We start from the raw sequence: 137,579 nt of genomic DNA on the forward strand, positions 1-137,579 counted from the left end.
GAATTCTAACTTTACTGGGAACACTGCTGTTTTGGACTCTTGAAGAAACTTATTAATGGCAATGTTTTGTGAAAAAGTCTGAACACTAGATAATTTTACTGTTCAGTGTTATCAAAGACATTGGGCCATTCTTTCTTAAAGGATTGCAATTAATTTTTTCTTGAATATTCATTCAATAAGGAGTACTTAGCATGCATATACATGTATTTTTTAACAAAATTACTATCTATAGTGCTCATTACTGTGAAATCATAGATGATAGATTTAGGAATACAAAATCTCAGTAAACCAAAGAAAACCACGATACAAATTTGTAGGCCCAACCCCTAAATATTTCACTATAAAGGGACTGAAATAGTGTATGGGAGTCTGTGTTCTTACAAGTGTCATCACTGAGACTTGATCGAGGAATGTGATAAACCATCCGATACTACAGAAACACCATTCCAGGAGTCTCCTTAACAAGCTAGTTTCAAATCTCAGATGAGCTTAATCAGTTACCTGATGAGAAAAGCCCACCAGAAGAGTCTTACCATTGTAATCCACAAAGCCCTGGTCCTCAGAGGGTCAGAGAGCTAAGACACTCCTTGCTTGGGCTTGTATGTAGATCCTTCAGGGCTGCAGACGATACTAGCGGGACCCCCTAGCCTGACAAAAATCTGCATCTCTTGGTGAAGTGCTTCTTTCTGCTTATCACCTGGATCATTTCCTGCAGACACCAGTGGTCTGTGAACACATTTCACCTCAGAGGACCGGAGATCAGAGGTAAAGCAACTGTCAAATTCTGCCCCACCTTGACATCATCCATATCACGAGTCACTAAAGGCCCTGCCTCCCCTACCAATTTACAGTGCTATCTAGAAAAATTATGAGACGAGCCAGAGTAAGAAAAGAGTGGAACCTATTTCTCTTTTAATTGGAGAGGGTTTTCAGTGTCAGGTGAAAGTGGCAGTGGCACCTGTAACTGATTCTGAAGGCAATAGCAAGTTAGCTCCTTTCTGACTGGCATTTTTTCCTTTAAAAAGGCAAGGTACTGGAGTGACAATGCTGAAGTTCTATCATATGAAAAGAGGAAATGATTTATAGAGCACCTAAAAAGAAAAGGAAAGCATAGTCCTGCCCTTGAAAGAATGTGCCTTCTTAATGGGAAAGTAAGACAGATGTCAAAGAGGAGCTAGTCTCAGGAAAACGAGGGCTTAGCCCGGCTCTTAAGGATCTACTCTGCAGGAAGAGCTGGAGCAAGGCTGTAGAGCAAGCATGAGCTGGAAGGTGCTCACTGCAAAAGTACAAGCCTGCTTTAGCTGATGTTAGCTCATACAGAACCGCAAAGTATGAGGAACAGTCAGAGAACTAGCAGCCATACTAGAGAGTGGCCCTAAACCGCCATGTTGAGGATTTGGGCATCCCAGAGCAGACAAGAGTTGAGTTTCACCAAACTGTTTGGGAATATGAATGTGCCAGGGACACAGGAGGCAGGAATGCTTAGAAGCGGTTAGAAAGGTATCCACCCAGGATCCAGTTAGCAGGAAACAGGGGCCCAGAGGAGCAACATTACCATTAGTTTAATGGTCTGCAGATGTAGACGGGTATGCTATCAAAGTAAGATATGGGAGGTGTGTAATATTTTTAAAACTTTCTAGTCACCTGTTTTGATGACAAACAGGCTTACAGCTTAGTTATTTCTGTCTCACTCTCCGTGTCCTGTTGATTTGGCGTTGTGCTTTTAAGCACTGCTCCAGAACACTGTTAGCCTGACCTGATAAAAATCTGATTTCAGTGGCCTATTAACTTCAGGGAAATGAAAACTCTTGGCTGACATTTGTATTGAAACTCTGAAAATTTAGTAGTAATTTTTTACATGTTTCATGATTGCTTGCTAATTGATGTATTCCCACTTAATCATAAGACAAGGGGGAAGGCTGTAATACTTAAAGGTGAAACATCTAACAGTGCGTTCCTACAGAAGCGCTGTCTGCAGAAATAGCTGTGGACACTAACACTGTGTTCACCCAACTGCCTAACAGTGGAGCCAAACAATTTACTTAAATCTGTTTTTGTTTTGTTTCTTCCTGTTACAAATTTGAAATTTGGGGCCTATCAAGGAACAAGATGCTGGCCCCCTGGGGCATGTGTAGGTAGAACTGCACTAACCCTAACCCTGAGTTTTTTGACTTCAGAACCAGGCAGGCCTCACTGCAGTAGGACTGAGTCCTCCACTTGGGCTATGAAAGCTTCTGTTCTTTATAACCTTCTGGGAGACTTGAACAGTAGTACATCCCTGACCTTTCATTCAAACCTATGTTTGTAGATGTGATCGTTAAAGAACTGGTCAGCTTCAGGCCAGACTAAAGGAAGGTTTTGGGGCTGGCATGTAACTCAGTGGTTGAGCACTTTTCTGGATTCAAAGCCTTTGAAAGAGGATGTAGCCAAATCAGTGCTTTCTTTCCCTGATCTGTTTGTGCATGAGTGGGATTAACTCACAAGATCTAGAATGAGTGGGTCTAACTCACAAGATCTACTGAATCTGCAACTGTTGCCATCCTCAACACAGCCCACACAAGGAAAATGTTTCTTTGTCTTCACCCCCACCCCTGCTCCCTTTACTGATTTCCATAACCATAGAACAAGTTGGAGAGCAGCACATCTCTAAGTTTTGAAGCTTCTGAATTATAGCTTAAGGACAAATTCTTTAGAACTCTGATTTGTACACGTAAAATACAAGTCTGTTAACCTTTTGCTTTAAAGGATGCTATATTTTGCTAGGAAGGGCAAAATTCACATCCATGCTAAAAATGAAGGTGCAAGTTTTTGTTCTTACAAACATTTATTTTCCTCCAAATTTATAATGTTTTACTGTAATGATGTGAAAAGTCTTTTCCCAAGTGTTGAGGTTCATTAAGCCAAGTCTTAACCATAGGCTAATCTTCATCTCTTCAGTATCTTGTATGTTGATTTAGTTTCATATGTAAATATTTATATTAGTTTACTCCTCAGGGATTTATACATTGAAATATATATATAGAGAGAGATAGATATTCCTGCAGATATATACACAAGCTTTTACCCTCCTCTTACCACTCGACAATACAACTGTAAATGTGTTTACACAGCTGTTCCTTGGTCAAGGTCATTTGCAAGAGCAAGTCGGTTTCTGAAGAAATCTTGTTTGGTGGGTGAAGGATCCATTGAGGGATTCTCATTAGTTTTTTCCCTGTATTCTGATCCACTGGACCTAAAATCTCAGCACACAGATAAAGTACAGGTTGATTTGGTTTTAATTGTTTTCAAATATTTTATCTATCCAAATTGTTTTGCATTTGTAAACAGTTGCCTCCTAGGTTTGGAATCACTTTTTTATTCCCCTGAATTTCAATGTGTATCTAAAACTTGCAGTGAGCATACAGAATCTCTCTCTAATGCTTCATGGGGACAATGTGACAACTGTATGGGTCAGTGTACGTTACCATGTAAAAGCACTGTAACAGGAATAAAGCTCAAAAATACTTATTTCTGATTCAGTGAAATAACTACTCCACAGATTGCCAAGGCCCAGAAATAAAAATGGCTATCAGGGGCCCTTGCTTAATCTAGGCATTACATTACAAAATCTTACTTTGGCTTCTTGTCATTTTTAAAGGAAAGATTTATTGAAACCAACCACACATATATATGCCACATTTGGTAGAGTGCAGAAATCAATACAGTTATCTCAACCACCACAAAGGAGACCAAGACTAATCGACAGTCAGCTCAGTCCGTCTGAGTCCCCAGTCGAGGGTGCATTCTTCCTTTCTCTTGGTTAAACCAGTTGGGCAATCCATTCCAGCTCTGTACTTCTCCAGTCTGTTCACATAAGAAGTCCCTAGAGGGAGCAGGCTTTCTAGAGATAACCTCAGATACAACTAGACTGCAGTCCTCTCACTAATTTAAACTTTGAGCTAGAATGGGTAACAGTAGCCCAAGAACCAGGAACCAGTGTCAGGGTCCTCACTTAAGATGTATGAAAGTGATACTCAAAGCTCCTGGCCAAGTGAACCATTCTCTATACACTGAATCAGGCATGCTTTCCCTAAACACCGAGCAGGGTAACTTGCCCTCACTTTCTTGCACTGTAATTGCTATACTATTTTTGTGTCCTTGTTTGTTTTGTGAGGTTTTTGTTGTTGTTGTTTTCTGTTTGTTTGGTTGGTTGGTTGGTTGGTTTCTTGAGACAGGGTTTTTCTGTGTAGCCTTGGCTGTCCTGGAACTCACTCTGTAGACCAGATTGGCCTCGAACCCACAGAGATCTGTCTGCCTCTGCTTCCTGAGTGCTTGGATTAAAGGTGTGTGCCACCATGCCCAGCTTGGTTTTTTTTGGGGGGGGGGGCTTACTTTGTTCTGCTCTGGTGGTATTGACCCCAGGGCCCTCATACACAAGGCAAAAGGTCTATTGCTCTATATTCCCATCCAAGCCCTTGTTATTATAATTATTGCTATTAATTATGAGTCTATACTTACTGAGTTTATTAGGAAGAATTCAAACATCTTTTTTCTATTATTCAAGTAAAAACTTTGGACCTACAAGAAGACTAAAGATGTCTGGAAACCTGATGCATGGACTAGCTGTTTTTATTTTTCAATCTGGTATTAGAAATGAAACCATTGGTACCCAGCACACTTTTATTTCTAGTCAGAAAGCAGTACTTTCCCACTGTATCTCAGTAAACAGGAGAATTACTCTACTGCTCAGCTTCAGGACATCTGGGTGCTAATTAGATAAAAACGATATCTGGATGGGGTGAGCTTCTCTTTTCAGGAGCTGGCCTAAACTCCCGAGAAACAGACTCACATCTTCCCTAAACCTCCAGGCTTGCTCTCACCTCTCAGAACTCCTGCCTCCCTCCAGCTCAGATCATCCCTGGCTAGGAGAGTTGTGCCCCAAATGTTAGTAAGATCCATCCTGGCTCCTGGTTCCTTCCCTGCCTTCTGGTGTTCAACTGCTGCTGCCTCTTCTCAATTGTTCTCCCCATGAACATTTCTCAATGAAGCCATTAGTCTACACTTGGAGACTTCACCTCACACTCTCCCTCCTACCTACATCTGATCGCTCCAAACCCCACATGTCACACTTTGAGGTTCCCACATGCAACTGTTTGGAGTTTACCTGGAAATGGGAAAGCTTTGATGTCACCACCAGCCCCAAGGACCACAGAAATCTTCACCAGTTGCGTTCCCATTTCTGAAACAAATGCCAAAATCGCCCTGTCTAGTTTCCACAAACTCAGCTCAGACTTTTTTTTTTAACTGCTCTTCTTACAAAATGTACCTTCCCTTTGTTTCCAGTACAAATATCTACATTTCCAAATATTAATTACTAAGTAACTAGTGGCTAACTTACTAATCATTTTCAAAATACAGAATTCTACTGTAGCAATGGCTCAAAGCTCATTTTCAAGACGGATTTAGCTGACTTTAGCTCATTGTACTATAGGTATAGCTAGATTTTTCTAAAGGTGTGGGTGTGAATAAGCAGGAAAAAAACCCTGCGGAATCTAGAAGAAAGAGACGGTATGTTTTCTTTTTATTCCCTTTCTTTGTGAAACACAGAAATGGCCTTTGAACATGCTACAGCATCTTAGCAGGCTGCAGGGCATCTCAAAGCAGATAGTAAAGGGACAGGCGGGAACTCTGGAAGAGCACAATGGCTGCCAATATACTCTGACACAGTCAGCCAATAATTTGACGACATAAAGGGGAAACAGAATGGACTTGTTGCTAACCTTCCTCCAAGTGACAGAAAAAAGAAAACTGCAAATTGGGTAGGTCAGTTAAGTACAACTTAGCTACAGATAAACCTGAAACCCCTGGAGTTGAGGAAGGGAGGTATAATCCAGTGCCACAGAGATCTCTGACATGGGAGGGGGGTTGGTTCTCAGTTGTGAAAGACCCTCCTTGGAAGGATTAGGACATTCAGATGAAGGTTGGAGGAGCTGGGGAAGCGCCAGCCATACCAGTCAAATCAGCCAACCATGGCGTTCACAGGGTGGCAGATAAGTGTTCTCTTACTTTGTGTGTATACTAGAGCTTGTAGCTGGGCCACCCTTACACTGAGCTAGAGCAGGAGCTATTTTTTCTACTTGTTTTGTGCTGGGCAGAGCCTAGTACACTGAAGCCATTTAAATAGCTGACTTCAGATGACCTACCGAGAAGCATTCCCAATCAGAGTTGTATACCTAAGTCACTCATCCTTGAATTTGCAATTTACATAGGAAACTAAATGAGCTATGATAGAACGGCAAAGTGGGTAAGAGGCAGGTGGGGCTGGGGATGGGTCTGGGAGGTAGAGAAAATGATTAAAAAGTAACCAACTGATTTTTAGAATCCTGCTTTCTGTTATATGGACTTCTGCAGGGAGGCATATACAAGAGCCGTTGAGAAGACACCAAACAAAAAGGGCTCACTGACAGACAATATATGGGCCCTACTGACCATGTATATTGAATAAAATAGATTTGATGCAATTGTTGGAAGGAGTATGATGGCTGGAATTGAAATAATCATATAAATTACAAAGTACTACAAAAAAGGAGAAAGAGTGAAGAAATATAATCAGTAGCTGGGTGTCATATTCTTTATCTTCTACTGCCCACAACCTTGTTGTTAAAAAGTAGAAGCACTGCCTACCATCCCTGTTGCTGCCCTGTGTTGCACGAGCTCTTCCCCACTGTTAAGCCCCAGCCTAGAGTACTCAGTTACCCAAGTATATGATTTATCCACAGAGAGGCAAAAAGCATTTGCCTCGGCTTTGACAACAATCTGAGCTGAAGTCTTTGACAGTGCCCATATATATTCTTCTAGAGGGGACAGATGATCTTTAATCTTACTCAAGGGCAAGAGGAGAGCCAAGTACTCAGCCAAGCATTGGCTCTTCATGTCAGGTCTGTTCCTAGCGTCTAAGGAGCACACCTAAAATGTATAAAGTCATTTAACATTCTCAGACCTTAAGTTAGTAGACTTCACTCTGACCAGTTCTGGGCAGCTCTCAGGGGATCTATGACCTGGCATCTACCCAGGGCAGGTGTGCCTGAGATGGAGACAATGAAAAGGTTACCCTTTTCCTCAAATATCGTGGGCACTTTTTCAGAATGTGTTTTATGATGTCAACTTGACTCTGCCTTTTGAGTCCTTGTGGGCATGAGCATTCGGCCCTCCCAGCCTCAGAGGGAAGAGAACCCTTTCTCGGGTTTTCTGTTGCATCTGCTTCCATGCCTAGCTTCATCCCGAAGCAGCATTCTGGGTGTGTGGGGCCACCAGCCAAACAAGCCCCTATGGAACAAAAAGTGTGTCAGTGTAGACAGGACTGAACCTTGGGAGGGCTGTAGGGGAAGAAGGCAGTAAGCCCCAACCATGACACGGTGGCTTTCCTGGGAGGCCAGGCTCTGGACTGACTCCAGGACCCAGGGGTAGCTACTGAAGGTCACTGGGCTTGCTGCCAACTGACTTCCTGACATGCAAAATGCTTTGACTTTTTTTTCTACCTGTGCCTCATCTTTTACTACAAACTAGGTTTAAATATTTAATATTCTCCATATAGATTCTTCTTGAAGGGACAGTTTATCTTTCATCCTATGTATTCCTGAGTTCAGAGTACAAGTTCCTATGCAATGGCTGGGGCCACGTCATTCACGATACTATAATCATGTCTGGAATTGTGCACACATACAAGAATGGTGTACTCACATCTGAGTTAAAGGCACGGGCCTTTCTCTCTGTAATAGGAGTGTAGTCCTTAATAGACTTTCTGTGGTCTTCAGATGAAAAACCCAGAAGAAGCTATTTAAGTTGCTTCTTTAACCCTTGCTAAGTCCCTCAAACAGCTCCCTAAGTACAAAGCTGTACTGGAACCATCTGCATGGTGGTGGCTGTCCTGGGCCAGACCGTCTACGCCAGGAGAGCCTGTCAGAGGAAGAGTCATCTAAGCAGCTCTGCCTTCACCTCCACTCAGGCAAAACATCACATTTTAAATAAAAGGACAGTGCCATTGCTATTGGTAGCCACATGGCTGATGCAGACTGATCTCTGAGAGGACTACGAGAATCCACTGGCCTTTTCCCTAAGAAAAGTGTCTGACGTTGTAGGAGGACTGACGGCAACTGACCATGTGAATCTGGGGAGCTACAGCAAGACGTCTGCATTATACCAAGGTCTATGGGGGCAGGAAACTACAGAAAGATTAAGCCTGGCCTTCCAGTTGGGGGGGGACTTTAAAATTATAGACCCAACATCCATTCTTTGGGGTGATATAAATAAGTGACTCTTCAGGCTGAACTACAATAAAGTCAAAGTATAGATATGTGCTAGAAAGGACTCCGATTTCTTGGGCAATCACCCACCCAGTGTGGGAAGACTGTTCAGAGAACCCAGGCAGAACCACCTAGCTTCTAGTTCTGAGAACCCACTCTCTTGTGAGTTTGCTGGCTTCAGGCTGGGGCATTTTTAGGGTACTCCTCCTCCTCCTCACTTCTGCTGGTGTGCCCTCTGGATATGAAAGAGCAAATCTGTTCCCTATGCGTCATATAACTGATAGGCCATTATATATATATATATATATATATATATATACATATATATATATGTGTGTGTGTGTGTGTGTGTGTGTGTGTGTGTGTGTGTGTGTGTGTATATATATATACATATATATATATATATATATATATATATATATATCTGATCAACAGGAATTTGTAAAGAAGGCCGTGGTGGATCTGTTGTAGACTGTGTTCCAATAGCTAGTGTTTCAGATATTATAAATAGTAGTCAGTGACAAACAGTTGTTTCTTTTGGGATTCTTATGACCTAAAATACTATGCAACAGACTCAAGCAGTGTGTGTCTTTAGGAGTTTGGAGTCCTGCAAAGGATTTTGGAACCTAAATGGAAACTGGCAAGCTGTCTACTTCCCACTCACGCAATTAGCAGTTATAGACCAAGAAAAAGCTAAATCTACAATCCTAGAAGGGTAAACAATTCTTAAGCTTCAATCTCTACATAAAATGACTTGAGTGTCCAGCAACAGTCATCCATGCATGAAGGTTCCTAGCAAGACTGCAGGGAAGGAGACTGTAGGGCTGTGGTTCACTGCAGGGAAGGAGACAGACTGTAGGGCTGTGGTTCACTGCAGGGAAGGAGACAGACTGTGGGGCTGTGGTTCACTGCAGGGAAGGAGACAGACTGTGGGGCTGTGGTTCACTACAGGGAAGGAGACAGACTGTAGGGCTGTGGTTCACTACAGGGAAGGAGACAGACTGTAGGGCTGTGGTTAACTGCAGGGAAGGAGACAGACTGTAGGGCTGTGGTTCACTGCAGGGAAGGAGACAGACTGTAGGGCTGTGGTTCACTACAGGGAAGGAGACAGACTGTAGGGCTGTGGTTCACTACAGGGAAGGAGACAGACTGTAGGGCTGTGGTTCACTACAGGGAAGGAGACAGACTGTGGGGCTGTGGTTCACTGCAGGGAAGGAGACTGTAGGGCTGTGGTTCACTTAAGGGAAGGAGACAGACGTAGGGCTGTGAGTTCACTACAGGGAAGGAGACAGACTGTAGGCTGTGGTTCACTACAGGGAAGGAGACAGACTGTGGGGCTGTGGTTCACTGCAGGGAAGAGACAGACTGTAGGGCTGTGGTTCACTACGGAGGAGACAGACTGTAGGGCTGTGGTTCACTACAGGGAAGGAGACAGACTGTAGGGCTGTGGTTCACTGCAGGGAAGGAGACAGACTGTAGGGCTGTGGTTCACTGCAGGGAAGGAGACAGACTGTAGGGCTGTGGTTCACTGCAGGGAAGGAGAAGACTAGTAGGGCTGTGGTTCACTACAGGGAGAGGAGACAGACTGTAGGGCTTGTGGTTAACTGCAGGGTAGGAGACTGTAGGGCTTGTGGTTCACTGCAAGGGAAGGAGACGACTGTAGGGCTGTGGTTCACTACAGGGAAGGAGATAGACTGTAGGGCTGTGGTTCACTGCAGGGAAGGAGACAGACTGTAGGGCTGTGGTTCACTACAGTGGAAGGAGACAGACTGTAGGGCTGTGGTTCACTGCAGGGAAGGAGACAGACTGTAGGGCTGTGGTTCACTGCAGGGAAGGAGACAGACTGTAGGGCTGTGGTTCACTGCAGGGAAGGAGACAGACTGTAGGGCTGTGGTTAACTGCAGGGAAGGAGACAGACTGTAGGGCTGTGGTTAACTGTAGAACCGCTGTTCTTCTTTCCTCTTCCTCCTCCTTCTAGTAACAATAGGCAAGGACCAACAATCAGATACTCACTAATCTCAACACCACCCTCCCATAGCAGGAGAATTAGACAAATCATTAAGAGAAGAAAACTGACTGTAGGCTTTCCCCACTTCTTGTCAGGACCAGTATCTAAACCAACCAGGAACTCTACCTTCAAGGAGCAAGTGACTTCCCCAAAAGTCTCCAAAGGCAACAATAACACCTTCATTTAACTTTTCTAATAATTGAAATATAGACTTGAGGTTGAAAACTGATTACAATGATCTCTAATGAGAGGAAATAGCAAGGAGATATCCCTAAGGGAGAGGAAGGAAGGACTGAGGAATGGAAGAAGAAGAAACAGCAGCCACCCAGGCAGGCAAAGACTAGACTGCTGAATCACTAGGGGGGTCACCTCTCTCTTCCTTACATTATGCTGGGGCCTGGCCCTGCCTCCCAATCTGCAACTTGACACTGGCCAAATAAGAAAGACCAAAAAAGAACCATCTTTTGTTTTTCTATCTAATATGGACACTCAGAAGCCAAATCCATTCATTCAGGGAAAAAAAAAAAAAAAAAAAAAACCCTTACAGAAGTAATACGCATTTCTAGGAACCCAGACAATGTGGCCCATGTGAGCGCAGCAGTGCTGAGATGCCCACACAACACTCTCCACAGGTGGGAGGTTCTGACTGAACACCCAGATCCCGGACAGGATTGTCTCCTCTCTGCCCATTTGCCAGGGTAGCCCCTCTGATCCCTGCTCTCAAGACACAACTTTGGGGCTAAGGAGGAAGGATTTTAAGAAGCGGCAGTGGGAGCCGAGTTTGCGTCTGTCCAGAAAGTGGATACGAACACTGAACTTGAGAAGGCTGTGTGAGGTGGTTACTTAGTGATCACTACTGTTACAAGCTCAGACTTCTGGCAAAGGGAAAGGAGTTCAACACTGTTTAATCTAAGGGCTACTCACTTCTTTTTAAAGAGCTTGCGGAAGGAGCTGCGAAAGCCCCCTTTCTGGTCTTGCCTGGGATTTTGATCGCTGAAAGAAGTCTGTTCACTCTCTCTTTCTTCCTTTGGACAGAATCGGGTGGCATCCTCTAAGTGCATCTCCTGAAAACACAAAAGAGGCATGTTTTTTTACTCTTTTCAAAAAAAAAAAAAGTCTGTGGGATATCCCTGGCTGTGGGAAGGTTCTTTAGTTTTGCCTCTTGACTCTCCTATTCCTAAGACTACCTGTGGGCTGCCAGTCCCAGCAAAAGCACACCTAGGGTGGTGAAATCAGCAGGTGGAAAGAACACTGTCCAAGTGTAAGTCTTTCTACAAATCAAGGGAAAGAGTCCACGGCAGAATACAACAACAAAGATAATAAAGCATGTTAGCTAACAATGAAAAGTACAGAATGTATAGCCAAGGAGACAGCTCAGCAGGCAGAGGCAGTTGGTACACAAGCCTGAGGACCTGAGTTCGATCCCTGGAACATACAGAAAGGTGGCAGGAGAAAGATGGCCCCACAAGTTGCCCTCTGTCCTCTTTTTGTTTTCTATTTCTGTGATAAGTAAAGGCCACAACCCAAAAGCAACTTTGGAAAGAAAGGGTTTATGGTATCTCATACTTCAGATAACAGTCCGCACTGGGGGTAGTTGGGGCAGGAATTCAGGGCAGTAGCCTGGAGATCGGAACTGAAGCAAAACCACGGAAACTTTACCCACTGGCTTACTCACCATGGTCTGATCAGGCTGACCTAGAAGACCTGCCTGGGGCCAGCACCGGCCCCCCCCCCTTCTCTCTCCCTCTCTCTCCCCCTCTCTCCCTCTCTCTCTCCCTCTCTCTGTCTCTCTCCCTCTCTCTCTCCCTCTCTCTGTCTCTCTCTCTGCCTCTCTCTCTCTCTCTCTCTCTCTCTCTCTCTCTCTCTCTCTCTCTCGCTCACACACACACACACACTCTCCCTCCTCTCCCTCACCTCCATGTCTGTCTGTCTGTCTGTCTCTCTCTCTCTCTGCCCCACCCTCCCTCCCTCTCTCTCCCTGCAGAGGCCTGGGCCCTCCTCTATCAATTACTAATCAAGAAAGTGTCCCTACAGGCCTGGCTACTGCCACACCATAGAGGCATTTTCTCAGTTGAAGTTCCTCTTCCTTTTCGAGAAGGTTGATAAAAGACTAGCCAGGACATTTTCTGACCTCAGCATGCTTGCTAGAGCACACACAGTAACAATGGACGTATTTTTGTTTTCCTGGTGTGTGTGGTTGTTTTGGGTGTCTGACTGTATGTCTGTGTACCATGTGCTTGTCTGGTCCTGACTGGAGGCCAGAAGAGGGCACTGGATCTCCCAGAACAGGAGTTATAGACAGTTGTGAGTCACAGTGCGGGTGGTGGAAATTGAACTTGGGTCCTCTGGGAGTGCAGCTGGTGTTCTTAACCACTGAGCCATCTCTCCAGCCCCCATGAACATAGAACATAAACTTTGTTCTGGCATCAACTGTGTCTTGCTGAAAAGGCCAATACTCAAACTCTGATATCGTTGGGTATGTTTCCCTTTCTACAAAATAAGAAAACTTAGTATTAAGGGTTTTTTTTTCCTCTGTTGTTGCTATTGTTGTTTGCTTTACTTTTGAGAGAAACAGAGATCAATTAGGATATTCAACAGTGTAACCATAATTTTAAAGTTGCGTTCTTAACTTTAGAGGGGAGCAGCTTTTTAGAGGTCAGACCTGTTAAGAATTAGCAACTGATGTGTCTAAACTGTAAACATGCTTTCATCCTCTTATATAATTCAGTCCATACTTGGAGTACAACTAAAAATAAAGACATTTCTTTTGTGCATTTATTTATTTTTTAAATGTAAGATGTGTCACCGAGTACGTGTGTGTGTGTGTGTGTGTGTGTGTGTGTGTGTGTGTGTGTGTGTTCAGGATGTACACAAACTGATATCCTACATGAACAGAATATTGACCTTGTGGTGACTGTGATTTTTAAGACAATCTAAAGCCAGCTGCTTAATTCTGAGTAGCCCTAAGAAGTCAAAGCAGAAAACACAGCAGCAGCACCCTGCAAGCACAGCCAGATGGCTGACTGTGTGCTTGCAGAGAAACAAAGCATGGCCAAGAGGTCTTTCTAGGAAACATCTGGATCTGACTTTGAGAACGTCACTCACGATTTTAGTAGCCGACTTGGAAAGTCCGAGCTGCCACTAGGATTCCTAAGGAGACCACGGAGACCAGCGTTCTGGTGGCAAAGTATGCTCGTGGTATCCTAGGAGCGCCTACACTCACTTTTACTTAAACACACCAATTCTTAAGCTCCATCTTGGAGTCTCTGAAGCAGGAATCTCCAGCATACACATAATTGTTATGCAGAGGTAGTTATGAAAGCCATGGGTTTCAGGCACACTTCTGCCCAGTGCACTTACTGTTTATATTAAATACTAACTATGATCCCTAAATAGTAGTTTCTGATTCAGTAGGTCTGCCCACAGAGTCTGGATTTATAAAATCATAAAATATAAGATCAATGCATCCACTACTACACCTCCAAGGCCACATTTTGGGAGGTCCCTGTAGGAGCCAAAGCAAGGCTACAGTGCTGGGCAAAACACTTGCTGGATGATAGGACATCCAAACTTGGAGTTTCAGAGACAGCACAGAAGGAAGGGGCTCAGTTTTGCTTTCTATCAACTGTGGACCTCCCGTTAAAGTGGTCTTTAACTCATTGCCAAAACCTTCATTCATGAAAATGACAAATTGTTTATGGAAAATCTGTCCATGGTCTTGATGTCTTTCATCAGTGTGGCATTTCATACATACTCTCAAGCAATCTTATTTGGGCCAATCTTCACAACCCTGTGAGGTAGATATGAGCTACTTTTTTAAAAATTATAATCACATTTATTATTTGGGTTGTGGGAGATGAGCTCACACATGCTAGGGCACATGTGGAGATCGGAGGACAACTTGCAAGAATCAGTTCCCCTTCCACCATGTAGATCCTGGATGTCAAATGTCAAGACCTCGAGCATGGTGGCAAGTGCCTTTATCTGCTGACCCATCGCATAGCCCACATTGTACTAGTTTTTGATTGTGTGTGTATGCGTTCAGCACACAGGTGCCGGGGAGACTTTAAGGAGGGAGTTTGTAGAATCTGAGCCAAAGTCAAGCCTCCCACTTAGCACCTCTACCCGCAGAGCCATCCCAGTGCCCACTAAATGTTTTAATTTTATTTGTTTTTGTTTTTGGTTTTTCGAGATGGGGTTTCTCTGTGTATCTTTGGCTGTCCTATAGACCAGGCTGGCCTCGAACTCATATAAACTTATTTTGATATATGTATGTCTGGCACTATGTACATGCTGGAGGAGACCAGAAGGGGATGTCAGATGGCCTGTAACTGGAGTTACAGACAGTTATGAGCTGCCATGAGGTGCTGGGAATTGAACCTGGATCCTCTGGAAGAGCAGCCAGTGCTCTTAACCACTGAGCCATCTCTCCAGCCCCCTAAGTATCTTAGTATTGATAGGTAACTGGAAAAAACACATGCACTGTCTGAAAGCAGGCAGCTATTTGACAGAAGAGCTTTTAGGACCTTGAGTGCCTAGTGCCCAGTCAGATGCTCTCAGCACTGAAACATACTGCCTTCTCTCTGGACTCAATAACCACACTAAAAACTGGCTTTAGGAGGCTCTGCTGGTCATGGGTGGAGGGTGTAGAGTAGACCTGAAGAAGGGAATGGTTTTGCTCAGCCCAAGAGCTGAAAACTGACCCCTTTAAGGATGCAGTTTCGCAGGTTTATCTTTTGCAGTTTAAGCCGCAATCCTATGGCTACTTTAAACACATACACACACCAGCATGCTTTTGTTACATACACATGCACGGACACATATGTCCACACATGGCCCCTTCTCCCCTGGACTCAGTCGGTTCTTCCTTGGTGTCTCTTCTTGACCTGACTTCACTCATGTTTTCCCCATGCTAGGGAATGCTGGGATACTGTCATTGCTTAGAACTATGTCCAGTAAACAGACACAGACATATTATGTATTCTTTGCTTCTCAGATACAATATTTATTATTTCTAATAAGTTTTCCCCCAGTAATTATTCCAATTTTCAAAATTTTCATGGGAGCTACGGCAAAAAAAAAAAAAACCTCAAATTTTTATGAACATGTTTTTAAAAAGCATTATTTATAGCACAGACCACACTACTTGAAAGATTTTGGGGGGCTGGAGAGATGCCTCAGCAGTTAAGAGCACTGACTGCTCTTCCAAAGGACCCGGGGTTCAATTCCCAGCACCCACATGGCAGCTCACAACTGTTTATAACTCCAAGATCTGACACCCTCACACAGACATGCATGCAGGCAGAACACCAATGCACATAAAATAAAAATAAATAAATTATTTTTAAAAAAAGAAAGATTTTGATTTACGCCTCTGCCTATCCCAGTTTGAGCTGATACTATTAATTTCTTTCTATTTCTCCCCTTTATGAACTTTCAAGATTACCTAGCTTCACTTCCTTGCCCCCTCATCCCGCGCCCCCCACCACACCCAAATAAATGGCTTCTAAAAAGCTTTTAAAATCTAATTCAGATATGTGATGTACCCAGAAGGCATTCGCTAACCTCATCACCCCAAGAGGTTTTAGCTATCCCTCTGTAAGCCCCCCCAGTTCCTCGTAATTGCATGTGCTATGCCAGTAGTCCTGTGGGACATTCTAGAACGTTGATTTCTTAAGCTTCAGCAAACAGCACAGAGAGCCTGATACACAAGCACTGTGTTGGCTGGAAAGCAAATGAGTCTGTAATCAGCTGGGCATGGTGGCACATGGCCTGTGATCCCAACATGCTGGGAGGCAGAGGCAGGTGAATCTCGGTGAGTTAGAAGCCAGCCTGGTGTACAAAGCGAGTCCAAGGCAGCCAAGGCTACACAAAGAAACCCCGTCTCGAAAGACAAAAAAAAAAAAAAAAAGTCTGTACTGTAACCATCAATCTGACCCACCATCTTGATAATGAGTGGATCGGAAGGGTGGTGGCACAGGTGAGCGTCATTGTGTTAATATGCTTAATCAATTGTCACATTGAAAACTTGTGTGTCTGCCCACGAACCTGCCTCTCCATGTCAGTACTGGAACATACTTTTAATTACCCCAAGGTTTGGAGACACCAAAGGACAGACATCAAAATGCCTCAACATTCATTGGCGCTAACGGTGCACTTTAGTCAATACAACCTTTTCTAAGAAAGCAAGAGAAAACGAATTCGCTTTGCAACCAACTTCGATGTGTACACACTGAGACAGGGCAACTTGCATCTTCCCTGGATTCAAAGAAAGATACTGGAAGTAGCTAGCACACAGGGCTTGGTATTTTTGCACAAAATACCAGGAGGTGCACCTGGCAGGCAGGCGTGCAGCCCGTAAGAAGGAAGAAATGAGTTCACTCATTAATTCACATTCTCTCTGTGTGCCTCTAGGTCTCTCTGCTCGCCCTCTCTGCCTTTGTGCCCTTGGTGTGGTACCCTCCCTGCCACTCGCCTTCGAATGCCACAAGAGGCTGTGACCACGCGCGTGCCGGCTCCGCCTCTGCCTGCTCCCTCCCCGCCAAGGGAACCGGGGAGCTGGCCCTGAGTTCTAGGCCCCCCACCCGGGGCGACAGGGCGGGGCGTCGGCTCGGTTTTACTTTACCCTCCTTACTTCCAAATAGGTCTGTTTTTCGCTTTGGGACCTCTGTTGGGGGAAGAAGGTCCGCGGCGCCCCGCGGGAGGCGGCGGCGGCGGCGGCGGTGGGGCCGTGGGGCACGGCGGTGGCGCGCTCGACCTTGAGCGGCACGCGGCCGCCGCTGCTGCTGCGCGTGCTGTAGAGCCGCGGGGCCACGCCCTCGGCGGGCGGCGTGCGCGGGAACTCCTTGAGCGAGCGGCTCAGCGGCTTGGCCTTGCCGTGCGCCTGCGCCTGCGCGGCCTCCAGCTTGTAGGCGCCGCTGCTGCTGGCGGGCGACGTGGCGCTCTTGGGCAGCGGCTGCAGCGCGTGCTCCGGCCTCTCGGCCTCCATGGCGAAGCTGACGGGCCGCAGGAAGCAGATGTCCAGGCTGGACTCGGAGGAGGCGGGCGAGCAGTTGTCGAAGAGCGCCGGCGCCTGGAAGGGCTCCTCGTCGTAGGGCGCGGGCAGCGCGAAGATCTCGCCTCCGTACTCGAACTCCTCGTAGCCGGCGGGCACGAAGCCCCGCGCGTCGGGCAGGAGCTCGGTCGGGCCGCGCAGCGAGCGCTCCACATTGCCCAGCGGCTCGGCGGGGGACGGCTCGAAGTCCATCTCTGGAATGGCCTGCAGGGGCCCGGCGAGTGCCTTCACGTCCTGCTCGGCCGGGCAGAACTGCGCTGGCGCCAGCAGGCTCTCTGGGCGCTCGTGCTTTCTGCCCTCCATCTCCCAGTCCCCCGGCTTCCCGGGCTGCATGCTCTCCATGAGGCTCTGCTGCTGTTGGCCTTTCTTCGCTGAGGGTATCAAATGTCTTTAAAAGAGGGAAACAATAGGAGAGAGACGATCAAAGAGTGCTGAGCTTTCACTGAGTGGGCCTAGGTACACTGCTCGCCTCCCCTCCCATCCCAAGTGCCTTCGTGGGTGACCTATCAAGCTCTGCAGACTTGACTAAAGGGCTTTCTCAGGAATCCCTCGGCCTGTGTGGAAGTGTGGAAACAGCGGCTAGGATAGTAATCTGTCTCGGCTCTTCGAACTCAGTCACTGAGACATTACATGCCGGCAGACCAAGGTCATCACCGGCCTGGCGGAAGCTCCGAGCCTCCCTACCACCAGGCACTGTCCCAAAGCATCCCTTGTTCAGTCTCTCTCCCTTTCTTGCTGTGGCAGAGCGATCCAAAATCCTGGAAAATGAACTTGATACCAACTCCTAGATCTTCCCACGTCAACAATTGTGTTGCTGAATAAACTGTTGAACTCAGTTGTGTTGCTAGAGAGGATAAGCTCATATGTGTAAAATTTACATTTCTATAATGTTTTAAAAGTTCCGTGGCTATAAAACATCTTGTCCTCTTCTCAGATGACCCACAAAACATTAATGCAATGTAAAAGCTCTCTGAATTTGCCCAATTCTGTAGAGTTCTGTTGTCCGGGAGCATATGGCAATTTTTACAGTTTAAAAAGTGTAGGACACCCATCAAATAGGATTTTTGTTGGTTTTCTTACTTACCAGACAAATAAATTACTGCACATTGACCTGTTGATTTTAAGTTGATTTTAATTCTTTGTCCGAATTGCATATGGATGTATATATGAATACTAACACTGAATATTTTAAGGGATTGCAAGGCAGAGATCGTAAAATGAAACTTAAGTGAGAAAAAAAAAAAAAAAGAACGGACTTTACACCAATACTCTTATTTTGGAAGACTGATACTTTATTTTCCCTAATAACAGCCATATTTGGCCTAGGTATAATGTAGACCTTCTTAAAGGAGGATGAACATCTCATGCTGCTTCAAGAGTTGAAGTGATGGCCAAAGTGAGTTTCTGCTTTCCACCTCTGGGCACTTTTGTTCTTTCTTTTTTTAGGTCTATTATTTAGCTCTGGCTGCCCTGGAACTCACTTTGTAGTCCAGGCTGGCCTTGAACTTGAAAAGATCCCGCCTCTGCCTCTGCCTCTGCCTCTGTCTCCCAAGTGTTGGGATTAAAGGCGAGCTCCACTGCTGCCCAGCAACCACGTATTAACGCTTTCTAAATCTGCCTCTTGGTTCCTTTTCTCTGGGATCCAAGCATCAGCTCAACTGCTTGGCTGTTAATACAGAAAGGATGGAGCAAGCGAGAAGGTGGACTTCAGTAGAACATTTCCAATCCAGGCCAGCCTGCTAACCTACACAGGTTGCCTGGGACTCAAGGGCGAGACTGTGAATGTTTCCATAGCAACAGCTGCTTACGTGACAGCAGGTGCAGAACTGGGAGCAGGAGGATAGGGTTGGAGCACTTCTTCCGAGTGGATGCCGCTGTCGCGGACAGCCTCCGGGCCTGCGGTGGGGGAAGCATCTTGGCCAGTGTTGGCACACTGGGAAGCCAGCCCTTTGTACAGCTTTGCCATAGATGACCTAACAGAACGGAAATGAGAAATCTCAGGCTTGTACAGTGTTGGTCTGGCTCTCAGATTTGTCTCTCAGATGAAGCTTTTCCCAGGGCCTTCTATAAACCAGGTTGCTTACATAATGACTGGCAGGTGGCTGAAAAGAGCTTGGGGGGGATACAGGGTAGTAGTGAGAGACACTATCAGGAGAATGCTGGTTAGGAGATAGTTGTCTTTCTAGTTGGAAAGCCCTAGAGAAGTCATGTTCTCCAGATGGATTGGGATGTTTAAGGAAATCTGGGTCATTAGCAAGCTCCGCTATGGGTGGCTTCCATCCACCCCCACCCCTACCCCCACCCCTACCCCAAGGCCCAGATGGTGCCTATCAAAATTCATTTCTTCGTACTGTGAAATCTACTCAGACACATATACTCCAACACTTTTACCCTCACCAGTCATTAACGCCTGGAGATTATGCCCCAGGGGACAGGTTTATGGCTAGTCAGGCCCCTGTGGTATATTCACCAGGTAGAACAGTGCCTAACAGATAACACAGGGCTCCATAAAAGCTTATTACATTAACAAAGGAAACTAGATCAGACCTTTACATTGCAATCTTGAACCTGGAAGGTTAGGGGAAACAACTTAAGATGAGACGATAGAGTCCAAGCACATTTCCTCTGATCTTGTCCCCACCAGACCACAGGTGTCTCCCTCTGTCATCTACAGCCTCTCCCTCTCACCCCTTTCCTTCTAGCTCCCTTCACCCCACTCCAGCCACTCAACACAAGCCACCATTCTGTACCCTCTTCTCAGAAACCTTTGTCACACGCTGCACCGTCACAACCTTACTTTTTGAGCTTTTTCCGTTTCTGAATAAGCAAATCTTCGTTGCATTGAAACAGCAGGGTATAATGAGAGATAAATACTCGGAGACGCTGAACACACACGAGTAGCAGATAATAGTCAGGGTGCTCCTGCTCCGTAAACTTCAGCACATTCTGGGCAGAAGGGAAAAGAAAACAGTGCCGCACAAGTAGGCGTCGAGCTACTGTGAGTCCTGTAGTTCTCCAGTCAAGACAGCTACCTCAAACATGCGCTCCATCTATCTAATAACCGAAAGCTCAGACTTAGTGCTCCGTCCACAGCCCCAAAATAATGGAAGGCATACTGTTCTATTTCAGTTGAGTGTGACCTAAAGTAGTTCCATCTTTAAACGTTAGACCCAATAATTAGAATTAGTTTAATAGAGATATTCTAATAATTATTACCTATAAGCAATACTGAAGGAGCCAGACCAATGATAAGAAAATACGCATACGTTAAGCTTGCGGGGAAGGGTAGGGGTGGGTGGCAGCCTCTCCTATTACATTACCTGATATTATGATTTGGATATGGTTTATCTCCCAAAGGCTCTGGAAGCTCAGTCTACAGTATGATGATTTTTTTTTTTTTTTTTGAAAGGTGGTGGGACCTTTAAGAGGTGGGACCTAGTGAAATGTGACTGGGTGCTGATCATCCTCATGAAGGAATCACTGCTGGTTTTATAGACTGGGTTCTCATGAGACAAAGGGTTACAGGAGAGTGAGCCCAGGTACCACCCATTTCCGTCCCCTTTCATACTGTGTGACCTGTCGCTGTACCTATACTACCATTATGTTTACGATGGGGGGGGGGGGCGGTCACCAGAAACCAATACCAGCACCGTGCTTCGGGGCCTCCAAAGCTGTGAGCCAAAATAAACCTCTTTCCTTAAAAAGAAAAAAAAAAAAAAAATACCCGCCCTCAAGTATTTTGTTACAGTAGTAGAAAATGAAATTAAAGGCCTACTATACTACGGTGGAATATTAATGTGATTTAGATTGAGAAATCTAACATTTGTTGACTATATTATTTATTTGCTAAATAATATTACAGGAGCCAAGCTCTTTTATATTCATTATCTTATTTAGTTTTTACCACAACCCAGTTAGATCAGTACAGTAATTACCTCTGTGTAATAACTAAGGTAACTGAGACGCCAAGCTCAGCCATGTCCTTCAGGTCATACATTTAATAAATGACAGAAGAAGGGTTTGGAGGCAAACTAGATAGAAGTGGGCCTGTTTACCTACTGTTTGCAAGACCCAGGCTTCGGCCCACGGGTTTTGCCTACTAGGTGTGTTACCTTGAATGCAGCACTACACTGGGACTTCTTCGGACTTCCATGTCCTTATGAAAAATAGTAACAATGATTATTGATACCTGCTTCATGAAACTGTTGCAAGGACCCATAAGATAGCTATTGTGAGAAAAATGGTTTTAGGAGCTAACGCCATAGCCAGGTGAAAATCCCAATATTGATTGTGGGCTGTCTGTAGCTGAGGTCAATCACCAACATTTCTAAGATGTTTTCACTGAATTATATGAGATCAGTCGACCCTTAAACCAGAGCAGGTGGGTAGAGGAGGAAGAGGAGGCACTAGAAAGAGGTTGTTGGACTCTGGCCTCCACTTCCCCTACAGGCCTACAAGCTCCACAGGAAAACTACGTTAAGAATCTGTTCATTGGCTCCCCGAGGCTATTACAGAACATAAACACCGTATGATAGAAGCCTGGACTCAAGCTAGGTTGAAACCATCAGGATAGTTGTTTTGTAGGCAGATTAAGCAGAAATTAAAAGGCCAGAGGTGACACTTAGATGGCTGTAGAACCAAAGAAGGGCTTGAATTAGGTACTTGGGTGCTATCAAGAAGATTTATAAGAGATTCTGAACCCCCCAAAAGTGGAGATTTCTGGTAAGTAAACTTCAAAGACAAGTATCATAAATAAAAAATTTCAAGAATAGATTTTTAGCTCGTTCTACAGAATGTGCTGCAGTGTGGTGCGGTGCGGTGCAGTCTGGTGTGGTGTGGCATACCCATAACAGCCTAAGTAAGCCTCTGAGTACTTCTTAGAAATATTAAAGAGTCCTTGAGCCTTCACGTTATTTCCAGTTGGAAGGCAAAAAACAATAGATCAATGCAGAGTCTGTCGGCTCATCCAGCCAGGCTCACCTGCAGATGTATCAGGTATTCAGGGATGCGCTGTACTATATGAAAAAACAGGGTGTAGATATCAGATTTAACCTCTTCATCACCCTGAATGAAAGAAAGGCGGAGTCACTCTTCAGTGTCCTGTCAGCTCTGCCAATAGCACACCAGAGATCCCGCCCACCACACAGGAAATGCTTGCTTTCTTTCTAGAGACCATCACGAGGCATGGATTTCTCCCCGGAGAGGCCCAAAAGCCTCAGGGGTGTGCCCAAAGCCAAGGGCATGGAGAATGGCAGCTCTTCCCCAGCATGGAACACCACATGCGCTTCTTTTGACTTCATCCAAGTTTCCAAACTATCCCTTCCTTCCCCAGCCCTTCTCTGCTCAGAGCTAGACAGAAGTAGACACTTGATAAGCTGCACTTGGGTGAAATGAATACACTAAGGCTTTCCAGCATTTACTAAAAGGCTCGAAGTGTGAACCAGAGCCTCTCAAAGAGCGGGGACAGGAAGGTGACGAGAAACTGGTCAGTAAGCCTAGCAGCGGAAGACACAATGGATCCCCCGCCCTGCACCCTCCCTTCTCTTCCTCTTTCCAGACATTGGATGAATGCTGGTGTGTGACAGCCATTTTCGATTGGGATGAGGTGGGATAGAAAGTTAGACATGGCCTCTCATCTCCTGTGAGACCTGACTATGCTCAGCTTTAGAGCTCTGAGCTCTGTTTTCCTGCCCACTTAAAATAACATAATGCACACGCAGACATGCATATCGAACACCTAACATGTCACCGATGTTGCCATGCTTAAAGGGACAACGGAGCCGCTGTAGGGTCTTCTGGCTTGGCAAAGGATGAGTTGAATCCAGCACTGAGAATCCTATTTTTCTGGGCCTGCTAACACCACATACAGCACACAAGCTGCTGAAGAACCCTGGGATACCTGTTTGCTTTGCCTGTAGCTCAGTGTGGTGGGTCAGAGGGTCACTAAAGCGCTGCAAGGACCAGAACAATGGCTCTGATCCCTGCCTGGACTCCTTTAAACCAGAAGACAGGCATCAGTAACATGTCCAAGGCATTCCTCAGCCTGGAAGACAGGCTCACAGGGCACATGCTGTCCTGCTGGGTGGCTCACCACCACGATATTGTTGACATGTAAACAAAGGTCGGCACATGCACAGAGTTAACTTACCTCCTTCAGGACCACAACATGAACCAAGGAGATGCACTCGGGCAAATCCCTCAGGTAGGCAACATAATAATCCAAGAAATTATTCTTTAAAACAAACACAAAAATGCATAGTCAGAACCTGAAAATGGGAATAACAACGTTTTTGTAGTGTCCTGAACATAAGAAAGCAGAATTCAAGAACATTCTTTACACTTTATTAACTGTGTTCTTTATTTGCTTTTGGAGGTTTTATTCATTTTTTAAGGACTTATCTTTATTTTATGTGTGTTGAGTGTTTGTCTACGTGTGTGTGCGCGGCACACCACATGTAAGTGCCTGGTGCCCTCAGAGGCCAAAAGGGGTTAGAGATCCTGGAACTGGAGTTACAAGTGGTTGTGAGGAAGCATATAGATTATCGTAACCGAACCCCAATCCTCAGCAAGAGCCAGCACTCTCCACCTCTGAGGCATCTCTCCAGCCCATTGTTACTTTTTTTTTTTTTTTTTGATGCTTCTCACATTTATTAATGGCACATTGTAGTGGTACTTAGACAAGTGTACAGCGACGGGCCATGTTCATCTAACACAGTTTGCTTAAGCTTAGTCGACACGGTTCATCTTGAGTGCACACGTGGAGCAGTTAATGATGGCCATGGGCAGGTGCAGGGCTGGAGCCTTTCAAAGCTTTACTTCTTTTATCAGCAGCACTCCTGATTTTATAAAGGATGAGGGTCATTAGCCCCATTCCTACCCATGGTAAACCTGAGTATAGTAGGGCTTCATTGGGACCCAGACATTCTTAATAAGGCTTTGAAGTATCTCAGCGGACCAAGGCCACAGGCCACACACTCTTCCACAATGCACAGGGAAAGGTCACAGAGCACCCATTGCTACTCTTCTTGAAGACTTGTTTGTTTGATTCCCTGACACTTAGACATATATGAAGAAACACATATATAATATTATCATTTGAGAGAAAGAGGCAAGAGAACCAGGAGCTCAAGGTCATCTTCAACCGCATAGCAAGTTCAAGGACAGCCAGCGGTCCATGAGACTATATCTATAACAAAAATAGTTTCGGTTTTAAGATAAACATTACTACAATGCAGGAACCAAAACTCAACAGCTCTACCATCATAACAAAAAAGTAATAAAGTACTGAGGGTCAGGTAAGGTTGAAGTATTCTGAAATTGTTAACTGATAGAAAAAATACTTAAAAAAAAAAAAAAAAAAAAAACAGGTTCTCTCTGTGTAGCCTTGGCTGTCCTGGAACTCACTTTGTAGACCAAGGTGGCCTCAAACTCAGAGATCCACCTGCCTTTGCCTCCTGAGTGCTGCAATTAAAGGCATGCACCCCCACTGTCCAGTTAAAAATACATATTTTGTATTTTGTTTGTCTAATTCCTTTCCATGGTAATCATCTATATCCAAATGAGAAACTTCACCCAGCCCACTTCATATACCTGGACCATCAGTTCTCAAGGTTTACAGCTAATTGTCTATTTTAACTAACACATATTCAGCGATGCTGTTTCCTCTCAAGGAAACAATTCATAGTTTCCAAAGCTATATCCTCATATGTATAAATTCCAAGCTCCAAAAAACATACTGAAGACAAGCGAAGGTGATATGAGAGGCATGGCATTACACCTACTGTCTTCTACATAAGGAAATAGTCTGTAAATTTGTGTTGTTGCCTGTTGTCAAGAAACGTTGATAAAGATGCAGGCAAAACCTGACTCGCTTTAATTGTCTCACCCAATATTTAAAAATAAGGACCTTTTACATAAAATTCTAGATCTCACTTGTCTTAAGACAAGGACTATAACGATTCTTTCTTCCCTAATGACTGGATTGTTCTGAGTAGCTATTCTTTATCTAAACAAACGAGGCCTACTTTAGCCGGTTTCCCTCCGTCCAAACTGTGTCACACTCGACTTGTATCATAAAAGGCACTGTTTGGTCCTGGGGACATTTGAGCTTTCAACTTCTGGTCTGCATATGTTCTCAGTGTAACACTAAGGAGAGTTTAAAAACCCAACACTCTTTTTTCTAAGGAAATGAAACAGACATTTAAAACAAGCAGCCGCTTGCCATATATTTAAAATGTACAAAAATGAAAATATATACTACTCTTCGTGCTTATTTTATATGTATATATGGTTACATACATGCTTGAAAGTATATATGTCATATATACAAGTCTGATATATAGACATATGTATATACATATATATAAACTCACATATATAAATCCATATATACATATACATGCATAATCAGTGGAGGCCATAGTAGCATACTACAAAGTTGTGAATCAGAAGGTAGAAGATTTAACAGGGTCCTGCCATAGATGACCAACTACCTAGCAAGCTGGGTGATTTCAGCAAAGCCCTCGAATCTGAACCTACCCCATTAACTGTAGCGTGGGGAGGGTTAGCCCGGGTATCAGGGCTTCTTCTACCTTTGAAACTTGCTGCTTCCTGATTCCCCATCAGGAGAAGCAGCTGAGCGAGACACAAATCCACTCAAGAGTATGCAGAGGGGGAGACACCTTACCTCATCATTGGTCAGCTTCAGGAATAAGTCTCCAAGGACTCCTTGGCGTGGCCATTTCAGGACCCTTTCCTGTAGCGCATGAAGCAAATCCAAGTGTTGCTGGACGAGGTAGCGCAAAGAGCCAGGGAAGAGGCTTGGGACAGAGCGAAAGAACAATCACACACGCCAGGGAAGGAAGAGACGGTCCCATGACAACAAATAGCAGCCCGTGTGGGACCATCCACAACACTCTCACTGGCCCCTGTTCAGGATTTTTACATTTCTTTTTAACAGAGCAGGCATCCTCAGACAATAGATAAGGTCCCTTTACTGATGACCCCCGGATACAAATGTGACTGACCGAACCATAAAGAACTCATCACATGAATGACCTTTTTAAAACTAACCTGGGATCGTTTTCATTTATGCCACACTCAGTAGAAATTCTAAAGGAAATCATTTTCAGTGCTTTAGATTCCAAGTTGATTGATACCCAAGCCGCCTACTGGCTAGAAGAGTGTCAACTGGGTTAGTGGTAAGGTTTGGCTGACACTGGCAGGTGAAATTTCAGGGTCAGGGCAATGAGGGAGCTCCAAAAAGCCACTCTGGGCAAGGATGGTCTGTTGCCTGGCTCTCCGCCGACTGGAGACTAGGGCTGATGAGCATGCTGCTTGTGTTTCACAGAGCCTCTTTCCCACTTCAAAGTTCTTTCCTCTACCTGTCTGTGTGCCTCATTTCTAACCCCAGAGGAAATGCAGACATGAGACGTCAGAGAAGGCTGGAGTGGAGAAAAGAGAGACAGAGAGAATCCTCCAAGGGCAAAGGGGCCAGGACAGAGAAGGGTGCTGTAAGCAGGGGCCGACAGGAGCAAGATAAGAAGAAGCCGAAGACAGTGCAGTTCGCTGCCCAACAGCAAGGATCCGAGCTCTTATTTGATGGCACATAGAAATTCCAAGTAGATTTCCTTGCACCTTCAATGTGACACACTTAACACAGATATGAAGGCCTACTTGTCTCTAGGAACTGAATAAAATTAAACATTTCCAAAGAGTGTGATGAACATACATGTGTGGGCCATCGAGGTGATCGGCCTCGGGCAGACCTCTGCATTAGATAGGACGGCAGATTAAACATCGAGGTGACTGGCCACAGGCAGACCTCTGCATTAGATAGGACGGCAGATTAAAAAGAGAGGTTTTGTCTGTTGTGCTTTTTCCTCCATTTCTAAGCAAAGCAAATACTTCCGCGGAGCTGAGGCTTGGAGAAGAGGGAAAACACCAGAATAGGGCACTGAGCTCTCTTCTGAAAAAATGCAAGGAAACCTGCCATGACTGCGACCCATTTTAGCCCTCTGGTCTGTGAGTGCTGGCATACACGAAGCTGGCTGGCTCTAAGACAAAGAGCGAGGCCTCTTACTCATAGCAAAGTGTTCCTGGAAGATCTAAATAACCTGTTCAGACCACATAGGAGCTCAGAGGGGAAGCCAGGGAACCGGCAGGCTAGGGAAAGACAGACCAGCAGGCCAGGGAAAGACCGGAAGCCTGGAAGAAAGCACAACGGCTTACACTAGAAGAGCAAAGCTGTACCAGCGGATGCAGATGCCGAAGCTTCTCCACCACCCGGAGGCCGCAGGGGATGCTGGGCTAGGGTCACGGTGCGATAACAAATGGCTGAATGAAGCTGCGGCACCATATTAAGGCATGACTTTGGGGCATGTTGTCCATGTGAATCGTGGGGTACATTCTGGATTCTCTCTCCTCTTTTCCTCCCCGGGCCCTTTCTTTTTGTTTTGAGAATAGTGGCTTGTGCTTTACTGTCACCAGCGTGCCTGGTGAGCCAGAGAGCTGGTACCAACCTCCTTTTGGACTGTCACTGGATAACTGAGGGTTCAGTATAGTATTAGACATGACTAACACTGGCAACAATGGTGGAAATGGTAGAAAAGCAGTGGCCTACAGTGTGTTCTGCACCAGATACTGAAAACAGACCTTCTTTTGTTTTGTTTTTGTTTTTCGAGACAGGGTTTCTCTGTGTAGCCTTGGCTGTCCTAGAATCACTTTGTAGACCAGGCTGGCCTTGAACTCACAGCAATCTGCCTGCCTCTGCTTCCCAAGTGCTGGGATTAAAGGTATGTGCCACTACACCCAGCCTGAAAACAGACTTTTACACTGTTAGCTAGCAAAGATATTATGTGAAGTCAAGGAAGAGTGTAGAGGAATTAAGCCAGGAGAACAGAGTGAGAGAAAGCAGGAAGTACAGCCACCTTTCACTTCTTTCAGGCCTGACTCCCAGACACAATATTCAAGGGCTCTATTTTTTTTTTTTTTTTACAGCAATGTGGATAGCTTCTATAGCCTCAAAGTTCTCTCTCATCTCACCAATAAAATATTTAAATAGTAATTAAAATAAAGGGCATCAAGGAAAATCCAATTATAGTTTCAAATTAGTTAGGTTTGTTCTTGCCGATTAAGCATTGGGCCAAGATAATGCCTGGCTTTAAGACCAGGGGGTCACAACCATACCAAATGGGTTTGGAGAATTAAACACGTGCAATCTGTAGCACGGAGCTCATGACCTGTTGGTAGATGTGGTTCTGAATTCTGTTCCTCAGGTGAAACGGCAATCCTTCTCACAGGTGTTCCTCAGGCTGATCAATCTTAAAATGAATCAAAGAAGCCCAGAACGCTAACTTCCATGAAGCCCAGAATGCTAACTTCTGTGACAGTCTCAGAACACTAACTAACTTCCGTGATAGTCTCTCAGGTGACCCACAGAGTCCGCCCAGGCTTCCTCTAGCTGCGCAAATCCTACAACTCGAGGTGCATTCAGAACGCACAGGGCTGGCCTGAAACGCCTGGGGACTCTTCTGAGCGAAAGCCTAAGGCTGTGTTTTTACAGGTCTGAGAAGGTGGGGCAATGTCAGGTTTGACCATCAGTAGTCACCATCTTCCCCCTGGGGTAGGAAGTGCTGACACCTTGCGGTTTGTGATGAGGGAAGTCACCAAATAAGTTCTCATGGGAAAAGTTGCCACTAGATCTGTGTAAAGTACACCGAGCTTTCAGAAAAGCTTATAAAAGAGAAGATGCAGGGTGAGTGGAAGAGGATGGTGGGAACCCACACGTGGACTAGAAAAGGCAACACTGCCAGACCTAGGACAGGACATTGCACTTTCAGTAACCATCCTCTGAGTTGAAGCTTTGTGCTGCTTGACTGAGGAAAAGCAAAAAGAGGATTGCCTTGACGACCAACACGAACAGCTTCGTCACGCGCATGACGGAGTAAGGATTATCTTATCTATGTGGCTGTGAGCATCCCTGGACCTTACATCTTCCTCTGAGATGGAGGCATCATGGGGTTCTGGTTATTGTTTTTCCAGTCTGGAGATAGCACCCTTGGCCTCCTGAGTGGTAGCTAAGTGCTCTGCACCAGAGCTGTATCCCCCAGTGCTGGTGAAGTTCTAGACCAAGTGTGACACACAGGACCTAGGACTGTGTTCTACCATACATGGCTCTTTGCCAGTTTTATCCGAGATGCCCACATTTATTGAAACTAGAAAGAGACCTTAGGTCCAGAAGCAACGCCACAACAAAAGGCAGATGCCCTTTCCCATTGGAGTCACGTAAATTGAGCAGGTGCTTGACAAAACCAGGAAAGCTATAGAGTCCAGAACCTTTCCACAGCCCCAGAGGAGGGGATGGGAGAGTAAGTCAGGCCATAGTGGGGTCTCTAAGTGGGAAATCATGTGGCCAGATGGGGCAGGGAGGAACAGAAAAAAAATCAAGGCCACTGTGGGAAGATGAAGCAAGGCTCTAGAACCTTCATTATAAATAAAGGGTTGACCATGTCATGTCACCCTTCTGGTCTTTATATTTTTGTTTACCACCATTTTGTAGTAAAATAATCCTTAGAAACAGTCAAGACAGTTGTGGGTTTTTGGGGAGCAGTCCTTCAGCTCAGTCATTTACACGGGCGTGGGGGTGAGTGTTTGGGTGTTTGCGTTTGGGTAGGAGGGGATCTTGAATGGCTGTAGAGTCAAGAAAAATGGGAGGAACCGTAACAAGCAGCAACACAGGAGCTTCCTTAGGTGGATTCATAACTGATGGACCACCAGTGCTTACTGCCTCATAGAATAAGACTGATGGTACTAACGACACTCAGTCCAGACTTCCCATCCATCTGGATCCTTCTTCTCCTTGCTTCATTCTGAATTAGCTCATCTTTATCACATTAGGCCTTTCCTCTGAGCCTTTCTTCTCTCCTTCCTTTTCTCTCCGAACAGAGGGAGGAAAGAGTATTAACCGGGTGTGGGTTGTGACATTAGGGTCAGTGTGTTGGAAGCACACTCTTACACAGTCCCTGGTGTTATGGGATCACCTGAACAAGAATCCTATCAGCCTGTATGTATCATTGTCTAATGGCCCTTAGGACTCGGAGCTCTGCCACATCCGTTTCCTGGGACTTCTGTGACGTCCGCTGTCACTGAGGACATGCAATGTCACAGACTGAAGGCCACACAGACTATATTTGTTTTCTACCTGCTTTGGACCTACGTTTGAGACTTGTCGTCACTGCATGTTCTCTCTTCAAAGACTGTTTCTGGAATTCTCTAGCCCCCCCAGAATTCCCAAGTGGAAACAGCGACTAACTTACCTTAAGTCCTGGTGAACCTGAAAAGCAAAGGCAATGAGTACTTGGGTACCTTCTTTCCTTGGAATTCCTCTTTCCATCGGAGCCCTGGAATGTCGCCTTTATCTTCAGGATCAGGGAGATGTTAATGACGTATTTTCTTTCGGATTCAAGCAGCTCTAGAGCCACAGTTTGCCTTTTTGCTTTAAAACAAGCCCAAGGGAAATTTTTGTTAATCAACTCCCTCCCAAACACTAAGCCAGGCCAAAAAAAAAAAAAAAAAAAAAAAAAAAAAAAAGCGATAAAAAGCACATGGAAAAGCTCAGTTGGCAGTATGTCCATCCCTAGCATATAAAGGAAAACAGAGTCAGGAAAGAAAAAAAAAAAAAGGAAGGAAGGAAGGAAGGAAGGAAGACAGGAGCTTGTTTCAGTGTTTTATTTTGTTTTTTTTTGGGGGGGGGGGGGTTGTTGGGTTTTCTGTTTGTTTTGTTTTTGTTTGGGGGGTTTTGTTTTGTTTTGTTATTTTGCTTCTTCGAGAAAGGGTTTCTCTGTGTAACAGCTCTGGCTACCCTGGGACACGCTCTGTAGCCCAGGTTGACCTCAAACTCTGCCTGCCTCTGCCTCCCAAGTGCTGGAATTAAAGGCGTGCTTGTTTCAGTGTTTAATATGTTGGTGGTGGACTGTTTTGTTTTGTTTCTAAGATTTACTTATTTATTATTATGTATACAGTGCTCTGCCTGTATGTACACGTACAGGCCAGAAGAGGGTATCAGATCACATTATAGGTGGTTGTGAGCCACCATGTGGTTGCTGGGAAGTGAACTCAGGACCTCTGAAAGAGCAGTCAGTGCTCTTAACCTCTCAGCCATCTCTCCAGCCCTGGCGGCAGACTGCTAACAAATGATTGGCATATGGCGAATTTCATGTCATTGACTAAATAGATATTTTCTAAGAACCTTAGCTTTTGTTTTTGTTTTGTTTTCTGAAGCACTACAATATAGAATCTCATAAATACCCTGAATCAATGTGGTGGCCCCACTAAGGAATGTGACCTCTGCTGAGTCCCTTCACCTTTGTAGGCCTTAGGGACTTCCACCTGAAAGACACAGGTGGTGTCACATGTCCATCTATGCTAGCCGGGGTCTAGCCTTCCTGTTCCAAACTCTTGTACATCTCGCTCTTTCCTATTTCTACCCACACACCCCCCTCAGAACTTACCAGCTAAAGAGGTTTCACATAAGACATTTTCCAAGGAGCTGTGTCTACCCTGGCCAGCTTCCTTGAGTTTATCTGGATGATCTTTTGTGACATATTCCTCGCCCCATTCTCTGCCATCCTTAGGCTGTCTCCACAGGCCAGACGTGTGGTGGCCCTTGGACTGGATCTCAGCTGAGAGAGAAGGCTTAAGATTTTCATCTGATTCTGGAGCTGTTGGGTTCACTCCTGAAAAACAATGCTTGCTAGAAAGAACTTTCTTTTTAAAAAAAAAAATTTTTTTTAACAACAACAAAACCAAACTTTCTTCTCTCACATCTGCAGCTTCCCCTCTCACCACTCCTCCCAGCCCTCCCGCTCCCCCCCCCCCCCTCTTTCCCAGGTCCATTCCTCCTCTGTTTCCCTTGAACTAAACTAAACAAAACAAAACAAAAAAAGGGCAGGCCTCCCAGAGATATCCATTGACAAGGCCTAACAAGATACAATAAGACTGGGCACAGAGCCTCATATCAAGGCTGGACAAGGCAACCCAGTAGGAGGAAACCGGTCCCAAGACCAAGCAAAAGAGTCAGAGACACTCCCTCACTCCCACTGTTAGGAGTCCCACAAGAAGATGAAACTATACAACCATAACACTGACAGGACTGGACTTAGCTTAAAGGCCAGTGGCTAGAGTCACATAGCCTCCAAGAGCACCGGCCAATCCCAGTAAGAGTCACATAGCCACAGATAGGATTCTCCCAGAAGCCTTTAAAAGAGCCTCTCTGAGCTCCTCCTCTGGGTCACAGCCATTTTGTATGGATGGTTTACTCCTGCGTCCAGAATAAATGCTCTTTGTTTTTACATACTATTTGAGTCTGGGATCTTCCTTCAGCGATTTTCAGACCCTAACAACACATATGCAGAGAGCCTAGCTCAGACTTCCTGATTGTCTCTTCAGTCTGTGAGCCCTCGTCAGCCCTGCTTAGCTGATCCTGTGGGCTGTGTTCTCATAGTGTCCTCGACCCCCCTGAACTTTCTTTGAAAAAGAAAATAGCCTTTCTTACTCTTAACTAATATACAGTTATATGTCAATGAAGGGTTAAAACTTTCCCAAACTGCAAGCAGTCACCTCTCTCTTTTTGTGGCCCATGTGACCTCTGATTTATTTATTTATTTATTTGTACATAGACTCCACAAAATAAGTAAGTTTTAAAAAAAATGCCAGCATGGTAGTACATACCTGTAATTTCAGCATGTTGGAGATGGAGGCAGGAGGATCAGGAGTTTGATGTTAGCCTTAGCTTCATAGAAAGTTCAAGGCTAGACAGGGTACAGGAGACTGAGACTCAATAGATTAGACTAAACTGGATTAGAAAACTTGTACCATAGGATGACTTAAAGCCACATGTTTGACTTCCTGTATCTGCTTGCTTTCAGCTAAGCATAGCAGGCGCCTGTAGCACTGCTAGGAGGGAGCGCAAGAAGAAGAGACAGAAGGGTACCAAAAACATCTTGGTGGAGGGGGATGTTTTGCTTATTCTAAAGCTCCCTTATCCTATGGATGTTAAGTTGAAAGAAAAGAAAAGGAGAAAGGATGGATGGAAGATTAAATAATGCATACATTCTGGTGACTTATCAACTAAATAAATTTTGGATTAAACTATAAAGTATGCGATGCGAGAAAAAATTGTGTCGCAGAGTATTCCCCTGTGAGACTTCAGCAAATGCTAGCTTATTAGTAACTGGAATGAGAAAGAACTAAGAATTCTGATTTATTCTTCTTTAAAATGTACAGGTTCTCCTCTCTCCCTGATTTAAATGAGTGACTACTGCAGCACATGTGTAGGAATGTAAGTTAGAAACAATGCTTATTCTTGTCTGGTATTATTATGATCTGGATAGGAAGTGACCTCACCAAAGGTCATGGATCAGGTGCAAGCTGTGGGCAGAGTCGGGCTTTAGGGAAGTGACTGGATGACCAGGGCTCAATCTCGCTGCTGGATTCATCCAACAATGGATTCCATTTTTAAATAGAGTATTAGGAGGTGATAAAACCATCAAAGATAAGGCATATTCGCAAGAAACCGGTCACTGGGGATATGACCTTGTAATGTGTGCCTTGTCCGCGATTCCTTCCTATGATTCCCTCTGCTTCCTGGGCGAAGTAAGCAGCATCCTATGCCACAGGCATCCACCCTGCTGCTCTGCCCATCTCATGTCCACAGCAATGAATGAAGCAAGCTGATCCCGGGTTGAAACCAGGAGCTTAAATAAACTCCTCCTCCTTAAGTTGTTTTTCCTCAGGCATTTGCCAAGAAACTGATGAACACATCAGAGTCCATTTCTGTGTGGCTCAGGACTGGCCGAGTGGAGCATGGAACGTGCCAGCACTGGTTAATTGGCTCCGCAGGGCGCCTTGCAAGCCCAGTAACCTGAGTTCAATTTCCAGACACCAGAAAGGTGGAATGAGAAAACCAGCTCCACACAGCTGTCTTCTGACCTCCATACATGTGCAGTAGCATGTGCGCACCCACATTCAACATAATAATAAAAAACGTACAACTAACAAACAAGACCTTAGCCGAGAAGACCCACTTACCAGATCCCATCATTCCCTTCACGTTGCCGTCTCCTACATGAACAGCTCGCAAGTCTTGGGCTGCAGAGAAAGGAAGATTTGACTCAGCATCACTTCTACCGACATGGACTAAGAAGCACCTTCCACGACCCAAGAAAAGGACAGACCCACAGATTTTTATTGTTTCACGAGAGATGGGGGTGATGGAGCAGGGGTGATGCAGTGCAGTGGGGCAAGTTTCTCCTCTGTTAAAGATGCCTGCCCCTACGTGACACCTACTGCAAACAATAGGTTTGGCCCAGCAGAGAGAAGGGATTAGCCCTCCGATGTTTAGAACAAGAATAAGTAGGGATTGAGGGCAATAGCTGCATTTTTTAAAAACCTTTGTGGGCTAGAAGAGTGCAAAGGGACTCCTTGGTTCTGTAAAATCATATTTTCAGGGGCTGGAGAGATAGCTCAGGCGTTACAAGCACTGCTGGTCTTGCAGAGGAATGGGTTCAGTGCCCAGCACCTGTACATACGGTGGGGTGTGACCACCTGTAACTCCAGTCCCAGGGTATCCGTCTTCTGATTCTGACCCCCATATGCACCAGACACATATGTGGTACGCACATACATGTTGGCAAACAGCCATATGCATAAAATGAAATAAAGCTGAAAATAAAGGCTGCTACCTCATTTCTTTGAAGGACGTTTCAAACTTTTCAGTTATAAGCTACATACGAGTGAGGCTTCACATCAGAGGGCCTACATAAAAAGGCTATCTTTTTTTTTTTTTAAGATTTATTTATTATGTATCTAGTATGCATCAGATCACATCATAGATAGTTGTGAGCCACCATGTGGCTGCTGGGAATTGAACCCACAACCTCTGGAAGAACAGTCAGTGCTCTTAACCACTGAGCCATCTCTCTAGGCCCCAAGGCTATCTTTTAAAATGACAGGTAGGGCCATAGGGAAGGCCCTGAGGTTAAGAGCACATACTAATCTTGCCGAGAACCTGAGTTTAATTCCCAGCACCCACACTGAGTGCTTTACATTGTAACCCCAGCTCAATAGGGATCTGACATCTCTGCTGCACTTACCTATACATACTCACACACGGCCACATAGATATAATTAAAAATAAATATTTTTATAAAAATTAAGAAGAAGGAGGGTTAGCCACTTGTGGTATACAGCATCCAAGATGGCTCCCTAGTTTTCCTCATGCCTAGGCATCTGCAGCCTGTGATTCTTCCTGTGAGTGATGCTGGACTTTAGTGACTGTCTTCTGAGGAGCAGCATATGGCAGGAACAATGGATGAGCTGCTTCTCCAGAGAGTAGGTTATAAAAGCTTCAGCTTTTGTCTGAGCATTCTGTGAGACCATGTACCCTGGGGGAAGCCAGGTGGCTGCCCTGTGGAAGAAGCCCACATCACAGGGACTGCCACACCATGTGCTTGAGCCTGGAATAAAATGTCCTGTGTGTACAGCCTTCACATGGCATAACAGCTATGGCCAACACCTCAATAGCAACCTACCTCATGAGAGACCTCAAGAGACGGGTACCCAGGTCAACCCTGCACAGATTCCTGGCTCAGAGAAACCGGAGTTAATGAACGTTTGCCCCTTGAAGCGACTGAATTTGAAGGTAACAGACAACAGTCACACCACCGTGCCATTAAAAAAGGATAAAGCAACACTTTTGAAAGTTTGATCATTTAATTCTGGATTTTAATATGAGCTACCACCAAGTGTATGCATGACACGGCAGTAAAGACAATGTTCCAGAGTTTTTACAACAATCAGTGAAGTAGAACAAACCATGGGTTGCCAATAGGTAGATCCCTTAAACCCAGCTGGGGAGACGGCTCAGCAGAGAAATGTGCTCGCTGCACAAGCCTGGAGCCCTGAGTTTGATCTGAAGTTCGTGATGGAAAGAGAGAACCCACAGTTCTCTACCCTCCATACACATGTGAGGGCACACACTCACATGTAGTCACACACACGCCATATGTACACACCCATGCAAACAATCATAGTAAATAAATAAATGCATGCGGGCGCTGCATTCACCTGGGTTAGCTGTTTTCAGTGGATTTAAAAAAAAAAGTCCCACGGACTTATTCCAGTCCAACAAAAATTGTATAAAGGTGGACATTGTATAAAGAAGCAAAAATTTGCTTTGTAAATCTAATTTTTAGGAGTCTATTTTGTAAGCCAGACAGTAGTAGTGAATGTCTTTAATCCTAGCACTCAGGAAGCAGAGCAGGTGGATCTCTGTAAGTTCTAGGCCAGTGGATCTACAGAGCGAGTTCCTGGACAGCCAGGGCTACACAGAAAAACCCTGTTTCAAAAGCCAAAACACAAAACAAAACCCAAAAGCGAAGAAACAAAAAACAACGCAAAACAAGTCTGTCGTGTGAATCCATGCAGCTGCCCCCAGACTTGGTACTGATGTGACCTCCACTCCGAACCCGTCTTGGGCTCTTCACCTGACCGCACTCACTGGCTGCTAAAAGAAGCACTCGTGTGTGCAAGCAAGAGGCCAGTAACCAGGCAGAGCTGTCCTGAGAAGTCCACCGAGTAAAAGCCACTTGCCTTGGAACTGTAGGCTCAGTTAGTCACAGATATTCACCGTCTGTGAATCGGTGAAACACATGAACCATGAGATGGACACTCATCAACCCTGACGTAGAGATATTTACCCTTGATTGAAAAATCATTGACCCTACCTTTGAGGACTTTCTATAAAAGACTAATACAGGGAGGGAAGGAGGGAGGGAGGGAGAAAGGGAAAGAGGAGAGAGAGAAAGGGAGAGAGAGAGAGAGAGAGGCGATTTCTACATTCATTTTTCTGTATGTAGGCACTTCATTGGACACTCTTGATAATATAATAATGTAGCAGATTCTGCCTTGTTTCGTTTACTTTTTTTTCCTGATCTGAATCATCAGCTCCTTTGGTGCTGCCAGCATGCCATCTTGTGACATCTGTTCTGTACAGTCGGGATGTGGTTGGTGACTGTTTCAGCCCACAGACATCGCCAGCCTGGCTTTTCCAAAGAAACATGGCTACTGAATCACAGCGCCAACAAATAACTTTTTAGAGTGACCTTTTTAAAATAAAAAAAAATCCTGTTCTCTCATGGTTGGTATAGTTGAATGCATTAAATTATTTTTAATCTAAGTGACACTTAGAAGAAGCCAAATTAGTATTTTCCACAAAGAGAAAATATTTAGGCTGGGCGTGGTGGCGCACACCTTTAATCCCAGCACTTTGGGAGGCAGAGGCAGGCGGATCGCTGTGAGTTTGAGGCTAGCCTGGTCTACAAAGTGAGTCCAGGATAGCCAAGGCTACACAGAGAAACCCTGTCTCGAAAAATGAGAGAGAGAGAGAGAGAGAGAGAGAGAGAGAGAGAGAGAGAGAGAGAGAGAGAGAGAGAGAGAGAGAGGAGAACATTTCAAACCAGGCAGTCTCTCTGAATTCTGAGGTCATCTGGTGCCTTCTAAAGTCTAGACAGCAGGGAAGTCCTGGGCAATATGGCAATATTTTATTTTCTTCCCACTTTTACTCAAGCCCCAGGAGTCACGGAGAAAGACATGTGGTTAATTCCCCATGGTGTATAAGCTGTACCTTTTTCGTAGGTCTGGGAAGGCAAAATGTTGGTGAAGTCTTCACTGGGGAGACTGGACTCGGGGACGTTAATGGAGCGGAAGGGACTTCCTTGCGTAGGTGCCGACGTGGGCGCAGACGCAGACGCAGCCGCAGACACAGGCCCGGCCTGTGCGCTATGCTCTTCCTTTTGAGCTTTCCTGGTAAGAAAGGGCTTTGTTCTTAACCTGGTCATTCCGGGGAGCTTCAGTTCAGGGTGATACCAGAGAATGAGCTTTTAGGTTGGACCATATATAACTTTTCTTTTCTTTTTAATGTGTTCCCAAGGCACACACAAGTTGAATCATAGAAATTGCTAATTTTTAAATATAAATTATAAACGGTTCAAGCCAAACAGTTCATATGGTTCAACTTAATCCACCAACTTCAAGTATCTATAAATCACTTCCAATTGTAATGTTTTGAGATCGTGGGACACCAGTGATTTTCCTTTGTTTTAAAACTTTCTATAGTTTCCACAGTATTGCGTTTACTTTATGAGAATGGTTAAAATAAATAAATAAATAAATGAAACTAAACGGTGCCTCAAACGTGTAGAAACAAATCAATTTTCACCACTAAATAGTTTCAGTCCTCATTGCTATATGTTATGGGGATCATAGTTGTTTGCGCTATTAATTTAATGTTATTACAACTAAAGTCGAGCATGTATGCATTTCATGTCTTTTTAATTTCATGTCATATTGTATTAAATAGATTTTCCCATGAAATGGCTACCACCCATTTTTTACTAACCACACTTTGACATGTAGATATGTGTTCGTGCATATGGAGGCCCGGAATTGAAGGAATGAATGCTCCTCCATCACTCTTTTACCTGGTTTCATTGAGTCTGGGTCTTCCAATCAAACCCAAAGTTCACCAGTATGACTAGTTCACCAGCTGGCTTGCACCCTGATGTGACGTTTTTGTGGGTTCTAGAGATCCAAGCTCTGTTGCACAAAGGGTCTTATGGATTCATGTTGAGTGGGTTTGCTTGGTGTGTGTGTGTGTGTGTGTGTGTGTGTACACATGCTCATTTGCCTACAGAAACCAGAAAAGGGTGTTGGGTACCCTGGAGTTGGAGCTGCAGGCATTAGCGTGGTGCTGGGAACTGAATTCTGGTCCTCGGCAAGAGCAGCTGTTTTTGGTTTTGTTTTGGGTTTTTTTTTTTTTTTTTTTTTTTTTTTCCTCCACCATCGAGCCATCCCTCCGGCCCCAGCATTAACCAGCATGTCTGGCTTCATGTCCCCCAGCACAGGCTGGCCGGTGCTGCTCAGGAGCCCGCTTCTAATGCACTAACAGCTGGAGATTTTCTCGGGGCTTCCGTGTAAGAGCCATTGCTTACGGGTTAGCCCCGGGTGAACATCTGTAAGATACTCACTTGGCTTTCACCTTTCGAGATTCTCTTCGCTTCTCCTGTTGAAGCTGCTCGATTTTCTGCTGCATTTCTTCCTGTTTGGAAGTGATGGCCTGGATCATGGACATCGCATTGCTCAGCTCTTCCTACGACGGAATAATGGCTACGTTTTAAAACTGGATGGAACACGGGTTAAGGGAACACGGGTTAAGGGAACACGGCCGTCAGCCTCGTGCAAGCCTTCACCTAGCGCGTACTCTTGAGCGAATGCGGAACGGGAGGTGCAGTGTGCTCTCATTGTGGCCTCTAATTTCAGCCCAGAGCTCAGACACTGAAAACCACGAGAGGGACATTGTTCCCCGATGACTGACAAACTGCTCAGACTGAACGGTCTTACTACCCCTGGGCTGCTGCAAGAAAAAGCAAAGTCCCCACTTCCGGGACAGAGACCGACATACTCTTTTCAGCAGGAAAATAAAAGAGGCTCCCACCTTGAAGTAGTTCAAGGAGTTCTTCATCTCGGTGACTTTCTCTTCCATGGAGCACCTGCAGCTCTTGACCTTCTCTTCCAAAGCGTACTCTCCATGTTGGATCCGCGTCAGTTCCTGCATTGCTTCTGTGAATCCGGTTTTCAGCTCCGAGGCCAGGGCCTGCAGCTAAACAATTCGGGGAGAGTGAACTCGACTTGCCCGTAAGTTAGTATAAGTGGAGCCCTTGCCCCTTGACCTCTTCCTTTCTTTGAGAAAAGAAGCTCTTGAAAACTCTCCTGGGCTTTGTCTACCCACGTCTGGAATCTTTCAGGTGCTTCTGCCCTGATTTGAGCAAGGGAAAGGTCATCCATGCAGTGTGCGTTAGAGTTTGACAAGAGACAACAAACCAAGCAGTTGGTTCTCAGGCACGCGTGGACGCTGCCAGTGCTAACGAGCCCCTCATACAAGAACAAGGCTGACTTAAACCAGGCAGTGGTGGCCCACGCCTTTAATCCCAGCTCAGGAGGCAGAGGCAGGCAGATCTCCTGAGTTCAAGGCCAGCCTGGTCTACAGAGCAAATTCCAGGACAGCCAGGGCTACACAGAGAAACCCAAGCTTAGAAGAAGGAAGAGGAGGAGGAGGAGGAAGAGGAGGAGGAGGAGGAGGAGGAGGAGGAGGAGGAGGAGGAGGAAGAGAAGCAGCTTTCTTGGAAACTAACAGATGTGTGTGAAAAGGCAATTATGATCCAGCACCTGAATTCTGTGAGAGAAAGTAAGGCACAGTGTCTCTGATTATCATCATAACATAAAGAAATTTAATACTTTTTCCTGTAAGAAGTGAAAAAACAAATAAAGAAGGCACTAAAGAACTGGGTGAGTGGTTAAGAGCACTTGATGCTCTTCTAAAGGACTTGAGTTCTGTTCCCAGCACCCACGCCAGGTGGTTCACAACCACCTGTAACGCCAGCTTCACAGGATCCAACATGTTCTGACCTCCAAGGGCAGATAGATACACACATGTACGTACAATCACACAAACAATGAAAATAATACAGATAAATCTTAGTAAGAATTTATTTGAAAAGGAAAAGTGTTTTTTAATTTTTGAGTTTTTTTTTTTTTAATAGGAAAAGAGGTAATGGCATTTTTAACAATGATCCATGTGTTGGTGGCGATGCGAGTTGTTGTCAGCATTTAGGACAGGGCATGGGGGCAAGCACACGCTGCTCATCTTTTGGATGAACACCAGGAGAGGAGATCAATTTTGGAGCCAGGCAGGGTACAAATCCTTTCTCACACGAGGATGGAGAACATAGGCAAACTGGTTAGCCTCTGGGTAGCAGTTTGCTTATCTGTAGAGTTATTATAACAATCACAACTATAAGTAAACGTAAGTTAAGGAGTGCCTTCCCTCCAGCCACATGTTTGAAGTCCTCCCCCCCCCCCCCCCACGTGCTTGGTTACAGAAGTGGTCCAATTTTTTAATTCATGTCTTCTTTAAATGGTAAATCAAAAACACAAACAGAAATGTGGAGAAAATGGAGCACTTCTGAAGATCTGTTTTATTTACTGAGCAAATATAAGAGGCATTTCAACAGAAGCTAAGATGATAGTAAGTTGACATTGTTGTCTTGATTTTTATGATCTGATTGGACATAGACTTCTTAGCTCCACGGCTGTCTTTAAACTAGAAATATTCAGAAGCCTTCATCCATAGTTTAAACTATCATGTCCAGAGAAATGTCGCGGTAGTTAAGAGCACTCACTGTTCTTGCAGCGCACAGTTTGGCTGCCAGCACCCACACCAGGCAGCTCACAGCTGCCTGCAACTCCAGCTCTGGGAGATCTGATGCCCTCTTCTGGCCTGCTTGGGCACTGCACTCATGCACACAAATCCACACATAGACATATAAATATAAATATAATTTTAAATACCTACCAAGTGAGGAGCTAACTGTAAAGCCCAGGCACCTTGACAATCCACATGTGTTTCCACATGTGCAAAATTCTAGACATTTCCAAAACCAGTTCATCCAAATGATCCTAACCTGCTCTGCCACTCTCCACATCCCTTAGCTACAGATGTTTGGGTTCTGTTGTTTTCACTAACAGGTTCTTCGAGAACTGGGAGTAGGAGGAACCAAAGCCATTGTTCTGGGAGAATAAACAGAGCCTGTGTTCCAATCCTTTTTATGAGTTATTATTACTGTGTGCTTGCACACTTGATTGTGGGGAGTGTACGAACACACACGGAAGTCAGACACAACACTGTGTGTGCAGTGGGTTCTCTCCTCTCACCTTTACATGGGTTTGAGATATCAAACTTGGGTCACCAGGCTTGGCCAGCAAGCTCTTTTACCCAATGAAGCATCTCACCAGCCCCTCATTCCAAGCATTTTTAATTAATCTTTGTGATGTCAAAACAAAAACCATGCCGGTTTTAAAACTGGGAAAGGGCAATTCAGCATTTGTTATGGTGCCCTGAGATGGTCCTATCCCTGCCTGGGGGAGAAGTATACTAAGGGAAGTGCTACCCATGGAGACAGGTGGTGTTGTCACAGCTGCCCCAGGTAGACAACAGCAAATGACAACAGCAGAGACAGCAGAAAAGCCGAAAGGACTTTTCCTCAGCTGTAGAACCTCTGCTCTGAAAAAGTTATAAATTCAGACGCATTCTCTAATGACCATATACAGGGATTCTGGGAATTCCATAACTGTTTTGGACTCTCAGCACATTTTCTCCCCAAATGCTTGCGTGAAGTAGCCCCTACTGCCCGCCCATAAGAAGCATCCGAACCCAGACCATCCAGGAAGGAGCAGCCATGTGAACACAGCCACGCGCCTGAGGTGAGGAGTCACTTGTGAGACACCTGGGCTCTTAAAGCCATCTTCAGCTGTGGGCAGACTGGTCCTGCATCCCAACCTGACCTTCTGAGTAAAAGGACTTGGAAGATACAGCCTTTTCTTTCTTTCTTTCTTTCTTTCTTTGTTCTTGTTGTTGTTGTTTTGTTTTGTTTTTTGAGACAGGGTGTCTCTGTGTAGCCTTGGCTGTCCTAGACTTGCTTCACAGACCAGACTGGCCTCGAACTCAAAGAGATCTGCCTGTCTCTGCCTTGGGATTACAGGCATGAGCCACTGCGCCCAGGTGGAAGACAGAGTCTGCACATGGTGCTCTCTCCAGCTCTCCAGTCCGACAGCCCACAGCTCATCCCAAGGATTAGAACCGAGTCTACCATGTTGTCCAACGAGTTGAACATGTCCCTCGTCTCATTCATTTTTTTCATGGAGCTGATCTGGAGAGGTTACAATCCCCTGCCACTGGAGGCCAGTTCAGGGGAGACTGGAGCTTCACAGCCTAGGTTCCACAGAGGGCATCTTAGGCTTAGAAATCGGAGAAGAATTCAAATTCTTCCTAATTACTGCTCATAATTTTCACTTCTTAATGTTCTTTCTTGACTTCTTAACCTTCACAAGATGATTCTAGTAGTTATCTTCCTTTTTCCATCAAACATTTCTTGAGCCTCAAACTAAATGTTCATGAATTCCAACTTGTGTTTTCCACAGCCTTCCCATTGCGCCCCAAAATACTACCAAGGTCGGGAGCTACTATGAGGCTGACTCAAGGGTCTGTGTTGGGGCTTAGGAACTTTGTAAACTCATAAATGTCAATATTTGGGCAACTTCTACAAGTCATTTGAAATTCCTAACATCCCTGGGGGTTCCTCATGAGGCCAAAGATGCCAAAGTTACTGGTTTGGTTTTGCCTTTAATCAAACTGCAGAGAAAACCTGTTTTTTGTTTTTTCTGTGAACCTCCATCTTCCAGTTAGCTCTTTATTAATCCTCAAAGATGCTGTGTTTCACCAGGCATTATGATCACGCCTTTAATCCCAGCACTCAGGAGGCAGAGGCAGGGGAATCTCTGAGTTCGAAGCCAGCCTGGTCTACAGAATGAGTTCCAGAACAGCCAGGGCTATACAAAGAACCCCTGTCTTGAAAAACAAAAATAAAAAAAATAAAAAATGTTGTGTTTAAACTAGGCATTGAGTAATTTAATTCAGATTAACCTAAAACTTACTATATATCCCAGGATGGTCTCAAACTTGCTATAATCCTCCTCTCTCTGTCTCCTGCTAGGGTAACAGACATGAGCCACCATAAGATAACACCATAAACCCAGCTCATAGTTATGCAGTTAGAAGTCTTTTGGCCAAATAATTTATTTCTTTAAACTACCTCTGAGGAAAGGCAGGAAGACAGAAATTATAGGGACAGAGAAAGGAGAGGGATTCCCCCCACTGCTTGAAGTCTATTGTCAACTGAGAAGCAAAAAAATTCCAATATCATTACTGTTTGCTGGCAAGGTTGTTGACATAGAGACAATAGTTATAACAATAAAAGAGGCTTAAGGCTTGGATGTATGTGACATTGGGTGGAGCCTCACTCCTCTCAGATATTCTCACAAACAAAACAATTAGCTTTCTTTTTTAATGGCATGTGTGTGTGTGCGTGTGTGCATGCGTGTGTGTGTGTGTGTGTGTGTGTGTGTGTGTGTGTGTGCTCATATGTTTGTGTGTATGGGCACAGGAGCATGTGTGTCATGGTACATGTCAGAGGACAACCTAGGATGCCAGTCCTTACTTCCTGTTTTGTTTAGGGCAGTGTTTCTTGCTGCTTCCCAGTGGATAAGCCAGTCTAGTGGACCTGAGCTATAGGGCATTCTCCCACCCACTCCGCTCAACTCCCCATAGGCGCACTGAATTACAGGTGTGTGCTGTGCCTGGCTTTGACAGGGTTCTGGGGATCTGCCAGGCTCTCGTGTATTCTATCAGATCATCAGATGACTTTGGGACACAACCTGTGATTTCATCTGAATTCCTTACCGACTCTGCAGAGAATGAGTTCAGAAATGGCCAAATCCTGTGTGTATCCACCGTAAAGACAGCCCAGAGGCTCTCGGAGAAGCCAACCCCTGTACTTTGGAGTTCTCTGCACTTTCTTCCTCACTCTTCACCTTTGTGCTTACAGTCTCTGTCAGTGACTTGCAACTCTGCTTCCTTCACACTGGCTTTTCCTGAACATGCTTTCCATGGTGTGGCCAAGGATCCAGTGTTGCCTGAGGAGCTCTCTGAGGACTTTGCAGGTGTCTGAGGGAGGTGGCGGGAGCTCTCCCTGTCGCTCTGCCATGGATGTTTCCATGACAAAGAGACACGGGTGACTTTGAAAAGTGAAAATTAACCGAGCTCTCACTACTTCGCTATGCCATTAGCGTCCACATCTCCTTCTGTGCTGCAGTGTATGAGAGATGTCCGTGGGGCGGGGCTCATGCTACAGAGGGTTGGTTCGTTCATTTTTGTTCATTTTTCTGCCCCTCATCTTTTTTCCTCCTAGGTTCTTGTTCGTTGGAGTTGGAGTTCTGGTTTTGAGGCATGGCCTCAGTTCTACTGCCTGCACTTCTTCCTAGATTTTCTGTTCATTGAAACAGCGTCTCATGTGGTCCAGGCTGGCCTTGAACTTCTGATGCTCCTGCCTTTGCCCTCCTCAGCCTTCCGAGCGCTGGCATTTAAAAGTCTGTGCCACACTCCACCACACCCAGGTTGATTTTAATGATATTTAAGCTTTTAATTTGTTTTGATTAGAGCTCTTCTTTTTTTTTTTTCCAATACTCTCTCCCACCGGACTGAGAGGCTGCATCAGACCTCTTAGCATAAAGCAGCGTACACATCTTCCAGTTCCTCACTCATTTGTTCAACTGCTGTGTGCTGCCCACGTGCTATGTACCAAGCACTGTGGTTTATGCCGAGAGCGTCAAGAGCAAAGTACTAAGTCCTTGCTTTATCATTTACATTGTAGGTTAGGAGACAGAAAAAAAAAAGATTTATTTTGACACAGGGTCTCAGTATGCAGCCCTGACTACCATGTAACTCACTCTGCTTACCACACTGGCCTCAAACTTACAGAGATCTGCCTGCCTCTGTCTGGACTTGTGCCACCGTGTCCGGTCCTGGACAGTTTTTTTTAAAAAATCAGATTAATATAATAATATCTTCAAGATGGAATCTGCCAAAAAGTGGAGGAAAAGTCACATTTTCTTTCAGCTCTGTTGTCCTTTCTAATGCAGATCATCTTTTCTTACAGTTACCTACCCTCCCTGCCTGCTTTCCTCTTCCTTGAATGTTCCTTCTTGGATAAAAGTTGCTTGGAATTAACAGATTCGTGAAGTGTTCTTTTAAAACAAAAGTGGAATCGTCAAAGCACGGCAGAGGCCATAATGACCAAACACACCTTTTCAGCTCCGCGCACTCCAGCATGAAGAGTGAAATCTGTGACACAGTGATATAACAAGACCATCCCCCTCCACGGCTAAATTTGGCCAACATCAAGGGAGTGACCCACATATTTATAACAGATTCCAAGCCATAGCTGACTTTCAACAGGGGTGCACACTCACTGAAAAGGCCGCAGGCTGGTCAGAGGAAAGCAGACGGAGGTGAGCAGGGAAAACATTTAGGGGCCTTGGACCCATGAGGCATCACATGAGTGTCAAGGTGGCCTGCCCCTGTTCCCGGGCTCTCTTCAAGCTGGCCATCCTGCCTGATGTGATCTCTCCTAATAGTCCGTTGTCCAGTGATTGGCTTGTCCTTGGGTACTTTGGTCAAATCTTTCCGTCAACAGTAATGTTCTCTACTGAATTATAGCAATGCCTTCACTGTAGCCTTTTCAAAAGCCTGCCTCATCTAAGCTGTTCATCGATGTATTTTCTAGGTTGTGGACACACACACACACACACACACACACGCACACATACACACACACCAATAAGGAAGTCTGTTTCAGCTGTTTAATTTCCCATTGGGCTAGGCAGTAGATGTTGCACATAATAACTATTCACCAAATATACATTGCACATAGCTATTCACCAAATATTCGTTGCACATAATAACTATTCACCACATATGGATTGAATGGACACGAAGCTGTTTCTCCTGCTCCTTGCCATTGCTGACCTAAGAGCAACACACGTAACACTGCTTTATGCTCCAGCTGGGCCCAGAACAATAAACTCTCGCAGGACGCTTCTGCGAGCAAGCTGTTATGTTGGCTTTACCAGCATTTAAACTCTGACAGTCTAAATAATAGCTCCTCCGAGCCCTCTGCTCCCCTGTGCTCCTGTCTTCCTGCTTAAAGCAGCTTAAAACCCCAACTTAAGGAAAACCCCTGGCATTACTCCATGGGTGAAGCTGCCTTGGCTCGCAAACCTGACAGCACGAGTTCCATCCCAGAGACCCCCATGGTAGAAGGAGAGAACTGGCCGCTACACAGGTGCCACATACATGCACACACGGACATACACTAATAAGTAAATTTAAATAAGTATAAAAAAATTAAGAGCCTTTGCCCCCAGACTCTGCTAAGCTCTGTCAATTCTTTCTTGTGTATTCCAGACAACAGTGTTATGTCTAGAGAGAAGCGCAAAGCTCAAACTGCCTTTACAAGACAAAGCGTGGCAGAGTAAACACCCATAATTGCTAAGGACAGAACTTTAATTCAACTTCTGGTTAGAATACAGAAGCCAAATAACCCCTATTTGCACAGTTAAGGCTGCCTGCTAGAACTCTTGTGGAAAAAAATACTTTGCAAAACTTTGATTGCTTTTGTAAAGAATCTAATTATTTCCATTGTTGAAAATGAACTTAATTTTTTTTTCCTGTCATGATATTTAAGCATTTGTAGTGTTAATACATGTTTAATTCTCAGTTCTCCATTGGGGGGGGAAGGTAATTGAGAAAAGCATATTTTACTCAGGTGGTGGTATACGCCTTTAATCTCCGCACTCAGGAGGCAAAGGCAGGTGGATCTCTGAGTTCCAGGCCAGCCTGGGCTACAGAGTGAGTTCCAGGACAGCCAGGCATACTATGCAGAAAGGCCTTGTCTCAAACAAAACAAAACAAAACAAAGCATATTTTTACAGTGTTTTCACACAAGGTCTCACTATATAATCCATGCTAGCCTTGAACTTGTGGAACTTATGTTTTAGGGTGGCCAGTGTTAGAAGTTATGATGTGCACCACCACACCTGGTTGAGAAAAGGTAGCTCTTCCTGTGCCCCCTCTGATGGCCTGTGACCACAGTGACAGTGGCATAGGCAAGAGAAACAGAGCCAAGGTGAGGCATAGGTGCTGTATTTTTGCAAACAATAACTTTTCCTGCTACCCAGTTCTCTCAAAGGTACAATGTGAGTGGCCTCAGCCCTACCTGTCCCTTGGCCTTGTTAAAGGAACATATGTCAGGAAACATGGGGAAGCACCTACGTGCCAAAAATCACCCCACAGAAAGGACAGTCGCCACTGCTCGCATGACAGTATTCACAACAACACGCTTGTCTTTACCTGGTAGATCTGTGTGGAAGGGTTGCTCACCGGCATGTGTTCATTCTCTCCTGCAGGGAGAAAGAGCTTTGTTCAACCAACACAACTTGCTCTGCCTGGCCTACCCACATGTAGGGGATAAAGTAACCAAACTCAGTGATGTGGCAGCAGGAGCTGGCTAGAAGGGGATGCTCTGAGGGCACCTCCATCATGCTCGTGGGGCTGGCTAAAGCTTACCTGAGCGGACGGCTGCTCTTTGCCAGCATTATTGTTGGGATGGACCATGAACTCTTCACCTAGGAGGCAAAAACCTCTGGGCACAGTTGTGAGGGACTGTCTAGATCAGGGTTGACCTCTGAGAATGTCCTTAGGACAGGATCGTTCCCTGAGCAGGGTGGAAATCCTGGGCTGTATAAACTGGGGGGGGGGGGGGGTGGGGGGGAAGGGGCTGGAGAGATGGCCCAGCGATTAAGAACGCCTGCTGCACACAGAGAAACCCTGTCTCGACAAAACAAAAAACAAAAACAAAAACCAAAAAACAAACAAAAGAACCCTTTCGGCTTTTGCAGAGGACATGGGTTTGGTACCCACATGATAGCTCACCGTCATCTGTAACTTGAATTCTGAGATATATGGTACCCTTTTCTGACTTCTGTAGGCACCAAGCACACACATGGTGCACATACATACACTCATATATATATATATATATATATATATATATATATATTTTTTTTTTTTTTTTTTTTTTTTTAACTTTTTAAAGAAAATGGAGAAGGCAAACACTATTGCGCGGCTGGAACGTGGCAAGGTCTCTCGGTCTCCTGCTGCTGTGACTTCCTGCCATGATGGACTGCCATCTGGAATTACGAGCAAATCAGGCCCATCTCCCTCCAGTTGCTTTGGTCAGAGTATGTTATCACAGCAACAGGGGGAAAAATTCAGCCAGTGAGCACCTAGTTGTCACATACTGATCTCAGGGAGGAACGTAAAATACCCGCTACTTCACCTTCCTGTCTCTGCTCATTGCCAAACTTCTACCCTCTGCCCTCATCTCACAGCCACAGTCAGCTAAGGGACTCTTGTCCAGCCAGGCAGCAGGGATGATAGAAGGAATCGCCAATGGAAAGTTCCTGGAAGACTATAGGCAGAAAGAAAGCAGAGTCTGGAGACACAGGGAAGCAAGGTTAATGGACCGGGCTGTAAAAATCACTCACAACGTGGGGAGAAAGCCAGGTTGGCTTAGAAAGGATCTTTCAGAACCACACCGGTTGGCCATGAAGATGAGGCCAAGACTGATGCATGGCATTTGCTCAGCTGTGTTTTTACTACTCCCGTGGTGGGTCACATTTTACAAAGGTCGCATTGCATGAAGCAAGCAGCTCTCCTGAAACTCTTGACTGCAAGCCTTTGGCTGCATGGGTGTGTACATTGCTCTCCTTAGGCATACTGGTATAGAAAGCCCTCCTTAGAGAAGCCAGCCTTATATGGTAAGTTCATAGCTAATACATAATAATCTCAGCCTTGAGATTGGTGGAGGATATCCCTAAAAAACAAAAAAAAAACAAAAAAAACAAAAAAAAAACCAATGGTTTGAAGTTATCAAAACTCTTCATACAAACTTAAGTAAGGACATGTTAACCCATGCTGTACTATGTCCAAATGAATAGCAGAAACCAAGACTGACAACCACAGACCAAGGAGACCTCAGGCCTAAATGTGACACTTTGTAGTTGTCACCTGACTGCTCTGTGGCCACTTTCTCTATTGGGAACAATCACAGAGTGACTCCGATGTGTAGCTTCTGTCTAGTAAACAGTGGAAGGAGAATCCACCTGTTCTAGGAGAGCCTAGAAGGTGCTGGGTGTCATTAGAGGAAGGCACCTTACTCAGCATGTCTTGCGGTAGTCCTAAAGTCATCAATGGGAAACAGAAGAGGAGGACTCAAGCCATGTTACATCCATGGCAATTTCCGTGTCTCAGCAAGACTGTGCTTTTCAAGGTCCCCAAGGTGGTGATAGGAGAATGGGGTTCGCAAACAGCGGTGAGATGGACTGACCCCTGGGTTGCCCGAATCCCCAGTTGCAAAGCAAAGATGGAGATCTGACCTTGCTTTGATTTGGTTTTTTCCATGGTGCCTGTTGCTTCTCTCCTCCAGCTCCGTCTTCAGCATCGCAGCAGCAGCAGCATCGTTCCGGATCAGCCCACCTTCCCTTCCCTGCACCTGCCAGTTAAAGCATAAAGGGCATCTGGTAGTATGGGTGAAGACACTAGACTAGTTTAATGGGTTAGTTTTTAAAAATCAAACACAGCTTAAGGCTAAGCGATTTCAGAAGAATAAATTACTAAATTGAGTAAACCTTGAACTTAAAACTTAAAGTCAGGGACTGGAGAGATGGCTCAGTGGTTAAGAGCTCTGACTGCTCTTCCAGAGGACCCGGGTTCAATTCCTGGCACCCACATGGCAGCTTACGACTGTCTGTGACTTCAGGAAATCCAACACCGTCACAGACATACAACCAGGCAAAAACACCAGTGCACATGAAATAAAAATAAATAAATAATTTAAAAAATAAAGTCAGATATTTTAATTTATTATTATTGGAGAGGGGCACATACCATGACATGCGTGTGGCAGTCAGAGGACAACTTTGTGGAGTTGGGGCTCTCCTTTTACCTTAATATGGGTCCTGGGACCGAGCTTGGGTTATCAGTCTCCTAAGGCTTGTGCTTTTACAGCTGAGCTGTGTTACTGGCCCGCACATATAATTTTATAACTATGAAGGTCATTGCTAAAACATATGATAGTTTTCAATACGCTACATTCTCTTTTAGATCCAACCAAATGGCTTTAGGTAGCTTTACCTTCTGAACGAAAGCCTGAACAAGAAAGAAGGCCGGGTATGGTGGCGCATACCTTTAATCCCAGCACTCGGGAGGCAGAGGCAGGTGGATCGCTGTGAATTCCAGGCCAGCCTGGTCTACAAAGTGAGTCCAGGATGGCCAAGATAACATAGAGAAACCCTGTGTCCAAAAACTAAAAGAGAAAGAAAGAAAAAGGAAAAAGAGAGAAAGAAAGAAGGTCAATACACCTGTTTCTATTCGCCTCTCAGCCCTGGCATCCTTTGCACACAGGACAAGCTTTATGGCTGTTAGGACTATTGGACACAAAGCTGCAAGTTCCGGATACAATCTAATACAAATAAGTAGAGAACTCAAAGGTTCAGCCTCACTTAGCCAGTCTGCATTTTCCCTTTTGGCATTTTAACCGTTGCTTGTGTTTGACCAATTCCCCCATCTTCTGAGCCCCCCAGCTACAAAGGCTGACTGTGCCAGGTTCTCCTAGCCTCCCATACCTCAAGCTTGATGGGCATGACACAGGGCACAATGTCATAATGCTGTTTTAAAATTCCTTCATAGACAGGGTCTCATGTATTCAGACTGCCCTCAAACACCATGGAGCCAAGGGTGACCTCGAAGTTCCTGATCCTCCAGCCTCTACCTCCTGAGTGCTGGATTACAGGCTTGTGCATGTATATCCAGTTTTTTATTTGGTTGTTTGATTGGTTTTGGGTGCTGGGGGTTGAACCCAGGGTTTTATGAACGCTAGGCAAGCACTCTACTGACTGAGCTAGACAGCCTTTTGTTGCTTTTTGTGAAAAAAAATCTTGAAATATGTAAAGCCAAATTGTTATGGGCAACCTACTTGTATGGATTTAGTTATCTGACCTGTTTTTAATTGAAAATAGGCAAGCAAAAACTCCTCCTCCTAAGTAAAATGAAAATATGTGTATTTCAGAGCTACGGTGTCAGAAAGCCCACGGCTACACACCTGTGTGGCCACTGATTTCAAGATATTAAAAAAGATACTTGATCAATAGACGTTAGAAGCCTTGTCTTATTTAGTTAATTACAAAAGCAAAGTAAGTATACATGCATGCATACATACAAGCACACACACATGCACACACACACACACACAACTTAGGGCTGGAAAAGGTGAAGGTGGCTGGCAATGGCTGGGGCTGCAGCCCTGAGAGTCTGGTGGGCACAAAGGGCAACCCGTGGCCTGATGCCACTGGGGTCATGACCAAGCACATGCTGCCAGGGTAGTACCCTAAGACCCCAGAAGAACGGGCCCTGGCTGCCAAGTATAATCTATGAACTGTATCCAAGTGATTGCATGGGGCGTGGTGACTTCCCTGACCGCTCACAGCATGAGAGGGACCCATGGGAACAGAATCACCCTGACCTGAGGTCGAACTGGGGTGAACAGATACCCTGGGACCTAGACACATATATCAGGAATCATGTGGACACATCCCCTACCCCACTTTCATGGGGTGCCGTGTGTAAACAGCTTTTCGGGTTCCTGGATTTCAGGATTTTTATGATAGGCGTTTGGGAGACCCGCCCCTCCTACCATCCTGTGGGGCCAAAGCAGAGCCTTTAGAGTCACCTGCAACGAGGCAGTGATCCTACGAAAGAACCTGAGCTGCTGGTTCACTATGAGATCTGAGGAGCCTTCATGGGCTTCTGTGCCCACTAACCAAGACTCCCTCATTCCTAGAGATTTAACCTTAAAGAAATCCCTAATAAAAACTCAGTGCCCTAAGACAACCAGGGCTGTTTCACAGTGCCTCGAAAAACCAAAAAAAAATCAAACACCCCTCAGCGCCATGGTTGAAAACAATGCTTGGAAAGTATGGTGGGAACTCATATAATGCCTCTACTTGAACAGCTGTCATCATTTTTGCTTATATTATCTGACAATCTTTTATGTCAACAACCTAGGAATTCTTAGCTGCCATTTCCTCTTACTCTATAGCATAGCATTTTATCTAATTTCAGCATTTTATTATTATATTATTATTATTATTAATGCCCCATTTTTATTATGCTCATTTCCTCCCTAATGCCTACTGACATCAATCTCTCCTATTCTTCCATGCCATTCTCTGGCCTCTCATGACCACATCCAAGCATATATACAGTATATTCATGTGTGTGAGGAGGCTGCCGCTGAGACTCATTTTCTGTGTTTCTGTGCCTTACCTTGCTCACTTAATGGATCACAGAGATGTCTCTAGTGTTAGCGTGTGTCTATGGAAGTACCCTTACTGGCTGCTTGATGCTCCATGGTTTGAACGGACTGTGTTGGTCACTCCTGCACATTAGGCATTTACTCTGTTTCCATTATTTTGCCACTGCAAACAGTGCCTCGAGAAGAGCCTCAGGACCACAGCTCACGCACTGGTGGTTTTGATTTAAGTGTCTATGTCTGCATGACTGTAAGGCACATGTGTGCCTGTGGAGGCCACAGGAAGGTGTCAGATCCTCTGGAGTTGGAGAGATAGGCAGTTAGTTGTGAGTTATCTGGCATGAGTGATGTGACCCAGCTCGGGTCCTGTGGGAGAGCAGCAAGCCATCTTAACAGATGTGTGCACCTTTTCTTTTCCATTAGTCTGGCCAACAGTAAACGTAACAATGTTTAGCTCTTGTCAGTCAGGCAGATGGATGACAGGTGCTATTTCTTAGTTGCTTCTGCTGACTGCTGAACTGCTGAAAGTCTCTGCATGTGCTTGCTGGTGGATTAGCTCTGCTGCTCTGTAAATTACCTGTTCCTCTGAGGTGACAAGTTTTCTGTTTGATCATTTGCTTTTTACTTCTCAATTAGAAGAAATACTATATAATAGAGTATCACATGCTATATCGTTACCATCTATTTTTTAAATTATTTTTATTTTATTCTACCTGTATGAGTGTCTTGCCCGAATGTTATGTCTGTGTACCATATGTGTGCTGCGCCCACAGGGACAAGAGGGTATTGAATCCACTGCAACTGGAGTTACAGACAGTTGTAAGCAGCCATTTGGGAGCCAGGAATCAAAGCAGTGCCCTGGCGAAGAGTAGCCAGTGCTCTTAACCACTGAGTCATCTCTTCAGCCCATTTATTTATTTATTTATTTATTTATTTATTTATTTATTTATTTATTTATTTATTTATTTATTTATAAGATTTATGTCTACAATGTTTTGTCTGCATGTGTGCTTGCCCACCAAAAGAGGGCACCAGATCTCATTACAGACGGTTATGAGTTTGGTTTTTATGTGTAGGACAGGGCAGCATTCCACTGTCTTATCTTCCAGACCTAAAGCTTGTACCTGCACAGGTTAAGGGAGCCATGTTTTGCATTCATAGAACTGGAATTTCAATGTTTGTTTGTTTGTTTGTTTTCAAAACAGGGCTTCTCTGTGTAGCTTTGGCTGTCCTGGACTCACTCTGTAGACCAGGCTGGCCTCGAACTCACAGCAATCTGCCTGCCTCTGCCTCCCTGAGTGCTGGGATTACAGAAGTGCACCACCACGATGGGCTATGGCCTCTTTCTTATGTGTGGGGAGCCTTGCTAAATTCTGCCAAGTCAGAAATCCCTTGCTTAGGCTGCACGCTGTGATCTTCCAGTTGCTGAGCTTTGTGTTCCAGGCTATCCTTGGACTATTTACCTTTGAAAGAAGTAGGGAAACCCCTACTGAGAGACACCCAGAGGATTAAGGAAGTTCCTACAGAGAGCTACTCAGGCTATTGTGTTCTTCTTGTCTGGGACCTAGGGAGAGAGGAATCAGAATAGATCCTATTGACCGTGTTTAAAAAAAAATCTTACTTGTCAGCATTAAATTGAGTCTTGATCAGAAATTTCTAGACTTGACTCGTCATTTCTCACATCTCTGTGCTCTACTTTCAATCCCCACTTCCTCTTTCAGGTGAACCCTGATTCGATTTGTCCCGTGGGCCGGGACACGTCATTTATGTCTGTCTGTCTGTCTGTTTGTGTCTGTCTGTCTGTCTGTCTGTCTGTCTGTCTCTGCTTCCAAATGATAGGTTGTAGAGAGTCTTTAGTGTGTGTGTGTGTGTTTGTGTGTGTGTGTGTGTGTGTGTGTTTAACGAGCTGCAGTAGTGGTGCACGCCTTTAATTCCAGCACTTGGGAGGCAGAGGCAGATGGATCTCTATGAGTTCGAGGCCAGTCTGGTCTACAGAGTGAGTTCCAGGACAGCCAAGGCTACAAAGAGAAACCTTGTCTTGAAAAAAATGGTGAGAGGCTGTAGAGATGGCTTAGAGGTTAAAAGCACTTGCTGCTCTTCCAGAAGACTTGAATTCAGTTCCCAGCACCCACATCAGGTGACTACAACCTTCTGTAACTCTAGCTTCAGGAAATGTAGACACACACACACACACACACACAGAGAGAGAGAGAGAGAGAGAGAGAGAAAGAGAGAGAGAGAGAGAGAGAGAGAGAGAGAGAGACCACATTTACAACTGGGAGAACTGGAATTTTTGTTTTTCAAAATCTTATCCAGACTGGACATGTAGTACATGTCTTTAGTCCCAGCACTCAGGAGGTAGAGACAAGCATATCTCTGTGAGTTCAAAGCCAGCCTGGTCTATATAGCAATTTCTAGGCCAGCCAAGGTTACCTAGTGAGATTCTGTCTCAAACAAACAAACAAACAAACAAATCTTATCCAAAAGCATTGTGGTTCTTTCTATTTGTAGAAATTATGTTTTAGATTTTTTTCAGTAACATTTCATAACTTTTTTGTTAAAACTTGTGTACATTAAAAAAGGGGGGGGATTTTTTTGTTGGGTTTTTGTTTGTTTTGTTTTTGTTTTGTTTTGTTTTGTTTTGTTGGTTTGATTTGGTTTGGTTTTTTTGTTTTGTTTTGTTTTGTTTTGAGACAGGGTTTCACAGGATAGCCCAAGACAGCCTGGAACTTTCTATGTCTGCCCTCAGACTTGTGGTACCCCTCCAGCCCCAGCCTCCCAAGTGCTGGGAGTACAAGTATGAGCCACTATTCCTGGTCAAGATCCTATAATTTTTTTGAAGGCTTTTTTATGTGGATGTTTTTCTTCCAGTATATTACATGTGTGCCTGGTGCCCAAAGAGGTCAGAAGAGGGGGTCAGGTGCTCTAGAAATAGAGTTACAACTGGTTGTGATCGACCACGTGGGCACTAGGAACTGAACCCAGGGCCCCTCTAGAAGAAAATAAGTGCTCTTCTCTTTTCTTTCTTTCTTTCTTTCTGGTTTTTGGTTTGGTTTGGTTTGGTTTGGTTTGGGGGTGTTTTTGTTTTGTTCTTTCAAGACAGGGTTTCTCTGTGTAGCCCTGGCTATCCTGGACTCACCTTGTAGACCAGGCTGGCCTCCAACTCACAGAGATCCACCTGCCTCTGCCTCCCTGAGAGTTGGGTTTACAGGCGTGTGCCACCACACCCATCTACAGTAAGTGCTCTTAAGTCCTGAGCCATCTCTCCACTCCCAATGATCCTGTACTTTTAAATGAAATTTATTAAGTACTTTCTAAGCCTTCTTTGCTAGCAATATTTTGAATAGCATTTCCCCCATGTTGTATATGTTTGTTTTTGCATTCACCTGTCATACTAAGTCACTTCCCTTATTTCTGTCAATGTAAAATGTTCGTTTATTAAGTGATTCTTACATGTGATCTTAGCTAAAAGACAGAGAAGCAATTGTTAGGTGATTTTTATCTTTTTTGCCCCCTGTTTGTTTTGAGGTTGTTAAAGATAAAATCCAAGGCCTCACACCTGCTGGCCAAGCACTCTGCCTCCGACCCACACTTCTGCCTTAACTCCAACCCTTTTACCGATTATTTATTTGCCCTACTTTATGGTGGCTGCTGGAGTTTTCCGAATCATGTTCACTAATAATGTGGAGGAAAACATCTCTATTTTCCAATTTTATACAAGTGGCTTTAGGACCAGCTAGAATATTTTCTGTGCTTGGAGATGTAGCTCAGTTGGTGGAATGCTTTTCCTGCTGCACATAAGACTCTGAGTTTGATCTCCAGCACCTTACAAACCTGGTGTTGTGAGTGCACCCCTGAAATGCCAGAACTGGGGAGTACAAAGCCTGGAGGGTCACAAGTTTAAAGTCAGCATTTGGATATGTATAGAGTAGCAGGCCAGCCTGGGCTACATGAAACCCTTCCTCTTTTTTAAAAAAGGTGTATTTACTTATTTATTTATTTATTTATTCATTCATTTATTATATAGTATTTGCCTGCATGTATGCCTGCATTCCAGAAGAGGGCACCAGATCTCTCTCACTATAGATGGTTGTGAGCCATCATGTGGTTGCTGGGAATTGAATTCTGGACCTTTGGAAGAGGAGACAGTGCTCTTAACCTCTGAGCCATCTTTCCAGTCCCCCGAGACCCTTTCTTAAAAACAAAACAATAATAATATTAAGAGCAAATGTCCAGGATCACAAATTAAGAAATGGCAGCAGGAGCCGTGATGGGTCTCCTTGCTCGTGATGTTTTTTTTTTTTTTTCCGTAGAGTGTCACCTACTGTTGCTGCCGTTTGCAGTGCAGAAAGGTTGTCTCTCCTGCATCCGCTGTTCTTACAGTAGTTACCTGCTCATCACTGTCGCGTGGGTGCAGAAATAAACGTATCTGCTCTTTTATACTTAAGCAAGGCTTTTCTAAGAAAGGGTCTCATTGTGGCTTCTAGGCTGATCTCTAACTCTTGGTTCTCCTACCTCAACCCAGCCTTCTGGGATTGCAGGCACACACCATCACACCCACCTCTGCCGGAGGGAGTTTCACTTTGAAGTATATACTCCTGCTAAGGAAGACCATAGACGGAAAAGCATATGCTGAGAGGCTAATAACAGCAGGATTACATAGAAAAGCAGCGTGACTTTTCTAGAAAAACTCCCCTTGGGATTTTTTTACAGTAAGCTGCCCGTTCTGTTCTGAGAATCCCTTACTCTTTGAGCCCAGGAATTAATGTGATGTTAGGGATTGAATTCGATGTGGGTTGAGGCAGAGGTGAGTGCTCTCCCATTGAGCTATGTTCGCAGTCCCCGGGAATTCTTTACTCTGACTTTGCCTTCAGTCACTGCCTACCAGCATATAAGGAAGTGTCTCTCACTGGGCCACATGCCTTGCACAGTCTCTTTCCCTTTTTTTCATTGCATGTACCCAGTTGCTCTGCTGGCCTTTAAAACATGCAGCTAGGTCTTGGCAGACCATTGAGGAACAGCTGCTAGAGTTTTAGAAAGCATCTGTTGGGGACTGATCATGTTGATCTCTAGGTAAAGCAATGGTTTCTAGCTCACACTCTGCAACCTCCAGGACTGATCTTCGTTTATGTCTCTCTGCTTCTGTCCCTATCTGTGTTTCTGTGTGTGTGTGTGTGTGTGTGTGTGTGTGTGTGTGTGTGTGAGTTTCTCTCTCTCTTTCTCTCTCTGTGTGTGTGTGTGTGTGTGAGTTTCTCTCTCTCTTTCTCTCTCTGTGTGTGTGTGTGTGTGTGAGTTTCTCTCTTTCTCTGTGTGTGTGTGTGTGTGTGTGTGTGTGTGTGTGTGTGTGTGCCTGTGTGTGCGTATGTGATTGCACATGTCTGTAAGACAGAGAGGCTGGAGGAAAGCACCAGGTATCTTCGTTGTCCTGCTCTATGACTGTCCTTGAACCTGGAGCTCCTCTGTTTTTCTGCTAGGCTGGCAGCCACAGAGCCCCAGAGATATCTCTCCACCAACCCCCCCCCCCCCCGCCACGCACACATACAATGCTGGGGTTACAAGCTTGGGAGACCACACCCAGCTCATTACCTGAGCGCTAGGATCCAAACCCCGGTCTTTGTGGTTGTGCAACAAACATTTCTTAACTACTGACCTGTCTCTCTAGGATGATTGCAAATTCATATGCAGCTGAAGGTGCCCCCCAGCCTCTATCCCTCAGGTGCTGGGATTATAGACATATGCCACCACGCCCAGTTTTATGTGCCGCTGGGCATTAAACTAGGGTCTTTTCTGCAAGCAAGACACTCAACCACCAGTTGAGTGCTTTGGGAGCGAGCAGAAGCTTTCAGGTTCTGGGTCCCCTCTATGTCCCTCCCACACAGTCCCTGCACTTGTTTAACTCAAGCACTGTAACTTTTGGAAAGGACTTTATTTTTAAAACCTGTTATTACTGTTCAAAAACAAAGGTTCTAAAGTTGTAAATACAAAGAAACAGAAACATGGAATCTTGACTCTAAAAAGGGATGGCCATACTGTTATGAAATTAGCTGGAAAACTGCCCAGTAAAATTAATACGGATGAAGAAGACGGCAGGCTCTCCTGCCCCTCCCTCAGAGTGACCTAGAATATACACCCTCCTTCCCTACAGACACATACAATTACAAAAACTCAGGCTTGCCTATTACTTTCCAATTACTGCTGGGACTAAAATGGAAATTTTGGCACTTCAGGGAATTGAAATTAATTGAAATCAGACTTGAGTTAATTTCCATTTCAGTGCTATTTATTGAATGGCTCTTTAGTGTATATTTCTAATTTAGTAGAACAAGAACTTTTCATATTGGGGGAAGGGTGCCAAGGAAATGTTTGCCTGTAACTAAAATAATTCATGAGGACAAAGCCTACAGACATGACCAGACAGGAAAATCTACACAACCTTTCCGATATCCAACAACCACCGAAGAAATCGTGCAAAGCACTTGCAGGTGGATTTCTTCTTTTCCCCTGTATCAGCTAAAAGCAACACTGCTTGATGACAGTAACACTGGCTTGTGCCTGCATCATAGTTGCTAAGGCAGAGTCAGGGACACTGTACTTGGTCACCCAGTGGGCACAGTGTAAACCCGGTCACTTTACACTGACTGAGACTCACCTCAGAGCATTAGCTGCTTGCCCTAACTCTGCAAGAAGCAGTGTCATGCATGGTGGGTAGTTTTCTAGTCTATGTGTTTGACTGCTTTATGCCACAGCACTTTGAAGCACAGGAATTCAGGGGACTACTATAACTGCTTTTTTTTTTTTTTTTTTTTTTTTTAATTAACACCGCAAAATAAATCAGTAAAAGAAAATAAGTCATTACCCTGTAACTACTTGATTTGTGTATTTGTTGAGTTTGTGGTTGTTTTGAGGGAGAAAAGATCTCACTACATAGCTCTGAGTGGCCTGGAATCCAACGTGTAGCCCAAGCTGGCATCCAAGTCAGAACAACCCCCTGCCTCAGCCTCCCAGGAAATTTTTAGCTCTTTGAATAAGCAGATTGAATAGGATGGTTAAAAGAAGAAGAAAAGAGTCTGACAAGTGTGAGGAGTGAAAGCATTTGGGGGGAAAGATAGGCAAGAGACTGCTGGGGCATTGGGGCAGCTAGTGATGGTGTTGGCTACCAAGGCTGATGACCTGAGTCTGACTCCCAAAGCCCACATGGTGGAAGGAGAGAATTCTAGCAATGTGTCCCCTGACCTTCACATACTGTACCATGGTGCATGCAGCCACACACACACACAAGGGGACCGTGACCACCAGCTCAAAGACTATGGAACAGTGCTGGTAAAATGCTGTGTGTAATTTCTTATCGACAGTTTCCTTTGTTTGCGTATTCTCAGGCAGAGCCTCGTTAAGTAGCCCAGGTTAGCCACAAATTGGAATTCTTCTGCTTCTGCCTGTCATGTGCTGGGGTCGTGTGAGTTCAGCATCGCACCTGAGGCTATGAACACAGCTTTAAAAGCTGAAGAAAAGTTAAGCAGAGCAACTATATGTGAAAGGGGCTGAAAACGAGGTCAAGCCAGGTTTAGAATCACATGCGTGTACTCCCAACTCTCATGAGGCTCATGCAGAAGGGTGCATGAGTCCAAGGTCAGCCCAGGCAACATAGCGAGACTGAACAGGGGAGGGGAGGGGAGGGGAGGGGAGGGGAGGGGAGAGGAAGGGAGGGGAGAGGGAAAAAGGACAGTCAGTCATCTATGCTCTCAAATAAGATATAAGTCCAAAATCACAGGAAGCTTTTAGAAACAGCCATGGTTGTGTTATTTAATCTACTATAAATAAGATAAGTCATTTTAGGATCCAGATATTTAATGTTCTCTAAGATAGGTGAATTCTCACACATTCTAAATAAATACCATAAAACAAAAAAAAAGATGTAATAAATATAATTTACTCTAGAATATATCTATAAATCTGCTCACATAGTTCAGTAATCAACATAATAGAAGAAAACAAAAACTATGTCACCACCGCCCCCCCCCCCCCCCGCAAAAGCAAATAGATATTAAGAAGAGAAAACAAATTTCACAATACACAATGTTTAAAATAAGGTATCATGCGGGCTGGAGAGATGGGTCAGCACTGGCTGCTCTTCCGGAAGACCCAGGTCCAATTCCCTGTATACCCACATGGTGGCACAAGCCATCTGTAACTCCAGTCCCAGGTGGTCTGACACCCTTCTCTGGCTTCTGTGGGCATCACTGAAGGACAGGGGTGAGCGCTCCTCCACCATCCCCCAAAGTCCTCGGGTGTTCTTAAAAAGTCTCTGAGAGCCAGCCAGGCATGGTGATGCATGCCTTTAATCCCAGCACTTGGGAAGCAGAGGCAGACAGATCTCTGAGTTCAAGGCCAGACTGGTCTACAAAGTGAGTCCAGGACAGCCAAGGCTACCCAGAGAATCCCTGTCTCAAAACAAACAAACAAAACAAAAACAAAAAAAGAAAGGAAGAAAGGAAGAAAGAAAAAGAAAAGAAAAAAGAAAAAAGTCTGTAAGAAAGTGGTCTGAATTTTCACCGAGAAGACTATGAGAAACATGGTGGTATTTGCCACAGACTCAATACAAATTAGTAATGAAAAGTAAAGAGTCTTTCAATAGTCAGGTGCAAATCCTGAGTTCCTTTCCCAATACCGAAAACTAGTGGATAGATTGGTGAGAAAGTAAAAGTCTTTTACTCTAGCCAGCAGAGCAAAGTTCTCTTAACACAAAGCCTGGGCCCACCAGCAGGCTTGAAGAACCAAGAGCCAGCGGGACTCTTAAACATTACATATGTCCCAAACCAACTCAGCTACCTCACCGCTGTGCACAGCCCTGGTGTGTCCAGGGCCAGTGAGAACCAAGGCAAGACACATGGAACAGACAGGTCCTTAGCTGAGAAGCACACAGAGTAGTCTTTACATCGGAAGGTGGACTATCACTGACCCTCCAACGCTGCTCTACTGATGTGCCATTATTTTGTTTCGTTGAGTTGGGTGGTTTGCTTGAGTTCATGTGTGACAAAATCTGGCAGGAAGAAAAGCATAGCAGCCTGCTCTCTCCTAGCCAGTGCCTGCCTTGCAGCGACTGAGTCTAAGTACCTGTTTAAACCTCCTGTAAGATGCCTTAACTCATCAAAATCCAGGACACTCTTCTTCCAGGGGCTCCTCTGCTTCTTGTTATTGCTTGGCACACTGGAATGTGTCAAAGTGGCTTTTGAGAGCCTGGGTATTTCCTGAGCTGTGGAGCTGGCTGGAAGGTGGTCTGTAGCTCTTCCTACCCTGCCTTGACACTCCTTGGTCTCTGTCTCTCAAACCTATTGTCCAGCTGGATTCAGCTAAGTGGAAATTAAGAGCCTCTCAGGAGTTTTCCTTAAGAGGGATACACTTCAGCTCCAAGCTAGATAGTAGTGGTAGCACACACCTTTAATCCCAGAACTTGGGAGGCTGAGGTAGGTGGGTCTTTATGAGTTTGAGGGCAACCTGGTGTATAGAGCAAGTTCCAGGCCAGCCAAGACTACACAGTGGTGCTTTGTCTCAAACAAACAAACAAAACCTCAACTTAAATAGAAAACAAAGTGGCATTCATTGCACCTTGGTAAGGCCACACGGAGGTGAGGAGGGACAGCTGAGCTCCCTTGGAAATCTGCTGAGGGACAGACCTAACCACCAGAGAAAGTTCCCTCCAGCAAGGGAAAGCCTGTTTGCTGAGAAGAGGGTAGGGTTGGATGGGAGGTAGGATGGAGGTCAAAGTAGTAGTCCCGGGGAAATACTCCATCTACTGAAGCCGAGAGGTTGTGGGATTCCCAAGTCCCAAATGAGGTGGCCGAGCAGTGCATGGTGTAAAATAGACCATCAGTCACCAGGGCCTATCTAGGAGAGAGGGGAAACAAGGTTATCGCTGCCTCTCCTGGGAGAATGTTTTCATCATTCGGAAAAAAAAAAAAATGGCATCCAATTTGGATCTGCCTCTGGCACTTTTAGGCCTGCTAGGAATACCAGTAAAATGCAGCCTTCAGAATAATCCTAACTTTCCACCACGGCTCCAGTGAACAGATCCCAGAAGTCAGATATAAGAGGCAAAGTTTTGAAAATCTGTGACCTTGGAAACCTGGGTCGTAGTTAGTGTACCCTGAAGGTCGATGACTCTAGGCACTAATACTACAACCTCGCCCTTCAGAATCCTCATCTACAAGCTGCGTGCAGGTCACCTAAGGCTTTCAGTCCTTAAAGGTCCCTGCCTGAACCCCTAGCCTCCACAAACTCAAGTCCCTTTCCCCTTCAAGGGGCAGTTATGCTTCATGACCTCCAAGAAGGGTACCTTGCAGATTTTTGTTTGTTTATTTGTTTGTTTTATGAAACTGAGTCTCCCGTAGCTCTAGCTCTCTGTGAAGCTGGAGATGACCTTGAACTCCTGATCCTCCTGCCTCTGCTCCTTAAGTGTTGGAATTAGAGGCTTGCACCATCACCTCTCTTTTTGTGCTCTGCCAGGTGGCAAACCTAAGGCTGAGTACATCCTTGATAAGCACATGACCAACTCTAGCCTAACCCTGCGTTGGTGGGTTTTTAACTCTCATCTCTCTTCACGAAGTCAAGGACCGCCATCCAACTCATCATTATTAGACTCCAGCGGCACAAACTTAAATATGAAAAAAATGTCCTATTTGTTATCTTAGGCAGTCTCAGCTAACCTTGGCTAACGTCTAACTCGTTACATAATCAAGAATACCCTTGAACGTCTGGTCTTCCTGCCTCCACCTGCAGAGGATGGAGATTTCAGGTGTGCATCACCACTCCCACCTGACAAATTTTTCTTTGTCAACGACCAGAATGTATATTTTTCATTAGTCTCACTATTTTATCATCTTATTTCACGGTATGGCCTCCCAAGACTAAGGCACACTCAACCCAACACTTTCTTTCTTAGAGAATGAGTCTCACTCTGTAGGCCAGGGTGGCCTTGGCCTGTCAGGAATACTCCTGCCTGAGCCTCCTGAATACTGACTGAGAATACAGGCGTGAGCCCCACTCCAGACCATAAAAAAATACACATGTATCTGTTAGGACCTGTTCTTTGTAACATAGCTGAAGCCATTTTTATATTCAGTATCCGTCTTTATTCACACGGTGAAATTAAGTTCAAAAGTTTTTAAACTCCTAAAGTAGATAGTCATAGCTGACACCAACAGACCTTCCCAGAGAGTCAAGTTAACCTTATATTTTGCTGTGACTCACTGGTGTCATAATACATGCTCTGTTACCTCCATACTTGGCTACACTCATGTTGCACTCTATGTTATCTCTGCGCTTGGCTGTACTCTGGTTATGCTCTGGAAGACCCTAACCACCACCTCGCTTACCTCACTCGGGACCAGTCAGCTTAAAGGTTAGCTGACAATACTTTAATAGTTAGCCAGAATAAACTTTAAAAGTATAGTGCCTCTCCCCCTGCCCCTGCCACCGCCCCATCTTCTGCACATGGTTTTCCTATAAACAGGTGGCCCTAAAAGCAGACCAGTATCACAGTTAAGATCTTGAGTCTTTTCTGTGACCCTGATCACCATCAGCTTGGAACAGGCATTCAATAAGCCACCCATATCTGGCTGGTGTCTGAGTGGTTTGTGTGATTATTCTTGGTCTACAACAGTATCTTCCAGTTAGTTGCTTGTTTGGGGAACAAAGAAAAAAGAACAGACCTTCTATTGAGAGTTCAGAACCAGGAGAGACAAACTCTAACAAGTTGTCCTCTGACCTCCTTATGTGTGCCTTGTGTACTCCTTGCCCCGTACAAATAAGTAAAGAATCTAATGAAGAAATGTGAAAGTGGTCCAGAGCTAAACCAGGTGTGATGGTGCACATCTGTGAGCCCAGCACTTGGGAGGTTGGGGCATGGTGAAAAGTTCAAGACCACCCTAGGTTATGCAGTGAAACCCTTTCTCAAAATAAGCCATAGTCCATGGTGGCTAGATATGCTCAAATTACTAAGCCTCTCATTTTAATTTCCTTATTTGGAACAAGTTAGAACACCAATAAATTAATAAAACAATAGGACAGCTAGGCACAATGGTACAGACCTGTTGGGTAGCCTAAGGCCAGCCTGGGCAACATAGTGAGAGCCTGACTCTAAAAGTAAATAAATAAAGTGCCCCACCCTCCCCTTCCACACAGAATTACATATTTCTTTTCTCTCAGGTAATTGTTTAAAAATCTTATTCTTCATAAGTTTTCAGAGAGTATTGAAAAACACAGAACCCCGTCACTTGGCTGTATCCTCGGCACTGCCTGAACAGCATTCAGGGAAACCACTCCCTCTGTAGATAGTGCTTATTCGCCCTGTTCTTAACACCACTGGGAGAGATCCTTTGTCTGAAAGCACAAAGTCTAACAGGGCTGCCCGCGTCACTTCCTGACTTTCATGCTGCGTATGTTTTGCTTTCAAGAATTCTTCCAGTCAGGTGTGGTCTCAGCACTCAGTTAAGCAGAGGCAGGCAATCTCTGTGAGTTCAAGGCCAGTCTGGTCTACAAAGCAACACCCAAGGCTGCATAGAGAAACCCTGTCTCAAAAAAAATCAAAAGACAGAGAAACCTTTCCATTTTGCTTTGGGAAAATTCAACCTCTTAGCATTTTCATCAGGCTCCATCCATAAAACCAGGCAAAGATGTTCCCCAAAGGGGCAGGAGCAGGCATCACACCTACAATCCCAATACCCAAGAGGCTGAGATTGCTGCAAGCTTGAAGCCATTCTGGTCTACACAGTGGGTTTCTGGTGAGCCAGGGCTGCACAGGGAGACCTTGTCATAAAACAGAATGACAGATGTTGTATGAATGCCCCACTCCCAATGTCAGGGAATGGGAAGAGCACTCAGTTGAACTAGGACCTTGACTTCTCTCTCCCTGAGGCACAGTGAGAAGCTAGGTGCTTTTTCTGGTCTTCTATGTCTACATCTGTAGCATGGGGGGGATGCTCAAAGCTTCTAGGACTCTAAAACACCAAGACTTGTGCAGTAGGGCATCTGCAAACAGTGCTCAGTGGCGTGATGGTCTGTGATTCCACCACCAATGACTCCCTCCCCAGCCCTTGCCTCCTGTCGCTCTTCTTTCTGTCATTGATACTGTGCCCCAAGCTGGTGATGCTAAGCAGTTCACAGTTTCTCTTTTCTAGCTCTTGTTTTGGTTTGGTTTTAGCTGTTGTTTTGTTTTTTGTTTTTAGCAGTCAGGTAAAAGTAAGAGAAACTCCTTCTTTTTCTTCTTCTTCTTCTTCTTCTTCTTCTTCTTCTTCTTCTTCTTCTTCTTCTTCTCTTCTTCTTCTTCTCTTCCTCCTCCTCCTCCTCCTCCTCCTCCTCCTTCTTTCTGGTAACTGAATAACCTACACATATTTAAATTTCTTTGCAATCAATGCTTTTACTGTTCTGTGGTCACCTCACATTTAACTTCCTGGCATTACATATACCTTTAGCATATTCACCTTTGGACTTTCCAGCTGTGACACAAATACCACCGATGATCTTCCTCTAGCCTTACAATCCACCAGTTGTGAAATCTGTGTAAGTCTTCCTTTGTGACTTTTTAAAAAATGTCTTCCTTTCCCATGTGTTGCTGCCTCTTAGATTCAGCCCCAACTGCCCTAGCCCCAAATATCTGTTGGAGCTTCCTATGGATCTGTCCAGTATCTGTCACTCTCCGTTGCTGCTGGGAGTGTGTCCACATCTGTAGGATCTTTCGATCATCTCTTAATCATGCTTAAAAATTCCTCTATCTTTTCTTCCTTATAAAATACAAACTTCAAGATCCCACACAATGGCCTCTGTGGTGATTTGAATGAGACTATCCCCTGAAGGCTTTTATGTTTGAATGCTTGGACTCCAATTGTTGGACCTGTTTGGGAAGGCGAGGAGGTGTGGCCTTGTTGGAGGGAGAATGTCATGGGGTGTGGGCTTTGAGTTTTTAAAAGCCTACACCAAGGCTGGGCGTGGTGGTGCACGCCTTTAATTCCAGCACTTGGGAGTCAGAGGAAGGCGAATCTCTGTGAGTTTGAGGCCAGCCTGGTCTACAAAGCAAGTCTAGGACAGTCAGGGCTATTACACACACACAAAAAAATCCTGTCTTGGAAAACAAAAACAAACAAACAAAAAGCCCACACAAGTTGCCTCTCTGTCTAAACATGTGAGCTCTCAGCTACTGTCTTATCACCATGCCTACCTGCCTGCTGCCATTTTCCCGGCCATGATGGTTGTAGACTCTACCACCCTCTGGAACCATGAGTCCCAAACTGAGTGTTTTCTTTTATAAGTTGGCCCCGGCATGGTGTCTCTTCACAGGCCCTGATCTCCATTCTTAGTTCTAGTGTGGGCGAGACCCTTGGCCTCAGTCTGTTCATCGCTCTCTCCCTTTTCCTATCACCCTTCTCCAGTGCTCATTTCTGTACTCATCCCCCCACAGTGAAATTCAGAGCTCTAGAACTTTCTCCTCCAATCCAGTAGGATCTGATCCTTCCTTTTTTTTTTTTTTTTTTTTTTTTTTGAAAACCATGATTTTCTGCCATTGTCTGATAGAACGATCTCATTTTCTAAGCTATTGTAAACATCTTGAATAAAGAGTCTGTTTTCTCTCCTACATCCCACCGCACCCACTCTGTGTTCTTACACAGACTAGCAGCTCAATAAAAATGCACTGATAATGAACCTGCCCAAACATTGTCAACAGTATTTATCACTTATCTCTCCATTTTAATTAATGGCTAACAATCATTTTAAGGACCCCATTATCTAAAAACCTAAAAAATCATGGGTGTAGATGCTAAGGAAAAAGAATTAGTCAGATTGTGACAGTAGAACTAAGGGCTTTAATATCCTTTCTAGGTGTTGAAGAGTATTTTCAGGGTTATATAGCCATAAGATCGGATGGCAGGCAATGTCTTGGACCTTAAATATATACAGAAACTTGCACTGTTTTAGCTCAAAAGCCAATCTTTGTCTTTTTTCACCTTCTTTGGAAAGCACTCTAGAAACCTCACTATGTTTGCTTATTTCTTTCTTTTTAACAGCTGAATGACCCTCTAGTATCTACTGTTCATCTGCTTGGGAATCCATGAGGCTGGTCTCCAAAATAAACTCTGTTCTAAGTGATTAATAAGCCAAAGGTGCATAGAGACTAAACAAGCAAAACAAGTCACTGCGGCCATTTGAAAGCAAGTCCCTTATATTCTAGTCCTTTCTTTGTATGGTTTGGCTTAGGACCTTCCCCTGGCCTGCTACGTAGAGATGGAACTACTGGAACTACCTGTAAACTTGGATGTAACACTCACATGAAAAAGATTCCTGCTTGCTAAAATCTTGTGAATTTAATTATCATAGCTTTAAGTGTTTTGGCTTTTTTTTTTTTTTTTTTTTTTTTTTGAGACAAGGTCTCCTGTAGATCAGGCTGGCCTGGAACTCACTGGGTAGCTAACGATGACCTTGACTCCCTTCCTTTCTTTTCACACGACTCTCTGCTGGGATTGCAGGCATTGCCCACTGAACCTGCCTCTTTGAAGCTTATTAAATGTGGGGAAGTTTCTATTTATAAAAAATTAAACAAACACAGAGATGCAACACATTTGGAAAACCGTTGCAGTTTTAAGAGTACTTGGGTTTGCAGAGACATAGGAGACTTTATTCTTTGATAATTCGGGAGAATAAAGAATGAGGACAGAAGAGTTCAAACCTTTCTTTTCCCCCCATAAAGCCAGTTTCCTCTGTCTTGACAACTATAGAAACTACTACATGCTAAGGATTTAAGGAAAACCTATATTTTTTATTTAATTTTATTTGTAATAGCTCCTGTTCATTGATTCATTCACCCCCTTGGCATTTGGTATCAAGTGTGGACGGTAAGTACCAATTTCTCCCTGACCACCTTGGTCCCCCAGCTCCACATCATGAGAGCTTCAACATTTTGCTTACTCTGCATTCTCAATCAGGGTCTAGCACATATTCTGAATAAATTGGTAGTGAATGAATGAAAAACACATCTCATAAAGACCAACCCAATTTTTAAAAAAGGTTCAAATGACTTCACTAAATCTTAAGGTCCTGCTTTGATGAAGAAGAAGAAGAAGAAGAAGAAGAAGAAGAAGAAGAAGAAGAAGAAGAAGAAGAAGAAGAAGAGAGAAGAGAAGAGAAAGAGGAAGAGGAAGAGGAGGAAGACTGGCCTACAGAGTCCCAATCTTCTACCGACATAACATTAGAAGATCTAACGCCCCTGCCTCATTCTCAGTGAGGCGGGGGAATCTGAGGTGTCAAGTACAGAAGACCCACATTAAAATCCCAGGTCCCCATCATTTCTCTGCCTTTTGGCTAAGATGGAGTGTAAAATCAGAGGCCGATGATTTGAATAGCTGGCTGACTTGGGGAAATTGTTTAGTGTCTCTAAGAACCTTGGGCTTTGGAGTAAGTCCCCAGCAGTGGTGACCACTGTACTTTGCACTTTTGCCTGGAACAAAGCTGGAAGGCAAAGCGTGAGGTAACAGAGACAAAGGTAACAGTGAAGGTTGCCTTCTCCCTAGGAGCCAGATACAAATGCCTTCAAGGTTAAAGTCCACACACTGTATCTCTGTGGCCCAAAGCATCTAGCTTAGAAATAAGCCTTGCTCAGGGGCTGATCACCACTGCAAGAGCAAGAACAGGGAGGTTCAAGGTCAGTCTAGTTGATACTGGAAAGGAAGCAACCAGCATCCAGGCACTTGGCAGGCCCTGGCCTGCACAAGATTAGGGCTGGCTTGGGAGCTGCCTGGATGACAACCTATCGGAGGGACTAAAACATCCTTTGAAGGAGGCTGGAGCAGTGGGAGAGACTAAGGATTGTGAGAGGCTTTTCATATGACTTGGAGGAGTTTACTAAATATAGGCTTGAAAAGAAACAAATAGACACCAGAAGTCTGGGGCCACTCTTCTAGTCAGAGCCTCAGCAAGGCTGCTCGGTAGGCTCCTGGTGTCACTGATGCCAGTCACGCACTACCTGGTGCCATCTGTGGCTTCTGAGAGTGAGGAATGGGGGCTGGCTGAATGTCTTAACTTCTCTGGTTCACAGAACTTCAGACTAAACTTCATCCGTTTAGTCTGGTCTATGGTAGACAGGTGTGTAAATGCTTGTTGTCTGTGCATCTCACCAACACATACACACATCTTGGCACCCTGACCCCTCCCTATGTGCACATGTGCTACCTGTGAAGGCCACTGGAACTGCAACTACTACAGAGGGTTGTGAGCCACCTTGCGAGCGCCACGAACCAAACCTGGGCCCTCTGCAAGTGCCGAAAGTGCTCTTGACTGCCGAAGCATCTCTCCAGCCCAAATATATTTTCTTACAGAGGGCTGTTTCTTGTCCTTGCAGGCTTGGCTCGAGTGCCCCTTTCTCAGGGAGGCCAAGCGCTGTCATCTGTAGCGTTCTCATGCCATGGTGTCAGGGTCTCTTCCAATGAGCATCATCACCGTTCTATAAATCTTGCCGGCAGGACCGCTCTTTATGTCTGTCTACTGTGCCTATCAGGTGTTTGGCTCTTTTGGTTTGGGTTTGTAAACTAGGGCTGGCCACGACCATCTGTGGCCGTGAACTCACGTACTTCTTCCTCAGCCCCTTAGTTATAGGCACCTGCTGCCACAGAGCTTTAGTTTCTTTTTGTTTATTTTTAAAATATTCTTACTTACTCTTTTACAGTTTCATACATGTCTATAATACATTTTAATTATATTCAGCCCCCCCCCCCCATTACCCTCTCTTACTCTTGTAAAGTTATTAATTGGTCAACTACAATTGTGTTATGATGGCATGGCTTTTAGGTACAATGTAGTGTTATCATATTTGCATAAATGTGGTTTGATTAAATCAAGCCAGCTAGCATGTTTATTGTCTCATGCATTTATCATTGTTTATGGTAGGAAATTTCGAGATTAATGCTTAACAATTTTGAGACACACAGTACGTGATTTACTGTGGTCACTTTGCTGTGCAATAGATCTTTCTAAAAAAAATAAAACAGAACAAAACAAGCCATCTGGTCCTCTTGTCAGAAACCTGCACACTTTACCACTCTACGTCCTCACCACCCGTCCTTAGGCGCTAGTGAACACCATTGTTCTCTCTATTACTTTTAGGTCTCAGTCGTAAGAGAGACTGTGCAGTGATGCTTTCCTGACTCTTGCTCAACTTACAAAGCTCAGAATCTTACTATCCTAGCATGCTAGATTTGAAGCCTGAAGCTAAAACATCTCCTTCAAGACAAGTTAATTTAAAAGAAAAAAAACTTAATTACCGTATACTTTAGTTGCTTTGGTATTTGGTGTGTGTATGTGCACATATTTATACACGAGTGTGGGTGGATGGATGTGGATATGTAGTGTAATTTATTTTGTGTGCCTGGTCCTTTAAAGGATCCCCTGTTGCTAGTCAGTTAGCACTCCTTGACCCTATGGCTTTCAGTATCATTTACCTCTTGGACTTCTGGGAATAGGAGAGGATATAAACAGCCAAGAGGCTGAGAGAGCTTGAGTGGGGTTAGAGAAGACACTTGGTGCAGGAAGAAAGAAGATTGATCGGGCTACAGAAGGGAAGGCAGTTGGTGCAGAGAAGAGACTGAGCCAGGAGAAGCTGAGCTGAGCAGAGGAGATGTTGCTAGGAAACAGCTAGGAGAAGGACTCCCCCGCCCCCGCCCAAAGAACAAAAGAGAAAAGCTACGTGGACACCTGTGTGTGCATATGCCTGTGGAGCCAAAGTTGGCATCAGGTGTCTTCTTCAATTGCTTTCCACTTTATTTCTTCAAACAGGCTCTCTCCCTGGCCCCAGACTCTAGACTGCTGAGAGTGTCTGGCAGGGAGCCCAGGGTCCTCTCTCTCCTCCTGTCCCACGCTGAAGCGCTGCGGTTACAGATGAGCAACCACTGTGCCTAGCTTCTCACACAACTTCTGTGGGTCCAGATTCGTGTCTCCATGCTTGTACAGCAAGCGCTTTACCCGCTGAGCCATCACTTTTGGTTTGGTTTGGTTTTCTAGATAGGGTTTCTCTGTGTAGCCCTGGCTTGTCCTGGACTTGCTTTGTAGACCAGGCTGGCCTCGAATTCACAGAGATCCACCTGCCTCTGCCTCCCTGAGTGCTGGGATTACAGGCACGCACCACTGCGCTTGGCCATCATTTTAACTGCAAATGCGCAAACATTTTATAGAATATGAAGTTTGTTTTCATTTTGAAGATAAATGGATTTATGTTGTTTATACTCCTGTCACTGGGAGCTTCTCTTAATGGATGCTCACTCTTCTGGTTAATAATTTCTTTCCCTAAAGAAACCCACACAGAGTTTTATTTGCTCATATAAATAGCAAGGAGGCCTGTTCTTTTTATTTCATAATTAATGAGTTGGAAAAGAGAAAACTAGGGGAGGGAAGGAATACGTGGCTTTTCACCTAAATTATAAATTTTGTTTTAAAAAATGTTCACTACACAAATACGTAGACTGGAATTTTTGCACAGAGCTACTATCTGCTAAAGACCAAATGTTTCTGTGTCACATAATGTAGAACCAAGTGTGGTGACACACATCTGTGAAGCCAGCACTCAGGAGGCTGAGGCAGGAGGGCCAGGAGTTAAAGGTCAGCCTGGGCAACATGACAGCTTGTCTTAAACAAAACACAACAAGAAGGGAGGAAAAGATATATGGTATATACATATTAACATTCGCAAAATTTACAAGTTTACTTTTTGAAGCCCTTATGGCACCTAAGAAACATTTAAATTAAGAATAATAATAATATAATATTTACCCAGTGACGTGCGTATCCTTGGGATTTTATGAAGTTACCAGCAAGAAGTAGAGGTGAGACCAATATTAGAGTTTTAGTTATGTATATTAGGTTAAGTACAGCCAAACAGAAATGAACCGGGTAAGCCATTATATGTAAATCTTGCTTTACAATGGAAATTACAAAAATAATTACACAAGAACCACAGCTCATGCTGACCCACTGTACCCTTCTTCTTGCAGGTCACAAATGACACAGGAGGAGGGAAGGGAGCAGCCTCGCAAGTGAGCCATCCACCTCACAGGGCTGACTCCAACCCGATTGTGCATGAGTCCCTGCAGCCCACAGCAAAATGCATCGTCTGAAATGTGAGTCCTTTCACAGGTGGTTTCTGAATTTACATCAGTTTCCTTGGTAAAACATAAGCTTCCAGCTAGTCCCCCATGATTTGCGCATCTTTTAAGCAACAGGTTATTTAGCCAGTAATCCCAGCCTGAGTCTAGGGAACATATTTTCTCTTATTTTAACTTTTATTATTCATCATTTATAGCGATTGAACCCAGGGCCTTGTGCAAGCTAGATACACACTCTACCACTGAGCTCCAGCCTCAGCACCATACTCAGTCAGACCTATGCTGGGATCCTAAGTCAAAGACAATCAGCCAGGCATGGCGATTTGTGTCTACAACCCAGCCCTTTGGAGATGGAGGCAGGAAGACCTGGAGATCAAGGGCATCCCTGGCCGCACACATTTGAGGCTGGTTTGGGATCTTTAAGTACCTGTCTCAAAAGCCCAAAGCCAGGGCCAGTGAGTGAGGTGGCTCATCAGGCAAAGGGACTCATGGCAAAAGGAGAGAACTGACTTCCACCAAGTTTTCCTCACCATCAACATGGTGTCGTGGCTCCATGTCCTCTCTCGTCTCTGGTCTTTGTTGATGCTATGCCCCTCACTGGGTGTTCTCCACCCCCCCCCCACACACACACACACACCCCGAAACTGCACTACCTCCCTATCTTACAGAATTCTTCAAGATTCCAAGCGTCATTCTTTCCTGGTGTTCATGACCTGTCCCAAGAGCTGAGCCCTACTTTTGCTGATCATCTTATCGTTTTGTTTTGTTGAAACAGAGTCTCATGTAGCTCAGGCTAGACTTAAACTCCTGGGCCCTCTGCCTCCACTTTCCAGGTACAAGGATTACGAGCGGTCACTACCACATCTGGAAATCCTACTTTTCTCGGTTGCCATAGCATCTGTCTACATCTCAGATGTTTCCCTTCTAGGAGATGAGGATTTCAAGTAAGTCAGGGTGCCCAGAAATGTTCTGAATTAAAGGAAAATTTTAAGTTGATCCATTTCTTTTGAGGAAAGGATCTAGAGCTCACACCAGTCTACCAAAGGAATTCGTATTTACTCCCTCAAAAATGAATGAGGTATCACTGCAGTAGATTATGAGTCCCCGGAAAACACGGCGAGTTCCGTCCTTAGCATTTCTGTCTGAAGATGACCCTTGTTTGCTGAGTGGGAAGTGTTTAATGCTCGTTATTTATTCTAGCAAAGACATAGCATAAAGCAACTTCTTCCACGTGTGGTTTTCTCTTTCCTCAGTCTCGTGGTGAGCCCTCTGCCTTGGCTTCCCAGGTGCTGCGATCACAAGCATGTATTTCCATCACAGCGGATAAAAGCGAAGACGGGCCAAGGCTTTATGGCAAAATGCTAACAGTGTTAGAAGGACAAGGGTCAGAGGCGGTGTGGGCTCTCACACTTTGTTGCTCTTTTGTTTTATAAAGTCTGTGTGTCTGCCTTTCAGAATGTTTTTGTTTCTACATTTATTAATTTGTGGGGTGGTTCACATGTACCACTGCTTGCACCACATAGGTCATGGAGATTGAACGCGGGTCATCAGACTTGGCAGCAAGTGCCTCCATCCACCCAGCATGTCACTGACACAAGCCTGAGATATCGATGAGAATGTATAAACCGAGCTTCTAAACCATGATTTTTCAACTATACCTTACTTTCCTATTTTATGTGTATGTGTGTTTTGGCTGTTTATATGTGGTCCACCATATGTGTACAGTGCCCACAAAAACCAGAAGAAAAGGTGTCAGAGCTCCTGGAATTAGGATTGTAGATGGTTAGGAACTGAAGTATGGGTTCTGGGAATCGAACCTGGGCCCCCTGGAAAAGCAGCCAATACTCTTAACTGCTGAGTCATCCATGCCTCCAGCCCCCAAGTTCATACGCTTTTTAAGTCAGATTCTCACTCTGTATAGCTCAAGCTGATCTAGAATTCACTATGTAGCCCAGGCCGGCCTTGAACTCTCAGTAATCTCCTGCCTCTGCCTTCTGAGTACTGCGGGGCTTGCACACTGGGCGGGACTTTTTCTAAGTATGCCAGACTTTTGGCTTCACACCTTGGCTCTTTGGTTATTTTATTTAGTGACCCTGGGAATGGTGATCTTTGGACTAGGCAACCAGGCCAGGACTTGCTAAGCAAGCTTGAGGATCTGAGTTCAGACACCCAGCACCACCCCCAAACACCATCCATAACCTGGTGCTAGGAAGGGCTGGAGACAGGCAGAGCCTGGGAGCTTGCTGCCTCACAACCCAACTGGAACTGGGAGCACTGGCTCCAATGAGAGTCTCTGTCTCAGAAAATAAGGTGGAGAGTGATAGGGAAGACGTCCACGGTTGACTTCCGGCGTACACGTACGCACTGTCAAATGCACCCACATACCCCATACACAAAATAAAACTTCAAAATGTAAATTCACTAATTTTGGTAAGTCCATTTCCTCAACCGCAAATGGCACTTTATGAGTTGTCCAGTCTAGTCCATATCGTTATTATGTGACAAAGCCAGAATGATATTAGTTCAGTGTCATCTTTCCATAGGGTTTTTTCAATCCCCAGTTATCCCAAATAAAACCTAAAAGTGTATTAATGTAAACAGTTCACTCTTTGTCAATATTCTAGGTGAGCACTCATACCCATGGGAGGAGCCTGGAGTAGCTTTCAGGCTGGCTTTTATTTCTGGCTGCTATGAATGCTCTTTTTGTTTGGCTGACAATTTCAAACAGAGGCTTACCAAACTCTCCCACTCCGTTTTCTATAACATGCTCCTGTTTCCAGAAGGATCACTGCTCCGTGCTACACTGTCCCTCGATCTGCGCTCCCACTAGAAACAAGGCCTTTGTGGTTTTCACTCACCTCGTGCCTCGTCTCCAGCAGGAAACATCACATCAGGTTTTGGAAGCCTTCTTCCTGATTACTCTAGAAGGTCTATAAAAGACAAAACCATTGACAATGACAACTACCTTACACTCTATGCTGTCCTTCCCCATATAACTGTGTGGTGAGATCCAATTATATTTGTATTTCCCTGTTAAATTTCTCTAATTGTTCAAACTCATGCTGAGGAAAAAAAAAAAAGAGTCCTTGTGCCCCTTCCTTCAGAGTTTATCCCTTTGGGGTGACTGATGAAGCCAGTTACCACACACCTAAGACTATAGCAAACCCCCCTAAAGTATAAGTTGGGGACTTTGCTCCATCAAGAGTTCAGAGCAGTTGAGCTGACACTAAATTCCTGAAAGCCACAAAGCCAGAGTTGCTTCCTCAGTGTCCCACACCGAAGAGAGCAACCCACACTAAAGTCCCAAAAAGCTTCTTCAAGTGTCCAGTGAAATAGGTCTGTAAGGTGCCCCCCACTAAGGAGGGCTAATAGAGGTGATCTGCCATAAAACAAAGTAAGTACAAACTCACTTGGAAAACATTCTGTGGTTTGTATGTGTTTCGCTAGCAGTGTGGCAGATCCCGTGTTGGCTGATTTTTAATGATGTTATACTTTGAAGCTCTGGGACAGTTTAGCTACTTCCTCCACCCACGTGAAAAGAGTTAGCAGGCTACTGCTCACCCCCATGAGGGTCCAGAGACAGAGAGGCTGGAAGGAAGGAGACGGACGGGGACAAGGACACCATGACTGACTAAGTCACCTTCATCATTTTGTCAAGGGTCCCATGCTTCAGTCTGAGTAAGTCTATGTTCATTGCCAGTTCAGCTTGCCCTTGTAATAGTTTTCCTTTAACCTTACTATAAATCTTTCTTAAAATATTGGCGTCATACCAAGAAGAGACTTGATACCCTATGAGCATATATAGGGGGAGGAGGTCTCCCTCAGTCACAGTCATAGGGGAGGGGATTAAGAGGAAAATGGGAGGGAGGGAGGAACGGGAGGATACAAGGGATGGGATAACAATTGAGATGTAATATGAATAAATTAATAAAATGTATTTTAAAATATTGGCTTCATATATGGCGCTGTGCTTTGTTCTAGAGAAGGTTAAAGTGGCGATGGCCTGACGGGGCACCCACCATACACAGCTAGCTACACCTAGAACTGGCACATCTTCCCCCAACCACTTGTTCCACTCAATGCCGCCATTAAATTATTGTTCTCCCCTTCCTCCCTCAAGGTTAGCTGTAACCTTGAGTCAAGGTTTTTTATCTGTGGGGATAGAAGGAGTAGTTTGGCTTCTTCTTAAAAGAGAAAACGCACTATTCCTTCCACTGGGCCGAGTGGAGGAGCCCTGATAACCTTTCCGGACTAAAAAGGCACTGTGCCAAGAACGAGCAACACAAAGGAACCCGAGTCCCTCAGCAGAGGGACTAATCCCACAGCTCTGGGCCGTGTAACTCTCCAGTTTTGCTTGCTTATTTTTTAGGGAAATGAGAAAGAAATGTCTTGCTTAACTTGGCTTTTCCCAGCACACACAGATGAACCCAATCCTTCCTGGTATGCCAGGCCCTAGGAAGTTATCTAGAAAGAACTGTCTTTAATTCTGGAACATTCTCTCACATTTCCTTGGGGACTATACTGTCTACTTATTGATGGCAGATGGCCCGCTCGTCCGTGGTCTCTAGGGGTGTCTCCTCCTGCTTTCGTTTTTATTCTTCCCCTGTCATTGCTCATATTTTACCATTCATTCATTTGAGCTCTACTTAGGCCACTCGTTGAGGAAGAAAGAACGCTTGACCAAAAATAAGATTTCTGCTTCTTTGTGGGTTAAAGAAAAACAGTGTCTTGAATTCAGCAGTATTTACTAAGCACGTGTAGTGTAAAGGGCATGTGCTTGGTAATGAGAGACTTAAAAAAAAAAAAAAAAAAGACGCTCCTGCTCCACGGAGCTTGCAATGTAACAGCACAAAAAGAAGACACACAAATAAGTAGGAGCCACAATGCAGCATGGAAAATGCACTAAGCTCAGAGGACAAAGGACGAGCTCCAGCTTCAAGAAGTCTGCCTTGAGCTGAGCTGTGCAGGAAATGGTGAAACACAGGATCGCACCAGAAACAGCACAGAGCACAGGGGTCCTCGAGCGCCTGTGAGAGTGGACCAGTGAGCCCAAACAGGCAGCCTGGGGACAGACGGAGGGCAGGGGGCTGGGAATATCTTTGTTGGAGGCTGGTATGCAGCGAGGAAAATAGAATCCTGAGGATCTTAAGCGCAGAAGCAACGGATTAGGCTTTGGGTGGGTGTGACTATCCAGAGAAGCCAGCCACAAAGAGGCCAGTGAGGAGGCCCCAATGAGAACTCGAGGAAAAGATCACAGTGGCCTGGATCGTGGCGGGATGCCCGCTCTGCTTAAGAGAATGAGCTGGGCTGTATCACAGGTTCGGAAGTAGTAAATACAACTGTAAAGATCTTACAGCATTAAACTGACTGGAACTGAGAAACTAAAGCTCGTTGGGCACGCTGCAAGAATGAGCTTGTTGGTATATACTATATTAATAGAACCTTTATTTTTGCCAGATGTCATTTGGAAACACACTGAGTATGCTAGGGGACAAACAACCTTCATGAAGGCAAGCCTTGCTCGGCGCGTGGTGCACACCTATACTCCTAGCACTCAAGAGGCTGAGGCAGGAGGATCTACACAATGAGTTCCAGTTCAGGCTGGGCTACATAAGATGAGCCTTTCTCACCCCCCACCAATGGAAGAAAGAACTAGAGGGTCAGGACTGGAGGCATAGCTCAGTGATGAATGTTACCTGGTATATGCAGTGCCCTGGCTTTCTTTATCCTGAAACACTGGAAGAGGGTTGGGAGAACTCCAAATTACGGCATTAGCTAAGTAGTGGCAGGATATCTTACACACCACAGTTCCCTCTCTCTCTCCCTCCTCTCTCTCCTCTCTCTCTCCCTCCTCTCTCTCTCTCTCTCTCTCTCTCTCTCTCTCTCTCTCTCTCTCTCTTTCTCTCTCTCTCTCTTTCTCTCAGAGTCTTACTATTTAGTCCAGACTGGCCAGAATAGAAGTCACTGGGTAACCCAGGCTGGCCTTAAACAAATGTTAATCCTGCCTCAGTTTCCCCCCAGTGCTGGAATTACAAGGATGTATCACCATGCTACTTTAGGTCTTCCCCACATCTCACAAGTTACCTCTATACACATCTTTATGGACCTTTTTTTTTTTTTTTTTAAAGATTTATTTATTATGTATACAGTATTCTGCCTGCATGTGTGCCTGCAGGTCAGAAGAGAGCACCAGATCTCATTAGAGAGGTTTATGAGCCACCACATGGTTGCTGGGAGTTGAACTCATGACCTCTAGAAGAGCAGCCAGTGCTCTTAACCTCTGAGCCATCTCTCCAGCCCCCCCCCCACATAGACCATCTTTAGTCACTTCACACTCCATAAGAAACTTGAGGGAAGAAGACTTTATAGAGCATGAACATGTTATATTTGCTTCTTTGCTGCTCACTAAAACAATGCCAGCATAGCCTGAGGCAAGATGAAAAGGACTTGGTATGAACCCATAAATAGCTTTGAGTTAAGTAGGTCCCCAAAACAAATCCAAGATAGGTTCTCCCTCATGTCTTCAGATGGACAGAGTCAAGCGTCTGAACAGCAGGCACTGTCTGTGTGTCTGGCTACAGGACGATCACCTCTTCATCAACAAGGCACCAAGACCCAGCTCTCCAAGCTACGGAGCAGAAGCGAGTCCTGTGTGATACTGAGTGGTGTGCCGTTTAGCTCGTCTTATTTGGGGCACTGAACAAGCCTTAAAAATAAAATGAAGATTTTTTTTTTTTCCTTCGGTGACAAGTAAAGTGGTTTCTGGCACTTCCTCGAGTGGCACAAGTAATTAATCAAGTCCCAGGTGCCTGACGGGAGCAGTGAGAGAGGCGCTGGTTGACTGTGCTCTCCTGTCTTAAGCAAATTGGGTGGCTGGGAGGGAGAATCTGAAAGAGGACAGAATCCACAATGTGACCCTATCCCTGAGTGAAAAATAGAATCATTATCTTAATAATATTTATATTTTATAAAACTCCCGAAAGTAAGAAATGTTAGACAAATCATATACCTGTCCTAAATTTAAAACCAAATGTCCTCTTAAAGGAGCCGTGGTGTCCTCCACCTGTAACCCCAGCACTTGGGGACTGCGGAGGCAGAAGAATGAGAAATTCAAGGTCATCCTGGCTACCTATACAGCTTCAGACCAGCCTGGAACACATGAGCCCCTACCTCAAATCAAACAAAATCTCCAGTATTGTTTTTCTGCGTGTGTGTGCTGGTGAGGGTCTATGAACTGGGTTTTAAACTATCTACAAATGTGAAATTGCATGCAAAAATGTTTCATTTCTTTGTTGTTGTTGGTGGTGGTGGTGGGTTTTGTTTGTTTGTTTGTTTTGTTTTTTGATAGACTACTTTCCAAAGATCCTCGAAACCCCACTTTGCTCCCTGAAAAGCTGAGAATTACTGATATCGAAGGAAAGAAGGAATGAGCAGAGAGAGACACACAAGGGAGGTCTTTGACATCGCCTCGGCTTTACTGGTGGCTGGCTATGCTGAAGCAAGCCTACCCAGTCTACTCCAAAGAAATCGCATAAATGCATGTGAAATGTTTGCTTGGGGACTTCTCTATTGATGCTTAGCTTGAAAATATTTCCTTCCTATTTGCATTAAAAAGTTAACAACAAGGTTGGAGGGTTAAGAGGCTCAACGGTTAAGAGCACTGACTGCTCTTCCAGAGGACCCAGGTTCAACTCCCAACACCCACATGGCAGCTCACAGCTGTCTCTCTAACTCCAGGATCCATCACCCTCACACAGTCATACATGTAGGCAAAACACCAGTGCACATCAAAGAAACATAAATTATTTGTTTAAAATTAACGACAGAGGCTGGAAATGGAGCTTGTGGTGGAGTATTTGCCTCGCACGCATAATGCCCCGCACTGAGGAAAAAGTAGCATCAGTAGGACCTTCCTTTCAAAAGCCTGAGTTTTCACACAGGTTTGGCATTGTCTCCTCAGAGTCAAGGTGTGAGCAAATATGTGAATACTAACTAGAGTTAGTGAAAACTGTTTTGGGATAAGAGTGCCCAAACCCTTTCTCTCTAGTGCAAACTTCTGATGATTTATGTTGAATCCTTCCCACGTCACCTTTACATCAGTATTCTGCACGACATGACTTTGATGGAAAGGCGCTCCCAGAAGAAGGCAAGCGTACAAAGACATCCAGATAGAACTGGCCTGGCGTCTAACACTCCGCAACTGTGCTAACTGTTATGGAACCACAAAAGCTTTCGAAAAAAAGAATAGTAAGCTTCTGAGTGAAATCTATATCTTTTTCTCACACTCCAAGCACCCACGAACTGTTTAGAAATGTTTCACAAATTAGTATGTCTGTGTGATGAGATCGCCTGCATACATGCTCAGTCAGTACAGCTGTTACTGTACATAAAACACTGAGCTCGGACCATAATTCCCCTACCCCTGATCTCCGTCTGAGAAGCATAAATTAACTAAGTACCCACCATCCCTGGTCTTTTTCCTAATTTCATTATTTTTAATCCCAAAGAGGCATGCACGTGTTGGCTTTAAGGCTGCCTTGTAAATCAAGGATTCTACCATCCTTTCTTTAAAACTGTTCTTAAAATTCAACCCAGCCTCCACTAAACATGTAAATGTGCAGAGCCACTTCAGGCCAGTCCCCAGACATTTCAGGAGCTGACAGCCTGCAAAGGTAGATGAAGACATAAATCTAAGCAATCAAGAAAACGCATGTTTTCCAAATTGTAACACCTGAAGTAAAAGTTACTTAGTTGAATGTCTGCCTTAAATAATTGTTACTATATTTTGAACTTGGGTTAGCACTTCATAGATAGAGACCGACTGCTCTGTTCTCCCTTTTCTCCGAGGCTCCCAAGGCATGTACTTACCCCATGGTGCCTGCGGTGGTTAGCTCATCCTCAGATCAAGGCTTATCTGGATTCAGAAATAACCTGAAGAGCACAGAAGGAAGCGGTGGGGAGGATTGCCTCCCTTGAAAGGAGCCTGTCATACGCTTAACAGGCTTTTAAATGAGGGAAACTAGTGTGTCTTCTAATTACATAAGCTCCGGGTCAACTAATCAAATAACTGAACCTGGGTCTGGCTTCCAAGGGTGAGGGGAAGCGCGCTGCTCCCTGGGGGGGAGGACTTCGGCGCCATAGAGAAAGTGAAGTTCCACACACTGAAAAGTTATTACCGCAGCAATGGAAAGTTATGTATGTCAGAAGCAAACTATGTGTCTTGATGTCAATAAATACACTGAAGAATGCTATAAGGAGAAATTTAGTTCAATGCAAGGCAGGCGCTTTTCTGCAGAGCATCTCCCCACGTTCCAAGTTGGCATTGTATGCCCTGGCCCCTGACAGCATCCTCTTGCCTCATTTTTAACTTGTCTGGTATTAAATCCTAATAAATCACAGTACAATAATAATGCTATTTAATTTAAAGAAATGCTGGCTACTGCTAAGCAACACATCTAAAAATGTCTAATTATTATTTTTGAGGAGGGCAGTTCAAGACAGGATTTCTTTGAACATTATAGTATTTTAAAATTAACAACAAAGCTATTATGAGAAAATAAAAATACCATTTTTAACACTCAAAACATTTTTAACCCAAATTTATATTAGTATACTAAAGAATAAAAAATACTTTTATGTCAGTGACACATTTACAATATTTTAAAATGAAATCCGACACAGAAGTTACTCATTTCAACACTTTCTTTTTCAATTCTGGTCAGTTTTGGAAAAAAAATTTCAGAAAAAAAAAATCAGATCTTTAATGTAATTTTAAAACTATTGATGACATATACTATTTTGGTAATTTTTTCCATTCAAATTATTTCATTTTAAAAATATTTATGAGTACATTATAATTCAGTGATGTAGTTATGATACTTTTAAACTTTTTTTTTTTTTTTTTTACAACTTTAGGAACTTTATTTTCCCTCCACCTTTCCCCCTTTGCTCAGGTGTCTGCAGAGCAGTTCAGGACCACTCAGTGGTGGCTTCAACCCACTTGGTGGCCTGCACTGTGGGAGCTGCTGACCAGTCCTCAGTGGCTGGCTGGACACTCCAGTCCTCAGTAGGGAACTGCTGGATGGGCACGGAGGGCACCTGCATACCCTCAGACCAGCCTGTGCCACCTCTGGCTGGGCAGCGGTGAACTCGGGAGCTGGCGCAGTTCATTCGCCCTGGAATTCCTCCTTGGTCACGGCCTTCTCAGCAGCAGCCTGCTCCTCCTTCTCAATCTCCTCTGGGTCTCTATAGAAGTAAAGATCAGGGCTGGAGAGATGGCTCAGAGGTTAAGAGCACTGACTGCTCTTCCAAATGTCCTGAGTTCAATTCCCAGCAACCACATGGTGGCTCACAACCATCTATGAGATCTGGCACCCTTATCTGGAGTGAAGGCTTACATGCGGGCAAAACACTGTATACATAATAATAAATAAATATTTTTTTTTAAAGTAAAGATCATGCATAACCTCCCTCTCATGGGTGCTCAACGGGAGATGTTGCCACGCACGCAGAGTACTTCCCGGAGCCAGCATCCACCACATCAGACCCACTGAGTGAGCTCCCTTGTTGTTGCATAGGATGGCAATGTCCACATAGCGCAGAGGAGAATCCGTGTTGCACAGAGCGATGGTGGGCAGGTTGACCTAAGAGGCCTCTGTGAGGGGCTGGTGGTCAGCCCTGGGGTCAGTCACCGCTAGAAGCCGTGGCTCCCTGAAGGCTGCTTGGATCTGGTTGGTGAAGGTCCCAGGTGTGACGAGGCCAGCAATGGGAGTGGCTCCAGTGTCAGCAGCAAACGTCAGCACAGCCCACTGGCCAGTGCTCCTGGAGGAGATGACGCTGACGTCAGCAGGGTTCTCACCGGCAACAATTGCCCGAGCTGCAAGTAACAGCTTCTCCCAAGGCCTCTTCAGATTTGTGATGTAGACACCAACACTCTTCCTTTTGTAGATGTATTGCTCCACCTGAAAGCCAAGGTTGGTGTCACCTAAGTGGATTCCTGCGGCCAGGAATTTGAGGACACCCTCCTCCTTCATCTGCAGGACATCAAGGGCTCCAGACATTGTGTAAGCTTCCCTTTAAGTTATGATGGAAATCAAGAACAACACCGTATGGACTCGTCCCTGGGCAGCGCGGAAAGGCTTTTAAACATGATTTTACTTGGAAAAGTAATTTGATAGGGACTTGGGGGTGCAGCTTAAGATTTCTTAGCACAGACTATAACTACAGATTTAGAGTTTAGAAAATGAGATATCATTTATATACTGTACATAAAATTGTTCCTTAGAAATGAATACTCAGTATATCAGCATAGTTACAAGATTATCTGATTGTTTTGGAATGTCTTGCATGCGTACCTATTTTGCTCGAATCCACACCCCCCTTAACCCCTCCCCTCCGGCTCCTCCCTGACTATGCTCATACCATGGCTCTGCCCTCCTGACTTCATGGATGTGCTTGAGTAGGTGTCTTCCTCCCTGGCAGCCACCAATTGCTGATAGCTTCTCAGTTATGAGTGGGACTTCATGAGCCCTTCCTCCATCCATGTTGCAATTTTAGGCTGGCTTTTTTTTTAATATTTAAAACTTATTCTTTCGCCATTTCATAAACATACACAATGCCTTGATCATACATCATAGCCTATGCCAACTCTCCTCTCCCACGATACCTGGATCCCCAGAACGCATGCCCCTCCTACCTCCATATCCCCTTACTCTTTTTTCTTTTCTTCTTTTTAAGGCAAGTTATTTTATTTTGTTTTATTTTTCATTTTGTTTTGTTTTGTTTTTGAGACAGGGTTTCTCTGTGTAGCTTTGGTTGCCCTGGACTCACTTTGTAGACCAGGCCGGCCTCAAACTCACAGAGATCCGCCTGCCTCTCCCGCCCTGAGTGCTGGGATTTCAGGCTTGCATCACTACACCTAGCCAATTTATCTTTTCATCAATTTATTTATTTAATCACTCTACAGCCTGGCTGCAGGCCCTCCCTCCTCTCTTCCCAGTTCCACCCTCCCGCCCCCTCCCCCATCTCCCTATCCCCTTCTGCTCAGAGAAGGGGGGGTCCCCCATGGGTACCAATACACCCTGGCATATCAGGTTGTTGCGAGACTAACCCATCCTCTCCCACCAAGCCAGACAAGGCAGCCCAGCTATAGGAAAGGAATCCAAAGGCAGGCAACCGAGTCAAAGACAGCTCCTGCTCCAATTGTTAGGGGCCCACATGAACAACAGGTTGCCCTTCTGCTACGTTTGTGTAGGGAACCTAGGTCCAGGCCATGCATGCTCTTTGGTTGGTGGTTTAGAGTCTGAGCTCCCATGGGCCCAGGCTAGTTTACTCTGTTGGTTTTCTTGTGGTGTCCTTGACCCCTTCATCTCCCTTAATCCTTCCCCCAACTCTTCCGCAAGACTCCCCAAGCTCTGCCTATTGTTTGGCTATACCTGTTTCCATCAGCTTCTGGATGAAGCCTCTCAGAAGATAGTTATTCTAGGCTCCTGTCTGCAAGCATAGCAAAGTATCACTAATGGTGTCAGGGGTTGGCTCTCTCCCATAGGATGGGTCTCAAGTTGGGCCAGTCATCAGTTGGCCATCCCCCTCAACCTCTGCTCCATCTTTATCCCTACTTTCTTGTAGGCAGGCAGGACAAATTTTGGGTCAAGGGCGTAATAATTTGAGGGTTAAAATATAAAAACAAACTGGGTGTGACAGTGCCCACATGTAACCCCAGAATTCTGGAGATAGAGGCAAAAGGATTGTGAGTTTGAAGGCAGCCTGGGCTACGTAAATTTCAGTCCAGCCTAAATCACAGAATAAGTACCTGTCTCTGAAAGACAAAACTGGAAGGAAAGAAGGGGAAGCAGAAGACCCATCAGGTAAGGAGAAAACCAGGGCATCTCTGGAGACACACACATGCACACAAGTACACACATATGTGCACAGACATATAAGCAAATAAATGTAAAGGAGAAAACAAGGGACTAAGCACAGTGGTCTATGCTTTCAGGTGGTGGATCTCTGTGGGTTTGAAGGCAACATGGTCTACATGACAGATGTAGATGGTTCAGAGATTAAAAGCACAGGGTGCTCTTCCGGAGGACTCAGGTTTAATGCTCCAGTACCATCTGTAACTCTAGTCCCAGGGAATCCAATACTCTCTGCTGGCTGCTGCAGGAACTGCATGGACATAGTGCACAGCGGTACATACAAATACACATATACATAAAATAATAAAAATTTGAAAAAAGAAAGTTCCAGGTCAGCCAGGAATACATGTAATGCCTGGTCTGAAAAAAAAGAAAAGAAAATTAGAGAATGCAGACAGAAGAGGAGAGGGAAGGAAAGAAACAAGAAAAAAATTGTAACTCAGTCAAAACCTGGACTAGAAATCTGAATAGATGTTTCTTTTAAAAAGATACCAACAAGCCAGGCATGGTGGCAACACCTTTAATCCCAGAACTTGGGAGCCAGAGGCAGGGGATCGATGTGAGTTCAAGGCCAGTCTGGTCTATAAAGTGATTCCAGGGCAGCCAGGGTTAAACAGAGAAACCTGTCTCAAATAACAACAACAACAACAAAAGATACCAACAGCCCCATGAGCATGCAAAATGCTTACTTCACAGATCTCTGGGGAATGAAAACTAAAACCACAATGTTGTATGATGTCATGTCAGGATGGCCAACTCCAAAACCATAGAACTATTCTGTATGCTAACAAAATTACAACTAAACCAAGCACACAGGATGACTGTAAGGTTGGCATGCAGGAGGTACAGGCAGGAGAATCATGAATTGAAGACAGCCTGGTGTTGCAGGCTTATTTGATCCCATTGTGAACCCTGAGATAGCAAACTGTAAAAACCTGTTTCTACTTGTGGAGTGGCTCAGCCCCAGCACATGCCTTTAATCCAAAAGCATTCTAAAAACAGGATTAAATAAAGTTAACCCTAGGTCAAGAAGTGGAGCAAATAACAATCTGACATGGATTGAACCGAAAGGAGAGACTTTGATTTGAAGAGTATTTAAGACAGCATAGGGAAGAAAGGGCCTTTGCCTTCTGCCTTCTGAGAAGTGAGCTGAGTAGAAAAGCTTTTTCCCTCTGGGACTTCGGCTGAGTAGGAAGATCAGCTGGGTTCTTTCTCTCCCTCTCTGAGCTAGTATGTTTTTACCCTAATATCTGGTTCTTGAGTCTTTATTGGTAAAATTAAATGACTGAGATTTTGTTTATAAAAGAACAGCCTGAGATATATAGTTGAATGTCAAGCCCTCTTAGACTATATAACAAAATCATCTCTTAGAACATCAACTAACCCCTGGGTGGTGGCAGCGGCGTGTGCCTTTAATCCCAGGCAGAGGCAGGCAGATCTCTGAGTTCGAGGTCAGCCTGGTCTACAGAGTGAGTTCCAGGACAGCCAAGGCTACACAGAAAAACCCCTAGAAAAACAAAACAGACAGAAAGAAAGAAAGAAAGAAATCAACCACCACCACCACCACTAACAAACAAGAAGGACAATGTTGCTGAGGATATAACAAAAGCTGAATGCTCACACACTATGAGTAGAGCACAAAATGGTGTGACCACTATGGAAAACAGCGTGGAGGTCCCTCAAAGACACAAACAGAACTGCTGTGTGACCCAGCAGTCCTGCTGGGCACTTACCCACAAGAGTTGAAATCAGCATCTTGAACAGGAGGTACCAATCCTCTGTTCACTGCAGCACTGCTTACATTAGCCAAGCTTAGAAACAACTTCATTTTCCAGGAAGAGAGAAAGAAACTCTCTGACTCACCCCCAGTCTAAGAAGTCAGATTTATTCCATAAATCACAGAAAGCGTTACCTGGAAGAAGCACTTGCCCAATATACCCTGAGATCTGTCAAGGCAAAAGGGCAGCTTCAATGTCCCTCTCTTGTCCCAGACTCTCTCTCTCTCTCTCACACACACACACAGCTGTGCTGCAGGCTCCAAGCATTGTGGCTGCCTTGGAGAGTCTTCCCAACACTGCTTAGATGAAGATCTTTTTCTTCTTATCAAAAGGGATTGATTACCCAACCCTAGCTTCCATGAGGATCATGTCAGTTCTCTATTTTTACCGTGTGTGACTTCTCTTCATTCTCATCCTACAAGAGACTTGAGACATCTGTTCCAAAACTGAAAATAAGTGATGCTGGGGCACGATCCTGAACTCACGCAGAGCAATTGAGACACAGGAGCCCTGCATGGATGCCTGGCCGCCTAAGGCAGTTAGCCGTGCACCTGTCCCTACCCATCTTCAGAGACTTACCCATTGATGAGAGGTGATCCACTCCAACTAATACAGCACATGTCCTAGAAGGACAACAGCCAAGTGTATGAGAGGCAGTGCTGGCTCATGGGTTAAGAGCATTGGTTGCTCTCTGAGAACTGCAAGAATGTGGAGCAAAGCTGGGTGTGGTGGCACACACGGACTTCAATCCTAGCACTCCAGAGGATCTCTGTCAGTTCCAAGCCAGCCTGATCTACAAAGAGAGTCCAGAACAGCCAGAGGTAAACAGAGAAACCCTGTCTCTAAACAAACAAACACAAGTAACTCAAAAAAAAAAAAAAGCAAGCCGCACAACAAATGACATGGTAAAGGCCAAGATCTAATATAAAAAGTGATTTCCCAACATGATTTGGAAGGTCATTATCACTGTTGTGTGCCTAGCAATAATGCTGTATTAGAAGAAAAATGAGGCACTTACTCCAGGGTTTCCTGGTTCCTTTAATACTCCCTCAATAGAGGTTTTTATTTCCTGAGAAGCTGTAAAACAATGCAGGTGTATTTCTCAATGATTTGGTGCACAGGGCCAATAATGATTGTTTATTATAGAGCATAATATTTTAGGGGTAGCTAAATACATGACATTATGGATCCCATATGGTACTGATTCCATCATAAAGTGTGTATTATGGAATAAGCCACATTATCAACACACAAGACACCCTGCCCCTGTGTAGCCAGGGTGCCCTGGACATACAGAGATCCACCTCTGCCTGTGAGTTCTGGGGTTACAGGACTGAAACAGCACACCTGAACGAAAAAAAGACGGGCTTTAAGAGTTGAAGACAAAAAAAGAAAAAAAGAGTTGAAGACTACATTTGCAATCATTAAAAATGCATTTTTCAAAAAGGGCTTTAAAAGGGCAGTCAACATTAAGAGTGAATAGCTTTAGCAAATTTTGAAAAACAATAACAAGAATATATAACATCCCAATAACAAAATCAAAACCAAAATAGTCAAAAGCAAAAACACAAACCAAAACACCAACAGAAAGTTATGCTCAGCAGCATTCTGTCACTGCAGATTTAGCAGCACAGACCAACAGCCTCTGGCTGATCTTGAACACTTGATGGCAAAGCATTCACTTCAGTCCTCTCAAGGGGTGTTGTCAGAAAGGAAAGTGAATCAGACCCCAAAGCAGCCTTAACTTCAGGGCCACAGCCTCAAGGTCTCAAAACTGCAGAGATAACCAAGGAGCCATGGGTTGAAAGTTTAAGATCTGTTCAGTGGATACCCGGACCTGAGTTCCATGGTGCAAAGTTCATAGGACTAAACTGTGCCTAACCATCTCAAGATGTGAAGTCTACAGAACGGAAACCATCCATAATGTTGGGAGGTGGGAGGACACCTGAAGTGACTCTGGAGCCAAAACTACAAGAGAAAAAAAATCTGAATTTTAACCCAGAACCAGAGCTGAAAAAAGGGAGGAAACTGTGCATCAACCTCAGAGCCACAGCCTCAAGGTGTGAAAACTGTGCCATTACAGCATGGGACACAGCTTGAAAATACGGAATCTGTTCAGTGGATACCAGTTAAGACTTCCAAGTTAAGAAATCTACACCAAATCCTGGCTTACAATCTGAAGGCATCACAGAGAAAGAGTTAAAGCCCTCCCTACAACTAAGAGATGAGAAGACATCTGATGCATTGACTACAAGGCCCAAGATACAAGGTAAACAACCAAGACTCTGCAGTTACAGAAGGCCACGGTCTCTGGAAGAGATGTCTCTATCCAGGCCACTTCAGTATTACAGACTTTTAGCGGTCTCTGGATTGAGTCTAGAATCAGGAGTACGATATGAGAAATTAGAGTCATTGGTACAAACTTTGAAATCTTCAGAATTAACCTCTGAACCATCTATATTAGTTGTGGAACCTACAGAGTTAACTACAGGACCCACACTGCATACTAAAGATGTGATCCCAGGGCCACAGCTCCATGACATAAGATCTAGGCAAATGGATATAGAACCACAGCTGAAAAATGAGCAATCTGTGAGTTTAACACAACAGTCATCTAGAGGAGTAGTAGATCCTGAAAAGGCAAATCTAGACCCAGGGCTACAGAGTTCATCACCAAAGGAATCGATCGAGGAGACACAACCTCCAGAAGTAAAATCTGTGCATTTGAATGTAGGCTCACAACAGCCAATCGTCAAGTCAGGATTGATTCCAGGGCCACAATTGTAAAGTGTCAGATTTCCAAAGTGAAATTCTTAGGATTAAGTTGTGGCTCACCATCTCAAGGGGTCAAGGTGTCCTTTACAGAATGAAAACCATCCGTACTGTTGTTTTTTTTTTTTTCTTAATCTTTATTTCAAACCTGTTTCTCAGATCAGTAACCAGTAAACACTCCTATGATCTCAAACAGTCTTTGTTCAAAGAAGCTCTTTTGCCACCTATGCATAGTCAGCGTTGACCAAGCACTGTTGTGTCTAACTCAGTCTCCTTCACAGATTCAAATGTCAAGTGCGGCTTTTAAAACTGGGAGAGAGTTTCACTCTTATGCCTGTCTACAACACTGAAGGCCTCTTAGCCTCAGAATTCCTGTTCTTCTTTGTCTCTGAGTCCTGAACACAGGTCACTAGAAGCATCTATTCCTACTTTTTTTCAAACAAAAACTTTTGCCTCCTGTCCCCCTTTGTCAGAGGTGGCCACATCTGAGACCTTCCTCTTGATCTTCATGTGAGATAGAAAGGGAAATCCCATGGTAAATATGACTTGTTCTTGTTTCACTGCTCTTTCCTCCTCACTCTACTGGTTGGCTTTGTTTGGCTGTTTGTTTGTTATTTGTTTTCTTTAAAGGCTTATTTTAAAGTTATTTTTACGTGTGTGTCTGTGTGTGTGTGTGTGTGTGTGTGTGTGTGTGTGTGTGTGTGTGTGTGTGTGTGTATGTGGTGTCCTTAGAGGCCAGAAGAGGGCATCCATTCCCCTGGAGCTGAGTTACAGACAGTTGTGAGCTTCCAGATGTGAGTGCTGGGAACTGAACTCAGGACCTCTGCAAGAGCAGTAAGCACTGTTAGCCACTGCGCTATCTCTCCAGCCTTCGCTCCTCTGTTTTTAACCACTGGTCATGTCATTCTCTTTGCTGTAATCTTTGTTGGATGTACTGTGTTATAAATCTGTACCACTGTCTGCTTCAAGTGTCTGTCTAACGCATGGGAAAATTACCATAAGACATGATGGAGAATGTTCTCAGAAAGAAAAGTATCCTCTGAAAAGCCTTGACTCAGCTGACAAGAGACCCAGTCCCTGGCTCCCTCCTGGAGAGTCTCGAATGTGGCACAGAGGTGGCCAGAGGTGGCCCTTTCCTTTTCTTCTCCTTTCAGCTAAGCACACTCGAGCACCCCTCCCTAAACAACACAGTAAAAGATTTGCTCAGAATCACTAGCTATAGTGAACGTCTAGTGAGGACCACCAAGCAAACTCATGCCTAGGAGTCCCGAGGCACACTCCAAGGATCACCAACACCACTCCGTGCTCAGGGGGGTCATGAACTGGTGAACTGGTAGATTCCTGGGTTGTCTTCTTTCTCCCATTTCCTCTTGATCTCATTGCCTCCTTAGCCTGAGGGGCTCAGCGGCTCCTCCCGGATGAAAGGTGGAAGTGCCACCAAGATTCTGCTAGAAATCCTGCTACTGGCGGCCCATAAGACTGTGGCCCATGGGACTGGAGAGATGGCTCAGAGGTTAAGAGCACTGATTGTTCTTCCTGAGGTCCTGAGTTCAATTCCCAGCAACCACATGTGGCTTACAACCATCTATAATGTGATCTAATACTCTCTTCTGCCATGCAGGCAGAGCACTGTATACATAATAAATAAATGAATTAAAAAAAAAAAAAAAAAAGACTGTGGATGGGGGTTATGCCCTCTCAAAGGTATGAGAAAACAGACATTTTGGGGAATCAGATCCAAGCTGTGGCAGGTTCAGAATCTAGAGGTGAGTTTTCGAGACTTCTTTGATTTGAGGATGAGCCAGGTCATACAGCACTGGAAACTAGCCAGAAGAATCAACCAGTACTTGGATATAGGACGTGAGGATTAGTAAATAAAAAAATATATATACGAAAAGATAGAAAAGATACAGAAAAAAAAAAAAAAGACAAGTATTCAGGAGGACTAACAGTAAATACTGTAGCCCGAGTTTATTTCTCTCAGAGCTTTTATACAGCATTCATCCGTGTGAACCAGAAGATTCTTGGAACAGAAACAAAAGCTACCAATTACTTTAGTTATCTATATGCTTAGACTTCTTTCATCTCAAGGCCAAAGAAGTCCATCAAGCTCCTATTCTCACCTGGAATTAATAAAAACTTTCTTATCTAGGAAGTTAGCCAACACAAGTATCTTGCCAAGTCCTCAAGGCTGTGTGAGAGTTTGCAAGGCAAGGTTGTATAAGTTCTCTGGCCCGCTTCTGTTAAGCACTCAAAAATAAGTAAATAAATAAATAAAATAAAAATTAAAAAAATTTAAAAACCCAGCTCCTGATAAAACAGCCTAGAACCCACCTATGTGACTTCCCTTACCACGGCCTCCAGCCAAGCCTCCAGAATACTCAGGCCTGCTCTCCTCTTGGCTTTTGTTCTTCCCACTGAAGCCAGTTTAAGTGCCTTTCTGCACTTATCAAAGGCAGTCTGGGTGTCTTTCTCCCGCCTCCTTTCCTCCCTCCCTTCAGCAGGGACTAGAAAAACTTCAAAAAACAATACAAAACAGGGATTGTGACTTCCACCTAGGTGTGGGTAGGAGTACCTGTGTCTTTTAGGGGGAGCACTCTCTGAGAATTAGTAAATTTTCTCCTAGATGCCTTTGGGAAATCCTGCAGACATTCGAGAGGGCTCATCAAGTGACCTACAGTCAAAGTTCCAAAATTGCCCCTCTAATGAAACAAGTCAGCACCAGCTATGTGGCTGTGTGTTTATAAGGGACATCTTTTGTTATCATTGTTTTGTTTCTTGAGACAGGGTCTCTCTGTGTATCCCTGGCTGTCCTGAAACTCACTTTGTAGACCAGGCTGGCCTTGAATTCAGAGCTCCACCTGCCTCTGCCTCCCAAGTGCTGGGATTTAATCCCAAGGCTGGGGTTAAAGGTGATGACCGCCCGGCTTGCAGGGGACATCTTGAGAGTAGAGGAGACTCTGTGAGATGTGTTAACATGGCAAGAGTGACGGGGCCACATGTTGGAAGATCTTGCTTGTTTATTCCTATGTTCTTCTTTGGTCTCTTTTCAGGGTGATCACTGGTGTCCTGGCCTCTGACTCACTCTCAGCCTGGAGAAGAAAGGCCGGGTGCACTTGGTCGGTGGGCAGACCCTCGGCATCATTGCCATCATGGATGGAGTAGAATGCATCCACGCCTTTGGTGCTGGTGGGCCCTAGTCCTGATGGTCCTCTGGCTTCCAACCATCCCAGCCCATTGGTCCACTATGAGAACATTTTCCTACAAACCCCAGAGGTTCCCCAGTGCCTATCTGACCTACATAAGGAGGCATTTCAGTCAAAAGCTTCCTTGGCTTGAAGCATCAAATTCCACCTCCGTCCTTGATATCCCTGTTCCCACCCCAGTGCCTAACTAACACCTCCCTCATTGCTTATCACTCACCCACATCCCACTTTCTGACTTCATCACAGCCCTTGAAGTCTAGAACCTTCCTTTCTTCTACAGCCCACCATTCTTTTCTCTCTAATCTTAAACTTCTCAGATTTCCAAGATGTCCATGGCTTTCTCATCGGTGACAACAATGACATGTTTAACAAGAAGGTGGAGCTCACCGACCAGGTTGAAAGAGGACAGGATTTGGGAAGTTGGGGGCTTACTGGTGTGCAGAGGGCAATAGGGGGTGGGGCCTGGAGGTGAGGGAATATGGGGGATGAACAGTCCCATGGAGGAATGTCGGTGAGAGGTGATGGCGAGCTGAGGGAGTGGGGTGTGGAAGGCTTTGGGTTTGCTCAGCTTTAGTCCACTGGCCCAGTACATCACATTTGGCAAAATGCTACCATTCTGAACCCTGATTCTTTTCAACTGAAATCAAAAGGACAGTATTAGATGTCCCCTAAGGTCTCCTCTAGACTTCGAGTCTGTGCTCTTGGGTGTTCTGCTGAGAGCAACTCTCCCATCTTCTTCTGCCCCAGGGTCCCCAGTTCACCTTCTCCCAGGATGACTTCCTGACTTCCATCCTGCCATCCCTCTCAGAAATTGACACTGTGGTCTTCACTTTCACCCTGGATGGTGAGAGGGCAAGGGCTGGTTTAGAGGAGCTGTTATTTCTCTGAGTCTCAGGGTACCTTGTCAGAGGGAGGCTATCTTAGTTACGACTGCTATTACTGTGATAAAACACCATGACCAAAAGCAAGTTGGGTAGGGAAGGGTTTATTTTGCCTTACAGTTCATAAGTCTATCCTGAGGGAAGTCAAGGCAGGAACCTGGAGACAGGAACTGCAGCAGAAGCCATGGGCGAGCGCTACTTACTGCCTTACTCCTCATGCCTGGCCCAGTCGGCTTTCCTAGGAAACTCAGGACCACCAGCCCAGGGGTGGCACCACCCACAGTGAGCTTCAATCAATCAAGAAAATGCACTACAGGCTTGCCCACAGGCCAGTCTGATGGGGGCCACTTTCCAAATGATTCTGGTTTGAGACATAAAACTATCAGCACAGAGGGACTGAGTGAGTGTCCTGGCAGGCCCTCAGGGTGGCAGCAAAAACAGTTTCATAGCCTTTTAACTCTGATGTCTCCTCTCCCATCTAGATGACCTCACAGAAGTACAGGTGCTGGTGGAGCGGGTGAGAGAGAAGAGCTCCAACATCCAGGCCCTGGTGCACAGCTCTGTGGGGCAGTCCTTGCCAGTGAGTGTCCAGCACTGCGCAGAGCGTGAAGTGGTGCAGCCAGGCCTTCTGAAACAGACCACTCCTGTTTATCTCTGTCTCCTCAGGCTCCTCTAAGAAAAGTCTTTCCTGCCATCATCAGCATCACATGGCGGCTTCTTTTCTTTGAATCTGAAGGGAGCTACATCCAGGTAGGCAGGGATGAGAAGGCAGTGTCTGCAATGCGGCTTAGAAGGAGAGGAGCCCAAAAGACACAAAGCTACATGGAGGAGTCTTTGTCTTCTCCCCTCCCCCAGCTTGGTAAATTCTCAAATTATCAGGCTTCTAAAGAGAGTTGCCAAGGCAACAGGGTTCAGTTCTTTCTAGGAATATAAAGGGCAGGACAGGCCACAACCATCACATGCTTATTTGTTCTTTGGGACAGGTTAATTGTTGTTACTGAAGTCATTGTCACCACCCAAAAGCCTTTAAGGCACTTTCTTTTGCATGGCACACTGTGCTTAACCTAATGCAGCTATTGTCCTGGTGGAGTCCGAGGTTAATAGCGAAACTATAATCCGGGAGATGCACTGAGAGGAGCTAGGGGAATGACAGCAGTTTGTATGCACTGGCAGTTTGGTTTGGAGTGAACATCAGGAAATCTTAGCCCAAGAAAGAAAACAGCTTTATCCTCCTGGGCTTTCCTTTTCTCACACATAACCTGCCCACCCTCCATGGGGCAGGACCAGGGCTCAGAAGGGGTCTGGGGAAGGTGTGGTCTTTTGTCATTACTCAAACGACTTCCTTCTGAAAGCTTCCAGAGCTGACCAGACAAAGGCGGCACACAGCCTCACGGAAGCCAGAGCTCTTACACTCTCCTTCTTTGTCTTTCCTTCTAAGTGGCGTTCCTGTGTCATATCTCTGCTTCTTGGCATGTTTCCCACATTATAGGAGACTCTGTCTCAAAACAAACAGAAAACCCAAACAAACCTCACACCAATTACTTCAGCATACATCCCTTAAGGACAAGGGCATTTGCAGCTCTAAGTAGCTATAATGTCTGCTCTGGGAATGACAGTTCATCTGAAACAATCACCTAAATTCCGGTTTCCAGAGCTGTCCTGGGGATGTTGTCTTTATTTCCCTGATGTAGAGGCTGCTCAAGGAGACCCCGCTGACTTGGTCTGTTGCCAGCTCTCTCTGCTCCCCTCCAGCAGGCTGCAGCCTTTCCCCCCCTTGTCTCTCATGATGTTGGTAGTTTTAGAAGTCTAGGCAAATCTTTTACCGGAATGTACCTCACATTTCCAAAATGTACAAACAACTTGCTGAATCGGTTTGTTTGGGGTTTTTTTCATCATATTCATCATATTTAATTTTTTTTTTTCTTTTGGAGGAGACTAGCATGTCACATCAGGAGTCACCTGACATCTGTTTGTCTCTTCCTTGGTGAGGCCATGGGGCTGGCTTATTCAGTGGTGGTAATGGCTGCTGTCTCTTTGCCTCCTGTCACTCAGCAGTCCTTACCCACTGTTTTCACATCTGCTGATAATTCCTGACTCTGTTATTCCTGCGGTGACTCTCAACTGGTGATTTTCTATTTCTTGCGCTCTTCCTCTTATATGTTCATTAATTGGCATTCTTTCCTAAGGAACTTCCCATCCACTCTCCACCCCAACTGTATTTGTTTAATGTCATCATAGATTCAAGAAGTTCCTCTTGTTAAATGTTTAGATTTTTTTTTTGAGACAAAGTTTCTATGTAGCCAAAGCTGAACTAGAACTCATTATAAAGCCAAGACTAGCCTTGAACTCACAACCTTCTGACCTCAGCCTCCTAATTGCTAGGATTACAGACACCCATCAGTGTGCATGGCTTAGATGTATTTTAATACACTTTATCTTATCTCATTTTGTTTTAATTATATGTATGTATGTGTGCCTGCATGTCTGGTGGTGTGTACCATGTGTGTGCAGTGCCATGGGCCAGAGGAGGGCTGTGGGTGTCCTGGAACTGATGTCACAGTGCGGATGCAAGAGCTTCGGGAGCTCTCCACACTGAGCGGCTCTCCAGCCCCTCAACACTCACTCTCTCCCCTTTCCCTCTCTCTCCTCCCACTTCTTGTCCATGTCCCCCCTCCAGCTCGTCCCCCCTCCAACCCCCCAACCCCAAGCAGGGTCTGTCTGTGCAGCCCTGGCTGTCCTGGAACTCACTCTGTAGACTGGCCTGTAACTCACATAGATCCTCCTGCCTCTGCCTCCTGAGTGCCTGAGTGCTGGGATTAAAGGTGTGCTCCTCCATGTTGGGCAGGCGCCCTTAGTACATTCCCTCTGTCTCTCTGTCTCTGTCTCTGTCTCTGTCTCTGTCTCTGTCTCTGTCTCTGTCTCTCTCTCTCTTGTTAACATTTTGTTTTATCCTTCTCTCATATATTACCTCCCAACCATTCCCCCGCCACTTCTCCTCACAGTTCCCTTCCCCCACACCCAGATCCACCCCTCCTCTGTTTCCCTTCAGAAAAGGACAGGTCTCCCAGGGATATCAACCAAACATAGCAGGTCAAGTTGTAATAAGACTAGGCATACATATACCCTCATATTACGACTGGACAAGGTCACCCAGCAGGAGGAAAAGGCCCAGAAGCAGGCAAAGAGTCACAGGTAGCTCCCACTCCCACCATTACGAGTCTAATAATTCTCTTAATACTTATTTTTCATTTTAATCCTCAGAATGAGAGTTTGTTCAAGTTGGTTTCCTCAGGACTATTTATGTCCATATTTAAACATATTTCGGGTGTTTCTTTTTGAAAAAACAAAACAGAAAAAAAAAAAAACCCCACATCTTATTTCTGGGCAAAGGGTGGCAAACATTTTACATCTCATGTATTACTCCACTGCAGTGCACAGATGTCATCTTCATTGACCGCTCTGTGTGTGAATGTATGATACTTTACCTGACCAGTCTCTTATGTGGGGCATTAGCCTGTTCTTGACATTTTGCTATTGCCAATAATGATGCTAGGAGTATGCATACGTCTAAGTGCTTCTTTGAGATAGACACCTGGGAATGCTAGCTCTTTGTCTAAAGTCAAATGCAAATGCCATATTGTTCCATGGGTTCTGTGCCATTTTGCTTTTCATAGCTACCGTTTATGACAAGGCTGGCTCCATGCAGTCTCCCAAAATGGCCCAGAGTTCAGTCCTCTTGCCTCAGCTTCCTGAGTCCTGGAATTATGCTTGATAATTATACTTGACCTTAATTATAGTGGCAATAATACCACTTTTTAAAAACAATTTTTACTTTTATTTTTACTTTTATTGAATGTCTATGATTTACACTCATGCACCAAAATTCCTCTCCTCCCCCAACCCCCAAGTAAAATAAAACAAACAGACAAACAAAAAATTTTGCCACAGAAGCCATAGTGTATCATGCAGTGTAGCACTTGGGGGAAGGATAGCAGACTACCAAGAAGAGACTTGATAGCCTAGCATCATATTCAGGGGGAGGGGGAAGGACAGCAGGCTACCAAGAAGAGACTTGATACCCTAGCATCATATTCAGGGGGAGGAGGTCCCCCTCAGTCACAGTCATAGGGAAGGGGAATGGGCTGAAAGCGGGAGGGAGGGAGGAATGGGAGGATGCATGGGATGGGATAGCAAATGAGATGTAATATGAATTATTTCATTTTTCAATTAAAAAAACAAAAAACAAAAACAAAAACAAAAAGAACACTGTGTCAGCTGGGAATATTAGGCAGAGTCTTATCCTCTGGACATCTTTACCAATTGGAGGAAGGTAGAAGAAAGGACACTACTGAGATACAAGTCAAATGGAACACACTAGGATCAACACAGCAGACTTGGTCAGAGGGGAGAAAGCATCAGGAGTGATGCCAAATGCCACAGCATTCTCAGAAGGATAAGAACAGGTCAGTGGCTTTGAAGCTCACTGGTGACCTTCAGAAACAGACTCGGGACTGAGGAGTGAGAGATGGGTGAGGCAACAGATTAGCATCAACAAACTGTTTACTTACAGCCATGTCAACGTGATGAGGATCAAATGTAGTGTTGAGCTCAGAGCAGAAGGGTTAAGTAGCCCTTTTGAGATAGACCAAGTCTTCATTTGGTTGCAGGCAGAAATGAGACACTCTGCTGGACAAAGGTGGACTGAAGCTGGTGGCAAGGCTGAGTGGCAGTCGGGCCAGTCAGTAGAAGACAGTGGAATTAGAGGAGATGAAATATCCACTCAAAACAAGGTTATGGTGACCTTTAGTACAGGTGACAGACCGATGTGCAGCAATTAATTGGCTTGAAGGGTCTTAGCAAAAAAGTGTGAGCCTTGGATATTCATGTGGAGACCCCCACCCACCCTTAGGAAGAAGGAAATCTGAGCAGCAAGTCAGAACTGGCCAGGTGGTGGTGGCTCACGTGTTTAATCCCAGCAGAGGCAGGTGCATCTCTCAATTCAAGGCCAGCCTAATCTACAGAGCAGGAAGGAGTTCCGGGACAGCCAGCGCCACACAGAGAAACCCTGTCTTGAAAAAACAGAACAAAACAGAAAATTGTGATGTCCAAGCAGGGAGCATCTCTCCCCGTTTCCTTGCTGTTGTAAATGTTACCTTTGCAGATATAAAAGTGATTTCACCCATCCTCCAGCGAGCTCTGTGAGCCCCTCAGTGGTTGCTCTCCACCTCAGGTGTTGAAGTTTAGCAAGTACCGTAGGCACTGCACCCCAGGAACTAGTAATCACGAAACTCTGCGCAAGCTATTTTCTCTCTAGGCCATGATTTCCTGTTGGCCTCTTTTGAATTGATTTCTAATTGAATGAGCTCCCCTTTCAGCGCTTCAAGCCTGCTCATTCTGAATAGTTTGTACGACCAGTGTATCTATCCCACCACTAGATGGCACCAGTGCACCTCTGAGCCCTAGCACCTCTGGGGCGTCTCAGAGCCTTGGAGTTATAGCCTGGTTTACCCCCGCAGCCTGCCTTAACGCCCAGGACTGAGGCTCAGAGGTGGAGTATTGCAGCCACACAGGTGCTCAGGGCTCCTGAGCCAGCTGCGTCTTCTCACTTGGTTGTGTTCTGTGTGGCTCTGGGAGGGAAATTCTAGCAGTCCACGTACGTTCCCAGCTACCTCTTCTCTCTCTCTCTCTCTCTCTCCCTCCCTCCCTTTCTTAATAATTTAAAACATTTAAGCAATCATTTAAATACGGCATTGTTTCATCCAAAAATAAGCAGTCGTTCTGCTTTTGTGTCTCTGCTCTGGCGCCCACACACTGGACTCTGGCTTCCACAACAGTGGCAGCGGCCTTCTGGTTTGCCCCAGATGTGTGAGTTCTATAGAAATCTCAATAGAGCCTCTTCCTGGAAGTTGTTTCCATTCTTGGCCAGACCATCTTAGCTCTTCCTTCCACCTGGCCACGCCCATCCCCTTGGGGCTGCTTCTCTGTGCATCTGCTTGGCTCTGGGAAAAGGAGCCAATCAGCTGGGCAAAAGAACAGGAAGTAGAAGGCGGGGCTTCCACAGGAGGTGGGAGGAGCCTGGAGAGGAGTTGGCAGTTGACAGTTGGAATTGCTGGAGAGAAGCCACCTGAGAAAGATCAGATTGGCAAGTGATTGGGATATATATAGTTTATGAGGACATAGGATTAGAGTAGTTTATTTTCCTTTACTAGTAGATTAGTATTAGTTTAGATGTTGCCCAACGTAGTGCTTGCAGCTTTAAAAATACAATTAAGTCTCATTGTATCAGTTATTGGCTTCCTAGGCCATACAAATAAGATAAGTGTAACATTTCCTTCCCTTTCTTTCTCTACTGGTGACAAGAGTGGCATTGTCATAAGTCATGGCTCATTTGTGGGTAGGATAGTCTATTGAGAGGCAGTGTGGGCTTTGTCGCAACAGATTTTGTGAGGAACACATGGAAAGCTTATAGTGTCGTGGCCTGGCATACTTAATAGATGCTTGGTAAGTGAAAATTATTTTGCTGACTAAAAGAAGGGAACAGGAATGATTATAGAATATCAAAAGTTGGACAAGGTGTAGCCAGGCAAAATTAATAATGCTGTTGTTACCAGAGTTGCTGTATGGTATTAGAGAAATTGGGTTTCTCTCTGGGCTCTTTGTCCTATTAATAAAATAATTTAAGAACAGACTCGAGTGGGAAATTGTATATAGTTTTATTAGCATTCAAAAGAAAATTCCCAGAGCAAGCAGGCTTTAGATCTCAGCAGCTGCCCGAGGAGGAGAGTGGAGGAGAGAAGGAGAAACTGTGTCCTTGAGTTAGGCTGGCATGGAGGGGAGACACACGATGATGGGCAGCCACCCAGTGGGTTGGAGGTGCTGTGCAGAGAAAGAATGAGGAAGCCCAAACGCCAGGAAAAGCACATTAGGTTCTGCCCGCACCCTAAAGAGACAAAAGGGGAACAGGAAAAGCCGCATGCTTTTACTTAGAAAGGTGAGCACACCCACAGACCCTCACCGAGGCTCTTGACTGTGCTAGGGGGCAGGAGGAGAATTCTGTATGTCAATAAAGGTTTCTTATTCCTCCTGTGTCCTTAGCATGTTTGAGGTGAGCTGTCATTCCGGGGGATGCTCCTGCCTTCCTGAGGGGCGGCCCCTTAGCAAGGTGTTTGGATTAACTCTAAAGGGAGGAGACAACGGCATGTGTCTGCGCAGAGGCGATACTGAAAGACCGGGACACACATCAGATTTAAAAGACTTAGTAGGAAGAGGATGGATAGAAAATAGCTCAAGCATTTTATATGTTAATAACACGTTGAAGCAGTCTTGTTTTAGGAATCTAGATTTAAATATTATTACATAAACTAAAAAAAAAAATGTACCTCCAGAACATGCAAGGAAGCTGTGCTCTTACCCATAGTGACAGCTCTGGGCTAAGTAATAGCGATCTTGGAGCTTAAAGAACTCAACTGTATTTTAAGGACTTGTGTGAAAGCTTTGAGGTTTCTTGATCTCTTTATTAAATGCATTATATTGGTTTTGTGTGTGTGTTGTGTGTGTGCACATGCATGTGTGACTAACTCAGCATGCACGTGGAGATCAGTGAGCAACTTGCACGAGTCAATTTTCCCTTTCATCTTTCAGTGCAGGCTTTGTCAATGCTGCTCTGAGTGTTTCAGGCTAGCTAGCTTACAAGCTTCCTATCCATATGTGCCACCACATCTAGATTTTTTTCTTTCTTTCTTTCTTTCTTTTTTTTTTTTTTTTCCCTTCTTTTTTTGACATGATTTCTGGCCGTCAAACTCAGCTTAGGTTGTCAGGCTTGTGGGACAAGGGCTGTTACTTGCTGAGCCATCTCACTGGCTCCATCAGTCATTATTGATAACGGTAGTTTAAGTAATAATTTGAATATAAAGTAAAAGAGATGGCAAGGATTGTCCACAGTTCTTCAAATTCTAACCCCCCTAATTGAGAAATAAAAAATAAAGAGCATGTAGTGAGTCAGCTGTAAGTTTAAAATTGAGAGCTTTGTGAGTCCAAGGGACAGGATACTTAAAGGCCTCTCCTTTCGTGGTTACCTGGCATTGATAGATGCAAGCTAGTAGTTAACTGATCTTAGGATTCCATTCCATGCAAATTACTAAGACAATGCAAAAGTAACCAGAGTTAAAGGATACCGGAACCATCTTAATACTTTGTATTAGATGAAGTCATATGTCTAAATCTTCATTAACATTTTCTAATACGCTGAGTATAAACTTAGCTGGTTTTAAAACTTAAAAGTAAATAATAAACCTCATCTGACCAGTGTGGGTTAGAGCTCTGTTGTACTCTTATTTGCAGTATTTGCTAATCTTTTCTGGTAGATTGAAAATTTTTATTTGTATCTTGACTTTACACAGCCTCCTTTTTATATCAACATGTGAGGAAGAATATTTGTTTATCTATCTATCAGCTATCTATTTATTATCTATCTATCTATCTATCATCTATCTATTGCTGTTGAGGCCCAGGCGGGAGTTTGCAGTGTTCCTAATTTAGTCCCAATGAGATAGTCTTCATTCCAAGTGACTTAGAATTCATTGTCTCTAACTTGCCATCTTGGAAGGGACCCCTGCATTTTGTACCATTAGAAAAAAGTGCAAACAATTAAAACCAGATATGTCTTTGTTTCGGAGATGTTAAAAGCAAGAGTGTACCCTAGAACTGATGAAGTGAACGAAGGCTTCAAGGATGAACACGTTTGGGTGGCAGGGGCTCGTTTAAATATTGTCACATAGGTTAGGGCTGCACTTGGGTCCTTTTACACTATGTCACCTTCAAGGGGTGTGTTTTGTTTCCCTGAATGGTTCTTTTTATTCGTTCTATAAATAGCCAGGTGAAAAGCCAAGTGGTGAGCTGCCTTTCAGCCATAGTTTAGGGCAGCAAACTAGTTTCCAGTAGATCTCTTTGCCCCTCCCCACACCAGATGCACACCACCCCTGCAGCCTTCACCTAGCCTCTACCAAATCTGTTCTGCATAAAGGAAGCCCTGGGTGGTCATTTATAGCCTCCTGTAAATTCTGAGAAGTGTTAAGTTGCCCGGGGACGTTTGCTTTGAAAGCCTTATCTGTTTTAGAGAACTTTCTGGTCTCTCTGCCCTCCCTGTGGAACAGGTTTCTGTGAGGAGGGACTGGAGGTAGCTTCTCCCCTGCCTGGGGAAGGCTGGGGCAGTTGTGGAGTGTGTCATCCCTTTCCCAGAGCTCTCCCTTGCTCTGTGCTCAGTCTGTAAGAATGTAGGCTTCCATCTGCGAGGGCTTGTGACTGAAAGGAAAACAAGCGTTCCTGACTAATGCCACTGAATTTTTACCAGTTATAGCTCCTTTGACAGGGTCTGTTAAATTTTAGGGAAATTCTGTGATCTAAAGACACTGGTTGCCTGTTTTCTAAGTATCGGCCAGATTCTGATGTTTTCCACGTTTTTTGCCAACGTGCCTATACAGATATGTGCTATGGAGACTGGTTTTGGTTAAATAGTGGAGGTTTTCTGTGGGACTGGAGGATGAAAGCAGAACCCTGTCCTTGTGTTGTGTTTGTGGTGCACTGATCAGTTATGAATCTGCTGATACTTTGTAAAGGTTTTTACATCATTAGTTCCAGGTTTAGCATACCAGACCCGAATATAAAGGCCTATAAACAAAGCAGAGGCAGTGGATCTGTGAGTTTGAGGCCAGCCTGGTCTACAAAGTGAGTCCAGGACAACAAGACTACACAGAGAAACCCTGTCTTGAAAAAACAACAAAATGGTGAGTGTGATCACTCAAATGCTGCTTTTTCACAGTTGTTTTGGCTGTTCAGGACTCCTCAGCTTTTCGTGTTGATTTTCTAAATTTGTTTTTTATTTTCTTTTTTGTTGTTGTTTTGGTTTGGTTTTTTTGTTTTTTGTTTTTTGTTTTATTTTGAGACAGGGTTTCACTGCAGAGCCTTGGCTGTCCTGGAAAGTTGAAGCATTTTCCTTTGGTCCTTTCAGCAGTTGTCATGTGCTCAAGTCGTCCAACCGTCCTCTCATTGTGTTCATGTTGTCTAAGTCTTTGAATGCACTTTAATAATCATTATCAAGTCCTTTTATGTGTGTGCCAACAGATCTTGCATTTTTGTTCCATTTTTTATTAATCTTCCTGTTTGTTATGGGTGAACTTTTCCCACTTCTTTGCGCCTTTACCAATTTATTTGGCCCTCTCTCCCTCTGTTCTTCCTCCCTCCTGTCTGTCTATCATCTTTATTTTTGTCTTTTTGTTTGTGATAGTGTCTTCCTACATAGCTCATGTTGGCCTTGAACTCATGGTGTAGCCTTGGCTGCTCAGAAACTTACTTTTCTCCAGCCTCTGCTTCCTGAGTGCTGGGATTCACCTCCTGCCTGGCTCTGGCCTTGTTTTTTTGTTGTGCCTATAATTCTGTATGGGCTGGTAAGCCTCTGCATTTCCTTATTTCCTCTCTGGAAGACTGAGTTTTATTTTGACAATCAGTTAATGTACTTGTGGATTGTCTTTGAGTTAAGCTGTGTTAGGACAGCTGTCATTTTCTAGGTTATAAAGTCCTTGTGCTAGGAGGTAAGCTTTCTTGGACTGAATTTAATGTCATGGTTAGACAGTAAGAACTCTACTCCTGCTTGGTCAGATCTGGAAACTCCTGGCACTGTGACCTCCAGAGTCTTCATTCTGTACAAAGCATTTAGGCAGTGAGTTGATTTGTTTTTCAGGCCTCAGAAAGCCTTGCCATGTAGTAAAGCTTATTGCCCAGCCTAGGACGCAGGGGTGCTTACTGGACTTTCTAGAACATGCTTTTGTACCTCTTCTCCCATGGTGCTTTGCTGCAGAATCCAGCTGCATTCTCATCCCTACAGTCTGGTCCTCTTCCTTCATCTCAGTGGACTCGCTTGCTGGTTGGTTGCCTGTGTGTGTGGAAACCCTGCCTGTGTCCAGAGGCAGAGGCTGTACTGACTGCTGAGACACCACAGTGCTTTGTCCTCTCTAGGGTCACTCCTGGCTGCTGCTGTACAACTCTCTAAACAGTGGCTTCTTTTGTCTACTTTGTAGATTTTTATGATGAAAAAAAGAATCTAGCTTTCCCGTGTCTGGAAAGGGCAGTCAGTACATTTAATTTTAAAATCCTATGTGTGGCAGTTAAGAACTATATTTTATTTTTAAAAAAGAGAACAAAGTAAAATTCATAATGTTATTATTATTAGATCTTATATCTTTCTTATTAGAATTAATATTTATATAAGTCTTGATTTGACTTGAATATATAATATAGACATATTAGTTAAATTATACTGTGAAATTTCCAACTATTTTATATGTCAAAACTTGAAAGTAAAAATGTAACTGAACTCTGAATCAGTGCTGTGACAGCTATGTCATTGGTCTAAGCTTTTAAAATTATTTTGGTAAGGCATAAAAATAAAGTTTAATTTAACTTTATGCCTTTTCTTTCCTTTCAAATACATTATTGAAAATTGTGATTTTTTTTTAAAGGAGGCAGTAGGAAAAATGGGTTATCTTTTGATTTTAATGAGTATCTTACCTAAGAACATTCTCTAATTGAATTGTCAGTTATTTCAGAATGCTGAGACCTGAAAAAATGTACCTACTTCCTTTATTCGATTAAAACAAAAGTAAGTACATGAGACAAATGTGCAGAACTTGATTTTCCCCTAAAACTAGTTAGATTTTTTTCTTCAATATTTAAAATATGTGTCTGGCTCTCCTTTCTGTCTTTGTACATAAGTTAGAATAACTTAATAAACCTTAGAATTCTAATTATATAGTTATATTTTGAAAACATTTAATATATAATAAAGTATATATTATAAATAAAGTAAAGAAATATCTCTTGAAATTGTTACTTGCTGCTGAAGTTTTTCACCCTAAATTTCATTACATGATAAAAACAAACAGGCCTTTAGCTGGTCAACTCAGCTGGTAGTTTATTTATTACTTGTCTTAAACAGTTTCATAAAATATAAATATGACCCATTTCTTCTGGAGATGCAGTTTAAGAAATAAAACAATGTTCAATATTGTTGTAAAAGTTGATTAGTGCTGCAGACTATGCGGTGGACATCAAACGAGAATGCAAAGGGCACTGTGGTAGAGTGGGCACTGTCTGTCCGCCTGCCGTGTGTCAGGAGCTTAGTTACTCCTGGCAAGGTCTCAGAAGAGAAAGTTTGTGGTCCTGCTTCAAAGATGCTTGTCTCGTACTGAAGGTGAATTTGAAGGATGTGTGGAAAGGGAAGAGGACGCCTTGCGGCCAAACACAGAGTGACATAAGTGAGTGGACTGTTGTGCAGGTGGAAGTAAACTAGTCCAGCGGTAGAGGAGTGTACGCTCTCTAATGAGAAGGAAGGATAGGAACGTAGGTCACGCCCAACTCACTGTGTCTTCTAAGCACCTGACCGGCACACTGAGACCATTGTGTTGGGAATAGCCTGGCATTGTGGTGGGAAAGCAACAAAGAAAGAAACTTTTGGGAAGATGTCTCAGGAGGCAGTGTATGAGGCAGAGCAGAGAGGGACCTGGAAACCATACAAGAAGCAGTCCGGACATGAGATGATTAGAGTGGAAATAGAAAGGGCAGATGCCAACACAAGAGCCCAGTGGGCAGTTGACTGGCTGTGAGAGTGAAGGAAGCGGAAGAGAAGAGTGGCTCCTGCCAGAGCTCTAACATCATAATGAAAGGGGCGTGCTCCAATTTTACTTGGCCTCATTTTCAGATGGCTCGTGAAGCCACAACATACATATGTGACTCTGGAATGTATGTGTATGTGTGTCTCTACTCCCTTATTTCTTTATCTTAAAGAAACTGATGGTTTAGATAAAATAGCCATCTACAGATTGTTCTGAAAGGCATTTTTAATATCATAAAGAGTTATGAAGGCACCATAACCTTCATAACCAGTCATAACCAGTGACTCTGGTCATTCAATTATGCTAAAGATGAGAGACAATTATTTCAGGAAAAGTCAAGATCATCAGGAACAATGATTGCGAGAGAAACAGGTTCTATCCGGATGGTTCCTGTCTCTTGCAAGTGTAATAACTGAATGAGATTGTTGGTGTTTGAATTCTAACCCTTTCTAGCCCATCACCAGCCCCGGAGCTGCCCTCTACCTCAGGGAGGGGCAATTTGTCACTGATGTGTGGACAGACCTGCCGTGTTTGTCTGTGAGTGCATGGGCTAGAGGAAATGGGAGTCACAGAGCTGGGTTCCAAAAAAGCACTCTGAGAGTAATTATTTGACTCTAAAGATAAAACTTCCAGTGTTTATTTGGCATGTTCTATACCAAATCAAAGTCACTAGAATTATAAAAAACATTTACTTAAGCTGGGCATAGTGGTGCACACCTATAATCCCAGCACTCAGGGAGACAGAGGCAGGTGGATTGCTGTGAGCTCAAGGCCAGCCTGGTCTACAAAGCAAGTCTAGGATATCCAAGGCTACACAGAGAAACCCTGTCTCAAAAAACCAAAAGCAAAAAATGGAGCCATGCTTCAGGAACCTTTTTCAAGTAACAGTAAATGGACCTGGGAAGCATGTTTAAGGGGATATTTAAGCGTGTTTCTGAAGAAGAACACAAATCCTGGCCATAACTATCCCAGCACAAGTGACATGCTCTAACTCTCACCCTGTGGTGCTGAGGGCTGCACCCAGGGCCTTGTACAGGCAAGTGCGCTGCCATTGAGCCGCTTCTGCAGCCTTAACTTTGATCTTAATGGGTTTTTCAAAATGTTTTATAGCTTCTGTAATCATGTAATTAATTATTTTTTTCTTTTTCTGTTTTTTGTAGTGGAGGGAACATGGGCAGGGTCTCTCTAAATAGCCCTGGCTATCCTAGAACTCACTATGTAGACCAGGCTGGCCTTGAACTAGAGATCCACCCACCTCTGCTTCCTCAGTGTTGGAATTAAAGACATTTGCCACTACACCTGGCTTTGTATAAAAATTTCAATTATGTTGGTTTCCATTTACAGTTAATTATCACCAGCTGGGCCAAGTCTCCACCCACGCCAGCCATGTGCTTCTCATCCACTAACCCATGACACAGCCTCCTTCTTCCTCTCCTCCGCTCCTCTCCTCCGGTCTCTCTACCAAGATTCTCTCTCTCTCTCCCCGCAAGCCTGGGAGCCTTAGCCATGCCTATCCCATTTGCCCTGCCCAGGTGTGATGGCCTTTTATTGGTCAAATAGGTTAGGCTCTCAGGCAAGGTACAGGTGGGGTGGATACAGCAAGCAGTAAATAGAATCAAACTACATCAGACCTACCTCCAACATTGTGCACCTTAGTGTATGAGGGAACATTTATGGGAAGTACGTTTCCTCATCAGATGAATGTGCATAGAAATTTCTCAACTGAGGTATGTTACTTGTAATAAAACATGACTCCCATTTTCATCACTGCAGAGAGTCATCTTATGTCCCTTTCTAGTCAGTCGAGTCACCACCCTTCCCCCAACTAAGTAACTCCTTCAGATTTCTGTCACCATAGTTGACTGTTGCTTCTCCTCCAGTATCACATAACTGTCAAATATAGTTGTGTACCAGTGGTAGTCTCTGCCTGGGTTTCTGTTTGAGGCATGCTAATCAATTCAAGCTGAACCTGTAAAAAATTTTTAAACTTTTTTGAGGTCCTATAAATAGCAATTTATGAAACATAGGCTTAGGAGCTTTTGAATCCATGTCCTACACTTGTTCTTAGCCAAAAAGCAGAGAAGCAATGACTCCATGTTCTGAAGAAAGCAGGGAAGGTTGGGGTTTCTATGGGCAAGCAGCACTGACTGTTGAATGCTGGGAAGGACTAAGATCCATGGGACCAATAGAAGACAAAGGAAAGAACCTACATACCAGTAAAATGTCCATAAAACAAGATCTGAATAACTTACAGATGCCACAAGTCTCTCGTTATCTGGCCTTTGCATGTGTTTTTCCAGATGTCCACAGTACAATGTGGAGGTGACCAGGTTTCATAAGCAGCAACCTGTGACGGGGTGATCCTTCTGTGTATTGTTCTCCACGGGAACCTCCCTGTGTCACAGACCTGCGTGGACAAATATACAGAAAGATGGTGGGCAGGTAGGCTAACTGATATTTCAACATCAGTCTTCCTTACTTTTTATCTTTAATTAATGACCCATCACAAACATAAATTACTAAATAGTCAAAACTACAGCTAGAGATATTTAGCTGTGCAGTAAGCTGTGTTACTAAATCATGGATGTCCTCACTCATTTAGATACACGGTGAGACACTGATGCCTTGGTTCAAAGAGAAGGAATAAATGTTTTAATTTTAATGGTGAAAAATGTCATTAATGTCCTTAAACTGACCCAGGGCATCATTGCAAAATCCCAGGAGTTGCTATGTGCTAGGAAGGACTTAGGGGATAGAACTGAAACTCTACCGTCAAGCATCACTCCCCTTCTCACCTTCCCAGCCCCACCTCCCACAGCTCAGCAAAAGTACACCTGAAAATTGTAACAGACCCCAGACCTTAGCACAAGTGACTCCATGATGGAAGTGCCATTCAGGCTGTAGAACTCAGCACGTAGACAGCAGCTCCTGCCGAGACTAGGGGGACAAGGGCCTGATCCATCAACGTCTGTAAAGTTCTAGGGAAACCTCAACATATACTAACCTCGCTTTTTGGCTTCTGTAGTTCTACTTCTGGGTAACTGTTGTTCTTGTTAATTGAAGTATGTTGATACACAGCATTTGTGTGTGTGTGTGTGTGTGTGTGTGTGTGTGTGTGTGTGTGTGTGTGTGTGTGTGTGTGTGTGCTTAAAATTTCATCATGGAAAAAGCTTGAGGCTACAACTGGGATCTCAAACACCCAGTGTAGTTGCTGGCCAGCTAAAAACTTTCTGTTGGCTTAACCCAAAGTCTGTCCAGTCTTCTTCAGTGACTACTAATAAAAATCTTAGTGACAGTCTCACTTGGTTACTATGTTCTTTTTCACCCAGAAATCTGATGACTCTTTATCTCTAGCACAAATGGCAACTTATGGGGAAATTAATCAAGGTCTTCTCTGATCACTGATATCTTTCTGGTACAACATTTACCACATTAAAAAAGTGTGTGTGTGTATGTGTGTGTGTGTATACATGCACACATGTCATGGGGCAAATAGAAGTAGAGGACAACCTGCCAGGGTCACTTCTTTCCATCCACCTTGAAGGTCCTAGGAATTCAATGTAGGCTGCCAAGGCCTGGCAGCAGGCACCTTTACCCACTGAGCCACTGTTTAGGTGGCTGTTTCCCTTGCTAATGTAAGTCTCTAAAGTACATAGCTCATATTTATCTTTAGAGTCATCACTCTACACAATAATCTGGAACTTAGTTTTTAAAAAACAACTTATTTGTATGTGTGTGCATGCATGCACAGATGCCATGGCGTGCATGGGGAGGTAAGAGCACATCATGTGGAAATTGCTTCTCTCCTTTTACTACGTGAGCTCCAGAGATGGAACTTAGGTCATCAGACTTGGTGTCACAGATACTATCTTGCTGGTATCTTAGAATATTTGATAAATCACTCACAAACAAATAAGATGGTAACTAATGATATGGCTACAGAAGACAACTGAGTTGATACTTGCTGTGGGGACATATCAATATCCATAGATGAGATGAGATGTATTGTCAATAAAATCTCCAACCTAGAATGTAAACCTGACTTAATGTTTCTTTCTGTGTGTGCTTCTCTAAGCTTCAAAGCAACAGATCCAGAAGCTCACAGGCCAGAACAATTCTACCCCCTTATTGATACCTCAAGGCTGATGGCAGATCTGCTTTAACAGTCTAGTCTTTAACAGCAGGTGAAAGAAATTGGGAAAAGAGGGTGTGACTGGAGAGTATACCATCTTTCTAACACCTTCACTTCCAAAGTCATGCAAACAGTCCATGATTCCTCCATAACTCCTTTTCTCATGCTTCTTTGTGTTGGGGACAATAGGCCATATGGCCAGTGTTCAGCCATCTTGTCCAAGTCTGCACCTTTAAGTCTCTGTCTTTCCCAGAGCTTACCTTTCACCAGAAACTAGCTGACCTTGTTGTGAGTCAGCAGCTAAGGACAGATAGGGATGGAGCAACCCTGTTATGGTTTAGCAGTTAGACTAGACAAAGATGGAGCCTGATATCCTGTGTGGCAGGACATTATGACTTTGCCTGGAATTCCCTGTGTTTTGAGAAAAGCCTGCAGCTGGGTTGCTACAGCAATATGCTTCCCTGCCTTCTGACTTATAAATACTGCTGCCTGACTGATAAAGTTTGAGAGCTTAATCAATCAGACTTGCGCTCTCTCTTTGTGTCTTGCATTCCAACAGGTAAACCCCCTCCCGAGTTTTAGTCGAACCCCACAGGCCAGGGCATCTCTGTCCATATATTTTTATGTAAAGCCTGAAGTATGGGAAGGAAATTGGGTGGGTCAGGAGAACAGATAAAGATAACCCCGAAGAGTTTGGTGAGGGAGGTCTGTTACCTTTATTACCTTAGCATGGATTCCGGGTAGACATCTTTGAGAGAGAAATGTGTCAGGATCTCTGTGTCCCCCACTGCCACATACTTCCCAGTCCCGTGCTTCTAATGGGACACTTACAGTACATGATGGAGAGAGCATAGCATGGACTTTTAAAAAGACTTGATAGCTGTGCTGTGCCACTAATTGGCTCCATGATGGACACTACTTCACCTTTGCCCTTATAATTGTTAAATGAAGGGTGTTCTGTTAGATGACATCAGCAGGCATTATGCTAAATAGCAGCTGCTTTATTCCTATCACCAGCTTCACAGGTGGAAGAGGCCAGGATGAATTTTATTGGAAGTGACGACGTGACAGGGTGAGCACAGTCTGACTTCAGTCTGCCCTACTGACAAAATGCCTGTGCTGGCTTGATTCATGCCAACCTGATACAAGCTAGTGTTATGTTGAAGAGGGCACCTTGACTGCCCCTTCCACATTACCCAGCAGGCAAGACAGGGTGCATTTTCTTAATTGATGACTGGTGTGGGAAGGTGCAGCTCACTGTGGGTGGTGCCACCCCTGGGCTGGTGGTTGTAGGTGGTATAAGAAGGCAGAGTGAGCAAGCCATGAAAGCAAGCCAGTAAGCAGAATTCCTCCACGGCTTCTGCATCAGCACCGGCCTCACGGATCCTGACCTGAGTTCCTACCCTGACTTCCCTCAGCAGTGGAGTATGATCTGAGAAGTGTAAGATGAAACACATCTTTTCCCCACAAGTTGTTTGTGGTCACCATGTTTAATCACAGCAATAGAAACCCTAATGAAGGCACCATCTTAAGTGTAAATGCTGTAAGTAAAATACCTGTACTTTTACTTCATTTACTATGACAGCAATTATCTCCTTCCTGAATTAACTTTCTATTTCTTCTGGGTTAGCTTACTGGTACTTTAATATCACTTCAATTCCATTGACATTCTTTGCTGTGTTCAGTATTTCAGGACTTCCTATCAACCGGACCCATGATTACGTACTATGATCAATAGACAGGCATCTTGGACAGATCTTACGATGACTGGAAAATGCAAGGTCAGGAAACAGAGTTTCTGGGTAGAGGGTAGAGAAATATTTACAATAAAGGAAGGAAGGAAGGGAGGAAGAAAAGAGAATGAAATGGGAGAGATAAGGAGAAAAGTTTGTATGCAGATATAAGTGAGTCTATTCCATTTGAGTCTTTCTGCTTCTGGGTTAACTCACTCGTTATGATCATTTCTAGCTCAATCCATTTGCCCACAAATTTCGGGAAATCCTTGTTTTTAATAGCTGAGTAGTATTCCATAGTGTATATGTACCACAGTTTCTTTATCCATTCTTCTACTGAGGAACACTTAGGCTGTTTCCATGTTCTGGCTATTATGAATAAGGCTGCTATGAACATGGTTGAGCAAAGTTTCTTGTGTGTGGGAGCATCTTCTGAGAATAGCAAAGTAGAAGGATCCAGAGGGTCCTAGAAACCTACAAGTAGAACATTATGATAGGCAGATTTGGGCCCAGGGGTCCCGCTCAAACTAAGGCACCAGCCAAGGACAATACAGGCGGTAAACTTTAAACCCCTACCCAGATCTAACCAATGGACAGGACATTCTCCACAGTTGAGTGGAGAGTGAGGTATGACTTTCACACGAACTCCGGTGCCTCATATTTGACCATGTCCCCTGGAGGGGGAGACCTGGTGGCACTCAGAGGAAGGATAGCAGGTTACCAAAAAGAGACTTGATACCCTATGAGCATATACAGGGGGAGGAAATCCCCCTCAGGAACAGTCATAGGGGAGGGGAATAAGGGGAAAATGGGAGGGAGGGAAGAATGGGAGGATACAAGGGATGGGATAACCATTGAGATGTAACAAGAATAAATTAATGAAAATTAAAAAAAAATAAATACCTAAGATATCAAAATCATAAAAAAGGAGAAAAGTTTGAATAATAGAGATTTTTTTGAGATGTATCTACATTTTATGTGTATGGATGTTTTGCCTACATGTATGTCTATGCACCACATGCATGCTTGCTGCCCACAGAGTCCCCAAGAGGGTGTGTATCCCTCATACTGGAGTTACAGAAGTTTGTGAACCACCATGCGTGTGCTGGGAATCAAACTTGACTCCTCTGGAAGAGAAGTCACTGCTCTTAACTGATGAGCCATCTCTCCAGCTCCCACAGAAGTGAGGTTTTATTTGTTTGTTCACTAAAAGTATATTTATTTATCTGTATTTTTGTGTGTGTGCATGTGTGCACATGTGTCCCATATCATGTATGTGTGAGTCAGAGGGCAAGCCATGGGAGTCAGTTCTCTTCTCCAACATCTGTGTCTTAGTGCTCAAACTCAGGTCTTCTGGCTTAATGGCAAACGTGTGTGTGTGTGTGTGTGTGTGTGTGTGTGTGTGTGTGTGTGTGTGTAAAACCCAGTGTATCACTTCTTGGGAGCCATCCACCTTGCTTACTGAGATAGAGTCTCTCACTTGGACTCACTGATTGACCATGGCTGGCCAGTTCATGAGCCCATGGATGCACTTGTCTCTGTTTCCCCAGCACCAGGGCACCCTGGCCTTTCATTATCATGTGGGTTATGGGCATGGACCTCAGCTTTTCTAATTGTGTGGCATGCACTTCACTGACTGACTCACCTACCTTGCTCCTGATGGAGGAATTCTTCATGTAAATAATTGATGCTTGTGAACACAACTCCTTATCCCCCTCACATCTCCCTTAGACCCAGCATAGTTTGGATTTGAAATGACCACTCCATTTTTTCTTCCTAATTTTCCCTTACTGGCTCCTAAGAAAATGGAAACATTTCTCTTGTTTTTCAGGGCAACACTTGTGGAACTAAGTTTACCAGAATCCCACAATGTGTCTTCTTCCTCCATCTCTGACATTGTGGGTCAGGAGGTTTTCCCACCTGGCTGCTACTGTAAAAAGGGAAAATGTTCTAGTGACTACAGCATGTCCCTTGGGTCCTCCAACAACAGCCCGAGCCTGTCTCATCTCTCCGTCCTTTCTGAAGGAACAACTTGGCAATCCCACAGCAATATTGGGCCTGTTTCCCCGCCAAGGGAACCCTCTGTGTCCCGGAACCAAGGCACACCTCAGACTCCTCCTCAGCTGACAAATCCTGAGAAATCAGATATTTTTTCAGAAATTGGCAGTTCTTTCCCCCTTACAAGATCAAAGTGATTTTGTTAGCTCTATTTTGAAATCCCTAGGTCCTTGCAATCAAATAGAGGACACGAAAGATAAGAGAAAGACTCATTCATTACCAGATTCTGTTTTGAATGAGAGCCTGGGACCCCTAGCATGGTCTCCACTCCAATCTCTCCTTCAGTCAGAGGAGAACTGGAAGGGCACGTGTCTCAGAAGGTTTCTGCTTTGTGGGAACAACTAGTGCCTCTGCCTGTGAAGAAATCTGGGGAAATGCACAGTCATCGGACAGATGTACCAGGGGTCTCTGAACAAGGGAGCCCAAGACTCAGTTACCTACACCCATTCCTCAGAGTGCTGAGGGAAATACCCACAGATCTCCTGGTGTTCCGTCATTTCATGTCCATGTGAACAATGGGGTGGATTCTGAATTAAATAGGACAGAAGCAAACATGTCATAGCCACTACCTCAAACAAGCAGTTACAGTCTGAGGATGATGGCCAAGTCCTTAGATATAATCCTTTAGTTCTATCAATGGGAAGAAATTTAGGAGCTAATGCAATTCAGGAAGAAACCTGTTAATGTCCACCTGGGAAGGTCTGGGAAAGTCCAGGGTAGGATCTCTGGGGCTGGATGCGGATTCCCCCCCCCCACCCCCCCAGTTTGCTTCACCTCCTGGGTTGCCTGGCTGATGGCTCAGACAACTGATCAGGATTGAAAGAAGGAAGAGGGAAGGAAGCCCAGGGTTCCTCCCGTAGACACTGGCTATACTGTGGCTTCACCTGCAAGGCATAAAGCCTAAGGAGCTGACTTCACAACCACAAATTTGAGATAGAAAACATGTGGTTACCTCATGTTTGAAAGAGCAGAGTCTAAAACCAGGAGCTGTAGCCAAAATACAAGGGATTCAAGGAGTGGAATTTGTAGATCTAGCCTCAACACAACAGTGTTGAGGGATGGGACGCATCGGTTTAATGCCTGAGCCTGGACAGGATGGCCAGATAACAATAAACTCACCTGAGTGGAAAGGCAGGATTTTCAACCAAACGAACAAAGAGTTTGAGTCAGAAAATACGTTGTCTATGAAGTCAGATCAAGAACCCAAACCTGCAGATGTAAAACCCATAGAGATCAACTCTAAGGTGAAATTCAAAGACGCGTCACTTGAACTGGCTCCTGAAGCAGCTGTGCATAGTGTGCAAGCTGGCGAGCAGCAATATGAAGCACAGGTGCCAGGTGTGAAGCCTTGCAGTTGACTCCAGGATCACAGCTACACCAGGTGAAAACCTCAGAGTTAATGTTCCAGCCACAGCTGCAAGGTGTGAAAACTATGGTACTAACTACAGAATTACAGACCGGAAGCACAAAGTCTACTCAATGCATACCAACATCTGAATTTCAAAGTGAGAAATGCAGAGGGTCAAACTTGAGGACACACTGTAGGTGTCAGACCTACAGAACTGGAGCCATCTACACAGTGGAGAGGTGTGAGGTCATCCGAATTGACTGACAGGTCAAAAGTTCGAGGAGAAAAATCTGTGGCATTTCATCTTGAGCCACAGTTGTCCCAAGTGAAAACCTCTCCATTAGCAATAGGGCTTCAGAAACCAAAAAAGCTGGCTCATTGGCTAGATAAAATTGGGGCCTATTCACAGAAGGAAACCAATTTTGAGGAAGGAAGTCAATCACGAGAATTCTGTTGTTGCTGAGTATAGGGCTCAGCAGATGGCGCCTGTTCCAGCTGCTCCTTCTAATGGAGGCTCTCCTCCAGAGCTTTGGCCACTTTTACTTCTGCTTCAGTGTTTCTTCACCTGGGAGAGAAACACAGTTGAGACACAGGCCTGGTAGTGACCTGCCATGTCATCTGTCAGGCTGCTAACACACACCACCTCAATGGCACTGGAGAGTCAACATGATGTCTTAACAGAAATCACAGTAACTCCATCGATTAATAATCTAAGAGCTGGATCTAGAAATTTCCTCAACCTTAAACACATGTCAGAATTTGATCTGGGTCCTGTATGTTCCCTGTTCTACTAAAAAGACTAGAACTTTCTAGACTAGAACTTTCTCCTTCAGTCCATGGCCATCATTTTGTAAAAGTAGCCTAGCACAGTCAATAGCATATGAGGGATATACACTTATTCATAATGAGGTGCTGATGGACTACCTCGTTTTATAGACATAATATAGCCTTGTAGCCTGGACACCTGAACTAGGCCATAAGACAAGCTCAGTCCTCCTGCTCAGGAGACACCTTGCCCTCAAGCATCGTGTAAGGTAGAGCCTGCCATGCCATGAGTTGTGAGCCTGAGAACAATGGCCCTGCACAGGCTCAGGCACCAAAGGGAAACCTTTGCTTTCCTTAGGGCTGGAGCTGCCATGCTGCATCCCACCTCTCTATGGGAGTGTGTTAGAGAGCACTACTGTGAAGGGTATGACTGTCCCTGCAGCAGAGGCATCTGCCTGTTTCATCCTGGAAACTCCTTAGCCTATTCTCTCCAGAGAACCCTTTTCACCAAAATGGGTAAACACTACAGAGCAGTGTTCAAGGGAGGGAATCTGATTGACACAGGGTGCACTGGCCTGCGGAGTCTTCAAACGGAACCTGGGAAGAGGTGTGTGAGTGGGATAGGGCAGGAGACACAAACAGGAGGCAAGTCTGGATTCTGATCAAACCTTGTTTATTGAAAAATTTCACGGGTTTTTTTTATAGGCATTGGTATTTGCGTAAGCAAGGGTTGCTATGGATACCTAACTGTGAAATGCTCCAGCAGGTATCTACCTTTACAGAAGGGGGAGAAATTCCAGAGAGAGGAAGTTGTAAAAGATCTGGTTAGTCACGAAAAAGTTGCCAGAACTGCTGCTCACGGGCAGCTGGCCTTTATCTGATTTTACCATTAGTCTTACTAGAAAAGCTAGTTTATAGCCAGAAAAGAGTAGCTCTTACTATGAGCTTGGGGGGTCTTAAAATCACCATCCCCCATGGTTAGCCCCTGCCAACCTTCCCCTTCTAATCCCTATTTCCAGTCCTATAACGTCACTTGGCTCCAGCCCAGTAAAGCCATGACAGCTGTACTCAGAAGACCATAAAGAGAGAACAGCCAATTCAGGAAAGAATAAGCAACTTCTATATAGTAACCAACAAGAATAGGGATCCAGGACATTGAAAATGAAAGAGGAGCCTCCCCTGTCCTTTACCTTCTAAGGTAATGAGGAGACGTTAAAAAGAAGGGGACAGCTACCATCAAGGTAGGACAGGAGACCCAAGGGAAGAACATTCTAACTACCTCTTCCATAATAAGCAGCTCTGAGGCAGGACAGGTGGCACACGCCTTTAATCCTAGCACTGGGAGGCAGAGGCAGGCGGATCTCTGTGAGTTCGAGACCAGCCTGGTCTACAACAGTCTTGGACAGAGAAACCCTGTCTCGAAAAACCAATAGTCATAATCATAATCACAATAATAATCTCTGTAAAACCCTGCCTAAGCTCCTGAGGCCCAGAGCTGCCTGACACCCGTCTCATGCTGTGAATCCTTTCCTATCTAGAGGCTCCTGAAGCTGGAAGCACAATGCTGGGAGGGGCTAACAGTCTCTTTCACACTCAGCAAAACTGAGTCCAAGAAGCACAGGCAGGCTGATGGCTAAGAGTAGAAGGGATACAACCAGAGCTGGAGACTCTCCAGTCCAGAAACAAACAAAGGCTGCGATGGCCATTGCAGAACTGGTGGGGTCCCTGACAGGCACTTACCGATAGAAGCCAGTCTTCTTGTCTAGCTCCGTGACATTCACTGAGGCTTCCGCATTCTCTTTCTCCAAGTTCTGCAAGTCCAACGTGACCTGCTTATGTTCCTTCTTGAGTTTTTCATAGGACGGGTTTGGCCTGTTGTAGGGCCTGGGCCCAAGAGCAAAGAACCACAGGCCCCAAGGATCTGGCAAACTTGGACTGTGTCCTGGACTACCCAAGCCCAGAAGATGCCACATTTTGGATCCTAAGTACTGGGACATCTGCTACTCGTGACACTTGCGTATGAAGCACCAGCAGAGGCTCAATGCCCAATTGAAGAATGCCCTGGCTGCATGAGTTCACTCAGTAAGCCTGGAGGGGCTGTCTAGGTCATTTTGTTATCAAGGGTCTATCCAAAAGGTCTCAGCATCCCAAAAACTTGTGATTTCATTTCTCCTGTTTTCAGAGCAGTGATTCTAGGTCCTGGGTGACTACTACTGCAGAGTTGCACAGTGCACATAATTCTGGGGATGAGACCCAGCATCAGGACAGCTTTGTAAACTACCCAAGGCATTCCAGTGTGCCTCCAATCTGACCAAGAGCAGCCCTGCTTAAGGTGGGGCTCCCAGAACTCAGCACTGGCATAACATTGAGACTGTGAGACTGGAAGTCTCACCATACACCCCTGGCTCCCAGAGTCTGGTGGGACATACAGACATGAAAATGTACACGCACGCACGCACACACACACACACACACAGACAGAGAGAGAGAGAGAGAGAGAGAGAGAGAGAGAGAGAGAGAGAGAGAGAGAGAGAGAGAGAGCAGAATGGGATGCTGAAGAAATGGAGCGGTATTGTCTCAGAGGATAAGGCACAAAGTCAGACAGTGCTGATCTCCAGGCCTTCCAGTCATGCACTGAGATAGAACAGGTGGGACCAGACCCCCCCCCCCCAGGTGCTACCAGGAGCTTCTAGTACTCAATCACCTGCCAGGCAAGTGAAAAAGAATCTCATCCCAAACCCACAGCAGCCAGTATCACACAAAAGCTACCCCGTCTCAAGGCCTTTCCAAATGCATGCTGGGAACTCATTTTCCACTGCCTCAATCCCTGTGTTGTGTGACTCAGACCACAGGTTCAAGTTTTCATCTGGAGGAAGCAGAAGAGTCCACTGTCCATCTCAATGTGGCCAAACTTCAGGTTGTGCCTGTCCTGAAGCACCGAGGGACGTGAGGTTGGGCACAGAAACACCCTGAAGGTGCAGCCTCCTAGAACCCATGACCTTAAAAGGATGAGGGTGAGATTGCTGACCCAAGGCTGACATCATGGGGTTTGAAATGAGGCAGACCTCTTGTCCAAGGATCCGTCAGTCATGAGGATCAGGAGATCTCGCAGGTCATTTTGCTCCTGGGTTATCACCTACAGCTGGGTGGGCAGCCTCTCCATTTCCTTCCTCACCTGCTTCTTGGTGAGGATGGGTTCAGGGGATGATGGCTCCCCACTGGCCTCTGTAGGTAGAAGAACACAAACTTGCAGAGTGACAAGGCATAGAGGTTGGACAGACAACCCTGATTTCCAAACAGACAAGAGAGCACACCTAGAACCCAGTGACATGCTAGAGATTTTGTCTCAGGCCTGAGATGCCTGCTCTGTGGATCTCAGCTCTCCCATCGCTCTGTAGAGAAGTGGCTATCTAAGTAGCCATGTGTTTTCTCTGCCTCCCTACACATACTTCAGGTGACCACACGGATGGCCTCTTTGGGCTTATTCACAACTGCAGAGGAGCCAACTTGGCTTCAGAGCCCTGAAGCCTGTGGTTTCAGACGCCAGGAGAGTAATGGCAAAGTCACAAGCACTCAGGGGGCTGCGGACAGACTCAGACCTCCTGCCTTGTCACTCTAGGACTGTGACAGTGGATTAAGTGGCCGAACATGGTCAACAGACTGATCAAATATCCCCCGATAACAGACCAAAACACCCCTGAGATGACAATAAGAATCCAGTCTCTGTCCACTACCTGTGACAGTTTGCCTGCACTAGAGAGATGCCTGCCACCTACAACTACTGGTTCAGAAACCTATGGATGCCACTGTCAGGGAGAGGTAGCCAAAGGAGTTCTAAGAACATAAAGTCACGGCCAGGAGCCATGTTACTACTGTCCAAAGTCCACAGCACCTAAAAGAAACCACTGGGAGTGAAGTGCGGTGACGCCCTGTCCTACATTGGGAAACGTTAACCCTCCCTGACTCGCGATGGTCTCCTTTTGTCCCCATGTTCCACCCCAAATGCCCGGTAAGAGTAAAAACTAGGAGCTCCCAGTACAACAGCTTTGGCCTTGCCAGCTCCAGCCCTTGGGGATGAACAAACTATTCTTTGGAATCCTTAACATTCAGAAATTATGATAAGCAAGGAAGTCTATTTGCTTCCCAGGGGCTCATGTTCCTGTGCCCTATTATTGAAAAACCCAGCTCAAGCCCCCACCTCCTCCAGGAAGCTCCATATCCCCTGCCCGGGACACACTGCGCCTTCCGCAGGACCACTTCTTTCTTGATGGTTTAAATTCAGATGGAAGGCCAGCTTCCTTCTGTCTCCCTGGGGTTTCTCTGCTGCTCCGATTCTCTCCCCCACATAGACTCCTCAGTCTGGCCAACATCTTGATAAGACCTATAGACATTGAGTGAGTGCCCTAAGAGCACTTGCTGTTGTTACAACAGTAGTGACATCACAAGGGGGATGCCAATAGAATGTCCAGGAAGGCACTGCTGGTGTCATGGGGAACAGCCTGCGCCTCCCTGTTCATGGTCTCCTTGTACTCACCAGATGCTGCGGTGCCCTTTCCAGCATTCTCTCCTGGGACAGCCATTGACCACCACTTCCTCCCCAGCCAGAGATCTGTCTAAGCTGGATTGGAAACATGTTAGCTCTTCCCATGTGGGGAACTGAGTGTTTACTTTCCAAACAGTGGCCAGGAATGTCTCCTTCCTTCCTCAAACTCCCCCTATTCATCAAAATAAGAAATTAAATAGTAGGGAGAGATCACACCAGGGTGGATGCGGAGGAGGAAAGGTCACTTGCCTCATGTGTACATGCACCTGAAAGCACATCCAGGAAGAGCCTGCAGGGCTAATTGCAATGAAGGATGTTCATTAGGGGTACAGTCAGTCATAGAAGCCATGTGCTTAGCCTTTGAAAGTTGCCCCACTCGAGGTTTAATAATAAAGATGCAGAGACGTCTGTTTTGTCTGTGAAACTTCAGATAAAGTCCTGATGCTCAAGAGCTGTCAGGTGTTCCTGGATCACCATCATGAGCATCAGCTGTGGTCCTGGGCACCGCACAGTGAGTCCCAGGCAGGGGGTGTGGAGCTTCCTGGAGGAGGTTGGCTTGAGCTGGGTTTCTCGGTAATGGGGCACAGACCATAAACATCAGCTGACAGGCATGTGTGTAGAAGGTACCATTCCAAAATTATCCAGAAGCAGACTAGCACCCTACACCCAGATCAAAGAGGTCAATTCACAGCCCCATAGATTATGATGAGATCCATCTGAGTATAAGACCTATGGGAGGCTCTTGTGGATCAGGTGACTGTAGCAGCAAACATCAGCTGCAGTGAGCATGGCCAGAACTTGCTGTCAGCATTTGTGTGCAGCTAATGAGGTTCAGGCACGACCCGCAAATGGCCTAACTCTATCAGGCCAATTGACACCTGCTGAATTTTGGAGGAAAAACAGACCATTAAAAACACTACAAATTATTGATCATGTAGCCCTGATTCCAGCGGAGAGAATCTATGAGATTTATCATAACTCCAAGGGTGACTACAAATGGTATAATTTTGTGGTGATGAGGTGTGATAAATTAGCAAGACTGAAGAAGAGGGCACCTGATGTTACCTTTGTAGGTGTGTGCTCCTAAAACATGGAGAATGAGTTACTGTGCAGAACTATTGATGCCACATACATTCCATCAATGCATGACTTGCTATTCCTGTAGGTGGCAGAGCAGGATTTATGCAGGTTTTGATGTGTATCTACCATGATTAAGCTAAACCCAAAGCCACAGAGAGGATTCAGGATTCCTACTTCTCTCTTGATAGAGCCCTCAATTTACAGAAGGGTGGTGACATTATGGAGTCTCAGAGGCATGACCTTGAAAACAGTAACAATGAATCCCACTACAAAAGAGAATTTCACCCAGGGTCCTGCTCAAACTATGGCACCAGCCGTGTACAATACGTGCAGTAAACTTCGAACCCCTACCCAGATCTAGCCAGTGGACAGGACATTCTCCACAGTTGAGTGGAGAGTGGGGTATGACTTTCACACGAACTCTGGTGCCTCATATTTGACCACGTCCCCTGGATGGGGAGGCCTGGTGGCACTCAGAGGAAGGATAGCAGGCTACCAAGAAGAGACTTGATACCCTATGAGCATATACAGGGAGAGGAGGTCCCCCTCAGTCACAGTCATAGGGGAGGGGAGTAAGGGGAAAATGGGAGGGAGGGAGGAATGGGAGATACAAGGGATGGGATAGCCACTGAGATGTAATACGAATAAATTAATAAAAAAGAGAATTTCAGAGACTTCTGCTGACTCAATGTGGTCTCCACCTGGCTACAGTTTTTCATGTCACAAGTTTGTATGTTTGGACTAGGTGATTTGTACATAACTGTAGGAACAGTAAGAATTCTACAGTTCTTCAAGCTGAGAACCTAAGAACCTTCACTATCAATAGTTGAAGTTAAAATCAGAGAGTTGTAGATGGACAAAATGTTAAGTGCACAAGGCTCAGCAGGCAGTTCAGAGCTGGGAAAGTGACACTATATCCAGACCTGCATGACTATATGCATGCAGGATAGGATAGAAAAATGAACGAAGCTGTGGGGTTCAGGGAAAGCATCAGGGAGACTTTTTTGCTTCCAGAAATTATAGCAGACACCTCAGAAAGATGAACTTTCAGACTTTTATCTTTTTAGGAGTGGAAAGGTTTGAGCAGAGGAAACAGTATGGCCTACACAGACCACAGAGGTGCATTTCCACACAGAAACTGGGAATTCTTTCTTGCTGGGGATGCACCAGGGACGGTCAGAGAAGAGCTAAGACACATCTACAGATGTTGGCACCCAGGAGGACTCTGAGAGTGAAAGTTAAGGCTTGTTCTGATAGGGCATAAAAGATACTTTATTAGACATGAATAAAGTGAATTCCAAAAACTTTGAGCCAAAACCTGTAATGTGTTTCATCCTTAGCCATGGTGAAAGCAGGACATATAAAGCCCCAAAGGGGCACGGCTGTGATCATTTTGAAAAGACATTTACAATTGGTATCTGCCTTGCTACTTGTATGTCCAAGGAAAGATGAGTGCTATAGGTCTGTGCTGCTAAATCTGCAGTGAGACAATGCTGGTTGACATAAATTTTGGTTTGTGTTTTTGCCTTTGGTTGTTTGGGGGTTTGGGTTTTTTGGGTGTTTTGTTTTGTTCTGTTTTGGGTTGGTTTAGGTTTGGTTTTTTATGCTATATTTTCTATTTGCTGTTTTCCATCCTTAGCAAAGGCTATTCTCTCTATATTGACTGACTGAAGTCATTGTTTTTCTTTTATTTATTTATTTGGTTGGTTGGTTTGGTTTTCTCAAGGCAGGATTTCTCTGTGTAACCTTCTTGGCTGTCCTGGACTCACTTTCTAGCCCAGGCTGGTCTCAAACTCACAGCAATCTGCCTCCTTCTGCCTCCCTGAGTGCAAGGATTAAAGGTCTGTGCCACCAAGTCCAGCTTTGAAGCCCTTTTTGAGAAAATCTACTTTTCATTTTTAAAAAAGTGATTTCCAACTTTTCACACTTAAGAAGATCTTTTGCAGTCAGGTGTCATGTCACACACCTGTAACCCCAGAATTCCCAGGCAGAGATGGATCTCTGCAAGTTCCAGACAAACCTAGGCTACCTAGTGAGTTTCCAGCCACCTAGGGCTACACAGGGATGGTGTCGTGGGTGTGGGTAGCTTGGCTTACGGTACGGATACTCGCTTTATGATGCAGGATCATACTTATCCATGCTGTCATGTATTTAGTGACCCCTAAAGTACAGTACCCCATATACACACTTTCATGAAGTGGTCATGCTGAACAAAGTATTGAGAAATACACATGTATTGCTTTATAGCTTCTCAGGAAATAAAAGCATTAATTGGGGAAGTATAAAAGTACTCAGAAAGCCCAGCGATATCTTCTTCTGGTTTTTGTTGTTTTGGTTAGTTTGTTTGTTTGTGCAATACAGCATCAATGATGACCACACAGCAAACCTGACCCATTGTTATAAACAACGAAAAATCAGGGGCTGGAGAGATGGCTCAGTGGTTAAGTGTAGGCTCACTTTTCTTAACCAATATATTTTATTAACAACTTAGTAACCGAGCATATGTCACTTATAACCCAACTAACCAAAACAATAGGAAAAGAAGATTAAGGAACACAATAACAAAATCGTAAGGATATCAGTTCCAAGGAGCCATTCTCCTGGCATAATCAGCAGGATTTCTTCTGCTGGAACCTGGAGTAACCAGAACCCGGAACCTCAGCAGGAGCCGGAGCCCCAAAGCTTTCCCTCGAGAGGTTCTCTCTAGGAGCAATGTGGGGCAATGAACAGCCAAAACTATCCCAAGTCTCCAAAAGACCCCATCCAGTTCTGGGCTCACTTATATCTCTCCTCCCAGAGCCTGTTCACGGGATCTTTTCAGCTGGCAACAATCAAGCTCCCGCACGATGTGGTTGGTCTTCTAGTGGATTAACATCACCTGTTCTCTCACAAGACCTTTCCAATCCCACACTTGGGATCCTAAAAAACAGGTTTATCTCTCCTTAAGAGTGCCACCTTCTCTTCACGACCATCTGTAATGTGATCTGATGCCCTCTTCTGGCGTGTGGGTGTCCATGCAGGCAAACACTACATACATAATAATAAATAAATCTTTTTTAAAAAGAAAAAGAAAAAAAGAAAGAAAGAAAAAGAAAAGAAAAGAATGAAAAATCCCAAACATTAGATTTTACCAATGAACACTCAGGAGCCAGATGCTGGGGTGAAACCCTACTAGTTCAGAGAGGCAGAGAAAGCACCGAGCTGACCTTCCTACTCAGCTCACATCCTGATGAAAAAGGCAAAACCAAAAGCCTTAGGCCAAAAGCTTGCTAGTTCAGCTGACAGCCCAAGATAAAAAAGACTTGCTAGAGCTGGAGAGATGGCTCAGTGGTTAAGATTTCTGCCTGCTCTTCCAAAGGTCCTGAGTTCAATTCCGAGCAACCACATGGTGGTTCACAACCATCTATAATGTGATCTGATGCCCTCTTCTGGCCTGCAGGTGTACATAATAATAAATAAATAAATCTTTAAAAAAAAAAAAAAAAAAGACTTGCTAACCCTGTTTTTCAGGTGATGCTTTAAGGTCGGCTTTCATGGGTTCTATAGCTTCTGGATATTCTTATTTAAAAAATGAAAATCATAACCATTCAATTTTACCAATAAAGACTGAGAAGCAAGATGCTGGGGTGAAACATGGCTAGCTCAAAAAGGCAGAGGAAGAACCCCGCTGATATTTTCTATTCAGCTCATGTCTCATAGGGAAACAAAAAACAAAAAAACAAAACAAAACAAAAAACCAACAACTCATTAGCGCAGCTGACATCCCAGAAGGAAAAGTCCAAAAAACCCAAGGCCAAAGGTTTGCTTGCTCAAAGCTCAAAAAGCCTACCAAAAGCTCCCTTCTTCTTATCTGCACTGTTTTAAATACCCCTCAACTCAAAGTCCCTCCTTTCTGTTTAATCCCTGTCAGCTGGTCTCTTGCTCCATCTCCTGACCTAGGGTTAACTTTATTAAGTCCTGTGTACAGAAAGCTCTTGGATTAAAGGTGTGTGCTGGGGCTCAACCACACCAAACGGAACACAGGCTTTTACAGTTCTCAATCTCAGAGTTTGCAGTGGGATCAAATGTCCTGCAACATTTCTCCCTTTTTCTGTCTAAGTGAAAGACTTCTTCTCTAACTTCAACAAGCTCTATACTATCAGTAAACATTACGTTCACAATGTTTAGTCCATATATTTTTAGCAGCCTTAGAGAAAGTACTCTACTGTCTATCCTATCTTGGTGAGTCCAAAGTTCTGTACCTAAGTCACTTTGTATCAAAACTTGCATTACCAATCAAAAAACATCTTTTTAGACCTAAAACATCTTAAATCCTCAACAATTTAAGTTAACTACTTAGTCTTCAACTCCATCAGAGACCTGAAAAAGATAAATACTATCTAAATAAACAGAAAGTACAGAGTAAGCAGCTTCCAAAATTATAGGAATGACAGATTCTGCTGGCCTCCTGGACAGTAATCCGAGATCTCTCTATACAGGTGGAGCATTATCTTCAGCCTTCCAGAATATCTGACAGACTTTTCTGTGAAGCAGGTAATATGAAGGAGTCTCCTACCTTGTCCTTGCAAAGCTCAGCAGTCAATTTTCCTGCACTCAGTTTGTCCAGTATTCTGTCCACAGCTGAAGCAAGGACAATTCTTGTCCAGTGGCTAGCTTGCCACATATGAAGCCATCTCCTAAAGGAGAATTGATGCTCATCATCTTCTTCAAAGTTGAAACGGAGTACTGCCAGGAGCTGACATGTCTCATTGTCATAAATGCCTCAAATGAGCCAGGCATGGTGGTGACACCTATAATCCCAGCACTCAGGAGGCAGAGGCAGGCAGATCTCTGTGAGTTCAAGGCCAGGCTGATCTACAAAGTGAGTCCAGAACAGCCAAGGCTACACAGAGAACTCTGTCTCAAAAAAAATTCTCAAATTAATATATCTTTAAATGCCATATTCTGTAGATCTCTGAGGTTTTGAAGACCATCTATATATCTCCAGTATATCTGAATTATTTGTTTATAGCTATAATACTGACTAACTTAAAAAACATGTGATTAACTAAACTAATACCTTATGCTCTGAGGTTTGACTGAGGATTGAACTCAGAAGAATTCCTACCTTGAAATTGTGGGCCAGAGTCAATACCTTGAACGTCTGTTGTTGTTAGTTTTTGTTGTTGCTGTTGTTTTGGTGGACTATGTCTTTCCTAGGGTAAAATGATCTTGTTGATCTGCATTCATTAGTCCAATGCCTGCCCTTGCTACACTTTCTGTGTACTCCAGAAGGATAGGGCCTTCTTTTTGGATTATCTCTAGAAAAAAACATTGTTTCTAGGAAAGCTTTGCCTATAAATCCTTTTTCAAATGGCCTTGCTCAGCCAGGCATGGTGGCACATGCCTTTAATCCCAGCACTTGGGAGACAGAGACAGGCGGATCACTGTGAGAGGCCAACCTGGTCTACAAAGTTGAGTCCAGGACAGCCAACGCTACACAGAGAAACCTTGTCTTGAAAAAACAAAAAACAAAAACAAGCAAACAAAAGAATCAAATGGCCTTGCTTACTACATCTTTTAGAATTACTTCTCCTATCAGATTAGCTTCATACCCATGAGATCCAGTATCAGCTGTATGTCTAATCCATTCCTCCACTGGTGCTGATGTTGCCTTTAAAACTCTATTTACTCTTTTGCATTCTGAATTAGCATTTTCAAAAGCCAAAGTTTCAATTAGTAATTTTTTGACTACTGAATCTGATACTATTTTATTTATAGCTGAAGTCAATCTTTGAAAAAATTCAGTAAAGGCTTCTTTGGGGCTTTGCAAAATTTTAGTAAATGCCTCAGATTTTTTTTCCTGATTTCTTCAACATTATCCCAAGCACTGAAAATTGCTTGACAACATAGTGCCAAGATGTGATCATCAATTCCAACTGCCTTTGTAAATCAGCATATTGACCTCCACCTATCAACTGATCCTGGTAAGTATCCTGATTTCATTCTTCTTTGGCCTTTGTTTCATCTTTCCACCATGACTGCCATTATAACTGAGGACTAGGTTCCAATATTGTTGTTGTCAACTCTTTCCAGTCTTGGGGGATAATTCTGTTCTAAGTTGACCATGAATTTAACATCTGTTTAATATAGGATGAATGCATACCATAGGAGATGATTGCTTCCTTAAATCTCCTCAAATCTAATATGTCTACAGGATGCCATTCAAATGTATTATAACCTCAGGGGTACCTATCACTTCCTGGCATGTCTTTTTTTTTTTTTTTTTTTTTTTTTTTTTTTGAGACAGGGTTTCTCTGTGTAGCCTTGGCCATCCTGGACTCACTTTGTAGTCCAGGCTGGCCTCGAACTCACAGCGATCTGCCTGCCTCTGCCTCCCGAGTGCTGGGATTAAAGGCATGCGCCACCATGCCCGGCTCTTGGTATGTCTTGTATAGTAACTGGATACACTAAGGTTGGTTTTCTAACAACCTTAGACTGCCCCCTTTCAGTTTCATTATGTGATAACATGGTAGGCTCTTGTCTAAAATCCTTTGTCTGTGCCTGAGAATTTTTCTTATTCTCATTTAAAAATCTTTCTAAGGCTTGTCTAAATCTCTGTCTGTTTCTGAGCATTTTTATTCTCATTTATAAATCTCTCTAATTTTCCTTCTAAGGCTTGTATCCACTCTTCATATTTTCCTTTTTCTGTATCTCTAAAGTTTTTTTTTTTTTTTCCTTAGAGCTGGTACAGAGAGTCATTATGGCTCTTAAGAATAAAGTATAAAATAACAAAATGATAATAATCATCATAATTGATATTGAGCCAATTTCATTTAAATTATTTAGCTTTTCATTTAATGCTTCATTTAAGCTCCATCTAGAGTAGCACTAAACAGGATTCTAAAGCCTTCTATTAAGTTCCAGATACTTCCCATCCTTAATTTTCTCCCTGAGGATTTCCCAGATGACTTCCCAAATCTGATGGCTTCTCAGTTTGTCCTCAGCTGGAGTGATCTATCAGTGGGGCCGTGCTACTTATTGGAGCACCAGAATATTGTCTTAAATGAAAATCACACACACGTGTAATGAACACACAGGACGGCACACACATGCACACACAAATTCAAACAAGCATAAGTGAATGACAGTTTATTGGTAGGCTTACAGGGGAGGGCAGGTCATTCCAGTTGAAGGTTTAGTTGCTTTGCCTACAGGGGAGCTCCAGTGGCCACATCTCAGCATTAGTGCAGGGTATCTACATGTAGAGCTTTAGTCTCAGTCCCGGAGCAGCTGTGAAGTGGAAGGTACCACTCCACTGCAGGCCTTGAATATCAGTGTATTCTCCCTCACCTTCTACCCTGCAAAAGTGATTGATGAGCTTGCTCATTAATCAGGACTTGTCATTGCAGTCCAGATGCAAACTATCTGGCCTACAATACTACATCCCCTGTCTAAGGCATTTTACCTTTGCACTTCCAATTTGTATTAAAAACCAGTGTCCTACTTTCATACACTAGGAAAACACACTATTACAAACATACACTGTGTCTATTGAAAATTTTGGTACTCATGGTTTCAGGGTCAAATTAACTTTATATAAAATCAAGCAATCAGCTGAAACTTGAAAATTGTGTATTGGTTATCTTGCTCAACTCAAACATCCATTTATTCAACAAATATTCCTTCATTATCAGCTCTGCTTGGGTGGTGTTCTTCTAACCCACCGGAGTGTTGAAGAAACACTTATATGTGCAAACAGGTTTTATCCCACACATTAGCTTTTTTGTCCTTTATTAATATCAGTGGAAATTGTAAACCTAATTTTATTCTCCTGGCTCAATTGTTATGAGAGGCTTACTGCCTCCTTCTGCTAACCTAGTACCTGTCCTGGAAGCTTCTAGCTTTGTACAATCTAATCTAGGCCTAGAATGCTTTAGCCTCTGAGACTTACAGCTTAATGAGCTCACCCTTACTTGTTCTTTCTGAGCTCTGGGCTGGCTGGCTCAACTCGGCTGTTCTGGCTCAAACTCTTCTCCCAGCTGACTTATTCAATCTGGCTTCTCTCTTAGCCCGGAATTATTCTGCTTGTCCTCAAGCTAACTCAGCCATCTGCTCTAATCTTCCAGCTTCTTCTCATTTTCTGGCTCATTCTGTCTTCACCTGAGTTCTCTCTCTGCAACATCTCTCTCTATTACAGTCCTGGTAAAAATGCCTCTTAAGTAGCTTGTGCATCTCCTAGTCTGCCAAATCTCTGATTCATAACTTTTCTGCCACTCCATTAGACATCACTTTCAAGCATGGGTGCTTCCTTGTACAAACTAATTTTACCTTTGTTTGAGATTAAAGGCATGTCCTACCACACCTGGACCTAAGCTTTTCTTTACCTCATACTTGCTCTAAACCAGGCTGGTCTTGAACTCAGATCTGTTTACCTTGTCTCATGGATTAAGGGTGTGTCTGTATTCCAGCCAGATCACATAGACCTAGAACGTCTTTAGATGTGATCACTTGCCAGAACAGCCATGTTCTGAATTAACATTCCTCTATAGGAAATAGTTTGTGTCCTTGTTACAAACCTGGAGTCAAAACAGATAGATATTGTTCTGTCTTAGAAATGTATTCACACTGATTTTATAAAAATTAGATAGCATTTTCATTTCTAGATATTTGAAAGAGATATCTATAAATTTTATTTTCTTTCTGAGACACGGTCTCATGTAGCTCAGGTTGGCCTCAAACTCTCCGTGTAGCCATAAGTGACAATGAACTCCTGAGCCTCCCACCTTTGACTGTCAGGTGCTAAGATTACAGGCATGTGCTGCCCACCATGCTTAATTGTACGTGCTGCAGGGTTGAACCTAAGGCTTTGTGCAAGCTAGACAAGCACTCTATCAATAAACTGCATCCACAGCCCATAATGGACTTTCGGTATGAAGTGCAATTAAGCTTATAAAACTATACTTGTGCTTCATTTCACACTTATTTTTTCTGCAATCACATGTTTGGAAAGGACAACAGTATTTCTAGTTTTAACATTATCTAATTTTGCTTATACTTTAAAATTATCATAATAAGCCAGGCTGGTGGTGCGTGCCTTTAATCCTAGCACTGGGGAGGCACAGGCAGATGGATTTCTGAATTTGTCCAGCCCAATCTACAGAGTGAGTTCTGGGACAGCCAGGACTACCCAGAGAAACTCTGTCTTGGGAAAGGATTGTCTAGTAATCTTTGCCAAAAATAATATTTCATTTTGGAAGGCTATAATGGTCATAGGCTTCCCCTCTTACATTCCCCAACCACTAAAATTAACTCATCCATTTATAGAGCTAAGACAAAGATTATTCAGCATTAAATATACTACTTAACAAGCATGACTAAAGATAATTTTTTTTTTTTTACTTTTTCAAGACAGGGTTTCTATGTGTGTAGCCCTGGCTGTCCAGGCTGGCCTTGAACTCACAGAGATCCTCCTGCCTCTGCCTCCCAAGTGCTGGGATTAAAGGCGTGAGCTACCACCACCTGGCAAGAGAATTTTTTAGAATTGTAATTAGTCTTAAATTTTAAAGTTACCTATTTTCATTGAAATTTCCAGTGTACTTTGCCCCAGTTGGGAATGTGTAAGTCCCCAGTCCATGAAACATATTGTTCTTAAACTGTCCTTCATACACAGCTCCCGAAAAATGCTCCAGTCTTCCAAAGCCATTCATCTGATTGTGAGAAAGGAAATGCTCAGAAACCAGCCTTCACTGTACACAGCTCATGGACAACATGCTCTTCATCAGCTTTGTCATGGCTGACATCCGCAGTTTGATCCCAGGGACTCATGGTGGACAGAGAGAACCATATCAAACGTGTGCCGTGACACTCCCACATAATAAATAGATGAAATGTTTTTTAAATGTGAATCTGTATTCAAGTAGACCTGGGTACACATTCGTGCTTTATCATTTACCATCTGTATAAGAACCCCAAGTCTGATTTGTGTCACCTATAAAAAAGGAGTTTTAATGTTACCTACCTCATGAGGTTGTCAAGATGATTAGATGGAAAAAAACTGTTTGGCTTTACTCAATGAATGGGAGCTGAGGAAAATTAATAATAATAGCTCTCTGCACGAGCTTAACATTATGTATAGAGTAACAGGTGCTAAGTAGTTTGAACACAGATCTCATGACGTAGCCCAGGAGCCTGAGACCCTCATGCCTTAGCCGCCTACACAATGATTACAGCTGTGAGTTGAGAAACTAGCTCTAATAAATATGCTTTTCACTGATAATGAAATGCCCATAGAATTATTTATCCACTACCAGAATTAAAGATGAAAGACACCTTGTCGTCTTTCCAGCTTCCTGTGTAGACAATTCCATCAGGCGTGGTGTGGATGCCCATCCCGTTTCTCTCATAGATCCCAGAAGATGTTCTTGTGCAGTCGCCATCTAGGGAGGAAGGAAGCATGGAGCTCTGCGGTGGGGACTGTGGACTGGGCTGACATAACAGCTACGCCAGAGCCTAGTCACAACTGCCCCGCACCCCACGTGTGGGTCTTGTTTGGCCTTTTGTTCCTGGCTGCCTATGACTACAACTAAGGGCCAGAGTAGATGACAGACTCCACACGTGACTAAGGTAGCCTATCTAGAGGTAACAGTTTTGACTTAAATATCTATCCATCTATTATGATATCTGTTATTTCATTTAAGTGGGATAAAATACCAGTAACAGTTTTATAAAATGAATTAGTTTCATTTTTTAAATTCTAAGCTAATGAATTTCCTGTATGAAACGGTAATTAAAATGCATGCTTACCATATTTGTCTCCATTTGGAAATATAAACTTTATCTTATACACTTCTGAAGAAGCTTTAAGAGATTGAAGAAAATAAAGGTAAATTTAAATATTTTAATGTCACAAGACCTACAATTAATGTGCTTTCAGCACTATTTAAATAAATTCTCTTCGCACAGTTGTAAGTACCTCCTGACTGCCATTTCCACTGCCTGGTGTAGAGTCCTGAGGAAATAATGCCCAAATGATCCATTTTTATTTACTTCATAAAATTTTATTAGTATAAAATTAACTTTAGCCGGGCAGTGGTGGCACACACCTTTAATCCCAACATTCAGGAGGCAGAGGCACGTGAGTTCAAGGCTACCCTGGTCTACAAAGCGAGTCCAGGACAGCATGGCTACACAGAGAAACCCTGTCTTGAAAAACCAAATAAAATAAAATAAAATGAATAAAATTAATTTTATTTTTAGCCAGGCAGTGGTGCTGTAGGTGTTTAATCCCAGCAGTTGGGAGACAGAGGTGAGCAGATCTCTGTGAGTTCAAGGCCAGCCTGGTCTACAGAGCAACAAACAAACAAATGTAGAGGAATTTTAATTCAGAACATGGCTGCTTTAGCAAGAAATCACATCTAAAGACCTTCTAGGGCTGTGTGATCTGGCTGGAATACAGACATGTCTTTAATCCCAGGAGACAGAGGCAAGCAGATCTCTGAGTTCAAGGCCAGGCTGGTATAGAGCAAGTTTCAGGTAAAGAAAAGCTGAAACCCAGGCATGGTGATACAGCACTCAGAAGACAGAGGCATGCAGATCTCTGAGTTTTAGTCAGTTTTGTTGAGCCAGTGAGTTGAGAGGCAGTGCAGTAGAGTTGAGTTCCTGGCAGTTCAGTTCATGGAATTGAGAGGCAGTTTTACAAAGACAGGTTGAAGAAAGCACAAGCCAGACACAGGTGAAGACAAAACTGAGCCAGAGAAGGAGAAGGAGCCCCAAGATTTGAACATATTGTCAAAGTTAGTATGAGGGCAAGCAGAGCAATTCTGTCAGAGGCCAAGAGAGAACCAGACTGAAATCAGTCAGCTAGGAGAGGCATATGAGCCAAAGTAGCTGAGCTGAACCAGCCAACCAAAGTTCAAAAAGAACTAGAAAGGGTGTGAGCTTATTCAGCAGTAACTCTCAGAAGCTGAAAACATTCTAAGCTTAGATTAGTTTGTACTGAGGCTAGAAGCTTCCAGGACTAGGCCTAGGTTAGATGAGGCAGTAAGCCTCAGAGATGACAATTAATTTAGGTGAGTAAAAGTTACTTTAACAAATTAATTAATTGATTAATTAATTACTTAAATTCACTTTCTGGCAGGAAAAGGATCTTGCTAACATAGCCCTTACTGGCCTGGAACTCACTAGGTAGACCCTATCTTGAAAAAAAAACAACAACAATTTTTTTTGGTTTGTTTTATGTATGTGAGTGTTTTGCCTGCAAATTATATGTGTGTCACACTCGTACCTGGTGCCCTCAGAAGTCAAATAAAGCATAAGATCCCCTGGAACTAGAGTTTTGTTGTTGTTGTTGTTGTTTTGGTTTTTCGAGACAGGGTTTCTCTGTGTAGCCTTGGCCATCCTGGACTCACTTTGTAGACCAGGCTGGCCTCGAACTCACAGCGATCAGCCTGCCTCTGCCTCCCAAATGCTGGGATTAAAGGCATGTGCCACCACGCCCGGCTGGAACTGGAGTTATTGATGGTTGTAAGCCACTATGTAGGTGGTTGGCTGGGAATTGAGCCCAGGTCCTCTGCAAAAGCATATGGCTTTTTGTTTTGTTTTTTTTTGGGGGGGGGGCGGTTTGGTTTTTTGGGTTTTTTGTTTTGTTTTGTTTTGTTTTTTAGCTTAAAATAAAACTTTAATTATTATTAACCATAAAATGTCACTTGGGATTTTTCTTTTAAAAGCAAAATGTATATAAAATTATTGTTCAAATAAAAACCTCAATAACACACATGTAGGGCAATAGCTTACTAAGTCTCTAAAAACCTTTAAATCATACTATTTGTCTTAATTCTCCATTTTTAACACTGGAATTATTTTTTCAATAGCACTGAATTTCCTGTTTATTCTGGATTTTTTGTATTATAATTTTTAATTAATTTATTCATATTACATCTCAATGTTATCCCATCCTGTGTATCCTCCCATTCCTCCCTCCCTCCCACTTTCACCCTATTCCCCTCCCCTATGGCTGTGACTGAGGGGAACCTCCACCCCCTGAATATGATCCTAGGGTATCAAGTCTCTTCTTGGTAGTCTGCTATCCTTCCCCCTCCCCCTGAATATGATGCTAGGCTATCAAGTCTCTTCTTGGTAGCCTGCTATCCTTCCTCTGAGTGCCACCAGACCTTCCCATCAAGGGGACATGGTCAAATATGGGGCACCAGAGTTCGGGTGAAAGTCAGTCCCCACACTCCACTTAACTGTGGAGAATGCCCTGTCCGTTGGCTAGATCTGGGTCAGAGTTCAATGTTTACTGCATGTATTGTCCTTGGTTGGTGCCATAGTTTGAGCAGAACTCCTAGGCCCAGATCTGCCCATCATAGTGTTCTTCTTGTAGGTTTCTATGACCCTCTGGATCCTTCTATTTCCCCATTCTCCCATATTTCTCTCACCTAGAGTCCTAATAGGATGTTCTCACCTCTGTCCCACGTTCCTGGTAAGTGGAGACTTTCATGGGACATACCCCTTGGGCTAGTGTCCAGTTATGTGAGTATATACCATTTGAGTCTTTCTGAAAAGCAGCATTTTTAAAGATTTATTTATTTTATGTATATGAGTGCTTTGCCTGCATGCATGTATATACACCACATGCATGCCTGGTCCCTCCATCGTCGTCCATTGAGAGGGCTTCAAGTGTTTATCACTGTGACGATAGGCTCGCACACCTGAAGAGGTGGTTTGATAAAGAGACCCTGGTGGCTGGAAAGAGTGGCGGAACATGCTGTATGGGGGCACATCCGACCCCTTCTCTGTGACCAGCTTCACAGTCCATAGATGGCCAACCTGTTAACTTGGGTGGAAGATATCCTGGCTATGAGTAAAATGATGGAGGGACCCTCTACAAAGAGGCCCTGGCTTTCTAAGTTCTCCTTTGCCTCTTCATCTTTCTTGTGCACCCCTCTCTCTGTCTCTAGCCCCAGCCCCAGCCACAAAATGGTATTAAGAGGTAAGAGTCATTAAAATTAAATTTACAAGGCACTTATCTTGGAGGAACCAAAAGGACTACACAGCCAAATTACTTCTTTGTAGAAGGTCCCTACATAGACACACACACACACAGTGCTGCGGTTACCCTGTTACAGACCTATGCTGTTTAATGGTTGTTTGGTATTTTTTCATTTGGTTGTTGTTGTTATTGTTGTTGTTGTCTTTAAGGAGATGCTGAACATCTACAATTTTGTTCAGATGACTGCAGGACCTGGAGAAGCTGTTGCTATTAATGATGCATAACACATTGCTAGTATTGGTCTTTATATGTAT

The 137,579-nt window shown here is 44.4% G+C and overlaps 2 protein-coding genes and 4 pseudogenes across 2 annotated transcripts; 1 reads left to right on the forward strand and 5 right to left on the reverse strand.

Annotated features, from left to right (window-relative positions):
• Positions 1-2,652: 2,652 nt before the first annotated feature.
• Positions 2,653-82,455, reverse strand: Arhgef33 (Rho guanine nucleotide exchange factor 33). Its single transcript, XM_051164165.1, has 18 exons — positions 82,284-82,455; positions 76,274-76,345; positions 50,351-50,466; positions 48,264-48,313; positions 39,897-40,061; positions 39,430-39,551; positions 38,028-38,206; positions 34,433-34,492; positions 31,855-32,079; positions 30,710-30,839; positions 26,031-26,163; positions 23,493-23,576; positions 22,325-22,408; positions 20,142-20,290; positions 19,153-19,317; positions 16,916-17,732; positions 11,215-11,354; positions 2,653-3,232 (listed from the first exon to the last, which is right to left on the reverse strand). The coding sequence occupies exons 3-18, from the start codon at positions 50,373-50,375 to the stop codon at positions 3,103-3,105; spliced, it is 2,658 nt and encodes an 885-aa protein (XP_051020122.1). The 5' UTR covers positions 50,376-50,466; positions 76,274-76,345; positions 82,284-82,455; the 3' UTR covers positions 2,653-3,102.
• On the reverse strand, positions 23,985-25,418 carry LOC127195183 (ATP synthase subunit ATP5MJ, mitochondrial-like; annotated as a pseudogene).
• On the forward strand, positions 52,258-52,761 carry LOC127204793 (NADH dehydrogenase [ubiquinone] 1 beta subcomplex subunit 8, mitochondrial-like; annotated as a pseudogene).
• Positions 82,456-83,384: 929 nt separating the features above from the next.
• LOC127195722 (40S ribosomal protein SA-like) lies at positions 83,385-84,475 on the reverse strand (annotated as a pseudogene).
• A 34,846-nt stretch (positions 84,476-119,321) lies between these two features.
• LOC127195576 (disks large homolog 5-like) lies at positions 119,322-122,250 on the reverse strand (annotated as a pseudogene).
• An 8,159-nt stretch (positions 122,251-130,409) lies between these two features.
• On the reverse strand, positions 130,410-133,058 carry Morn2 (MORN repeat containing 2). The gene is made up of 2 exons (XM_051164286.1): positions 132,846-133,058; positions 130,410-130,633 (listed from the first exon to the last, which is right to left on the reverse strand). The coding sequence occupies exons 1-2, from the start codon at positions 132,980-132,982 to the stop codon at positions 130,531-130,533; spliced, it is 240 nt and encodes a 79-aa protein (XP_051020243.1). The 5' UTR covers positions 132,983-133,058; the 3' UTR covers positions 130,410-130,530.
• Positions 133,059-137,579: the final 4,521 nt, after the last annotated feature.

The sequence above is a fragment of the Acomys russatus genome, chromosome 1 (assembly GCF_903995435.1).
Source record: "Acomys russatus chromosome 1, mAcoRus1.1, whole genome shotgun sequence".
NCBI classification, from domain to species: Eukaryota; Metazoa; Chordata; class Mammalia; order Rodentia; family Muridae; genus Acomys; species Acomys russatus.

Bases quoted from the DNA above. Each gene is read 5' to 3' on its own strand.
- Morn2 (XM_051164286.1), bottom strand. From the start codon at position 132,982: ATGAATGGCTTTGGAAGACTGGAGCATTTTTCGGGAGCTGTGTATGAA. The intron at 130,634-132,845 runs GTAACTTTAAAA...TCACTTTTGCAG, and splicing joins GGAAATTTCAATGAAAATAG to GGTAGAAGGTGAGGGAGAAT.
- Arhgef33 (XM_051164165.1), bottom strand. From the start codon at position 50,375: ATGGAAAAAACCAAATCAAAGCAAG. The intron at 22,409-23,492 runs GTAAGTTAACTC...TCTTTCATTCAG, and splicing joins ATGTTGTGGTCCTGAAGGAG to GGTGATGAAGAGGTTAAATC. The intron at 11,355-16,915 runs GTAAAGTAAAAC...TTGTGTTTTCAG, and splicing joins CCTATTTGGAAGTAAGGAGG to GAGATGCACTTAGAGGATGC.